This window comes from Podarcis vaucheri (genome assembly GCF_965113315.1).
Source record: "Podarcis vaucheri genome assembly, chromosome: 13".
NCBI lineage: Eukaryota > Metazoa > Chordata > Lepidosauria > Squamata > Lacertidae > Podarcis > Podarcis vaucheri.
The window spans coordinates 40,315,775-40,435,738 of record NC_138751.1 but is presented as its reverse complement, the minus strand read 5'-3'; the positions used below and the strand labels follow the sequence as shown (position 1 = coordinate 40,435,738).

Below are 119,964 nucleotides of genomic sequence, written 5' to 3'. Positions count from 1 at the left end.
GGAACTAAACAAAAAAAAAAAAACACACACACACACACACACACACAATAGGTGGGGGGGGGGAGAAGAAAAAAATCCAAATCAAGAGGGAAAAGAGAGAGAGAAATTGGGTGGCCTGAGCGCAGGCCAATGGCCTGCTGGTTTTATACCTGCTGCTGGGATTGACAAAGCTGCCTCTGATTGGTTGCAAAGGCTGCTGGGATTGACAAGGCTGCCTCTGGTTGGTTAACCAGGCATTCTTTGATTGACAAGGCATCTGTCCCTCCCCTTCACCTCATTGCTCACCAATTAACCCATTAACTAACGTCTAGCCGAACCAATCAACCCACTTGAAGGATTACTGTTCATCTTTTTTTCTTAGGGTGTCCCTTTGTTCATTGGAGAAATGTTGGGGGGTATGGAGTTCTCCGACTCCCGAGCCATCTGAAGGCAAGCCTGTACAGTGAAGGGTTTTGTTTAAAACGTCTAGTGTTTTATTATGTTTCTATACATGTTGGATGCCGCCCAGCGTGCCTGGGGCAACCCAGTCCGTTGCGTGGGGCATAAAGAATAAAATTATCATTATGGAATGGGGCGACCCGCTGTGTGTGTGTGTGTGTGTGTTTGTGATTAATGCACTTGGAGGGAAGAGCTGGCTGGAACTCTAAACAGAAGCAGCAGAACGCACTGCAACATTTGGTTGCAGGTCCCATTTGCCACATACCACAGATGAAGTCCCTACTTTGAAGCATTTACCATATAGAAATCCTCCTCCTCCTTTTGGACTGACAAGTGTAAAAGCATGAGACAAAAGGAGCTGGAAGGAAAGAGGAAACTTTGCACAATCTGGAAGAGAGTGAAAGAAGAAAAGAGTGGTAAAGGAACTAAACAAAAAACACACACACACACACACACACACACAATAGGTGGGGGGGGAGAAGAAAAAAATCCAAATCAAGAGGGAAAAGAGAGAGAGAAATTGGGTGGCCTGAGCGCAGGCCAATGGCCTGCTGGTTTTATACCTGCTGCTGGGATTGACAAAGCTGCCTCTGATTGGTTGCAAAGGCTGCTGGGATTGACAAGGCTGCCTCTGGTTGGTTAACCAGGCATTCTTTGATTGACAAGGCATCTGTCCCTCCCCTTCACCTCATTGCTCACCAATTAACCCATTAACTAACGTCTAGCCGAACCAATCAACCCACTTGAAGGATTACTGTTCATCTTTTTTTCTTAGGGTGTCCCTTTGTTCATTGGAGAAATGTTGGGGGGTATGGAGTTCTCCGACTCCCGAGCCATCTGAAGGCAAGCCTGTACAGTGAAGGGTTTTGTTTAAAACGTCTAGTGTTTTATTATGTTTCTATACATGTTGGATGCCGCCCAGCGTGCCTGGGGCAACCCAGTCCGTTGCGTGGGGCATAAAGAATAAAATTATCATTATGGAATGGGGCGACCCGCTGTGTGTGTGTGTGTGTGTGTTTGTGATTAATGCACTTGGAGGGAAGAGCTGGCTGGAACTCTAAACAGAAGCAGCAGAACGCACTGCAACATTTGGTTGCAGGTCCCATTTGCCACATACCACAGATGAAGTCCCTACTTTGAAGCATTTACCATATAGAAATCCTCCTCCTCCTTTTGGACTGACAAGTGTAAAAGCATGAGACAAAAGGAGCTGGAAGGAAAGAGGAAACTTTGCACAATCTGGAAGAGAGTGAAAGAAGAAAAGAGTGGTAAAGGAACTAAACAAAAAAAAAAAAACACACACACACACAATAGGTGGGGGGGGGGGAGAAGAAAAAAATCCAAATCAAGAGGGAAAAGAGAGAGAGAAATTGGGTGGCCTGAGCGCAGGCCAATGGCCTGCTGGTTTTATACCTGCTGCTGGGATTGACAAAGCTGCCTCTGATTGGTTGCAAAGGCTGCTGGGATTGACAAGGCTGCCTCTGGTTGGTTAACCAGGCATTCTTTGATTGACAAGGCATCTGTCCCTCCCCTTCACCTCATTGCTCACCAATTAACCCATTAACTAACGTCTAGCCGAACCAATCAACCCACTTGAAGGATTACTGTTCATCTTTTTTTCTTAGGGTGTCCCTTTGTTCATTGGAGAAATGTTGGGGGGTATGGAGTTCTCCGACTCCCGAGCCATCTGAAGGCAAGCCTGTACAGTGAAGGGTTTTGTTTAAAACGTCTAGTGTTTTATTATGTTTCTATACATGTTGGATGCCGCCCAGCGTGCCTGGGGCAACCCAGTCCGTTGCGTGGGGCATAAAGAATAAAATTATCATTATGGAATGGGGCGACCCGCTGTGTGTGTGTGTGTGTGTGTTTGTGATTAATGCACTTGGAGGGAAGAGCTGGCTGGAACTCTAAACAGAAGCAGCAGAACGCACTGCAACATTTGGTTGCAGGTCCCATTTGCCACATACCACAGATGAAGTCCCTACTTTGAAGCATTTACCATATAGAAATCCTCCTCCTCCTTTTGGACTGACAAGTGTAAAAGCATGAGACAAAAGGAGCTGGAAGGAAAGAGGAAACTTTGCACAATCTGGAAGAGAGTGAAAGAAGAAAAGAGTGGTAAAGGAACTAAACAAAAAACACACACACACACACACACACACACAATAGGTGGGGGGGGGGAGAAGAAAAAAATCCAAATCAAGAGGGAAAAGAGAGAGAGAAATTGGGTGGCCTGAGCGCAGGCCAATGGCCTGCTGGTTTTATACCTGCTGCTGGGATTGACAAAGCTGCCTCTGATTGGTTGCAAAGGCTGCTGGGATTGACAAGGCTGCCTCTGGTTGGTTAACCAGGCATTCTTTGATTGACAAGGCATCTGTCCCTCCCCTTCACCTCATTGCTCACCAATTAACCCATTAACTAACGTCTAGCCGAACCAATCAACCCACTTGAAGGATTACTGTTCATCTTTTTTTCTTAGGGTGTCCCTTTGTTCATTGGAGAAATGTTGGGGGGTATGGAGTTCTCCGACTCCCGAGCCATCTGAAGGCAAGCCTGTACAGTGAAGGGTTTTGTTTAAAACGTCTAGTGTTTTATTATGTTTCTATACATGTTGGATGCCGCCCAGCGTGCCTGGGGCAACCCAGTCCGTTGCGTGGGGCATAAAGAATAAAATTATCATTATGGAATGGGGCGACCCGCTGTGTGTGTGTGTGTGTGTGTTTGTGATTAATGCACTTGGAGGGAAGAGCTGGCTGGAACTCTAAACAGAAGCAGCAGAACGCACTGCAACATTTGGTTGCAGGTCCCATTTGCCACATACCACAGATGAAGTCCCTACTTTGAAGCATTTACCATATAGAAATCCTCCTCCTCCTTTTGGACTGACAAGTGTAAAAGCATGAGACAAAAGGAGCTGGAAGGAAAGAGGAAACTTTGCACAATCTGGAAGAGAGTGAAAGAAGAAAAGAGTGGTAAAGGAACTAAACAAAAAACACACACACACACACACACACACACAATAGGTGGGGGGGGGAGAAGAAAAAAATCCAAATCAAGAGGGAAAAGAGAGAGAGAAATTGGGTGGCCTGAGCGCAGGCCAATGGCCTGAGCGCAGGCCAATGGCCTGAGCGCAGGCCAATGGCTGGTTTTATACCTGCTGCTGGGATTGACAAAGCTGCCTCTGATTGGTTGCAAAGGCTGCTGGGATTGACAAGGCTGCCTCTGGTTGGTTAACCAGGCATTCTTTGATTGACAAGGCATCTGTCCCTCCCCTTCACCTCATTGCTCACCAATTAACCCATTAACTAACGTCTAGCCGAACCAATCAACCCACTTGAAGGATTACTGTTCATCTTTTTTTCTTAGGGTGTCCCTTTGTTCATTGGAGAAATGTTGGGGGGTATGGAGTTCTCCGACTCCCGAGCCATCTGAAGGCAAGCCTGTACAGTGAAGGGTTTTGTTTAAAACGTCTAGTGTTTTATTATGTTTCTATACATGTTGGATGCCGCCCAGCGTGCCTGGGGCAACCCAGTCCGTTGCGTGGGGCATAAAGAATAAAATTATCATTATGGAATGGGGCGACCCGCTGTGTGTGTGTGTGTTTGTGATTAATGCACTTGGAGGGAAGAGCTGGCTGGAACTCTAAACAGAAGCAGCAGAACGCACTGCAACATTTGGTTGCAGGTCCCATTTGCCACATACCACAGATGAAGTCCCTACTTTGAAGCATTTACCATATAGAAATCCTCCTCCTCCTTTTGGACTGACAAGTGTAAAAGCATGAGACAAAAGGAGCTGGAAGGAAAGAGGAAACTTTGCACAATCTGGAAGAGAGTGAAAGAAGAAAAGAGTGGTAAAGGAACTAAACAAAAAAAAAACACACACACACAAACACACACACAATAGGTGGGGGGGGGAGAAGAAAAAAATCCAAATCAAGAGGGAAAAGAGAGAGAGAAATTGGGTGGCCTGAGCGCAGGCCAATGGCCTGCTGGTTTTATACCTGCTGCTGGGATTGACAAAGCTGCCTCTGATTGGTTGCAAAGGCTGCTGGGATTGACAAGGCTGCCTCTGGTTGGTTAACCAGGCATTCTTTGATTGACAAGGCATCTGTCCCTCCCCTTCACCTCATTGCTCACCAATTAACCCATTAACTAACGTCTAGCCGAACCAATCAACCCACTTGAAGGATTACTGTTCATCTTTTTTTCTTAGGGTGTCCCTTTGTTCATTGGAGAAATGTTGGGGGGTATGGAGTTCTCCGACTCCCGAGCCATCTGAAGGCAAGCCTGTACAGTGAAGGGTTTTGTTTAAAACGTCTAGTGTTTTATTATGTTTCTATACATGTTGGATGCCGCCCAGCGTGCCTGGGGCAACCCAGTCCGTTGCGTGGGGCATAAAGAATAAAATTATCATTATGGAATGGGGCGACCCGCTGTGTGTGTGTGTGTGTTTGTGATTAATGCACTTGGAGGGAAGAGCTGGCTGGAACTCTAAACAGAAGCAGCAGAACGCACTGCAACATTTGGTTGCAGGTCCCATTTGCCACATACCACAGATGAAGTCCCTACTTTGAAGCATTTACCATATAGAAATCCTCCTCCTCCTTTTGGACTGACAAGTGTAAAAGCATGAGACAAAAGGAGCTGGAAGGAAAGAGGAAACTTTGCACAATCTGGAAGAGAGTGAAAGAAGAAAAGAGTGGTAAAGGAACTAAACAAAAAACACACACACACACACACACACACACACACACACAATAGGTGGGGGGGGGAGAAGAAAAAAATCCAAATCAAGAGGGAAAAGAGAGAGAGAAATTGGGTGGCCTGAGCGCAGGCCAATGGCCTGCTGGTTTTATACCTGCTGCTGGGATTGACAAAGCTGCCTCTGATTGGTTGCAAAGGCTGCTGGGATTGACAAGGCTGCCTCTGGTTGGTTAACCAGGCATTCTTTGATTGACAAGGCATCTGTCCCTCCCCTTCACCTCATTGCTCACCAATTAACCCATTAACTAACGTCTAGCCGAACCAATCAACCCACTTGAAGGATTACTGTTCATCTTTTTTTCTTAGGGTGTCCCTTTGTTCATTGGAGAAATGTTGGGGGGTATGGAGTTCTCCGACTCCCGAGCCATCTGAAGGCAAGCCTGTACAGTGAAGGGTTTTGTTTAAAACGTCTAGTGTTTTATTATGTTTCTATACATGTTGGATGCCGCCCAGCGTGCCTGGGGCAACCCAGTCCGTTGCGTGGGGCATAAAGAATAAAATTATCATTATGGAATGGGGCGACCCGCTGTGTGTGTGTGTGTGTGTGTTTGTGATTAATGCACTTGGAGGGAAGAGCTGGCTGGAACTCTAAACAGAAGCAGCAGAACGCACTGCAACATTTGGTTGCAGGTCCCATTTGCCACATACCACAGATGAAGTCCCTACTTTGAAGCATTTACCATATAGAAATCCTCCTCCTCCTTTTGGACTGACAAGTGTAAAAGCATGAGACAAAAGGAGCTGGAAGGAAAGAGGAAACTTTGCACAATCTGGAAGAGAGTGAAAGAAGAAAAGAGTGGTAAAGGAACTAAACAAAAAAAAAAAAACACACACACACACACAATAGGTGGGGGGGAGAAGAAAAAAATCCAAATCAAGAGGGAAAAGAGAGAGAGAAATTGGGTGGCCTGAGCGCAGGCCAATGGACATAAATTAAAATCTTTGAAGATTTCCAGAAAATACCAGGCAATACGAAACATAAAATACGTGACATGATGTGGAAAAAGAGAATATATTGTCCATATTCTGGTAAAACGAAAAACAGAGCTGATAGGATAATTTACTACTTCCTTTTTATTAATTGCTCCTTGCTGTTCAGATCAGGTCTTAACACAATGATGTAGCATTTTGGGGAAAAGATGGAACCCAGTAAGCCAGCACTGGAGGCCAAGATAGAGAAGATCTCCACAGCTACCATGTATTTCCCCTTGGTGCTCAGGTAGACCGGAACAAAGGAAATCCAAACACTACAAAACAAGAACATGCTGAAGGTGATGAATTTGGCCTCATTAAAGCTCTCAGGCAATTTCCTGGCAAAAAAGGCCACAACAAAGCTGACAATGGCCAAAAAGCCCATGTAGCCCAGGACACAGTAAAACAGGGCAACTGACCCTTCGTTGCAGCCTAGAATGATTTCTCTCATCACAGAGTGCATGTCAGAATCAGGAAATGGGGGAGAGGTTCCTAACCACACAGTGCAAATGCCCACTTGGATAATGGTACATGACAACACAATGGCGCTTCCAAGCCTTTTCCCCACCCATTTTCTCATTCTGGATCCTGGTTTGGTGGCCACAAAGGCCAGAACCACCGTGATAGTCTTGGCCAGCACACAAGAAACAGTCACTGTGAAAACAAGGCCAAAAGCCATTTGTCGGAGCAGGCAGCTGACTCTTTCTGGAGGGCTAAGGAAGATCAACGGGCAGAGAAAGCAGAGCAGGAGTGAAATGAGGAGAGTGTAGGTGAGGTCCCGATTGTTTGCTCTGACAATGGGTGTGTCCTGATGTTTAATGAAGATGGCTTGGACCACCACTGTGAGGAAAGAGAGAGAAAGAGCAAACAATGCTAAGCTCATCCCCAGAGGCTCTTTAAAAGACAAGAAGCTGATGGTCTTTGGAATGCATTGCGATTGTTCCATGTTTGGATAGTGATCTTCGGGGCACCCAACACAATCATCCATATCTGGAGAGGAAATAATCATTTCAGAGTTCAGATGTGTTGACGAGCTTCCAGTGCTGCTAGTATGGAACTGTTAGGGTTAAAGATTTTTCCAGACAAGCCAGATTGAAAGTGATGCATGAGAACTCCACCTCAGCATTGTGTGCTATGTTATTTGGGGTGTCCCCATAAGATACATTGTGCAGTTTAGATGGGAAAGATTGGTGACCACAAATACGATTCTTCCTTGTAGTACCGTATTTTTCGCTCTATAGGACACACTTTTCCCCCTCCAAAAATGAAGGGGAAATGTGTGTGTGTCCTGTGGAGCGAATGCAGGCTCCTTGGCTTCAGCGATAGCAATGCGAGGTCTCTGAAGGGCAGAGGGAGCGCTCCCTCCACGCTCCGGAGGCTACGTGTTGCTTTCTCTGAAGCCTGGAGAGTGAGAGGGGTCGGTGCGCACCGACCCCTCTCGCTCTCCAGGCTTCAGGGATAGTCTCCTGAAACCTTTGGAGTGCAGCAGGAACTCACGCTGCGCTCCAAAGGCTTCAGGTTCCTGTCGCTGAAGCCAGGAGAGCATGACTCTCCTGCCTTCAGCAGAGAGGGAGAGCTGCGCAGCGCCCCTTCAGCGAAGCGGGAGGAGAAATAGAAGGGGCTCCGTTTCTCCTGCCTCTTCGCTGAAGGGGCGCTGAGCAGAGAGGGGGAGAATTTTTTTTCTTTTTCTCCCCCTCTAAAACAAGGTGCTGCCTGCCTTATTTTAACCTCAAACAAAGATTAGATCATTGGTGATAAACCTTTTCTTTTTAGAATAAGGTACATATTCATTTATTGGGGCTGTCTGCTAATAGAGATGGAGGAGAAATTTTGTTTTATTGAAATTTGACTGGGTAAGTCATCTAAATTGCACTGTTTTGACCAACACATTAACCAAAACACAGTGACCCTGCAAAATGTATGCTTGTCTAAAAACTTTTGATGCAGACCTCCAATTAAACAATATGTACAAAATGGACTATATTACCAATGTAGAAGTTTTACTTTAGACAGTCAATACTTTTTTGTATATCCCATAGTAATTGCATTTATTTTCTATATAGAACATATGTATCAAATAATGATTTTGATTCGTATATTCCTGCATTTGTGTAACTCTTTTATGCTGCTCCCCTATACCAGATAAACTGCCGAATCACTGCATTCCTTGCTTATCTGCCCCTGAAGGATTGTATGTTTAGCCAGAGGGCACAAGTGGCTAGGATGTTGTAAGTTACAAGCCCTGTGGTTTCCTTGTGATTCCATAAGCTGTGAGAAGATACAGGAATGGATTATGGCACTTTCTGAATGTCTAGTTGTCAAGGAAGATGTACAATAAGTGAGTAAAAGCTTATATCTGGAGCTCCAGAGTTTGACTAATCAAGATAAATGAGGGGAAACATAAAACAGGGACTTTTTCACCCCTTAACATGTAACCTTTCTTGTGGTACGCATTCTATAATGATGTTATATGATGTATGTTTATGTGTGAAAAACCCAATAAAATCTTTGTTAAAATGTGCTTTCAGGCAGTTTGTCTAACTGGCGGTTAGCTGAACAACTGATTTAGCGAGGCTGCCTCATTGCAATAGCTTCTCTCATAAACCAGGTCCCTACTGGACACTTTGCTTGCATATTCTCTTTGTTGGAGTTTATTTAAAGGTTTGTTCCCTCACCTCATCAAGAACGAATGGTTTAGAAGTAAATTCTTACCATATCATACCCTCCAACATGTCTCTGATGAAAATAGGGATGTCCCATTCCATAATGATAATTTTACTATTTTTACCCCACACATCTTACTGGGTTTCCCCAGCCATTCTGGGCAGCTTCCAACATATATAAAAATAATAATAAAACATTAAACATTTAAAAACCTTCCCTATATAGGATTGCCTTCAGACAGTTCGGGTCAGATAACTTCATACCCTTCAACATTTCTCCAATGAAAATAGAGACATCCAAAGGAAAAGTGGGACATTCTGGGAACAAATCAGAAACCAGGATGGCTTCTCTAACTCAGGGATGTCCCTGGAAAATAGGGACACTTGGAGGGTCTGCCATATTAGCAATTATTTACCTATTTACTTAATTTTTCCAACAACTTCTAACATGACATATGTTTGAAAAGTACATATCTTGTGTCTCTTACCCTTCTGGGACGAAATCTTGCCTTGAGGACATGGAGCGCAATCATAGCAGCAGAATTGCTCCCCCTCCTTCTTTTTCTTGCTGGAACCAGGAGGGCAGTTTGGGTTACACTCAGAAAGGGGTGGAACCTGCCCATTTTTTAAAAAAAAAAACATAAACATTTTAGCACACAGAAATTATCAGTGCTTTGGGCTTCATCCCCACCCCCAAGCCAGCAGTAGGAAGACACTAAACTACTGAGAACCAAACTATTTGTTTTGCTATTAGCAGTTTTAAAAAAGAATGCTGAAACTGACCGTCTGTGAAAATAATGCCTAAACTGGGAAGGGAACTGGGAGTTCATTTTCACCAGCCCTCCCCCCCATACATAAAATGAATACTTGTTCATCACTAGCCTTCCCATACTGAGCAGAAAGTATTAAAAAGGCTTAACATGGTTAGAAGCCTCCCTATAATTTGGAACTTTTGTGACGATATACTGCTCTGTCTCCTTTCTTTTAGCAAATGTTTTGTGCCCCTGGGAAAGTGATAATTCTGTATTGATTTGTTTTGGATGTTTGTATGTGATGCCAATAAAAGGCTTGATGATGATGAATTTGGAACTTTGTGTTGTTATCTTGGTCCCCAAATATGAAACTGTAAAGGAGTTCAACCAAATGCTCTTAGAAGCTTCCTTCACACTTCCTGCCATGCTTTTTGTCTTAATTGATGCATCTTCAAACGTATTTTGTACTTCAGTGTGTATTTTTCAAATTATTTTGGTCCATTTTTGAGCTGAGAACTAGACCACAAAATTAATTAATTTCAGAAGGTAGTGGTTCAAATCCCCGTGATGGGGTGAGCTCCCGTTGTTTGGTCCCTGCTTCTGCCAACCTAGCAGTTCGAAAGCACATCAAAGTGCAAGTAGATAAATAGGTACTGCTCTGGCAGGAAGGTAAACGGCATTTCCGTGCGCTGCTCTGGTTCTCCAGAAGCTGTATGCCAGCTCCCTTGGCCAATAAAGCGAGATAAGCGCTGCAACCCCAGAGTCGGTCACGACTGGACTTAACGGTCAGGGGTCCCTTTACCTTTACCAATAGTAACTTAGGTGGGATTTTTTTTTCCGGTGTGGAAGGAACTAAAACTGGTCCTCCTGGCACAAATTGGGTTGGGCCACATATCTTTCGGGATGACTTCCAGCTCTATGATTCTACTATTCTCAAGGAAAATGTTGGACAAGATTGGCCAATGGCATTATTCTGCACTAGCTGGGCATTGATCTGAGCCAGCAAGATCATCTTATGTTGAGATTCCTGTATCCCGGACCTCATGAGCTTCAGGATGTCTTCCAACTCTATGATTCTATTATTCTTAAGCAGTGCAGAGGAAAATGTTTAGAATCTGGCTGGAAAGGCAGGTATGTGCTGGACTGATGATCTGTAAGTGCAATAACATTCTATTTCCCTCTCTCTCATAGATGTAGGAATTATGCCTCACCTGGTGAAAGCTTCTGTGCCACACCATTCTGCTGTCATCAAGGGTGAATGGCTGGTCAGGTGTAGCCTCCACACCCACCCTTCCAACCTTGACCCTCAAGAAGGAGTTATTTGGAAAAGTGACCAGGTTGGTGATATCAAAGCCAGCTTCTACTTCCCCGTTTGCACTAAAAGATACCGTTTCCCCAGCAGAGTTGTTAAAGGAGACACTCCTAAGAAAGGGATGGAGCTGCATTGAAAGGAAAATAGAAATCATAAAGTCATGTTAATGTCTCTCCTTATTGCCACTCAGGATGTCTCCAGACTGTCAGTATATGCAGGCAGTGCTATGCAAACATAATCCATTCCTGAGAGTGTTCACATAGCAAGCTGACGATTTCCATTGTTTTCTATGGGAAAATCCCAATGTATTCCCAAAAAAAAAGAGGAAATGAGGGGGGAAATCCATGCTTTTTAGGTCCGACTGCTTGTATACAGTCATACCTCGTTTTGCAACTGGGATCTGTTCTGGAGCCCCGGCCACTAGCCAAAAAGGACACAGGGCAAAGCGCCGCATCTGCGCATGTGCTCGGAGTGGTTTGTGCTTCTGCGCATGCACAAAGCTCGAATTAGTGCTTCTGCACATGTGCAAGCAGCAAACCCAGAAGTAACCCGTTATGATACTTTCAAGTTTGCTGTGGACGTTCACTGGAATGGACGCTAGACAAGGTGGACATTCGCAGAGGTATTACTGTATCCCGTCCCAAAGGAATTCTAGGGTAACCAGCCTCATGTAACCAGTATGCTTGCGTCTGATTAATGCACAAAGTGGTTAATGCCATAGAGTAAGCTGTCCTACCAAACTTAGCCTAAGTCACTTTCCTTCACCTCGGGAGGAAATGGGTAACAAAGCCTTTTGTTCTACTCAGTCTACATGTGAATTCTGTGTGTGAACTACTCCCTCTAGCCACATATTTTAACCAACCTCCTTTGATTCTGGCAAGAATGGAGTCTGAATCTAATGTTTCTATACCAATAGTTTAGGAAATTTTACCATTTTGTGACTGCTATATAGAAAAGCACATGAATCTGATCTTTGATTGTTGTGACTTACTAAATGTGTGGTCCATCTTTGTGATAGGGAAGTGTAGACATGTTATTTCTATGTCCCAGTGTAGTAAAACACGGGTTATTTTCCTCCTGCATTCTGGGAATTATTTCTATCTTCTCTTTGCTTCTAAAACAGACTATAAGACCTGTTTATAATCAATCACGCTTCTCTCCCTCTCTTTCACGCACAAGGCTAAAGGTCTGTGCCTGGCACAGATCCTTTTGCATAGCATTCCTTACATACCACACTTTTTTCTCTTTAGTTCACCTTTAGTTCACAATGATGTGTAAATCACAATGATGTGTTAATCCTCAATGTATAATTAATTGTGTGAGTTTATATAACAATCTAAACATTAGTAAACACCTTAGTCATAACATTATCAATCTTAGTCATAGGTGGATTAAGAGCTTATATGCCTGTCTAAATACAGCTCTAACATTCTGTCTTTCATGTGCCAAAGATCTATGGAGCTATGTAAGCCCGCCTTACATACAAATGAGCCAATAGGATTTCAGTTTCTTTGTCTTGTATTGAGCCAATCAGCCACTGGCACATTCGTGGCCATGCTTGTTGTAACTTTGAATAAAAGGAGATGCTGTGAGGCTGGAGGAAGAATCTCTCTCTCTCTCCCACTTTCATCTGGCACACACGCAAGCTCTCAGAAAGAAAACATCTCGTTGTCTGCTTTATTCATCTCTGCAAACCCCCAAAATCCACATCTGGTGACCCCTTGACGTGATCCTGAAGAAGGGTAAGTAATCAGATCCCAAAAGAGATCCCTTTAGAGCCAAAAGCATTCCTCATACTAATCCGACTGGGAAAAAGTCTAAAGCGCTTAATTCGTTAGTATGGGAGGGGATTTAAGTAAGGTGCAAAAGGCTCACGCGAAAGAGCTTCTTTCGTTAGTAAGACAGACAATAGATAAAGTCCAAATTTCTCTAAAAGAGATTGAACAGCTGCTGCAGGAAATAAATCATCAATGTCCTTTTTATAAAGCAGAAGGCACATTGCAAATTAGCACATGGGAGAAAATCGGCAAAATTTTATTCTCTGAGCCACGTGCCCAAATCAGCTGCCTACTCACATGGCAAAAGTGTGCTACCGCCATTGCGAAATTAGAACAAGCCTCTCTTTCAATTTCTCCATTGCTGGCAACTGCAGAAACACCTCCCCCACCATACCCTCTGATTCTGCCTCCTTTGTCTCCTTCATTACCTAGCCAAAATCCCCCTCCCTTTTCTCCTTCCCTTGCTCCTGCGTCGTCTCAGCTTTCTGAGACCCCTCCCCCTCTCCCTGCTGTAAAAGTTGTGGCTCAGCCTGCTGTTTTTTCTGCTGCTGCTCCTTCTCAGTTTACAAATTCCCCCCCAATCCCCCCTCACCCCCCTTTTCTGCCTGAACAAGCAAATCAGCATGCCTTTGTCCCTTCCTCTTTGTCTTTAGACCATGCTGCTTTGCCAAAACAATATGGAGCCGTCCGTGCTGGGCTTTTACAGGCTAAGCAGGATGGGCTTTTTTCATTGGAAGAAACAGCTGCATGGGCTGGTGAAATGCCATTAATTTTTCCTCTCACATATCAAAATGCTCCTGGAGGCCAGCAATTACAAGTTTATCATGAAAAATTGCCTTATGCTGTCATGAAAGATCTCAGGAAAGCCATTAGTGATTCAGGTCTTAAATCTTCTTATGTAATGGGAATTATAGAGGGAATTTCTACCTCTTTTACAATGATTCCGATGGACTGGAAAGATCTGATGAGGATGATGTTATCTCCAGCGCAATTTTTAGTTTTTGAAAATGAATTTAAACATGCCGCTATAGCTCTCGCTGATCAAACGCATACAGCAAGCCAGCTTTTCGGCGCTCCTCCATTTGAGACCCTGGCTGCCCAAGCCGTGTTGTCACCTTCACACCTTCAGCGCACTGCAACTTGCGTGCAGCGTGCATTTCGTAAAATTCCTGTCTCAGGACAGCCACTGAGTTCTTTTGTAAATGTTAAACAGCAGAATACAGAGCCATACCATCAATTTGTGGATAGATTGAAGGAATCTATCTGCAGACAGATTGATAATGAAACGGCTCAAAATGAGTTGCTAAAAAAATTGGCTTATGAGAACTCTAACACGGACTGTAAAAAAATGCTGCAATCAATCATAAGCCGTTCAACATATTCCCTTGCAGATTTGATAAAAGCGTGTTCGGAAGTAGGGAGTCAATCTCATACAATATCTTTGTTTGCCAATGCACTTCACGCTTCCGTGATACAAACAGGAAACTGTTATAATTGTCACCGTCCAGGTCATTTTGCAAAACAGTGCAAGGCCCAAGGTGGGACTGCACAGAAGAATAATAATGCAAATACCACGACCAGACCTTCCAAAAAATGTCCAAAGTGTGGAAAAGGCTATCATTGGGCAAATCAATGTAGATCTCAGGGAAACTTCACTGGGCCCAGTCTCTCGGGCCCCAAAGAATAGAGAGATGTCAGCCTTTAGTTTCTGCTGCTGCAAAAGTTACTAAAAATATGCCTTCTGAATTTGCCATTGATTTGATTAATCAAGAGACCAAAAACACTGCATTGCCTGGTGAAATCATAATCATGGCCAGCCAAATGGCAGGTCCACTTCCTCCTAATATCACAGGTTTAATTTTACCAAAATTTTCTGCTGCAAAACAAGGCATTCATGTCATCCCAGGTGCCTTGCCTCCTGACTATGTGGGCACAATTATGGTTCAATTTTGGAGCCATATGCCCATGCAGTTAACAAAGGGTGAATCCTTTGCTCATTTGGTGATGCTGCCTTCACCACCTGATGTTGTTTATGCAATTGACACTAATCTGCACAAGCCCTCTTTATCTTTTTCCCCTCAGCTTCTAGCTGTGACCCAACGTATTGGAAGAGAGAAACTCCTTCGTAAGTATAAAATCAATGGAAAAATATTAGAGGGTCTAATAGACACTGGTGCGGATGTTTCGGTCATTTCCATTAATTTTTGGGAACAAAATTGGCCGCTTGAAACTTCTCCTGAAGTGTGGGGCGTGGGAGGTAATCAGGCTTCTTGCAAAAGCGCACAGTGGCTGCCTGTCTCTTTACCTGATAGCTCTGAAGTTATTGCATATATTCAGCCCTGTGTGCTCAAAATTCATCTTAATTTGTGGGGAAGAGATTTGTTGCAACAATTACAAGCAACGATTCAAATAGATGAATAAGTTTGTGCTTCCACTTACTTGGAAGTCCACTGATCCTATATGGATTCCTCAATGGCCTCTTACTACAGAGAAATTGATTGCTTTGAGACAATTGGTCGATCAGCAATTATTAGCTGACCATATAGAACCTTCTGTCAGCCCTTTCAATAGCCCAGTCTTCGTAATTAAGAAGAAAAATGGAAAATATAGATTTTTGCACGATCTGAGGTCCATAAATAGTATTATTGAACCCATGGGGCCTTTGCAATGTGGTATGCCTAATCCAAATATGATTCCACATTCATATCAATTGGCTATAATAGATCTGCAGGATTGCTTCTTCTCTATTCCCCTGCATGAAAAGGATCGCAAATTTTTTGCTTTTACAATTCCAGAATTAAATAATAGTAGACCATCTAAAAGATACCACTGGAAGGTTCTGCCACAAGGCATGATAAATTCCCCCACTATGTGCCAATATTTTGTGGATAAGGCACTTCAATCCTTTCGTCTTAAGTACCCACATCTTAAGATTCAGCATTATACGGACGATATACTTTTTTATTCTCCAGTCCTTCCCCCTAATTGGAAACATGATTTAATAACCAGTTTGTCTTTGTATGGTTTAAAAATTGCTCCAGAGAAAGTCCAGGAATCTCCCCCCTTTCAGTATCTAGGACATAAAATGATAGCTAGTTACTCTATTCCAATAATCCCAGAACTTCATGTTTCAAAAACAATGAAATATGTACAACTGCAACAATTGCTGGGAAACATTAATTGGATAAGGCCTTATTTTAAAATCCCTCTTGAAGTGCTAAGGCCACTGTTTTCAGCCTTAAAAGGCCATCAATCTCCAGGTGAGCAAATCACCTTGAACTCTGATCAACTGAACACTGTTGCACAGTTGAAAGCACTCATGCGTATTCATTGGGTGGATCGAGCGATTCCTAATGTTATGCCTGATTTGGTCATAATGACGGATTCTGTAAAACCTTTTGCTGCAATTATTCAGAAAGGTCCATCAAAAGTTCATATACTAGAATGGCTTTATTTACATCATGCACCAAGAAACACAGTAAACCCTTTAGTGGATCTCCTTGCTCAGCTCATTAGCAAGGGACGACGACGTTGTAAGCATCTTTTTGGTGTTGATTGTAATCAAATTATTGTCCCTATGCCTTTAGAACAATGGGAAACAGCTCTCTCCACGAGCATGGATTTACAGTGTGCGTTCGCTGATTTTGTGGGTCAGGTGGATTGTCATATTCCACCCGATACGCGCCTGCAAATGAGCAAGCAATTCCCTATGTCTTTCTCTTCTATCATTTCCCCTGTTCCTTTGAATGCCCTGACTGTTTTCACTGACGGGGCTCCTTCTAGAGGAGTTGTTGCTTGGCAACAGAATGAGGAGTGGCATAGCCTGTACACTCTCCCACAAAAGTCTGCTCAACGTTCTGAACTTGCAGCTGCTGTAAAAGCTCTGCATTATTTTTCTTTACAACCAATTAACTTGATTGTTGACAGCTTATATGTTTCAAACGTCATATGTAGAATGCAAGGCAGTTATGTAAGTCCTTTATTAGATGATAACTTGTTGAGTCTTTTCCTGTCTTTGCAACTGCTTCTTTCTAATCGTTCTCACCCACTCTTTGTAGTGCACATTCGCTCTCACCAACCTTTTCCAGGTTTCATTTCAGATGGAAATGCAAAAGCAGATTCTTTGCTAAAGATTTTGCCTGTCTCTCCTATAGAAAGTCATGCCTTTCATCATCAAAATGCAAAAGCCCTTAGCCGCCAATTTCAAATTTCATTGGAAGCGGCAAGAGCTATTATTCAGCAGTGTCCTCAATGCTCCAATCAGATTGGCCATCCCAGCCCTGGGGTTAATCCCCGTGGACTGGAAGCAAATCAGTTGTGGCAAATGGATGTAACTCATTTTGCCCCTTTTTCACCCTGGAAATTTCTGCATGTCTCTGTCGACACATACTCTGGCTACCTTTGGGTTACGCCTCAAAGAGGAGAGCAAGTTAAACATGTTTGCAATCATCTTGTTCGTGCAATGTCAGTTATGGGCAAGCCTCATTCTATAAAAACTGACAATGCCCCAGCGTATTGTGCAAAAGGCTTTGCTAAGTTTTGTGAAACTTGGGATATTCATCATCTGTTTGGCATCCCTTATAATTCTCAAGGTCAAGCTATAGTTGAACGCTCTCATCGTACCCTGAAAACTGCACTGATCAGGCAGGAAAAGAAAGCAGGCATTCCAAACTCACTTTCAGAAAAGGAAAGTTGGTTGTCAAGTGTGCTTTTCACTCTTAATCATTTGAATATCTCCATACAGGATCACCAATCTTACACACGTCTTCAAAAGCATTTCCAGCAAAAGGAAATTCTTCCAGCTCCACTGGTGCGCTATAAAATTCTACCCTCCAATGAGTGGAGTGAACCAGTGAAATTGATTACATGGGGTAAGGGTTACGCTGCAGTTTCTACTCCACAGGGTGCTCGGTGGGTTCCTGCACGTTGTATCCGGCTGCACCATGGCGTGGCGACAGGTTCTTCCGGATCCATTGCCTCAATTCAACCACCAACTCCAAATCACCCGCGATGTGACGTCCAGCCCCCCCAGGACTCGTAAGCGGGGACATCGCAATCCCCCAGTGACGTGGGGCCAAATAAAATCGCTCTCTCTACAAGCTGAACAGTATAGGAGAGAACAGCAACTGGAAGCAAGCCCTACTAACCAGCTTCTATCCCTCATTGCTTGTCTTAATATGAATTCCATGATAATTCTCATTTTCAGTATTTTAATTTTGCCTCTCTCTACTTCAGCTCTTCCTACTGGTGATTCCACATCGTTAAATGTATGGGAATCATTTGCAAGGACGCTCAATGTCTCAGCATTTTGCCTTACTCAGCAAGTAGCCATTGGTGATATCCTTGGCTCTTGTCTCATTCCAGTTTGCCATGATCCTCATGACATACAGAATGATACTTGGTTTTACACATCCCTACCTCAAAATGATTCACTTCGTACCCTTGGGTATAAAGGTTATCACAATTGGGGAACGCAAATGCATGAACGCCCACCTTTAGCTATTGATTTGACAACACCATATGTGGCCTCTTATAATGCCATTTGTGCACGTATGGTCAACTGTAAGAAACAAAATTGCATAAAAATGGGCAAAAATAACTTCAATTGCTCTGATTATGTAAACATTTCTTATATATATAAGTACACAGAACTGCCAGCAGGCTGGTTTTGGTCCTGCCCAGGTTACACTTTCAATTACATTCCGGCAAACATTAGTCACGGCACACCTTGTTGCTTAAGCCGTCTGTCTATCATATTGCCTGAAAAACATCATTTCTCTTACTCTAGACATCAGCGTAGTGTTGAATTGTCTGATGACTGTGATGATCTTGTCTCTCTCCCTAGCAGGTCTGAATACATCTCTTTAGCTGTCTCTCTCTTAGGTGTTCCAGGTTTGGCTGTGCGTAATAGCGCAAATATTAATTCTTTAGCTTGCTCTGCAGCAAAATCCCTGAATATTACGTCTAAGGCGCTTCATCTTCTCAACACAGAGCAAGCTGAACTTCGCAACGGTTTATTAAGGTCGAAATCTACTTTGGACTACCTACTCATGGTACATCATTACGGTTGCGAACAATTCGAGGAAATGTGCTGTTTTAACATCACTGACAATTCTAAGGCCGTTCAAAGGCAAATTTCTCATTTGCAAAATCTCACTCACCACATCAAAGAGGATATCGGATTTTCCGGACTCTGGGATTCCTTTTCCTTGTGGTCGACGGCGTGGCTACCTAATCTCAAATGGCTACGCGATGGCTTTTATTATACCATTATTATTGTATGTATATTAATTTTGTTTTGTTGCTTTCTCCAATGCATTCCTAGCCTTACAAATCTTTTTTCTCGCCTTCTCTCTCCTCCACCACCACCTAGCGCGCTCCTTGCAGCCTATTATGCGAAATGGCAACGCCACCAGTAAGAAAAAACAAAAATAAAAGGGGAGATGTGGGTAGGATTATTTTGAGATTCGTTGGCAAACCACTAATCTTGAAGTACTTTTGCCCCATCAAACCTAGCAGTTTTATTTCCGGCATTTGATGGCAAACCACTGATCCGGAAGCATTGTTGCTTTATTCACCTAGTTGCCTTACCTCGCAAAGAAGAAAAAAAAGGAGGAGATGTAGACATGTTATTTCTATGTCCCAGTGTAGTAAAACACGGGTTATTTTCCTCCTGCATTCTGGGAATTATTTCTATCTTCTCTTTGCTTCTAAAACAGACTATAAGACCTGTTTATAATCAATCACGCTTCTCTCCCTCTCTTTCACGCACAAGGCTAAAGGTCTGTGCCTGGCACAGATCCTTTTGCATAGCATTCCTTACATACCACACTTTTTTCTCTTTAGTTCACCTTTAGTTCACAATGATGTGTAAATCACAATGATGTGTTAATCCTCAATGTATAATTAATTGTGTGAGTTTATATAACAATCTAAACATTAGTAAACACCTTAGTCATAACATTATCAATCTTAGTCATAGGTGGATTAAGAGCTTATATGCCTGTCTAAATACAGCTCTAACATTCTGTCTTTCATGTGCCAAAGATCTATGGAGCTATGTAAGCCCGCCTTACATACAAATGAGCCAATAGGATTTCAGTTTCTTTGTCTTGTATTGAGCCAATCAGCCACTGGCACATTCGTGGCCATGCTTGTTGTAACTTTGAATAAAAGGAGATGCTGTGAGGCTGGAGGAAGAATCTCTCTCTCTCTCCCACTTTCATCTGGCACACACGCAAGCTCTCAGAAAGAAAACATCTCGTTGTCTGCTTTATTCATCTCTGCAAACCCCCAAAATCCACAGGGAAGTGCAGAGTTTGGGGGTTTAGCGGAAAGGACACATTTACGGTTTTACAATCTAGATTTCCACACTTTTATTTTACCATGTTAAATCTCTGCTGGGGTTCTCTCACCAAAGAGTCCTTGCCAGAAAACTGGGTCTTGGCTTCCCAGGATTTCTAACAAAGATAACTTCAACTAACAATTTCAGTAAGTAAGCACGTACATACATAAATAAATGTTTAAAACCCTCCCCCCCCCTTTTATGCTGGTCATGGACAGCCATTTTAGGGGTCTTTCCCACCTCCATTCCTCAGCCACAGCTACATTTTTTAAGCATTGTCTGCCACTCTCAGCCAGCTCTCACCTCTCCTCTCAGTGTGGGATCAGATCTGCTTCTTAACTTGTGTGCAGAGAAGTTGCGTGGGAAGGAGGATTATATCCTCCTGCTTCCCTGCACACAAGTTACGGAGGGGATATGATCCTGCACTGAGTGCTCGAAAATGTTCAGGGTACTGTGCTGCATATCACTGCCCAGGTCTAATAAATTGTACCATGGGATAGGCGTTACCTGCCAAGGCTTTAGCTTCTGAAACTCTTGCATCCCTCCTTCCACCACTGCCTTGAATTTTGTCCTGGGCAAGAACATGGCATGTAGAGCATGTGCTACAGCATAGACAGCATTATAAACACTATAGCTGTGGCTTGTTATGCTCATCTCAAAGCCAGATGACGGGAGATCTTCCAGCTTCTCCTCGCCAGTACAGGTTCCACTGGCCTGCTCCTCTGTATTGGAGTTTGGAAATAAACAGAGAAAGACCTGTGCCCAGAACTGCTTGAGAAAACCATTTCCATTTGCCTCAAATGGATTTTGGACCTGAAGAAAGGCTTTGAATCCTTGTACAACATTTGAATGAATTCTAAAGAAGAGGGAACCCTGGAAGAGTTGCATATCCCAGTTCATTTGAAAGGTCAGTGCTTTGAAGTCCAGTTGTGCTGTCAGAATCCACACCTTGCCCTCAGATGTCTTGGTTCCATTGTCCACTGCACCAAGTGCTACCATTATTCGCAGGCTAAGCATGGACTCTGTTTCTCCATAGACAACAATAACCTTGGCTTTATTCTCCATAATAACTTGATAAATTTGGATCCATTGGGAATACATGGCGTAATACTCAGTCAAATATGCCGTTTTCACGGTTCTCTCTGAGAAGGCCAAACAAATGCCTTTCTGGGAAAGCAGAGTTTTCAGGGTGTGAATAAATCTCTCTCCACTGACATTACCTGCAGCAAGCAACCCAACCCACGTCCAACCAAAATGCAGAAGTAACTCAACAATCCCACTGTATTGATGGACTTCATTGGGCGCCATCCTATAGAAGGAAGTGGATTGGCTTTGACCAGCATCCTCTGGAGCAAAGGAGCCATAAGTGAGCTAAAGGAAAATAAAGGCACATAATCCATAAATGTAGAAGGACTGGGTAAGTGCTTCCAGGGCCAGCCTGCCCAGAAGTGAGATGAGGTGGTAGCCTCAAGGAGGGGGGCTCCAAAAAGCTGGGGGCAGTCACAGATCTAGCCTCCACAGAGTGCCCCCTGTGCTTGTAGGCCGCCCCCTCCTTCTCTTCTACTGCTGCATGCCAGTTTTCCTACAATCCTGCAATGCAGCTTCCCTTTCCTTTCCCCTCATCTTCCTTCCCCATTTCATCCCCCTTGCTTTACTAGAACAATTGGTTATAGATATAGGTATTTGGTTTCAAATAATCACCTTGACATGCACTGAGAAATTAATGATATAATGGATTAGGGGTTCCTATTTTACCTGAACAGTGGGACAACATTTTAGCTTCTGTAACAAATGTGTCTCTAGATTATAAACTATTTCTTATACACCAAAAGATAAAATTTAGAATATACTGGACATTTGTACAGAAGGGAATTCCGTATCTACAATGCCATCGTACTGGAGAATAAATAAGGATAATGCTTCTTTAAAACACATGTTTATGTGATGTCCAACACTTATGGATTTTTGGAGGAAAGTATTAGGATGAATACTAATACTTGAGGGGGAAATAAAATGGTCAGATGATCATGGGGAATGAGTGTGAAGTCCCCAAGGCAGCATCTTACCTGAGGAATCTTGTAGATGCCCAAGATACTTGCCATTTGGAGAGAGGAATCAAAGTCCAGTCCCCCAATAACTGCCACCAGGTGTTTCTGGATGTTGCACTTGTAGTTGGGCATAAGTGTGGAGGGAAGATTCAGAGCAGCCCGGTAGGTCATCCTTTCATTGAAGTAACTGTCATAGATGTGGAATCCTAAGGTGATATTACGTAAGATCTTGGGGTTCTCATTGACCTCCTTGACAGCAAATACCAAGGCCAGAATATGCTGGTAGTTCTTTGGCAAAATACTGCAATGAGAATTTTATGCTGTATACTTGGGATATATGCTATGCAATTGTCATTTATAGAAATTAGGACCTCATGACAATTCTTCAACATTTTCATGCAAATTATGCTCTGACATGCACATATCTGCAAAGCAATTTCCCCTTAAAGAATTCGTTGCATTCCACTTGTATGCTTATATACCACTTTCATTAATATATGCATATATATATATTTACATTTTACCCCAGTATATGCATTTTGTATACATTACTTGACTGGAACACTGCACAGCAACATTTGGTGAAATGTGAAAGCGCAAAACATACACATACATTCATCTACAGGTACTGATCAAATGAGCTGCATCGAAATGCAGAGAAGTAGATACTCTAACTTAATGGAGTAGTTCTCATCACTTTCAGAGCTGTGACACATTTATAAATAGGAGCATCATAAAAGTCTAGCCTGATTGGGATGAGAACACCTGGGACTCTTAGAACTTTTACCTCAGAGGAGAAGTGAGCTTTAAGACCCCTCACGCCAGGCTTTCTGAGGTGAAGTTCAGTATTCAAAAGAGAGAAGGACTTTCTATCTCAAACTAAGCAAGTTTAAACTGTGGGTCTGATTGTTAAACTCTACTTGGAAGAAATTTGGTGGGATATGGGGAGCAGAGAGCACACCAAGGGGCAGCCTCTTCTCACTGACACATTCAGATCTCCATTTCCCTCCTTCCAAGCCAACGCCTCAGCTATGCAAAAGTCCCCACCACCACCACCATTTATGCCTAGAAGGAAATCCCGCTGAAATCAGTGGAACTTGCTTTTGAGTAAGCCGGTTAGAGCTGGGGAATGTTTTTGTATCATCTGATTACTTAACACATGAAGTATTTACAAGATATCAAGAAGTTGATGGATAGGTAGCCTTTCTGTGAAGTCTTCTTCGCCAAAAGAAGTAAAGAGGTGAGAAGCAAGTCCGCCAATAATAAGATGACCAGGTTGGTAGTATTCATGTGGAATTCTGGACAGATCTTGGATGGCGCAACTAGTGGTATGTTTGCACACCATATGTGGCAAATGAAAGAGAAGAGGCACAATAAACAACAGCATACTGAGGCAAATACTATTTCTTATCAGAAACACTCATTTCCATCTAGAACATATTTTCAATATTCTGCCTTGTCACGAACAACACTTCTCTAACAATTCACAGATTAAAATCCTATTTTGCAACTCGACAAATAGAAAAGCAGAAATCCTTCCTCTGTCTCTGACCTCTCCCTTGCTTAGAATATCAGGAAGGGGTTTTTATACCCTTGTTTAGACTTTGGCTGGTATTCTCTAGAAATCCATTGAGACATTATCCAAGGGAGATTTGTTTATGACAAGACTGGTAATTACCGATGAGGTAATAACTAGGTCTCGTTACATCAGAAATATTGAACAACTGGCAAAAAACATGTTGTTATGGACCTGAACAGAATAAAAAAAAATTGGTGCAAGTAAAATATTATAATATACACATTAAGGTGGGTTGTAATAAATAAAGGATATAAAATATCAGGAATATTTAAAATATTTTAAGCTACAATATACAGTGTGATATGTTGAAATGCAGAAGTTATGAATGAGTTGGTGGGCTGGGAAATAACAAGAATAAAAATTATCAGCCAATTTCTCTGCTTAGATCTGATTCTAACACTCAGTCAGAAGTGGTAATGATAATGGAATTCAATATCCCACAAAAAAGGGATGGTACAATTTTGGTGGAGCACTGGATTATCTGAACATTTGACCCAACATAGGTGAGTCATTGAGGGTGTAGAGAAATGGAATAATGTTGGCATCTATTCATTAGTTTATATATACAGTGGTGCCCCGCAAGACGAATGCCTCGCAAGACGGAAAACTCGCTAGACGAAAGGGTTTTCCATTTTTGAGCTGCTTCGCAAGACGAATTTCCCTATGGGCTTGCTTCGCAAGACGAAAACGTCTTGCAAGTTTGTTTCCTTTTTCTTAACACCGTTAATACAGTTGCAACTTGACTTTGAGGAGCAACTCATAGAACGCAGTGTACATAGTAGCCTTTTTTGAGGTTTTTAAAGACTTTGGTGATTTTTGAAGCTTTTCCAAAACTTCTTTTGCAGCTATTTGGTAAGTTAAGCTTTTAAAACTTTTTTTGGGGGGGTGGATTTTGGGTTGGGGTGTTTGGAATTCAAGGACTTGGTGTTGGGAAGGGGTTTGCAAGAATCTGGAAGCTTGTTTTTCCCCCCTGCATTTTTATGATTTTCTGTGACCATTGGGCCACTCTGCTGTTTTTTTTAAAAAAAATCTGGATTTGAATTTCTGTGTGCTGGGTGTCTGGGGAAACAGTTGGGGAGGGGTTTGCAAGAATCTGGAAGCTTGTGGTTTTTTCTGCATTTTTATGATTTTCTGTGACAATTGGGCCACTCTGCTGTTTTTTTAAAAAAATTCTGGGTATGAATTTTGAAATGGTCTTTACAGTATGTGTGACTTTAAAGAGCACTTAATAAACTCTTGTTGTACCAAATTTGGCTTTGTTTGGACTTTTTTTGACCATAGGAACGCATTAATTGATTTTTCAATGCATTCCTATGGGAAACCGTGCTTCGCAAGACGAAAAATTCACTAGACGAAAAAATTCGCGGAACAAATTAATTTCGTCTTGCGAGGCACCACTGTGTGTGTGTGTGTGTGTGTGTGTGTGTGTGTGTATAAATTTTTATTGGGTTTTTTCACAATTAATTTCCACAACTAACTACCAAAAAAACCCCACAAATTCCTCCCCTTGTCCCCATTCACGAAAACATTTCAAAACCTTATCTTTGTTTTCTTTAGACCTCATGACTTCCCTCCATTACCTCTTCTGGTTCCTTATATTAACAAAATTCTTCTGCATTTCCTCACACATACTTCATCAATTCTTCTTCTTCTAATATTTTCTAAATTTTGCTGATTGCAACTGTGTAGTCTGAGCCTGCCAATGTATCAATTTATTTACATTATTTTGCACATATACAACAAGTGTTTCCCATTCTTTTTCCTAGCTTTGGCATATTTAAATTTCACAGGAAGGTGACTATCAGTTAAGTCGGATTTAAAATCCTGCTCACCTTTCTCACAGTCTCCTCGTAGACTCAGAGACTGTAATTTTTGCCTTATCTCAGCCACCAAGGCATTCCCAAATATTTCCTGCCTACCCCCCATGCCATCCATATCTGCCCTGAGTGTCTCCTGGTATTTCTTCATATCAATCACAGTTTCCATTTTTCTAAAAAGTTCCTCCAGCCCTTGCATCAAGACCTCCACCGCTTCTGTTTTCTTTGTCACTGGTTCTCTCTTAATAATCAGCTCTGTCACCATTTCAGTATTTTTGTCCATTTGGGCTATAAGTTTATCTGCTGTCTTATCCGAATTTTCCTTTATCTCCTTCATCAACTCATTTCTCAATTCATAAAAGAATTCCACCCATTCACCCTAAGGCTTATCCCCTTCTGCCTGAACTTGGGGTTGGTTGCTTTTTAGTTGCTATGTCCAATAAGTTACTATTAAAACAATCAAAAAAGGTCCAAACAGAGTTAAAAGATACAATACTCCTTCTACTCGATTCACTCTGCCCTTGCCAAGATTCTCTTTCCCTTGTTCTCAAAACAACCAATTTTCTAGCCGTACCCTATCAGTTTTGTCAAGGCCACCAAGTAACACTTTCCCAAGGTACACGGTCTTTTGTACTTTTCCACTCTCTCCAGCCCGATTGCCCATTACATGTATACAATTTGAAATAAAATCCAGAATCCGGGTTTGAAAGGTTGCCAGGTAACTGGATGTGAGGTGATAGGAAGGGAGTCATGAGCAAGGGTTGCTGGGAAGAATATTGTGCTTACACACACACACACACACACACACACACAGTGAGACAATGCTGTGTGAGGCCTGCGGGTTCCATGTCAAAGTACTCTTGCAGCCAACTTGGTATAAAAAGTTGGACCACCCTGGGCTAAACAAAAATCTGCCTTCTTGCATCCAGGCCCTTTCTGCCTTTACTATGGTCTTTGATCTAGGTCAAATGGTCCCCATTCAGAACAACCATGTATGCTTGGATAAAGCTTGCTGGTGGGGCCTGTGCCTCTAATTGTTGGGATTAGGGTGAGACAAGCCAGCTCCTGTTATTTTCGGTCTGTACTCAGGTACCAAAGGTGTCTTTGTACCTTTTTTTAACTGTAATTTTAAGGTAAAATTGTTCTGTTTTGTACTGTGATCTCCTAATAAAGTATTTGCTTCTATTTGCTTTTGTGGCTTCTTATTGTAAGCTTTTGCTCTGAATCTGGTGCCTGACAGCTTGCTTATAGCTACTGAGTAACTTGTCGGCTTGTGGCTGAGATGACAAAGAGTGGACCTTTGCTTTTCGTCTTGGGGAAAGTCATTGGATGTCCAGGAAAAAGCTTGAGTACCCTGACTCAGAATTTTGGGTGATTTCGCAGGGGTGCTGGCAGGGTTGGTTTTCCCTGAGTTTCATTTGGTTAGAGGACATTGTCAGAAATGAATGTCTAAGTCAATTAAAGACCCACTTGGCTACAATACCACCTCCTGCTGCTTTTACCAGGTAGTGAGGATAAAGGAACAACATGCTAACTCCCAGGGAAGTTCACACATTCACATGTACCTAAGCACGGGTCTCTATGCCTACGGCTTCCTTAGTGAAAAGAAAACAGAACAAATGTCTCTTCTAGTTTGCTCCATGACCAGCAATGGAATAGGACTTCCTTCCCAAGACCTACACCAATGATTTAAAGCAAAAAATATCCTAAGACCTAATAGTCATATAAGTTGACAAATAAAATCAATCAACATTTTAAAAGCATTTAGAATACAGAACATAGCACACACACAAATAAAAAGGACTCTTAGCTAGCCTTGCCAAATACCTCCTCCCCTGTCCCCATCTCCAAGGCAAAAGGGTGTTCACAAACCTTCATTGTAAAAGCAGGCCAAAGGAAAACAAGAGGGATAGCAGAAAGACAGGGGTGAGGGGAATCCTATGAAACAGCCCTCAATATTTTGTGGTATCCACTACAGCTTCTTTGTTTTCCAAATGCACCATGAAATCCAAAAAGATTATGGAAAACTGTCTCACAGTGACCACAGATAATTCTCAAATAAATTGCAAATAGCAATTGCAACTAAACAAAAATATATATAATCATACAATAAGGATAATGAGAGATTACATTGCCCACATTCTACTAAAACAAAAAACAAAGATGATAGGATAATTTATTATTTCCTCTTTATTAACTTCTCCTTGCTGTTCAGATCAGGTCTCAACACAATGATGTAGCACTTTGGGAAAAAGATGGAGCCCAGTAAGCCAGCACTGGAGGCCAAGATGGAGAAGATCTCCACAGCCACCATGTATTTCCCCTTGGTGCTCAGGTACACTGGAACAAAGGAGACCCAAACACTACAAAACAAGAACATGCTGAAGGTGATGAATCTGGCCTCATTGAAGCTCTCAGGCAGTTTCCGGGCAAAAAAGGCCACAACAAAGCTGATAATGGCCAAAAAGCCCATGTAGCCCAGGACACAGTAAAACAGGGCAACTGACCCTTCATTGCAGCCTAGAATGATTTCCCTCATCACAGAGTGCATGTCAGAATCAGGAAATGGGGGAAACATTCCTAACCACACAATGCAAATGCCCACTTGGATAAGGGAACAAGAAATCACAATAGCGCTTGCCAGTCTTTTCCCCACCCACTTCTTCATTCTGGATCCTGGTTTGGTGGCCACAAAGGCCAGAACCACTGTGATTGTTTTGGCCAGAACACAAGAAACGGTCACTGTGAAAACAAGGCCAAATGCCACTTGTCGGAGCAGGCAGCTCATTCTTTCTGGAGGGCTGAGGAAGATCAATGGGCAGAGGAAGCAGAGCAGGAGGAAAGTGAGGAGAGTGTAGGTGAGGTCCCGATTGTTTGCTCTGACAATGGGTGTGTCCTGATGTTTAATGAAGATGGCTTGGACCACCACTGTGAGGAGAGAGAGAGAAAGAGAAAAAAGTGCTAAGCTCATCCCCAGAGGCTCTTTAAAAGACAGGAAGCTGATTGTCTTTGGAATGCATTGTGATTGGTCCCTGTTTGGATAATGATCTTCACGGCATGCAACATATTCATCCATGTCTGGAGAGAGAGAAAATACACTCAGATTTCAGATATGTTGCCAATATGGAACCACATTCTGCAATTTAGTTGGATGATGGTGGTAACTATAAATAGAAATCATCCTTGTATCAATTGTTCAGAACAGGAACTAAGGAATGTATTTTATACCAAGTCAGATCACTGGTCCATTTAGCTCAGTATTGCCTGATGTATTTTAACCTTACAAAGATGAGATCATGGGTTATAAACCTTTTCTTGCGAGGAAAGGTCCATATTCCTTTATTTCTGCCAATAGGGATGGAGGAGAACTTTGGTTTTGTTCCCCTTTGAATGGAAAGATTACCCAAATTGCACTCCTTTTACCAACACATGAACCAAAATACAGTTGCCCTGAAAAATGAGTCCTTCTCTAAAAATTTGTGACCAATTATTTGCTTGATCTTTTCAACAACTTCTAACATGACATACGCTTTGAAAAGTATATCTCACATACAGTTTGAAAAGTATATCTCTTGTGTCTCTTACCCTTTTGGGATGAAATCTTGCCTTGAGGACATGGAGCACAATCATAGCAGCAGAATGGCTCCCCCTCCTTCTTCTCCTTGCTGGAACCAGGAGGACAACTTGGGTTGCACACAGAAAGGGGTGGAACCTGCCCATTTAACCAAATGCTTTAAAATTTTAACACAGAGAAATTCATAGCATGTTTGCCTTCCGTTTCCCAACCCACAGCTAGAAGTAAGAAGACACTAAGCTACTTATTCCAAAGGCAGGACCAAACTGACCATCTTTGAGCCCCCTTCAGGCATTCAAAAAGCAAGCAGGAGGGCTCAAACTGGGAAGGGGATTGGGGCTAATTTTCACCAGCCCTGCCCATTTTGTCTCCATAAATAAAGAGAATACCTCTTCCACCAACAATTTTACCATACTGAATGGGAAGGTCTGAACATGCTTAGAAGTCTCCTTGTGATTTGTAACGTTGTGTTATTATCATGTTTCCCAAATATGAGGAGGCTTCTAAAGGAGTTCAGCCAAATGCAGTTAGAAGTCCCCTTCACACTTGCTGCCATGCACAGGAAGGCATTGTGGGTGGAGTTTATGCACAACCATTCTTAGTTTGAAGCCTCACAAGTTCTTTTGGGAATACTTGAGAAGGGCTTTTATTTTTAAGATAAAGCACGCTCCTGATCTGTCCTGGGGGCCCAGGCTGCATTGCTGCTTAAAGTTGGCTGCTATTTGCTCCTAAAGGTGCTGTTTTCTATAAACAAAACCTTAAAAGGCAAATAGTATATGGGGTAGAGGATTGGAAGGAAATTGTGGTACTTCTTTTATTTAGAGGTGCAGGGTGTGGCATTCTGGAAAGGACAAATCTGTATATTTCCTGTCTATATAAATTTCATAAGGGACGCGGGTGGCGCTGTGGGTTAAAGCCTCAGCGCCTAGGGCTTGCCGATCGAAAGGTCGGCGGTTCGAATCCCCGCGGCGGGGTGCGCTCCCGCTGCTCGGTCCCAGCGCCTGCCAACCTAGCAGTTCGAAAGCACCCCCGGGTGCAAGTAGATAAATAGGTACCGCTTACCAGCGGGAAGGTAAACGGCGTTCCGTGTGCTGCGCTGGCTCGCCAGATGCAGCTTTGTCACGCTGGCCACGTGACCCGGAAGTGTCTCTGGACAGCGCTGGCCCCCGGCCTCTTGAGTGAGATGGGCGCACAAACCCCAGAGTCTGTCAAGACTGGCCCGTTCGGGCAGGGGTACCTTTACCTTTACCTATATAAATTTCATATGTTTAATCAGTCCTTTTTTCCGGGGGGGGGTGCAGGAGTACGCATACCTGTACCTCTAAACATTTTGTGAATCTTTCTACCTTTGTCCATTTACTGTATTTATTTTTCCCGATTTGAACTATAAAATGGTGGTTTTGAGTCAAAATGAGAGTACCCCTAAACATTTTTTTAGAAAAAAAGGCACTGTGTTTAATCATAAATTCACTACATCCCATTTCCACATTAATCCACAACTAAATTCACATTTAAACGTCTATCTTATCCTAATATTTGCATTTCTAAGTTTCTTTTATCTTGCAATATGTATTTTTCAAACCATATTGGTCCTTTCTTGAGCTGAGAAATGTGTCACAAAATTCAGAGAAATGTGAAACTTAAAGGATAATTAATGGTGTTCTGATCTGAGTACTAATATGAGAGGCATGAATTCTGTTAGTTTCCATAAAACTGTAAACCATATCAAATTATCCTCCATCCCTAGCCTACAGTTTCTTTTTCCTTAGGATATAGGTGGGTAGTGACTTTGGTGTCTCAGTTAAATTCTAAGGCTTCTGAAGCCAAAACTATGATAACTTAGGTACGATTCCCCCCACCCCAAGTAGAAGAACTAAAATTGAACATTAGAGAACATTTTTTTAAAAAATACACTTGAAAAATTGGGGGCGGGTTTTTTTTGCGGGGGGGATGTATTGCCTGCAAGATTTGAAAGGGTATTAAACTGCTAAAAGCTCCGTTGTAATTTGCGGCAATGTGTCTAGTCCATTTACAGCTCTTCATGCAGTATAGTTAAACTATGGAACTCATTCCCACAGGAGGCCGTAATAGTCACCAACTGGGATGGTTTTAAAAGAGGATTTGAAAAATTCATGGAGGATAGGTCTATTAGTGGCTATTAGCCATGAGGGAGGTTATGCTCTGTCTTCACTGTCAGCGGCACTATTAGGATATTGATGTTCCGTTCCACCTTAACAGATGTGTGGAGCTGTTGTATGTTATATGTCTGTTTACATTCCAGCACAGCTTGCTGGGAACTTCCGTTGTGTGTATAGCTTTTGCTTTATTGCTTCTAGCTCTTGGACATGAAGGAGAGCAGACATGTTTTCTTCGTCCTATTCTTTGCTGAATAAATTGCTTGTAAATATGCTTTACATATGCCTTTGTCTGCCCTTCCATCGCGAAGAGTTTGTTATCTCTGTTGGCTTGAGTGCTCAACTTCTGAAAGGCTTCTGAAGCTCTGAGTCGCAGATTGATGCAAAACCAAGGACTGGAGTTCGACCGGCAACTGGCCGGTGGGCTGGAGCCATCTGGGGGCCTGCCAATTGCCCCCGTTCCCTTGGACGCATCACAACAGTTGCACACTATCTTATGGAAACCACAAAAGTAGGGAGCGCTCTTGGGCCCAGTTCCTGCTTGTGGATTTTCCACAAACATCTGGTTTGCCAATCTGAGAAAAAAAGGGTGTAGAAGGTGGGCCATTGGCCTGATCCAGCAAGCACATCTAATGTAATGCAGAAGAAAATGTTTTGAATGAGGCTAGAAAACCAGGTATGTGCTGGGCTGATGATCGATAAGTGTGTAATATTTTGTTTTCCTATATCTCATGGATGTTAGAATTACGCCCCACCTGGTGAAAACTTCTGTGCCACACCATTCGGTTGTCATCAAGAGAGAATTCCTGACCTGGGGCGGCCTCCAAATCCATCCCTCCAACCTTGACTCTCAAGAAGGAGTTATTTGGAAAAGTGACCATGTTAGTAATATCAAAGCCAGCTTCTACTTCCCTGTTCTCACCAAAAGATACTGTTTCTCCAGCAGAGTTGTTAAAGGAGACACTCCTAAGGAAGGGGTGGAGCTGCATTGAAAGAAAACAGAAATGATGAAGTAATCGCTCCAAACTGCCCGTATTTTCTGGGAGGGTTTCATGCACATACCAGAATGTTAGGTTTGCACAAATAAAAGGGGTTGTTAAAGCGCTCTGTCACACTATTGCAACAAATCCATTTTTCTCAATTCCTTCTCAAACTTTCCCTCCCTCAATCCATAATTTCTCATGCCCTCCCGTTTTTGGAGTATCCATAGAATGAGAAAGTTCAGACTGAGGAAGAGAGAAGAGTGGGAAGAGAGTGATCTGGAGGTGAACGTCATATGGGCAGTGTGGTGAGTTCTGTGTTGTAGGGAGTGCTTACTTTTGATTTGATTTAATATATGTATTCCACCTCCAATAAATAAAAAAGTGTGGAGCTCAAGGTAGCGTAAAATAATGTTTTCCGATCCAGTGTCCTTTTTACTGCCATGCAGCATGAATGCACAAATTAAATGGCAATTCTGGGATGTTTTATGATTTATGAATTTATTAAATTAGAGTAATGAAGGAGTGAGAGGATGAGAAAGGAGTTCAGAAGATTGCTTAGAGGACTGCTGGGAGGTAATCTACACTAATTTCCAGGGCACGGTTCATGTCAAATAAATTGTATTTCATGATGGGGCCACACAACCACCTTAGATGTCCTATTCCCAGGGCAAGTGTACCTGGCTGCCCAGAGCTCTGCACAGGCCTGTCTTTCAGTGGAGGATCAAATCCTCCTTCATGAGCACCTTCTCTGCACACAAGGGTCCTATACTAAGTGCTCAGAAATTTTCGGGGTACTGTTCTACATATCACTGCCCAGGTCAATAAAATGTATCTCATAAAAGGCATTACCTGCCAAGACTGCAGCATTTGAAGCTCCTGCACCCCTCCTTCCACCACCGTCCTATATCTGGTCCTGGGCAAGAGCATTCCATGTAGAGCATGTACTATGGCATAGACGGCATTATAGAGACTGTAGCTGTGGCCAGACATGTTCATCTCAAAAGCAGATGAAATTAGATCTTCCAGCTTCTCCTCTCCAGTGCAGGTTCCACTGGCCTGCTCCTCTGTATTGGAGTTTGGAAATAAACAGAGAAATACCTCTGCCCAGAACTGCTTGACAAAGCCATTTCCATTTGCCTCAAAAGGATTTTGGACCTGAAGAAAAGCTTTGAATCCTTGTACCACATTTGAATGAACTGAAAAGGAGAGGGAACCCTGGAAGACTTGCATATCCATGCTCATTTGAAAGGCCAATGCTGTGAAATCCAGCTGTGCTGTCAGAATCCATACCTTGCCCACAGATGTCTTGGTCACATTTTCCAATTCGCCTAGCGCTACCATTGTTCGCAAGCCAAGCATGGACTTTGTTTCTCCATAGAAAACAACAACTTTGGCTTTACTTTCCATAACAACATGATAGATTTGGATCCACTGGGAATACATGGCATAATACTCAGTCAAATATGTGGTTTTCAGGGTTTTCTCTGAGAAGGCCAAGCAAATACCTTTCTGGGACAGCAGAGGTGTCAGGGTCTGAACAAATCTCTCTCCACTGTGATTATCTCCACTGAGCAACCCAACCCACATCCAGCCAAAGTGCAGAAGTAACTCAACAATCCCAGTGTACTGATGGGCTTCATTGGGGACCATCCGGTAAAAGGGAATGGACTGGCTTTCATTGGTATACTCTAGGGCAAAGGAACCATAAGTGAGCTAGAAGGAAATAAAGGGACATCAATATAGTAGAAGGAATTGGTATGTGCATCTCTAGCGGCTGTTGTGGCAAAGACAGTTGTAATGACAGTAGGCATTTACCTCACTTTCCCACAAAAGCATCTTCCCTAGACTCTCTGGCCCAAGAGGCAGTGACATAGCTGCATGCCAGGGAGGGGAAAGGATTCATCCATGGTGAATGAATGTGAAATCTCCAAGGCATCTTACCTGAGGAATCTTGTAGATGCCCAGTATGTCTGCCATTTGAAGGGAGGAATCCATGTCAAGTCCCCCAATAATTGCCATCAGATGTTTCTGAGTGTCACACTTGTAGCTGGGTATAAGTGTTGATGGAAGGTTCAGAGCAGCCCGGTAGGTCATCCTTTGATTGAAGTAACTGTCATAGATATGGAATCCCATTGTGATATTAGGCAAGATCTTGGGGTTCTCATTGATCTCCTTGACAGCAAATACCAAGGCCAGGATATGCTGGTAGTTCTTTGGCACAACACTGCAATGAGAATTTTATGCTGACTTCTTGGGAGATATTCTATGCAATTATTATTATTTAAATGATATGCTGTGCAATTTTTCAAGCACCTCATGATTATTCTTCAGCATTTTTGTGCACAGTGCACTATTATACAGATATCTGGAAACCAATTTCTTCTAAAAAAAATGCATTGTAGTCCACTTGACAACTTCTATACCACATTCACTAATATATGCATTTTTAAAAAATAAATACTTTACCCCAGTGTATGAATTCTTGTATACATTGCTCGGCTGGAGAAGTGCACTGCAAAATTTAGAGAAGTGTGAATTTCAAATAATGGCTCCATTTTGCTTTTCATATTTCTTTTGAGCAAGCCAATTTTGGGAGGTTCACATTTAAATGTGAACTGATTTCAATCCCGCCCCAATCCCTAATGAGGCAATACTTATATTTATTTTGGAGTCCTGCATGTTCTTGATAACACTTAAAGATTTAAGAGATACCGATGCTGACACCAAACTCTACAAGGCTTTTACCCCAGACCAAATTCCCTAAACAGCCACCTCCCCAGTTCACTCACAAATTGATTCAACTGCTAGGTACCATCTGCTTTTGGCCTGCAAAGCTCCACAGATCCTATTTCTGGCTGCTTGGACAGTTGAGCTCATTTAAGAAATCTGCTTTTATGGCATTTTTCTGCTAAGAACTGGGCAGCTTCTTAGCCTAAAATACACACCAGCTCACTTGTTCTAATCTTCGCCAAAAAAACATTGTTAACAAACTGGGTTTAGGGAGCTTAAGCCTTATTTGTCTGCTTTCACCTCAGCTTTCTCTTGTCTTTGCCTCACACCTCACTCATTACTTCTCCCAACTGACAGCTAACTGCCGTTTCGTCACGGTTCAGAACCTTCAGCCAATCACTGACTGTTGTTCCCAAAGCCAAACAAAATGAATGTACCTGATCCAGGCTCTGTCTATAAATATTAAACACAATTGAATCTCTTTCCCCTTCCTGTCTTCCTCTCACTAAGTAGCTGAACAGGTCTGCACCACATTAGGAGCGCAAGTCATCAAACTTTGATACTCACACACTGACATCAACAGAGGCCATAAAACATTTTGAAAGCACAAAGTACAAACATGTACAAAACATTTATCTGCAGGTATTGATTTGATCTAACAAAAAGTTGTGTCAAAATGCTGAGAAGTAGGTAGCCTAGCTTAGGGAAGTGGTTCTCATCATTTTCTGACCTGTGACACATTTTTAACTAGGAGTATCCTATAAATCTTGTCTGAGTTTGATGAGAACATCTAGGGCTCTTAGATCTCCACCTCAAAGGAGAGGTGAGCTTTCAAGATCCTTCCCCCCAAACTTTCTAAGGTAAAGCTCAATATTCAGAATAGAGAAGGGCTTTCCATTTTAAACTACGGTAGGTAAATTTAAGCATGTTCAGGGTTGGGGGATGTTTCTGTACCAGCTGATTCTTTGACATGTCCTTACAAGATATTAAGAAGCTGATGGGTAGTTAGCCTTTCTCTGAAGTCTTCTTTGTCAAAAGCAGTAAAGAGATGGGAAGCAACTCCGCCAATCATAAGATCACCAGGTTGGTAGTATTCATGTGGAATTCTGGACAGATCATGGACGGTGCAATTCATGGTATGTTTGCACACCAAATGTGGCAGATGAAAGAGAACGGACACAATAAACAACAGCATACTGAGGCAAATATTCTTCGTCATCAGACACCCTTATTTCTGTCTAGAACATGAACCTTAGTTCCAGAACCACCCTCAGTAGAATATTTTGCCTTGACAGGAACAGCATTTTCTCAGCAATTCACAGATTAAGATCCTATCCTGTTGTTGTTTAGTCATTTAGTCGTGTCCAACTCTTCGTGACCCCATGGACCAGAGCACGCCAGGCACTCCTGTCTTCCACTGTCTCCCGCAGCTTGGTCAGACTCGTTGGTAGCTTCAAGAACACTGTCCAACCATCTCCTCCTCTGTTGTCCCCTTCTCCTTGTGTCCTCAATCTTTCCCAACATCAGGGTCTTTTCCAGGGAATCTTCTCTTCTCATGAGGTGGCCAAAGTATTGGAGCCTCAGCTTCAGGATCTGTCCTTCCAGTGAGCAATCAGGGCTGATTTCCATGGACAAACTCCATGGACAAAGACAACGAGATCCTATTCTACAACTTGACAAAGACAACAGCAGAAATCCTTCCTCTTCCTCTGCCCTCTCCCTTGTTTTAGAATCACAAGAAGGGTTTTTTATATTCTCATGTTTAGACTTCGGCTGGTATTCTGTGGAAATCTATTGAGACATTATCCAAGGGAGACTTAGTCATGACCAGAGTGATAATTACAGGTGAGGCAATAACTAGGTCTCTTTACATCAGGAGCATCAAACAACTGACGAAAAAAACATGTTTGTGATGTTTCATTCAAAGCGGTTTCTGTCCCTTTACAGGACAAAAAAAGTGCCCCTTCTTCTCTGGCATTGGGGGAGGCATTTTGTAGTTCACTTTGGGTGCCAAAATGTCTTGAACCAGTCCATCTGAACGTCTATTTTTGTAGGGAGAAGGGGAAATTGCTTTGCTTATTCTCAACCAATGTATATTGAGATTGGGAGGGTGAATCACACACCTGGATGTATATTTTAAAGATTCCCATTAATATGCTTCCTGAAAGTATCATATAAAGAAAAGAAGTAAATAAATAGGTTATTTGACTACAAAGAATTCGGGGCAGGGGGCATTCAATTCAGTTTGCATTTAAAACCAAGACGATCTGATTTGTACTTTCTGAAACAATATGAGAATTGAAACACAACCCTCCTTAGAAATCTGCACTTATCTAAAAATTATGATGTTGTTCTTCAACCAATGTTTACAAAAATGCATATTTTATGGGTAGAGGCACCGACATCACGTGTGCCGTGAGGAGGCCACAAGGCCTGGGAAGGGGCCCTCTGCCCAGCAGGACCTTTCCATAGCTGTCAACATTTCCCTTTTCTTGCGAGGAATCCTATTTGGAATAAGGGAATTTCCCTTTAAAAAAGGAAAAAGTTGACTGCTATGCCTTTGACACAGCAGGGAAGACTGGTGGGAACCTACACCATGGTGAAGAGGCCTGCCAGGGAGGCCTGTCAGGGCTCAGTCCCTCAAGATTGGGGGGCTCAGCCCTGTCCCCACATACTGGGGGGGGTGAGTTGTCCTCAGCCCCATAGAGTTAGCCGGTATCATTGGGGAAAACGTCAAAAAATGCATAGTGAACACTTGCAAAAGTGTCGTGACTTTATTGAAAAATGTGTTTACTGGGAGAAATTGACACTAAAATACTTAAGAGTTTTCATGAGGGTTTTTTAAATAAAAAGAATCACAGATTGATGCAAAAACTGTGCAGAACTGAATTTAAGATGGAAAGAATGAGATACTGGTAAAGTCAAAATTGACAGCTTCTTCCAACCCTCTTTATTGCAAATGGAGACACTTTTTAATATACCACTTCAATCACACACGCAAACACACATAGAAGTGTGTGTGTGTGTGCACGCACACCACCAAAAGATGTGATTTCCACGATTTTCGGCCAAGAGCCAGAGGGGAGGGACAGATTACACACTCTTTACAGGATTGAAAATACAGGTCCTTTATTATGCAGTTATAGACCCGAACAGAATAAAAACAAAAATGGTAAAATTAAAATATCATCATATACTGTAATATGAAGGTGGGTTGTATTCATAAATGATATAAAATATCAAGGAATAAATAAATAAATAAATAAATTTTTTATTAATTTTTAAAATGATTACAAATGGAACCAAATTATTGAAATTTAATACAATTTCTTAAAATCAGGTTTCCTGTTCCTGTTGGAACCATATTCCCCTTTAGCTGCTTCCTTTCTTATTTAGTCTCCAGTTGACATCCTTCACTTGTCATTAAGCTGCTCTTCCAGCTGTCTAATTTTCACCTTACAAACAGCAACCTCAGCTACATCTTATATATTTATAATCCATTTCACATGTGTACTCTTTCATCTTCATTTTTGTTCCAGACCTGCTGTGCTGAAAGAGTTCAGTTGTTTTTCTTGTTGCTCCTTTTTTGCAGTATTTGTCTGAGTGGTACAAATACTGCAAAACACATGCTGTCTCCCCGGGGCTAAGATCCAAGATGTAACTGAACGACTGCAAGGAATCATAAAACCCACTGACAAATACCCCTTCCTCTTGGTTCATGTGGGAACCAATGACACTGCAAGCAATAGCCTCCAGAAGATCAAAAGTGACTACGAGGCTCTCGGCAGGAAATTGAAGCAACTAAATGCACAAATTGTCATCTCATCTGTCCTCCCAGTTGAACGACGTGGCCCAGGGAAAGAGGGGAAAATAGTGGAAGTGAACAGCTGGCTTCGCAAATGGTGTAAACAGGAACGGTTTGGATTCTTAGATCACGGACTGCAGTTTCTTGAAGATGGACTTCTGGCAAGTGATGGGCTGCACCTCACAACGGTTGGGAGAAATGTTTTTGCCAAAAATCTCAGAAACCTCATCAGGAGGGCTTTAAACTGACTAATGTGGGGGAGGGAGACAGTGCTCCTGAAGGTAGGAGTCTATCAATTAATGAAGATGATCATCCAAATGTCATAGACCAAATGGAGCAAACAGCACGCGGACCTAGTGGTGGGAGGAAAAAATCCTTAAATAGGAGACACGGGGGAATGATTAATGGACTTCAATGTCTGTACACTAATGCGCAAAGCATGGGAAATAAACAAGATGAGCTTGAGCTCTTAGTACAGCAAACTAAATATGACATAATAGGCATCACTGAAACCTGGTGGGATAAGTCCCACGATTGGAATGTAATAATGGGGGGATACAATCTATTCCAGAGAAACAGACCAGACAAGAAAGGAGGAGGAGTGGCGTTATATGTCAAGGATGTGTATACCTGTGAAGAGATCCAAGATTTAGATCCTCAAAGCCAAAGTGAGAGCATTTGGGTCAAAATTAAGGGAGAGAAGAATAACAGAGACCTCATTGTGGGAGTTTACTATAGATCCCCAAGCCAAACGGAGGACATAGATGATGCCTTCCTGGAACAGATGGCCAAGCATGCAAAAGGAAGGGAGATAATAGTAATGGGGGACTTCAATTACCCGGATATTTGTTGGACGTCAAACTCAGCCAAGAGCATAAGGTCAAACAGATTCCTCACTGGCCTTGCAGACAACTTCATTGTCCAGAAAGTGGGAGAAGCAACAAGAGGAACAGCCATTTTAGATCTGGTCCTAACCAATGTTGATGACCTGGTTAGTGGGGTAGAAGTGGAAGGATCATTAGGCGCCAGTGATCATGCTCTTCTGAAGTTTACTATACAGCGGAAAGGAGCAGCCAAGCATACTAGGACTCAATTTCTTGACTTTAAGAAAGCCGACTTCATAAAACTTAGGGAAGTGCTGGGTGAGATCCCATGGACAACAATACTAAAAGGAAAGGGAGTTCATGATGGCTGGGAGTTTGTTAAGAGGGAGATAGTAAAAGCACAACGTCAGGCAATACCAATGAGACGGAAACATGGAAGGTGCCTAAAGAAGCCAGGGTGGCTATCTAAAGAACTTTTAACTGAATTAAGATTTAAAAAGGATGTGTACAAAAAATGGAAAAGGGGGGAAACCACCAAAGAGGAATTCAAACAAATAGCCAGCACGTGTAGACACAAAGTCAGAAAAGCTAAAGCACAGAATGAACTCAGGCTTGCTAGAGAGGTTAAAAGCAACAAAAAGGGCTTTTATGGGTATGTTCATAGCAAAAGGAAGAACAAAGAAACAGTGGGGTCACTCAGAGGAGAAGATGGTGAAATGCAAACAGGGGACACAGAAAGGGCTGAACTCCTCAATGCCTTCTTTGCCTCAGTCTTCTCCGATAAAGAAAAAAATGCCCGACCTGAAGAATTTGGAGCAAATGATTCAGCAAAGGAAACACAGCCCAGAATAACTAAGGAGATAGTACAAGAATACTTGGCTAGTTTAGTTGTATTCAAGTCTCCAGGGCCAGATGAACTGCATCCAAGAGTATTAAAAGAACTGGCAGATGTGATCTCAGAACCACTGGCAGTCATCTTTGAGAATTCCTGGAGAACAGGCGAAGTCCCGGCAGACTGGAGGAGGGCAAATGTTGTCCCTATTTTCAAAAAGGGGAAACGAGAGGACCCAAATAATTACCGCCCAGTCAGTCTGACATCAATACCAGGGAAGATTCTGGAGCAGATCATTAAGCAAACAGTCTGTGAGCACCTAGAAAGGAATACTGTGATCACCAATAGTCAGCATGGATTTCTGAAAAATAAGTCATGTCAGACTAACCTGATCTCGTTTTTTGACAGAATTACAAGCCTGGTAGATGAAGGGAACGCAGTGGATGTAGCCTACCTTGATTTCAGCAAGGCATTTGACAAGGTGCCCCATGATATTCTTGTAAAGAAGCTGGTAAAATGCGGTCTTGACTATGCTACCACTCAGTGGATTTGTAACTGGCTGACTGACCGAACCCAAAGGGTGCTCATCAATGGTTCCTCTTCATCCTGGAGAAGAGTGACTAGTGGGGTGCCACAGGGTTCTGTCTTGGGCCCGGTCTTATTCAACATCTTTATCAACGACTTGGATGATGGACTCAAGGGCATCCTGATCAAATTTGCAGATGACACCAAACTGGGAGGGGTGGCTAACACCCCAGAGGACAGGATCACATTTCAAAACGACCTTGACAGATTAGAGAACTGGGCAAAAACAAACAAGATGAATTTTAACAGGGAGAAATGTAAAGTATTGCACTTGGGCAAAAAAAATGAGAGGCACAAATACAAGATGGGTGACACCTGGCTTGAGAGCAGTACATGTGAAAAGGATCTAGGAGTCTTGGTTGACCACAAACTTGACATGAGCCAACAGTGTGACGCGGCAGCTAAAAAAGCCAATGCAATTCTGGGCTGCATCAATAGGAGTATAGCATCTAGATCAAGGGAAGTAATAGTGCCACTGTATTCTGCTCTGGTCAGACCACACCTGGAGTACTGTGTCCAGTTCTGGGCACCACAATTCAAGAAGGACACTGACAAACTGGAACGTGTCCAGAGGAGGGCAACCAAAATGGTCAAAGGCCTGGAAACGATGCCTTATGAGGAACGGCTAAGGGAGCTGGGCATGTTTAGCCTGGAGAAGAGGAGGTTAAGGGGTGATATGATAGCCATGTTCAAATATATAAAAGGATGTCACATAGAGGAGGGAGAAAGGTTGTTTTCTGCTGCTCCGGAGAAGCGGACACGGAGCAATGGATCCAAACTACAAGAAAGAAGATTCCACCTAAACATTAGGAAGAACTTCCTGACAGTAAGAGCTGTTCGACAGTGGAATTTGCTGCCAAGGAGTGTGGTGGAGTCTCCTACTTTGGAGGTCTTTAAGCAGAGGCTTGACAACCATATGTCAGGAGTGCTCTGATGGTGTTTCCTGCTTGGCAGGGGGTTGGACTCGATGGCCCTTGTGGTCTCTTCCAACTCTATGATTCTATGATTCTATGATTCCATTCCATTCCGCTTTTATCAAACTAACATGTGAACCGCAGCCATAAATAACTCGCAGAGTGAACTTTCCAGACTTCCGCCATTAAATTCCTCTCTGCAATTCATTCTTGGCACACAACACACCGCAAAATCTTTCCTCATATTCAGCCTCTCTTCAACAACTGTCCAGCTTTGGGTCATTTTTTCTTTTCCCCACTGCATTCGCCCTGCAACACCCCCATTTAGAAGTGGTTGTAAATAAAATCCATTCACCCTCAGCTGAGGGGGGCAGCATAGCAAAACCTTACTAAATTCCTTGTAGAGAATAAATTGGGAGCCCCCACCCCTCTTTTCAAAGTAGCAACTACACACACCTCTTCATTGTGTAGAGGAGGACAGCAGAACAAAAAGAAAACCATAAGAAAGTGCAAAGCACCTTTTCCTCCCCCTTTCCTTTCACGGCTGTTGTAGGGATTCTCAAACTTCCGAAAACCGTTCAAAATACCTTCCTGATTCTTTGGGCAGCTGATTAATTGCAGCCCATTTGCATATGTTGTTTCAGGAGCACCTCTTGATTAATGCTAATTATCCAAATTAAGGAGGAACCTTCCACAAAGCATGCCGGTAACAGAGGCTTGTCCATGGCAAGGACACACTTCTAGATCACTCCTGTTCTGCCTTCTAAATTGGCAGACACAGAACTGCACGACACTGCAGGATGCAGTGAACTCCCCAGACCCCACTGAAGAGCATCGAGAGGATTCATGCCTCGTTTCCTACCTCTCCCATGCCTGAACTTCTTCACAACCCCTGGAGGCCTGCGAACAACCACCATTGATCGTGGGCTTGCCCGGAAACCTACCATCTTATAAATATAAGGCTATTAAAAACCCTAACTTTTTTATCTGCTAAACTTAAGTAAAAATGAACCCCACAAAGGGTCTAGCAAATATTATCTGCAACTACTGAAATAAATGAGACTTGTTTATCACGATACTAGCAGCTCAACTGAACCCTTTCGTACTTTAAAAAGGATTTGGAAGGAACAAAGAGATGAATCTTTTTTACATAAAAAAAATGCCTCCCAATATATTGTTTTCTCGTTTGGTTTCTAATCAATCATTCTCTCATATTCTACTCAGGCCTCAATATTTTGTGGTATCCATTACAGCTTGTTTTCCAAATGCACCATGGAGTCCAAAAATATTAGGGAACCTGTCTCACAGAGACCACAGAGAATTGTTAAAGAAATTGCACATAGCAATCGCAGCTAAAAACACTCACAATATAGTTATATAATAAGGATAATGAGAAATTATATTGCCCATTTTCTACTAGAATAAAAACAGAGATGATAGGATAATTTATTATTTCCTCTTTATTAACTTCTCCTTCCTGTTCAGGTCAGGTCTCAACACAATGATGTAGCATTTTGGGAAAAAGATGGAGCCCAGTAAGCCAGCACTGGAGGCCAAGATGGAGAAGATCTCCACAGCCACCATGTATTTCCCCTTGGTGCTCAGGTAGACCAGAACAAATGAGATCCAAACACTACAAAACAACAACATGCTGAAGGTGATGAATTTGGCCTCATTGAAGCTCTCAGGAAGTTTCCTGGCAAAAAAGGCCACAACAAAGCTGAAAATGGCCAAAAAGCCCATGTAGCCCAAGACATAGTAAAACAGGGCAACTGACCCTTCGTTACAGCCTAGAATGATAACCCTCATCACAGAGTGCATGTCAGAATCAGGAAATGGGGGAGAGGTTCCTAACCACACAGTGCAAATGCCCACTTGGATAATGGTACATGACAACACAATGGTGCTTCCAAGCCTTTTCCCCACCCACTTCTTCATTCTGGATCCTGGTTTGGTGGCCACAAAGGCCAGAACCACTGTGATCGTTTTGGCCAAAACACAAGAAACGGTCACTGTGAAAACAAGGCCAAATGCCATTTGTCGGAGCAGGCAGCTGACTCTTTCTGGAGGGCTGAGGAAGATCAATGGGCAGAGAAAGCAGAGCAGGAGAGAAGTGAGGAGAGTGTAGGTGAGGTCCCGATTGTTTGCTCTGACAATGGGTGTGTCCTGATGTTTAATGAAGATGACAAGGACCACCAGTGTGAGGAGAGAGAGAGAAAGAGAAAAACATGCTAAGCTTATCCCCAGAGGCTCTTTAAAAGACAGGAAGTTGATTGTCTTTAGAATGCATTGTGATTGGTCCCTATTTGGATAGTGATCTTCACGGCATGCAACACATTCATCCATGTCTGGAGAGAGAGGAAAAACACTCAGATTTCAGATATGTTGCAGAGCAGCTACTAATGTTGGCAGTATCTCTTCAGGTTAGATTAGGAGTATCACGGAAGTTTCCAAACAGGCTAGACTCAAAGTGATGCACGAGAACCCCACCTCAGCACTGTGTGATGGGTTATGTGGGGTGTTCTGTACTGGCTTGCTAACTCCCCAGAAGCTGTGGGATAACCAGTCAGGCTTAAGTCTAATTAATGAATGAAGGGGTTAAGACCATAGAGTAAGCTATCCTGCCAGGCTTAGCTCATCTTGGGAGGTACTAGGTAAACAAGCCTCCGGGTCCTAAATCTACTTTAGAAGCTCAGAGTTTGATGATGTCTGACCTGCTTGCTCCAAGATCAGACTGCATGGCTGTTACAAGCCATTCTTGTGCTCCTTATACCAATAATTTAGGTACTTTTATTATTGTAGCTAATCCAAGTTTTACTGCCTGGGTTTTCTTACTGATGTGTGGAAAAGCACACGAACTTGATATTTTAATAGTAGTAACCCAATTTTTAACTTACCAATGTGTGGTCTTTTGGAAAGAACTTAGAAGGGCATATTTTAAAGCTCTAACAGCTTATATTGCCATGCTTTACTTTTCTTATTATTTTTGATTTTAAATCTCTGCTGGGATTCTCTAACCAAAGAGTACTTGCCCCATACCTGGATCTTGGCATTCTCCTTTATATACCTGTTTTTTCCTTGTCACCAATATAAACTACATTGTGCAGTTTACTTGGTCAATGGGGGGGCTAACAATAAATTCTATGAATTGTTCAGCACGGGAGCTAAGGAAAGTGTCTTATACTCAGTTCATTGCTCCATGTACCTCAGTATTGATTGCTGGATTTTAATCTCTGACAAAGATGAGATCTTTTATAAAACTTTTCTTGTTAGGAAAGTGTAATAATAATAGGGGTTGCTCGTGCATAAGTTGCCGCCACTCCTGGCTGTGTTGCCTGGTTAAACCTTTCTGTCTGGACAGCCCTTCACTTCGTGGCTGCTTCAGTCACTAGCAGAATCCGTCAGTGGGCGTTTCTTAAACCTTTTCCAGCATAAAAGCTGTTTGACGCCAAGTCTCCTCCTACTCTCCCTGCGTGGAAGTCTTCTGCGCAGGGAGGGTGTGGGTAGCGGAGGACCCGTGCTCTCCCCGCTGGTGTCCGGCGAGGAGTCCTGGAGCCCCCTCGCCGATTCCCCCATCTGCCCCCCTTTATCCCTGGTGTTGCGCTGATTTCCTTCCCCAGCTGATGAGCTGCCTCTCTCCCTGCTGGGTCCCTCTCCAGCATCACTTGGGAGCCTTCCCTCCGCCTCTGGCTCCGATGTCAGTTCCCTGACAGAAAGGTCCATATTCCTTTATGGGGGCTGTCTTCCAATAGGGATGGAGGAGAAATTTCATTTCGTTGCCCTTTGAATGGGAAGGTTATCTAAATTGCACTCCTTTCACCAACACATAACCCAAATACTGTTGCCTTGAAGTATGTGCAGTTCTCTAAAAACGTGTGCTGCCATTCTCCAATCAAATAATATGTACCAGTTATTTGCTTAATCTTTTCAACAACTTCTAACATGACTTATCTTTGAAAAGCATATATCTTGTGTCGCCTACCTTTCTGGGGCGCAATCTTGCCTTGAGGACATGGAGCACAATCATAGCAGCAGAATGGCTCCCCCTCCTTCTTCTCCTTCCTGGAACCAGGAGGACAACTTGGGTTGCACACAGAAAGGGGTGGAACCTGCCCATTTAACCAAATGCTTTAAAATTTTAACACAGAGAAATTCATAGCATGTTTGTCACAAGGGAGTGCGCCAAGGATGTATATTGGCTCCCTGCCTATTCAATCTATTCATCAGTGACATGCGAGCACCCCTAGTCAACGCATCACCAAGTACACACGCGCCTAGACTAGCGGATTACTGCTGTCCACTCCTTTTATATGCGGACGACGCGGTAATTCTATCTTATACACGTGTTGGACTAACCAGAGCTCTGAAGATCTTTGCCACGTATTGTCAACTCAACCAATTAACCATCAACCATGCTAAATCTAAGATTCTGATTTTCGCCAGAAGTCGGAGATTATACGAATGGAAGCTTGGTGGAGCAAAAATAGAGCAAGTCCTAAAATTTCAATACCTAGGAGTTATTTTTCAATACAATTTGGGGTGGAAAGCACAAATTCAACACCTCCTTAACAAGGCCAAAACTCTGTCATATGCGCTCCTCCGATTTTTCTTTTCGGATGGAGCTTTGCATGTCCCCTCGGCCCTAAAGGTGTTCAAGGCAAAAGTGGTTCCCGTGCTTACTTATGCTGCCCCGCTCTGGGCCGTGATGACAGACCTTGCTCCTCTTGAGACTCTGCAAAACCAATTCCTACGTCGGCTCCTAATGCTCCCCCTGTGCGTAAGCAACGCAGCCATGCGACTAGAATTGAAGATCGCATCCTTAGAAACTTGCCTGTGGAAGCAAGTCTTCAATTATTGGTTATCATTGTGGCATAGATTACCAGACCATTACCTTGTCCAATGCTTATGGCGAGATGAATTCTCCAGCCTTTGGACTAGTAGAATTCACGCCAAACTCCTGAGTTATGGAATCTCTCCCTTAGATTCCCTAAAACTAGATCAAATCACTGCTCAAAGACTGATCCGCCAAAGACTGGACGACATCGATTTACAGCGAAATTATATGCTGGGGGGAGGTGTTTGTTCGCCCCAGAACATTGGTATCACTTTAACTTACTGCGTTCCATCATACCTCTCCTCCCTTTCGACTGTTGCCCATAGGCTGGCCTTCACCAAAGCGAGGTTTAACGTTTTTCCCTCCAATGTCCTGAGACATAGATTCTCAAAGGGCCAAGCCTCCGCCATGTGCGAATGTGATAAGGAGACGCCGGAGTCGCTTCAGCACATTATGTTCACTTGCCCCTTATTCAAGGTGCCACGGGCAAATTTGTTGGGATCAATCATACAGAAACTAGAGGGTACCCCACCAAAATTCCACCTTGCCCAAATCTTGCAGGATAAGGATACCCACACGACCCTGAAAGTGGCTAGGTTCCTGGTCGCTGTCCTTACCCAAAAGCGTTGCCAAGGAGCACCACAAGCTAATTAAGGCGTAGTATGCCATTCCATCTTATAGTATTTTATTGTTATAGTAGTGTTTTAGCAGCTGTTTTTTCCCACGTGCACAAGCTATTATTTATGTCTTGTTTTTATCTGTATGGGCCTACGGCCGTAATAAATTATTATTATTAGCATGTTTGCCTTCCGTTTCCCAACCCACAGCTAGAAGTAAGAAGACACTAAGCTACTTATTCCAAAGGCAGGACCAAACTGACCATCTTTGAGCCCCCTTCAGGCATTCAAAAAGCAAGCAGGAGGGCTCAAACTGGGAAGGGGATTGGGGGCTAATTTTCACCAGCCCTGCCCATTTTGTCTCCATACATAAAGAGAATACCTCTTCCACCAACAATTTTACCATACTGAATGGGAAGGTCTGAAATAATGAAAAGGCTTAGAAGTCTCCTTGTGATTTGTAACTTTGAGTGATTATCATGGTTCCCAAATATGAGGAGGAGGCTTCTAAACGACTTAGCCAAATGCAGTTAGAAGTCCCCTTCACACTTGCTGCCATGCACAGGAAGGCATTGTGGGTGGAGTTTATGCACTGAGCATGCCCAGCCTTTCTTAGTTTGAACCCTCACAAGTTCTTTTGGGAATACTGGAGAAGGGCTTTTATTTTTAAGATAAAGCATACTGCTGATCTGTCCTGGGGGCCCAGGCTGCATTGCTGCTCAAAGTTGGCTGCTAAAAGGTAAAGGGACCCCTGACCATAAGGTCCAATCATGGTGGACTCTGGGGTTGCTGCACTCATCTTGCTTTATTGGCGGAGCGAGCTGATGTACAGCTTCCGGGTCATGTGGCCAGCATGACTAAGCCACTTCTGGTGAACCAGAGAAGCACATGGAAACACGCTGTTTACCTTCCCACCGGAGCGGTACCTATTTATCTACTTGCACTTTGACGTGCTTTCGAACTGCTAGGATGGCAGGAGCAGGGACCGAGCAACTGGAGCTCACCCCGTCGCGGGGATTCGAACCGCCGACCTTCTGGTCGGCAAGTCCTAGGCTCTGTGTTTGTCCCTAATTGTGCTGCTGTTTCTCCCTAATTGTGCTGTTTTCTATAAACAAAACCTTAAAAGGCAAATAGTATATGGGGTAGAGGATTGGAAGGAAATTGCGGTACTTCTTTTATTTAGAGGTGCAGGGTGCGGCATTTTGGAAAGGACAAATCAGTATATTTCCTGTCCAAATGAATTTCATATGTTTAATCAGTCCTTTTTTCCTGGGGGGGGTGCAGGAGTACGCATACCTGTACCTCTAAACATTTTGTGAATCTTTGTACCTTTGTCCATTTACTGTATTTATCTTTCCCGATTTGAACTATAAAATGGTGGTTTTGAGTCAAAATGAGAGTACCCCTAAACATTTTTTTAGAAAAAAAGGCACTGTGTTTAATCGTAAATTCACTACATCCCATTTCCACATTAATCCACAACTAAATTCACATTTAAATGTCTATCTTATCCTTATATTTGCATTTCTAAGTTTCTTTTATCTTGCAATATGTATTTTTCAAACCATGTTGGTCCCGCCCAATTAAATGAATGCTTAAAAATTTTAGCACAGAGAAATTAAGAGCATGTTTGCCTTCTGTTTTCCAACCCACAGCTAGAAGTAAGAAGACACTAAACTACTTACTCCAAAGGCAGGACCAAACTGACCATTTTTTAGCCCCCTTCAGGCACCCATGATGCCACAACAGGAAAACCACAAGAGGGAAGAGCGCTTTTGTACTCAGTTCCTGCTTGTGAGTTTACCACAGACAGCCATTGGCCTGATCCAGCAAGCTCATGGAATGTAATGCAGAAAATGTTTTGAACCATGCTGGAAAACCAGGTATGTGCTGGGCTGATGATCGATAAGTGTGTAATATTTTGTTTTCCTATATCTCATGGATGTTGGAATTACGCCCCACCTGGTGAAAACTTCTGTGCCACACCATTCGGTTGTCATCAAGGGTGAATTCCTGATCTGGGGCAGCCTCCAAATCCATCCTTCCAACCTTGACTCTCACAAAGGAATTATTTGGAAAAGTGACCATGTTAGTAATATCAAAGCCAGCTTCTACTTCCCTGTTCGCACCAAAAGATACCGTTTCTCCAGCAGAGTTGTTAAAGGAGACACTCCTAAGAAAGGGGTGGAACTGCATTGAAAGGAAAACAGAAACGGCAGATGAAAGTGATAGACTATATGGGACTGGCCGAAATGACTGTCAGAATCCGTGACCAGGGGAAAGAGACGGCGGAAGAAGATTGGAAGAAATTTAAAGTTTATCTTAAGAAATATTGTAAAATTAATGAGTGCTAAAATGTCGAGATTTGAGGGGGGAAAGGGGTTTACAGCTGAAAAAGATTAAGTAAAAGAAAAGAATATGGGAAAAATTCGATAAAATTAAGTGTTAGGATTTGCTGAAATAACTTTGGAAATTGGGATGTAGAAAGGGGAGGTATGGGGAAGTCGACGAAGTAAGGTTTAAGAAAAAAAGGATATGAAATTATACATGTTTGTAAGTGTCTTTGTTTGTGTTTATAAAAACTTTGTAAAACCAATAAAAAATTTATTAAAAAAAAGAAAGGAAAACAGAAACTATGAAGTAATGCCTCCAAATGGTCAGTATTTTCTGGGGTGAATTTCTCCACATGAGGACCTTATGCATTATATCTTGCACTGTCCGTTATATAACGATGCAAGAAAAAGATTTTTGGTACCTATAATGACAGGGTCCCCTGGCCAGAACCCCCTTGATATGATGTTATATCTCCTTGCAGACACAGATAAGTATGTGACCTGGCGGGTAGCACTTTTTGCAACTGCTGCTAGGAAAATTAGAGCAAATTATATAGCCAAGGTAGCCATTAACTGTAAAGGAGATGAATTTATTTGATCCCATCTATCTACCTCAGGCTATGCTCTATCTTTGTCACCAAACTCTGAGTATAAATTGCACACTGTATTAATTGATATTGTTTTTAACATTAGTGACCATGTGATGATTTTAACGTATGAATTTTATTGTTTAATGTTTTTATTTGTCCATTGGGGTACTTTTATAGCTTTGTTTAGAGTATGTAATGTTTTAATAATATAAATGTTTTAAGTCTTTTTTTTACCAATTCAGTATATTTTCTTTTAATTGTCAAATAATTCTGTGTACATTGCGGCAGCCTTTGGCTATGTGCAATAAAACTGACTGAGACTGAGAATTTCTCCACATACTATGCACATGCCAGAATATTAGGTTTGCAGAAATAAAAGTGCCTTGTCACATGTTTTGTGGTTTTGAAAATGGTTGGGGACATGACCACTAAGTAAGCTTTGTGCAAGCAAATTTCAGGAAAAGTGAGAATCTAGAGGTACCCAAAGCTACTCTCCTCAAAATCACTACCTTCTTCAATTTTCCCTCCCTCAACCCAGAATTTCCCATGCCGGTTTCTTTTTGAAGAATTCGTAGAATAAGAAAGTCCAGACTGATAGAAGGAAGTGTAGGAAGACAGTGATTTGAAGAATGTCATACGGGTAACGGAGAATTAATGGAGGTGTGGGAAGGTTACTATCTACATTAAATGGCAGTAAGGATGAGTCCTGTGTTGCAAGGGGCAATTACTTTTCATTTAATAATTGTTTTGTCATTTTCCAAAAGCAAGTGTTGAGCTCAAGATAACTTAAAATAATGTTTTCCTATCCAGCATCTTTTTTTTAACCAACATTCAGCATGGATGGAGAAATTAAATGTCAATTCTGGGGTATTTACGGTTTTTAATTATTTATTTTATCCAATCAGAGTGCTGGGTGGTAATCTACACTAATTTCCAGGTCACTGTCCATGCCAAGTAAATTGTATCTCATTGAAGGCATTACCTGCCAAGGCTGTAGCATTTGAAGATCCTGCACCCCTCCTTCCACCGCTGCCCTGTATTTGGGCAACAACATGGCATGTAGAGCATGTGCTGTTGCATAGACAGCATTATAGACACTGTAGCTGTGGCCAGTCATGCTCATCTCAAAACCAGATGAAGGGAGATCTTCCAGCTTCTCCTCTCCGGTGCAGGTTCCACTGGCCTGCTCCTCTGTGTTGGGGTTTGGAAATAAACAGAGAAAGACTTCTGCCCAGAACTGCTTGACAAAGCCATTTCCATTTGCCTCAAAAGGATTTTGGACCTGAAGAAAGGCTTTGAATCCTTGTACCACATTTGAATGAACTGAAAAGGAGAGGGAACCCTGGAAGACTTGCATATCCAGGCTCATTTGAAAGGCCAATGCTGTGAAATCCAGCTGTGCTGTCAGAATCCATACCTTGCCCACAGATGTCTTGGTCACATTTTCCAATTCGCCTAGTGCTACCATTGTTCGCAAGCCAAGCATGGACTTTGTTTCTCCATAGAAAACAACAACTTTGGCTTTACTTTCCATAGCAACATGATAGATTTGGATCCACTGGGAATACATGGCATAATACTCAGTCAAATATGTGGTTTTCAGGGTTTTCTCTGAGAAGGCCAAGCAAATACCTTTCTGGGACAGCAGAGGTGTCAGGGTCTGAACAAATCTCTCTCCACTGTGATTATCTCCAGTGAGCAACCCAACCCACGTCCAACCAAAGTGCAAAAGTAACTGAATAATCCCAGTGTACTGATGGGCTTCATTGGGGACCATCCGGTAAAAGGGAATGGACTGGCTTTCATTGGTATACTCTAGGGCAAAGGAACCATAAGTGAGCTAGAAGGAAATAAAGGGACGTCAATATAGTAGAAGGAATTGGTATGTGCATCTCTAGCGGCTGTTGTGGCAAAGACAGTTGTAATAACAGTAGGCATTTACCTCACTTTCCCATGGACAAGGGTTTCAAACAAAAGCATCTTCCCTAGACTCTCTGGCCCATGAGGCAGTGATATAGCAGCATACCAGGGACGGGAAAGGATGAGACGCCAACAGCCACTGGTATGAGGGCATTTCCAGATTATCTTATTATTGAATATTCATTATGATTTGTTTTCACAAAGTTTGTGGGGCGGTTAGATGATGTCAGCTATTTATTTAGCATTCATTCTAATTTATTTGCAAGGCAAGTCCACTTACCTACATTGCAAGCTGGCCATGGCCCCATGTCAGCAATCCGGAGGCCGCCTGTGGAGAACTGCAGACCTGGGTCCAGGGATTTCCCAGGGGGCAGGCCTAACCAGCCAATGAGTATTGCAGAAACCCAGTTCTGAGCTGCACACTTTAGAGAGATGGGGCAGGTGGCACAGGGGAACTGAGGTAGATCTGAGGGTGCTGCCAGAGAACCGCATAGCTGAGGGAAAGTGGGCTGGGTCTACCTCAATTAATGATAGGTTGCAGAAATGTTCCGCCAATCTATGCAGTACTCCCTGAGTTGTATTAAATTGCTCGAGACTGGTTTTCAGTTTGGTTAGGGGACTCCTAACTTGGTACAGAGACAGCTGGCACACTTTTGACATATGGTCCAAATTCCAGATTCAGTTCAGAGTCCTGATATTGACTTTTAAAGCCCTGAATGGTTTGGAATCCAGACACTGAACAAACTGCCCTCCTTTGTAAGTCATAACTAATTCTCTATTGCACAAAACCTATTGTGCAGAACCTCTGGTTAGAAAAGATCATGGTGAATGAATATAAAATCCCCAAGGCCGTATCTTACCTGTGGGATCTTGTAGACGCCCAAGATGTCTGCCAAGTAGATGGAGGTATCAAAGTCAAGTCCCCCAATAACTGCCATCAGATGTTTCTGGGTGTTACACTTGTAGTTGGGTACAATTGTGGAGGGAAGTTTCAGAGCGGCCGAGTAGGTCATCCTTTGATTGAAGTAACTGTCATAGATGTGGAATCCTAAGGTGATATTTGGCAAGATCTTGGGGTTCTCATTGATCTCCTTGACAGCAAAGGCCAAGGCCAGAATATGCTGGTAGTTCTTTGGCACCACACTGCAAGGAGAATGTTATGCTGTATCCTTAGGAGATATGCTACGGATTTTTTTTTCAGGCCTCATGAAAATTCTTCAGCATTTTAGTGCAATTTTCTCCTAATACACACATTTTATGCAAATTTGCCTAATATACACATATTTACACAAAAATAATGTGGTTTTGTGTGCTACTTTCACTAATATATGCATTTTGTGGACACTTTACCCCAGCATATGCATTTTTATATACATTACTTGGCTTGAGAACCGCGTTGCAAAATTTAGATAAGTGTGAATTTTGAAGGGTGGCTGTATTTTGGTTCTTGCATTGTTTTGGAGCACGCAAATTTTGGCAGGTTCATGTTTAAATGTGAGCTGAATATAATTTCTCTCCCACCCCTTATAAGGCAATACTGATATTTTCATTGGGGTCTTAAATGTGCTTGATGACACTGTCTAAAAACTCATCATTTTCAGACTTGTGACATATTTTTAACCAGGACTTTGTTCTAAGCCTGACTTAAATACCTGGGGTATTTAAAAAAGAACTCCACCTCAGAAGAGAAGTGGGCTTTTAAGAATCTTCATTTCAAACACTTTTGAGGTGCAATTCAATATTCAGAGCAAAGAAGGGCTTCGTATCTCATTGCTAATGCATTCTTTTCTTTACACACTTTTGAATCAGGATGGAAAAATGGTAGCAGGGCTTAAAGAAGAACACAGAGACAGGAGGATTTCTGTTTCCTTCTCCACCCCTACCTATCACCCCAGCACACTGTGGAGCAGGTCAGGGCTTCCAGAGAACATGAAAGCAAGAAGAATCCTGCTGTACCATTACAAAGGCCTATTTAGTCCAGCATTCTGTCCTCTAAGTGGCCAACCAGATAATTATGGGAAGCCCAAAAGGTGGACCTGAGTGCAGCAGCGCTCTACCCACATATTTCTAACAACTTGTAGAGAGATGCACATAGTCTCCAACAATGGATCTAGTATGCAGTAATCATAACTAGCAGCCACTGATAGTCCTATTCTGCATGGCTTTGCCTAATCCTCTTTTAGGGCCATGCCAGTTGGACACTACCACCACAACTGGTATCAACACATCCCATAATTTAACTGTGCATTATGTGAAGAAGCACTTTCTTTTGTATGTCCTGAATATTTCACCATTCAGCTTCACGGAATGACCAAAACAAAAAAAAAATCTAGTCAGAAGAAGTGGAGTTTGGATTTGATATCCCGCTTTATCACTACCCGAAGGAGTCTCAAAGCGGCTAACATTCTCCTTTCCCTTCCTCCCCCACAACAAACACTCTGTGAGGTGAGTGGGGCTGAGACTTCGAAGAAGTGTGACTAGCCCAAGGTCACCCAGCAGCTGCATGTGGAGGAGCGGAGACACGAACCCGGTTCCCCAGATTACGAGACTGCCGCTCTTAACCACTGCACCACACTGGCTCTCTATCCCTCTATCCACTTTCTACACAGTGGGTATCATTTTATACGCTTCTATCACATCTCCTTTTACTTGCCATTTGTCTACACTAAAAAGTCATAAATGTTGCGACCTTTCCTTATAGTAGAGTGCCTTCAACCCCTTCACTATTTTGGCTGTTCTTTCCAGACATGGAGCTTTAGAAAATTCAGGGCAAAATTAAGTGTGAATGAGCCCTTCTCACTCTTCTCTTGATGCCTCTCCCCCCTCTTCACTCACAGATCTCTGTCACTTTCCTCCTCATCTCCTCTCAGCCAACCCCAACATAAAGCTGCATGCAGCTTTGCACAGAAGGGGGATGTAATTTATTTTCCTTATTCTCCTTTTTTTGCTCTCCCTCCGCATATTTTTTTTTTACCTTATCATCACTACCACCATTATTATCATTTTCTCTGGCGCTTGCGGGCAATGGGCATTGATCTTCAATCAGGGAGGTGTCGGGGTTGAGGGACACTTCAGTTTTTCCTACATCAGCAAAACATCCAGTGCCAGCTCCTCCCTCAACTACTGCAAATGTTTTCCCACATACACACCACTGCCTGGAAGTAAATCCCACTTAAATCAGTGGAACTTGCTTCTGAGTAAATATACTTAGAGTTGGGGAATGATTCTGTACCGTCTGGTGATTTGATATTTGAAGTTCTTACAGGAGATTAAGCAGTTGAGGTGTGGCTAGCATTTCACTGAAGTCTTCTTTATCCAAAGCAACAAAGAGGTGAGAGGTAAGTCCACCAATGATGAGGTCACCAGGCCAGTAGTATTCATGTGGAATCCTAAGCATATAACTGATGGTGCAACTAGTCGTATGTTTGCACACTGTATGTGGCAAAAGGAAGAGAATGGGCAGAATAAACACCAGCATACTGAGGCAAATGTTTTCTCTTTTCTGACACCCTTATTTCCATCTGGAAAATGGCCATTTGCTTCAGAAGCAGCCTCACTACAATATTCTGCCTTGGCGTAAACAGCACTTATCTACCAATAAGCAGATTAAAATCCTGTCTTACAACTCTTCCAGAGAAAAGCAGAAATCTAGTTTTTTACTCTTCCCTCACCCTTTGTTTGGAATGGCAGGAAGGGTTTTTCTACCCAGTTAAAGACTTTTGCTTGTGTTCTCTGAAAATCTATGGGGACCTTATCCAAAGGAGATTTGGTCATGACAAGTGTGATAATTACATATGAGGTAATAACTAGGTCCCTTTGTGTGAGGAACAGCAACAGAATGGAGTAAAGCATGTTTGTGACATTTCATCAAAAGCAGCCTGTACTGGATAGATCAGATGGGGCTCCACTGGATACTAAGCCTGCTCATCCCAGCAGACTTTGCTAAGGAATTTTTCATTAAGTCTCTTTCATAAGATACAGTATTCTATTTCTTTATAGTAAGCAACAGACAATATTGTCATGGTTTACCACAGTACATAATTTTCTCGTTCTTGATTATTGTGGTCACTGGTTTAGCAATTAAAAAAGAAAAATATATACCTTAAATTTTATTCTATTATCCCTTCTGATTTAGGGGTGAGGTGTCTTGTTTGCTGAAGTTCATTGATCAGTATATTCCAAATTTTTCTCATAATTCTCATTACTTTTATTGTGCATTATTATTGTGAGAAAGCTTTTACACTTCTTCTCAAGCTTTATGATCTCATTCATTAGATTTCCTTTTGTTCCCTGCTGTCAGAGAGCCCTCGGAGTACTCTGAGCTCCCTTCCATGAGCCCCACCAGCGATGCTGAGCTGGAGGAAAGGCTGGAGGCTGAGCGTGAAGAAGGCTCTGTAGAGGAAGGAGGAAAGGAAGACAACAGGAGAGGTTTGTATTCCCAGCCCACGGAGGGGGAGGGGGACCTTGTCTGGGAAAGAATGCAGGAGGAGGGAGCAGAACAGGCAGAGTCAGAACAACTGGAAGGCTTCAGGCTCGGAGGCGGAGAGAGCCCAGAAGTCTCCGCACGCAAGTCGTTTCGGGAGATTAATGGAAGGTCATAAGAAGGTCGTAAAAGCACCTCAATTCCTGTGTTTTTGCAGGAAGCAGCAATTAGCAGCGCCAACTGAGAGTTCCAGGGAGGACTGATTTACGAAGGCTCTCGGAAGGTTTGTGTAAATCGTAATAAACTAAACATTATAAAACTGTTGGAGTGTCGAGACTTCTGTGTGCAGAGAGATCCAGTCACACTTCCCTCACAGCTGCTTCTTTTTACATGAGAGAAATCAATAGGCCTCATACTTGTGCTGACATACCATTCTTGCTGATATGTCAGCAGCATTCTTTTTATAGCACTTCCTGCTCTGTAAGTATAGGAGGTCTAAGATTGGACATAAATGTTTCTAAACCGTTAATGAACTAATAAACCTAGAAAATTACTTAGAAAGAGATGATCGGAAGGCAGCTTTATTTATTTTTTAAAAAATATTGCTTTCTTTCATTCACTTTATTATTAATTGCTCTCTGATATTCTGGTCAGGTCTCTAATGTAGCATTTGGGAGCTTGTTTTGTAGTGTTTGGATCTCCTTTGTTCCAGTGTACCTGCGCACCAAGGGGAAATACGTGGTGGCTGTGGAGATCTTCTCCATCTTGGCCTCCAGTGCTGGCTTACTGGGCTCCACCTTTCCCCCAAAATGCTACATCATTGTGTTGAGACCTGACCTGAACAGCAAGGAGTCCATGAAGTCCAAAATGATTAGGGAAACCTATCTGACAGTGACCATAGATAATTTTCAAATAAATTGCACATAGCAATTGCAGCTAAACAAAAAAATATAATCATACAATAAGGATAATGAGAGATTATATTGCCCACATTCTACTAGGCGGGGGGGGAGATGATAGGATAATTTATTTCCTCTTTATTAAGCACTCCTTGCTGTTCAGATCAGGTCTCAAGACAATGATGTAGCACTTTGGGGAAAAGATGGAGCCCAGTAAGCCAGCACTGGAGGCCAAGATGGAGAAGATCTCCACAGCCACCATGTATTTCCCCTTGGTGCTCAGGTACACTGGAACAAACGAGATCCAAACACTACAAAACAACAACATGCTGAAGGTGATGAATTTGGCCTCATTGAAGCTCTCAGGCAATTTCCTGGCAAAAAATGCCACAACAAAGCTGAGAATGGCCAAAAAGCCCATGTAGCCCAAAACACAGTAAAACAGGGCAACTGACCCTTCATTGCAGCCTAGAATGATTTCTCTCATCATTGAGTGCATGTCAGAATCAGGGAATGGGGGAGACATTCCTAACCACAAAGTGCAAATGCCTGCTTGGATAAGGGAGCAAGAAAAAACAATGAAACTAGCCAGTCTTTTCCCCGCCCATTTCCTCATTCTGGATCCTGATTTGGTGGCCACAACCACCGTGATCGTTTTGGCCAGCACACAAGAAACAGTCACTGTGAAAACAAGGCCAAAAGCCATTTGTGGGAGCAGGCAGCTGACTCTTTCTGGAGGGCTGAGGAAGATCAATGGGCAGAGAAAGCAGAGCTGGAGGAAAGTGAGGAGACTGCCTCCCCCCCCCAAAAAAAAACCAAAACAGTTTAAAAGGGCCCTTTACCAAAATACACATTCCCAAAGAAGATTGAGTTTGAACACAACAAAAGATTTGGATCATTATAGTTTAATCTTAAGACCACATCAAAATTTTGTTCTGGGAATATATGGGAGATTTAAGGAATCTATATAAAGTTAATGTACTAGCAGAGTTTTATTTATAGTATAATCCCTAGCCTTTGACAGCCTCACACCTCAAGAGAGGACACCAACAACAATAACAACAACAACAACACAAAGGACACAAAACAATTACAACCAAATAATACAAAATAACTATATGATAACAGACAGCAGAGAAATAAATACTATAGTAACTATAGTGTGGTATGAAAGAAAAGACAGGCACACTAGAATATATTACAGTTTCCTCTTTATTAACTGCTTTTTGTTGTTCAAATTGGGCCTCAACAAAATAATGTAGCATTTGGGGGCGAAGATGGAACCCAGTAAACCAGCTCCGGAGGCCAAGATGGAGAAGATCTCCACAGCCACCATGTATTTCCCCTTAGTGCTCAGGTACACTGGAACAAAGGAGATCCAAACACTACAAAACAGGAACATGCTGAAGGTGATGAATTTGGCCTCATTGAAATTCTCAGGCAGTTTCCTGGCAAAAAAGGCCACAACAAAGCTGACAATGGCCAGAAAGCTCATGTAGCCCAGGGCACAGTAAAACATGACAACTGATCCTTCGTTACATTCTAGTATTGTTTCTCCCATCACAGAGTGCATGTCAGTATCTGGAAATGGTGGGGAAGCTCCTAACCACACACTGCAAATACCAACCTGAATAAGGGAACAAGAAATCACCATGGAGCTTGCCAGTCTTTTCCCCACCCATTTCTTCATTCTGGATCCTGGTTTGGTGGCCACAAAGGCAAGGACTACAGTGATGGTCTTGGCCAGCACACAAGAAATGACCACTGTAAAAACAAGGCCAAAAGCCATTTGTCGGAGCAGGCAGCTCACTCTTTCTGGAGGGCTGAGGAAGATCAATGGGCAGAGAAAGCAAAGCAGGAGAAAAGTGAGGAGACTGTAGGTGAGGTCTCGATTGTTTGCTCTGACAATGGGTGTGTCCTGGTGCTTAATAAAAATAGCTATGACCAATATTGTTAGCAGAGACAAGAAAAGAACAAAAACTGCCAAGCTCAACCCCAGAGGCTCTTTAAGAGACAAGAAGCTTATTGTCTTTGGAATGCATTGTGATTGGTCCTTGTTTGGATAACAATCATCTGGGCACTTGACACAGTCATTCATGTCTGCAGAGAAAATAAAACATTCAGATTTGTTATTCATCGGAGAGCAACTTCTAATGCTGCCATTATGGAACGCTTAGGATTAAATTGGAAGTATCCCAGGTAGACCAGATACAATGTGATGTATGTGAACCCCACCTCAGCAACGTATGTTGGGGTATTAGAAAAAGATTATGCTGGCTTGCTTACTTCCCATAAATCACGTTGTGTGGTGTAGGTGGGCAAGACCCATACCTTGTAGGCTTACATCACATGGACAGGGGTGGCAGCAACAAATACATCTTCAATCTTCCTAGTATTGATTGTCCAGATCAGGAACAAAGGACTTTGTCTTAGACTAAGTCAAACCATTGATGCATTATTTTTTTTTACTTCAAGGACCATGTACCTTTATCGGTATGCATCTGGGGGCTGTGTTTCTGTAGAGCAGGGGGAGAGGGGATTTGGTTTTGTTTGACCTAATTTGTGCTTGTTATATGAACACTTGAACCAAAACAGTTACCCTTCAGAATTCACACTTTTTGTGATGAAGTTCTTCAACAAAACAATGTATACAAAGGTGCATATATTATTGGAAATATGTGCAATACACAGGCAAATGTTAGTTAAAATGATATACAAAATGCATTATAGAAGGGAACGCTGCTTGCAAAAATGTGTAGAGTGGTATCTCGGGTTACATACACTTCAGGTTACAGACTCCACTAACCCAGAAATAGTACCTCAAGTTAAGAACTTTGCTTCAGGATAAGAACAGAAATTATGCGGCGGTGGCACGGCGGCAGCAGGAGGTCCCATTAGCTAAAGTGGTGCTTCAGGTTAAGAACAGTTTCAGGTTAACAACAGACCTCCGGAACGAATTAAGTACTTAACCCGAGGTACCACTGTATATTAGTCAAATGTTTGCAGCGTTTGAGACTTTTTAGAGAAAAGGCTAGAAAAAGGTTACATGGTAAAAGTTTGGGAAACCATCCATGGCATGGAGAAATTTGTGGACATCCAAAAGCTATTGTTGGAAGAAGCAAATGTTGAAAGATTCAAGGATAAAATAAAGTACTTACTCATGGAGTGCTTAGTGGAACTTGTTGCTACAGGAAGCAATGATGGCCAGCAACTTGAACAGCTTTAAAAGTATATTAGACAAACTCATGGACAAGGCTACTAGCCACTAATTCCACTGTCAGAGGCATGCCTCTAAATACCATTTGCTGGAAATCACAGGTTGGCAGAGCAATGTTGTGCTCATGGTCAACTTGTGGGGTTGCCACAGGCATCTAGTTGGCCACTTTGTGGACAGCATGTTATCATCATCATCACCATCACCACCACCATCATCAAATTTCTATACCACTTTATATTTTAAGGGGGGGGGATCTAAGTGGCTTGCAATCTCCTTGAAAACATCAGGTAAAACAATCCAGAAGAAAACATTACAGAAGTTCAATATAAAGTATATATTCAAAGCAATATAATTAACAGGAAATGAAAATATCATCTTAAGATGTCTAAATAAAATATTACAAAGGAGGTCAACTACAGAATGCACATTTAACACAGCAAAGTTAACAAAAATACTGTCTTAAAGGAAACATTACTAAAAGAAGTCAAACATAAAATGCAATTTTAAAACAGCGTAATTAGCAAGGGAATAAAATATTATCAGAAGCATGCTGGACTAAATGGGCCATTGGCCTTACTCAACAGACTCATCTTAAGTTCTTAAAACTGAATACAAAAATTGGTTTGGTGGGAGGGGGCGTTATACTGACAAATGCTGACAAATATTCATGAGAATATTTTTTAAAATATATTCACAAGTTGTTATAGAAATGTGGAAAATTGAATTCAACACTGGAAAAAATTATAGCCTTTATTTAAATAATAAATATATTTAATGATAAATAAATAAATAACAAGTACTTTTGACTTCTTCCACTCCATCTAATATGACAAATATTTGAAAAGTATATATCTTGTGTCACTTACCCTTCTGGGGTGATATCTTGTCTTGGGGACATGGCGCACAGTCATAGCAGCAGAATTTTCCCCCTTCCTTCTTTTTCTTGTGGGATCCTGGAGGACAACTGGGGTTACATACAGATAAAGGTGGAACCTGTCCATTGGAGGAAACACAGAAACAATTTCGCACAGCCATTCACGTCAGTTTCTTTTCAGGCAGAATTCGGAAGACACGAAACTACAGTGGTACCTCGGGTTAAGAACTTAACCCGTTCTTAACCTGAAACTGTTCTTAACCTGAGGTACCACTTTAGCTAATGGGGCCTCCCGCTACCGCGCGATTTCTGTTCTCATCCTGAAGCAAAGTTCTTAACCTGAGGTACTATTTCTGGGTTAGTGGAGTCTGTAACCTGAAGTGTCTGTAACCTGAGGTACCACTGTACTCATTCAAAACTCAGGATCAAATGACTCATTCCTAGTCACCTTTTTTTTTTTTTAGCATGCTTACAATGTCCATCTTTTTGTGCAAAGCAGTGACACAGCCCAAATAAAATACCATGCATTGCTAGATAATCAAAGTGTTAAGACACGTGGAGTCTTCCTGTAAATGCATGGAAAGGACACTCAGTAGGGTCATATTCCTGGCTTTCCCTGGTGGGAAAAGTTATAATAGGAAAATAATCCTTACTAATTCCTGCTCAGAGCTCAGTCTCTTTCTATGCCACGTAGCCGATGAGAAAGGTTGCTAGTTCTGTGCTCTCCAGATTCTGGCTGTCTTGTTTTTCATTGCTGGTTACTGCTCCATCAAGTCTGAAGCTTTATGTAGGCAAACAATAATTTTATTCTTCAATTTCAGACTTCTGTGGTTATTTTGTTCCAAGGGATAACAAAGGGAAGATCCAGTCTGCTGGAGCATCCTGGATAATTGCTAGCAAGGTTAAGCAACCTTTGTCCCAGAAGTTATCACATTTTATGCTTCAAAGGTATAGTAAATTTCAAACTCTGCTAACTGGAAATTAAACTCACACAGGTGAGTAAGAGGAAGGATAATTAATAAATAATATCCTATCCTACCCTCCAAAACCACCCAACACTTCTGAGATCTTTCAGAGAGTCAGGGCTTGTCCACACTTCCTCTTCTCCTGCTGTCCCCTGGATTGATTGATTGATTGATTGATTGATACCCCACCCATCTGGCTGGGCTTCCCCAGGCACTCTGGGTGGCTCCCAATAGAATATTAAAAACATGATAAAAGATCAAACATTAAAAACTTCTCTAAACAGGGCTGCTTTCAGATGTCTTCTAAAAGTCAGACAGTTGTTTATTTCCTTGACATCTGATGGGAGGGCGTTCCACAGAGCGGGCGCCACTACCGAGAAGGCCCTCTGCCTGGTTCCCTGTAACCTCAGTTCTCGCAGTGAGGGAACCGCTAGAAGGCCCTTGTAGCTGGACCTCTGTGCCCGGGCAGAATGATGGGGGTGGAGATGCTCTTTCAGGTATACTGGGCTGAGGCCGTTTAGGGCTTTCAAGGTCAGCACCAAAACCTGCTCTATTGCTGAATTGGAGCAAACATAAATTGAGTTTTCCACCGATTGATGCTTGCTCCAATTCAGTGTGTTTTGCTGGGGAAAACAGCAGAGCAAATGGAAAACCTCTCGGACCCATTTCTAGGAAGCATGGCAGATGCAGAAAACGTCTTGGGCCCGTGCTTCTTAGACACGGGAAAAGTGAAATGTGAATGAGCTATAAGCATGAGGGCTGAAATTGGAGAGCGGGGGTCAAGGGTTTGTATTCACTAGCCTTGCCCCCAATGTCCTCATACATGCTGAGTGTGCCTGTTCCAGCTCTGCGATTTCTGGGTGAGAGGCCCCCGAGTCCTAATAAAACAAAAACGTGAACTATAGGTTCCAAGTTCTACACCAGGGGTCAGCAAACTTTTTCAGCAGGGGGCCAGTGCACTGTCCCTCAGACCTTGTGGGGGGCCGGACTATATGGGGGGGGGTGAACGAATTCCTATGCCCCACAAATAACCCAGAGATGCATTTTAAATACAGTGGTACCTCGGGTTAAGAACTTAATTCGTTCTGGAGGTCCGTTCTTAACCTGAAACTGTTCTTAACCTGAGGTACCACTTTAGCTAATGGGGCCTCCCGCTGCTGCAGCACGATTTCTGTTCTCATCCTGAAGCAAAGTTCTTATCCCGAGGTACTAATTCTGGGTTAGCGGAGTCTGTAACCTGAAGCCTCTGTAACCTGAAGCGTATGTAACCCGAGGTACCACTGTAAAAGCACACATTCTACTCATGTAAAAACACCAGGTGGGCCCCACAAGTAACCCAGAGATGCATTTAAATAAAAGGACACATTCTAGTCATGTAAAAACACGTTGATTCCCAGACGGTCCGATAGCCGGATTTAGAAGGCAATTGGGCCGGATCCGACCCCCGGGCCTTAGTTTGCCTACCCATGTTCTACACATGCTTCAAAGATGTACCACACTTTGTGTGGGACACACTGGGTTGATGTTCTAGATTATACTATAATATAGTGCTTTCCGGTATATTGTGGGTGTGGAAATTATGCTGTACCTGGGGAAAGTTTCTGTGCCACACTATTTTGTCGCCATCAATGGAAAATTCCTGACCTGGGGCAGCCTCCAGATCCACCCTTCCAACCTTGACTCTCACGAAGGAGTTATTTGGAAAAGTAATCATGCTGGTAATATCAAATCCAGCTTCCACTTCCCTGTTCTCACCAAAAGAAACTGTTTCTCCAGCACTGTTGTTAAACGAGACCCTTTTTAGGAAGGGGTGAAGCTGCACTGAAAGAAAAACAGAAAGAATTCTGTCAAATTACTATTAGAATTATAGTTGGAAGGAACCGCAAGGGTCATCTAGCCCAACCCCCTGGAATGCAGGGATCTCAACCAAAGCATCCATGGCAGGTGGCCATCCAGCAACTGCTTAATACATCTTTTAAATAAACAGCCATATGAGAAATATGTAAAATAACTAAGCAAGTATTGGAAATCACCCCAGAATTGGCCTTACTAAACATCTTCCAAGACATTTACACCACAAAGAACTCAAATTATATAGCCAAGATAACCACCAACTGTAAAGGAGATGAATTTATTTGACCCTATCTGCATCAAGCTATATTCTATCTTTATCACCAAACTCCAAATATAATTGCACATTGTATTAATTAACATTATTTTTTTAATATATTAGTGGTCATGTGATGATTTTAGCCTATAAATTTTATTGTTTAATGTCTTACCCTATATATTAAGGTACTTTTATAGCTCTGTTTAGAGTAGGTAATGTCTTGATAATATAAATGTTTTAAGTTTTTTGTATTAATCCAGTGTATTTTCTTTTAATTGTTGAATGATTCTGTGTACATTGTGGCAGCCTTTGGCTATGTGCAATAAAACTGACTGACTGACACAAAGAACTCATAACCCACCTACTTTCAACAGCCAGAAACATCATAACCAGACATTGGAGAGACCTGTCAGGAGTAAGCATGGACCAGTGGTACCAAATAGTATGGGAAACAGCCTTACTAGAAAAGTTAACCAATAAACTGAAACTGACATGGGGACAAATAGAAGAAGATGCCTTCACCCCGGTATGGCTCCCCTTTATCACATACACAGCCCAACAAGACAATGACAAAAATCCACCAACGGCATACAAATCAATATGGCTAACCTGATCCAAAACACCCACCCACCCCACTCACACATGAAAACAATGATCACCACAGCCAACCACAAACAAACAACTGCACCCTAAGCCAACCCCAACCTCTCTCACCACCAAAGAAACACAAGTGAATAGCAGAGAGCCTGCACAAACGACGCTGACACAAACCCCCACATATATTAAGTAAAATAGAAACATCGCCACCCGACCCCACCCCCACTCACCTTTCCCCCCTTCACCTCTTTCCCCCTTTTCTTCCTAATGTCTCAGCAAATGAAACTGATAAAAAACAAATGAAACTGTAAAAAAATGTTGCTTGAAAAGACAGAGAGAGACATTGCACATACTTTTGTAAACCAAGAAAATCTTTAATAAATAAGATTAAATAAATGGTCCCGTAGAATAGGAAACTATTACAAGGCCAAGAGTCAGAAGGTTGAAGCTTTTAGTTAAAGACACAATAGCTCCCAAAGTCCAAATAAAAGCTTACATTCCTGAACAAATACTCTAGCACTACTTTGGTTTTATAATTTGCTGCAAGCCTCCCAGTCAGATGGGCGGCACATTTTATGTTGTTGTGGTGGTGGTGGTGGTTGTGGTTGTTGTCTTAATAAATTGCACTACAAAAAAAATGAGACACCACACACAAACAGGAAGGCAGCAGACATGAACACAAAGATTGTGTAGGGAAACAATGAGTGAACAAAGGATAGCAATTGCAGAATAAATGGTTAGTTTGGAAGCTGATTTGGAATCTATGAAGAAAATGCACCAGAGCTAAAATGAGCATTTGTTGCACTGAATAATGAAGGGAATCAGAAAGGAATTGACCGACAAAAGTGCTGGATCATAATCAACAGTGATTTCCAGAGCATGTTTTACACACTGCCGGGTGTAATTTTCCTGCTCGTGTCAAACAAATTGTATTTCATCAAAGGCATTACCTGCCAAGACTGCAGCTTCTGAAGCTCCTGCACCCCTCCTTCCGTCACTCCCCTGTATTTGGTCCTGGACAAGAACATGGCATGTAGAGCATGTGCTATGGCATAGACAGCATTATACAGACTGTAGCTGTGGCCAGTCATGCTCATCTCAAACCCAGACGAAGGGAGATCTTCCAGCTTCTCCTCTCCAGTGCAAGCTTCACTGGCCTTCTCCTCTGTATTAAAACCTGGAAATAAACAGAAAAATACCTCTTCCCAGAACTCCCTGAGAAAGCCATTTCCATTTGCCTCTAAAGGATTCTGGAGCTGAAGAAAGCTTTTGAATCCTTGTACCTCATTTGAATGAACAGCAAAGGAGAGGGAACCGTGGAAGACTTCCATGTCCCACATTAGTTGGAAGTTCAATGCTGTGAAATCCAGCTGTGCTGTCAGAATCCACACTTTACCTTCCGGTGTCTTTTTCACATCTTCCATTTCACCTAGTGCTACCATGGTTCGAAAGTCAAGCATGGACTTTGTTTCTCCATAGACAATGACAACCTTGGCTTTACTTTCCATAATCACTTGATAGAGTCGGATCCAGTGGTGGTGCATGTTAAAATAATCGTCAAAATGTCTAGTTTTCTGAGTTCTCTCTGAGAAGGCCAAGCAAATACCTTTCTGGGAAAACAGATGTTGCAGGGTCTGCACAAATCTTTCTCCACTCTCATTATCTCCAGCAAGCAACCCAACCCACGTCCAACCAAAGTGGAGAAGTAACTCAATAATCCCAGTGCACTGGTGGGCTTCATTGGGCACCATCCAGTAGAAGGAAGTGGATTGGCTTTGACCAGGATCCTCTGGAGCAAAGGAGCCATAAGTGAGCTAAAAGGAAAAGAAGGGGCACATTCCTTAACTAGTAAAAGAAACTGGTATGTACATCTGGAGTTGCAGTGGCAGCAATAAGGTGTCGACATGCCGAGGGCCGTAAGGCCAGCTGGCTAGCCCCAGCTGGGCTGTCTCCTTCCAGCCGTCCCACTGCAAAGACCCATCGGCCTCTGCTCCGACGTAAATCTGCGACCCAGGCTTCAAAGCCAGGGCACACTATCAGCAGATCGAACTGCGCACACAGAATAGGCGTGAGGCTTGTGAAAGCATACTATAACTACAGATTTATTAATCATAAATCAGGACAAAGAAACATGTCTTCTCAGAGAGACAGAGCAAAGCAAAAGCAATACACACAATGGAAGTTCCCAGCAAGCTGTGCTGGAATGTAAACAGACATGTGACATGCAACAGTGCCACACATCTGCTCCTTAAAGTGGAATGGAAATTCTCAACATAAGGTTGGGGATTATTATTTTTTATTCAGTTCATATGAAAAGGCAAATCTAACTAGGTTACATTTCCCAAACAATGTGTAAACTGATACACAGCTATCCTTTGAAATTCACACTTTTCCCAAATTTGCAATGCATTGTGGACCCACCCACAGCACACACACCCCAGGTCAAAACCAAGGCAACCTCAGGAATAAACAAACCAGATAGGACCACGTTCTGGGATTATCCTTTCACACCAGTCACATATTTCTCCCAGCTGTACAAAACCTTTTGAGGAGGAAAAGATAATAATGGTGAAACAGTTGTGATATCCCCAAGTCAGTATTTTACCTGGGGAATCTTGTAGATGTCCAAGATGGTTGCCATGTCGAGGGAGGTATCAAAGTCAAGCCCTCCAATCACTGCCATCAGATTTTTCTGGATGTCACACTTGTAGTTGGGTATGTGTGTGGAAGGAAGGCCCAGAGTGGCCTGGTAAGTCATCCTTCGATTGAAGTAACTGTCATAGATGTGGAATCCCAATGTGATATTAGGCAAGATGTTGGGATTCTCATTTATCTCCTTGACAGCAAACACCAAGGCCAGAAGGTGCTGGTAGTTCTTTGACACAACACTGCAATGAGAATGTTCTGGTGTATCCCTCATCAGGGATACACTATGCTTCTGAGAGTATTTTCGCACTATTCTGCTGCTCTTCCAAGAATATCTGCTGAATAGGATGGCACCCTTTCCCCATAAAATTATATTGATAACCTAGGAAACTGTAGGGAACTATTCCCTTCGCTGCCACCGCCATAGGGAAACAGCTCCTTCAGTCCCACTGTACATAAGCACAAGTTTGGATGTTTGTGCTTCTTTAATCTTCATATTTCAAAGTCTATGGAACTCTGAGCCACAAGAAGTCTTAAATGTGACCCTTTTCCACTGCCTCCCATTTCCCTAAGAATTCTTTCAAGCCTCCCAGAGGTTTGGCATGACAAACCTGGGCATGGCATTGATACCAGCAATGGAGAGAGAACCAATTTTAACTAATATTATTTATTAAAATGTTATTTTGTACTTCAGGTATACCAATGGGCACATCTCTCAGTTTTGGCTGCTCTCAATTTCTCCATTTTTCCAATCTAAAGTTGAGTTCTCCACATTTCCACATCAGTTGGCATTATTTTTAAAAAGTCACGAAAATTCACCAGCATTTTCATATGAACGTCTCCTAATATGTTTGTATGCAATTTACCTAATGCACCCATTTTTGTAAAGTGATTTCCCATAATATAATGCAATTTGGTATTTTACTTCACTAATTATGCATTTCTTTTGGAGACTTTCTAAAGACTCAACTTTGTTTCTTTTGCATTTCTTTTGGAGCCTTTTTGAAGACACTCTCTAAAGACTCAAGTGATGCTCTTATTGACGTTAGCCTCTGAAAGGCTTCTATCTCAGACCAAATTCTCTAAACCTCCATCCCTGCCAAATTCACCCACAAACTGCTCCAGTTAATCCTTCTCCTGGTAAGAACTAGACAGCATCTTAGCTGACCATAGCCTCCGGCTCACTCGTTCTGATCTTCAACACAAAATATTGTCAACACGCTGGGGTTAAGCAGCTTAATATTCAGGCCTTGGCTGTCCACATTCACCTCAGCTTTCTCTGGTCTTTGCCTTACACCTCCCTCATCATTTCTCCTAACTGATAGTTAAGTCCCAAAATAGAAAACACAAACTGACATATGCAAAACCTTTCTCAACAGAGGCAGCTTTTTTCATTGGTTCAAAGCAATATTGAAACGAAGAGAAATAGGTAGGCTACCTTAAGTGAGTCGTCCTCAACCTTCTCAAGCCGGCAGCATTATCAGGCTGGCTGTGCCAGTTTCTCCTAGCCTCAGGCTGTTACTTTACCACCTCAATGGAGAGGTGAGCTTTTAAGACTCCTCACCCTGAACAATTCTGAGGCGCAGTTCAATATTCAAAACAGAGAAGGACCCCACACCTCATCAACAATGTTTTATCCCATTCACTCACTCTTAAATCAAGAAAGGTCAGTGAGTTGTCCTCAGGGTGTAGGGCTGAGGAAGGGGGAAGATTCTTCAGGTGAGAGCTGGGGAATTTTGTGTTTTATTGTGATTATTAATGGTGTTATTCTTAATGTTCCTTATCTCTCTGCTTCCTCTCTTCTTCTTCTTTTTACTCTTTCGCTATCTTTTCTTTTTCTTTTCTTTTCTCTTGCCTTTTTGTCTTTTGATTTCTGTTTGTTCAAGATAACATTTTACTATATTTTATATGCTGTATTAGTTTACTGTTGTTGGCCGCTCTGAGCCCAGCTTCGGCTGGGGAGGGCGGGATATAAATAAAAGTTTATTAATATTTTATTATTGTGAAAACTTTAATAAAATATTTAGGGGTGGGGGGAAATAAATTAAGGGGACACCATTGCAGAGGTGCTGAAAGAAGAGCACAGAGTGGTTGATTTTCTCTTCTCTTTCCAATCCCCCCTGAAACCCTGTGAAGATAGTTAGGGCTTCCAGACAACACGGAGTTGAGAAGAGTCCTGCTGAATCAGGTCAAAGGCCCATTGACTTCAGCATCCTGTCCTGTCAATGGCAAACAAAATGCCTCTAAGAAGCCTGCTTGCAAGACCTGAGGGGTAACAGTGTTCTCCCCAATTGCAGTTTTCAGCAACTGGTATTCAGAGGCATAGGCATACTGCCTTGAAAAGCAGAGGCAAAACAGCCATAATGGATAGTAGCCATTAATAGTTTTTTTTTCTGAATGGCAGTTGCTGGAAACCACAGGAGGGGGGGAAACACTCGTGTGCTCCCTGGTTTCGAACAGGCATCCGGTTGGTTCCCACTGGGAAAACAGGATGCTGGATTTACATGAGCCATAGGCCTGATCCAGCACGATATTCTTACATTGCTAGCTATATCCTCCACAAATATGTCCACGGTAAAAGATAAAGGACCCCTGGACGGTTAAGTCCAGTCAAAGGTGACTATGGGGTTGTGGCGCTCATCTCGCTTTTCAGGCCAAGGGAGCTGCCATTTGTCCACAGACAGCTTTCTGGGTCATGTGGCCAGCATGACTAAACCGCTTCTGGCACAATGGGACACTGTGACGGAAGGCAGAGCACACGGAAATGGCGTTTACCTTCCCGCCGCAGTGGTACCTATTTATCTACTTGCACTGGCGTGCTTTTGAACTGCTAGGTTGGCAGGAGCTGGGACAGAGCAACGGGAGCTCACCCCATCGTGGGGACTTGAACCGCCGACCTTCTGATCGGCAAGTTCAAGAGGCTCAGTGGTTTAGACCACAGTGCCACCCGTGTCCCTCTAATATGTCTAATCCTCATTTAAAGCCATCCAATTTTTTTGCCCATCACTACATCTTATGGGAACAAATTCCATCGTTTTACTATATGTTGTGTGAACAGCATTCTTTTGTCCTTCCTGAATCTACCATTATTCTACATAGGAGGACCCAAGTTCTAATATTATCAGAGACAGATTAACTTTCTCCACACGAGGAATACTTTTAAACAGTTTTCTCCTGGCCCCCTTATTTGCCTTTTGTCTGAACACTTTTGCCTGTTTGTTCTCCATCTCCCTCGCTCCACGCTTATGCCTTAGTTTTGCAGATGTCTTTCCCACCTCTGCCTGAAAGTAATCCCGCTGAAATCCCTGGGACTTGCTTCTGAGTGACCATGGATGGGATTGGGAAATGAGTCAGAATCCTATAGCTACTTGATGTACGGAGTCCTTACAAGAGATTAGGGAGCTGATGGGTAGTTAAGATTCCACGGAAGTCTTCTTTGTTCAGAGCAACAAAGATGTGAGACGCAAGAGCACCAACGATGAGGTCCCCAGGCTGGTAGTATTCATGTGGGATCCTGAGCAGATAGTTGAGAGTACAACTAGTGGTGTGTTTGCACACCATATGAGGCAAAAGGAAGAGAATGGACACAATAAACACCAGCATACTGAGGCAAAAAAAAAAAATCTAGTCAGACTCCCTTAATCTCACTTATGTCAGATCATCTACAACATGACCATTAGCTTCAGAACTCTTCAACAGAGTTCAACTCTCCCAGAGAAAGGTGGAAATCCAGCCTCTACCTCTGCCCTCTCTCTTGCTTGAAATGGCAGGAAGGGTTTTTTTTATACCCATTTTTAGACTTTGGCTGGTATTCTCTAGAGATCTATAGGGATCTTATCCACAGTCATGACAGTGTAATAATTATAGATGAGATAATAACTGGGTGACTTTATTGCCAACAAGAAAGGAGGAAAACTTGTTTGTGGTGTTTCATCAAAAGCCATTTTGGTCACTTCACGGGGCCACAAAAGTACGCACAGAGTAAACTACAAGGAGTAAGGAAAGATCAGTGAGTCAGTCTGCTTTCAAAGCAGAAATGCTTGTTCAAAGTTACAATATAAATAAGATAAATAAATAAAAAATCTGAAAGACTACCAAAGATGGAAGGATCTTTCAATTTCAGTTCACTTGGTTTCTCATATTTTGCATCTTAAATTCAGTTCTCCACATTTTTGTAGAGATCTACCATTTTTATTTTTAAAAAAATCATGATCCCCCCCCATCATTTTAGTGTGAACTTCTGATAAATGTGGGATGTTAGCACCCAAGATGCATATTTACAGCTGCAAAAGCTGTAGAACTCTGTGATGTCATAAACTCTGTAGCAGTTATTTTCAGTTGGAACACTTATGGAAGTTAGTGAACAGCCTTAACAGTTAGAACAGCAGGTATGGACCGTTGTGCTGCTTTCTGTCTCAGAATATTAATCAATCTGTAAATGTTAGTCAGTCTTGGATACAAATCTAAGATGTTTTAGCAATTTAAGTATCACCAAACCTGCATTGTATATTTAATCTGCAACTGCAAGCACACTAAGTAAAAGTTTTTTGTTCTTTAAACTTTAATATAGGGTGGCTTGGGAAAAGAGAACTACTGTATTTTTCCATGTATAAGACACACCCATGTATAAGACACCCCCTAATTTTGGGGACCCCAAATTAAGAAAATGGGGGGAGATGGCCCAGAGTTGTTGAGCTGTTTTTTGGAGGGGAATGCCCCGAAAATCACTCACCCCATGCTGCCAATCACGGACAATGCAGAATACAACAAGTGTCTGCCCGCTCGCAACCAGTGGCAGCCGAACACACACACAATTGCCACAGCGGCAGCCAATCCTCCACAGCCCTTCACACAACCGCCAATCATCTACCCAATCACCGGACCATCAGCCAATCCTAAGCAGCCCTTGCACCAGCCACCAATCACCCACCCAATCACCACTGACAAACTCCTGCTCACAGCTGCAACCAATCACCCGTCCGTGTATAAGATGTCCCCTGATTTTTAACCTTATTTTTGAGTTAAAAAACCCTCATCTTATACACGGAAAAGTACGGTAATTAAAGGGTCAAATGACTCAGGCACGTCTTACAAAAGCTCTGCAAATGGAAACTAGAGTCTAATTCCCACAATAAGCACATTATTGTATGCAGTTTCGACTAATATACACAGTTTTTCAAGCAATTTCTCATAATAGGTAAAGGTAAAGGGACCCCTGACCATTAGGTCCAGTCGTGACCAACTCTGGGGTTGTGGCGCTCATCTTGCTTTATTGGCCGAGGGAGCCGGCGTACAGCTTCCAGTTCATGTGGCCAGCATGACTAAGCGGCTTCTGGCGAACCAGAGCAGCGCACGGAAACGCCGTTTACCTTCCCGTCGGAGCGGTATCTATTTATCTACTTGCACTTTGACATGCTTTCAAACTGCTAGGTTGGCAGGAGCTGGGACTGAGCAACGGGAGCTCACCCCATGGCGGGGATTCAAACTGCTGACCTTCTGATCGGCAAGTCCTAGGCTCTATGGTTTAACCCACAGCACCACCCGCCTCCCTATTTCTCATAATATTATGGCTTTAATATGTTATTTTCACTTGCAGTCATTTTTATGCACGTTTCCCCCTAATCTACACATTTTTGTAAACATGGCGTGGTTGGGGAATGGAATTGCAAATTTAGATAAGTGTGATTTTTGAAGGATCGCTCTGTTTCAGTCCCCACATTGTTTGGGCAATGCCAATACGATAGATTGTGAATAGAATTTCTCCCCAGCCCTATTGACTGCTAATATATAGATTGTTAACATTCATCTACATAGAAGTTTAGATGTGTCTCCCAAAAAGGTGTGATTGCTAAGATGTTGGTCCTGGAATCACACTGCACCACAGAAGGAGGAATAGTCACCATTTACAAGGCTCAGAACAGGATAGAGCACTGACAGTAACAGAAAAAAGACTCCATAATATGTGTGTGTGTGTGTGTGTGTGTGAGAGAGAGAGAGAGAGAGAGAGAGAGAGAGAGAGAGAGAGAGTATTCAACTGCTGTCCGTTCATGTTCACACGTTTTAATTTTTTTATATAACTTTTATTTTAAAATTAAAATTATAAGAAAACAGGGGGAATTTACAGAAGTAAAATCAGAAAGGAGAGAGAGAGAGAGAGAGAGAGAGAGAGAGAGAGAACATTATGCAGCATCAGAGATCAAGGAAATCAACAGAAATACTTAACGAACTGACCAATCATGTCGGTTCTGCCCTCCTAACAAAAGTCCTGCCCCCCCAAAAAAAATCCTGGCTATGCCCATGCATCCGTGCAGACTTGGAACATGAATGCAGCATATATTGTTGTGATTTAACAAATACCTCTGTGTATTTTGAAAAGGAAATTCCATGGTGATTAAAAATATTCTGAACACACGGTGGATCAAACCATGTTGATCTCAAGTCCTTTGATTTCTTATCACGCGTACACCATATGACTAGATATGACTAGATATATTATAAGACTAAAATTTGGTAAAATAGGTTAAATAAAACAAAAGGGGTATGTATGTGTTGTATCATATTGATAGCATTTTCACATAGCTCATACAATGTCTTTATGCTGTCATAGTGACCTGGCCACATGGCTGAGGAAAAGGATTTGGAAATAGAACAAACATTTGTGAATGTCACTTCAAAAGAAATTTCCTCTTGCTAAATGTTGGGTAATGCAAATATGTCATGAGTAAATATTGTGTGTACAATGTATACTAGAATATTTTATTAAAACTGCGATCCCATATACATGTAGTGAACTGCAGTAATTTCCATGGATATTATTGCCAATTAATTGTAAAACTGTAGCCTGAGATGGTCTGTGAAAGGACAACAATGTTCCAGTACCATTTGTGAAGTATCAACCACGACACAACATACCTGGGGAACCATCAAGAAAGGGAAGAAAATGGGTTGGTTTGTCAGTTGGTTTGTTGCTAGGTGGGTTGCTTGGTTGGTTGGTTTTAAATTCCCTGCCTCTAAAAAAATTTTAAAAAAATCTCTAATTCAGATTCTCATTAATTGCTCTCTGATGTTTAGGTCAGGCCTCAGCATAATAATGTAGCATTTGGGGGCAAAGATGGAGCCCAGTAAGCCAGCACTGGAGGCCAAGATGGAGAAGATCTCCACAGCCACCATGTGTTTTCCCTTGGAGCTCAGGTAGACCGGAACAAAGGAGATCCAAACACTACAAAACAGCAACATGCTGAAGGTGATGAATTTGGCCTCATTAAAGCTGTCAGGCAGTTTCCTGGCTAAAAATGCTACAACAAAGCTGAGAATGGCCAAAAAGCCCATGTAGCCCAGGACACAGTAAAAGAGGGCAGCTGACCCTTCGTTGCAGCCTAGAATGATTTCTCCCGTCACATAATGCTTGTCAAAATGGGGAAATGGGGGAGAGGTTCCCAGCCACACACTGCAAATACCAGCTTGGATAATAGTACAAGTCAACACAAAGGCACTTGCCACTCTTTTCCCTACACATTTCCTCATTCTGGAACCTGGTTTGGTGGCCACAAAGGCCAAAACAACGGTAATGGTTTTGGCCAACACACAAGAAACTGTCACAGTGAAAACGACACCAAAAGTCATTTGTCGGACAAGGCAGGTCACTCGTTCTGGTTGGCTGAGGAATATGAAGGGGCAGAGAAAGCAAAGGAGGAGAGACGTGAGGAGAGTGTAGGTCAGATCTCGATTGTTGGCCCTGACAAGTGGTGTGTCTTGATGCTTAGCAAAGATTACTAGGACCAAAAGTGTGAGCAGAAAGAAAAGGAGAGAGAGAAATGCGATGGACATCCCGAGTGGTTCTCCAAAAGTCAGGAAGCTTATTGTCTTTGGAATGCATTGTGTCTGGTCCTTGTTTGGGTAGTGATCTTCTGAGCATCCAATACAGTTATTCATGTCTGAGGTAAAAAATAAAAGATTAGATGCAGACTCATCATGTCTTAAAGAGCAACTACAAATTCCACCAATATGGATCTCTTCGAATGAAATTGGAAATATCTTAGCTATTTCCCAAAAAACCAGATACAATGCAATGTGTTTGAACCCCAAGCCAACTAGCATGTGTAGCTACTGGGGCCTCTTACCAGCTTCATCTGGTATGTCAACTGTGGACATATTTGGATCGGGGTGGCCTGGCCACTGTAGTGTGTGAGGGGGGAGAAGGGGGGAGAGTTGTGTCTCTTACCCTTCTGGGAAGCAATCCTTCCTTGGGGACATGGAGCACAATCATAGCAGCAGAATTTCTCCCCCTCCTTCTTTTCCTTCCTGGACCCAGGAGGGCAACTTGGGCTACACACAGAATGGGGTGGAACCTGTCCAGTGGAATAAGCATGGGAACAATTTAGCAGGCTCTTTGGCTCCCATTATCTCAGCTACAATTAGGAACGCATGACATTCCAAGCATTCTCAGTATTGTATGCGCAGTGGGATTTTAGTATTGACTAAGAGGTGCGAATGACCTCCTTAGAACCAACTCAGGGTGAAAAATACCACTATCCACAACTGGGGGGTGGAAAGGTGCTTAAAATGGCTTTCTTTTGAGCCTCCTTCAGGCACTACAGAAAATGCACAGGGGCTCAAATTGAGGAGTGGGTGAATATTCACCAGCCCTGCACCCAATGTCCAGAGACCTCCTTGGTGTACTTGTTCCCCCTCGGATCTTCCTGTGCTGAGTAGGGGGGTGTAAGGAGCAGTCTAACACACATATCTGAACATGCTTAGAAGCCTCTCTGGGATTTGGAACATTGTGTTATTATCATATTTCCCAACTGAAAAGAGGCTTCAGCTGACTCCTTTTAGAAATTCCCTCATATCTTCCTGCCAAAGACAAGGAGGAATCAGGGGTGTAGTATGAAGACCTATAAAACGTACTGGGTAACAGGTCCTAAAATAAATAAAAAATAAAAAAGCAAAATAAGGATTCCATGTTCCACATGTGCTTCAAGATATGTACCACACTTTGATAGGAACACTCTAGACTCATGATCTGCAATGCAATAATATTTTGTTTACACACATCTCATGGACATTGCTGTCATTCCTCACCTGGAGAAAACTCTTATGCCACACCATTTTGTCCTCATGAATGGAAAATTGCTTTCCTGGGGGAGCCTCCAGATCTATCCTCCCAACCTTGATTCTCACATAGGAGTTATTTGGGAAAGTGACCAAGTTCGTAATATCAAATCCAGTTTCTAATTCCCTGTTTTCACCAAAAGATACTTTTTCTCCAGCACTGTTGTTAAATGAGACACTCCTAAGAAAGGGGTAAAGCTGCATTGAAAGGAAAACAAAGGAGCACTGAATTAAAGCCCAAATGTCACTGAACTCAGTTTGGGGCAGTCTGCCTGTGAATGACAGGGATTTTAAAGCTCAGACTAGAGCTTTAAATCTTTTGAAGGGTGGTTTCTAGACCTTTTAAATAAGCTAAAGTACATAGTTCTCTGCTGAACAAGAAACAATTACAAGGGCTGAAGCCACAGGGTGGAAGCTTTTGATTACAGATGCAGTAGCCCCAAAAAGTCTCAATAACATCTTGCCATTCCACTCTGGACCGTCTTGCACAACAAATTCATCATCAAAGGCACTGAATTCATTGTTGCCCACTTCACTACAAGAAACACTGGTGGCTACAACTCTCCCCTTCCTCCCCTCTCCCTGGTCAGAAGAACCACAGAGCAATTGGAGAAGCCACCGGAATTGCTGGCTTGGTAGGACTTTTCCGTTAACCAATAAGTGCCTTAATGGCCCCCGATAGCAGCGTAAGGGGATGAGAGCTTGTAAAAGGGAAAGAGCCATGGAGGACCTCACTCCCCCAGCCCCTAAACTGTGAGATGAAAGCATCCAAAATGCTAAGGAAAGGCTTAATGCTCACAAGGGCTAGAGAACTCTGTGATGTCCTTTGCGGGAGGCACTTATTTCAGTTGGTACAATTATGGCAGTTATGAACAGTCTTAACAGAGCAGCAGTTATGTTCTGTTATGCTGCTTCCGGTCTCAGAGTTAGTCAGTCTGTAGCAGTTTTTGTCTTAGGTTCAAATCTATGTCAGATGTATTGGTAACATAAGGAACACCTGCCTGTTTGGTATATTTAATCTAAGTCGTGCAAGTACACTGAATAAAACTTATTCTCTGTTTAAAATGTAAAAGAGAGTCCATTGCATAGTTTTTATAGGAGGGGAAAGGGAACCACTTAAAGGGTCAAACAACCCAAGCTCTCTTCCACATAACTCTGTAAATAGGAACTAGTATTTAATTCCCATATAAACGATCAAAGATTGGCAAAGCATGTTCTCCTTCATGGAGAGCACGTGTTGCCGTGGGGTCTGACAGGCCAGTCCTCTGTTGCTGGGCGAGATCGTTTAGATGGCCATTGGGGGTGAATGGGCTGTTTGGGTTACTGGGGAAATTTTGATGTTGCCAAGTTGTGGGATGGATCAAAGGTTTTATATACAGGGCACGCAGCATTGAGCGTTCTCTTTCGCTGCATGCACCGGATCACCCGCCCACCCTCCCTTACTTAGGGCTCTTGCGTTTGACCTTGCTATTCCTGTCATGGGGTTGTCTGCTTTGGGGGCAGGGGCCTGGTAGGAATTTTTTCCATTTGGCTGATTGGCTGGTGCCATTTGGTTTTTGCCTACAGCATAGCAAATCGTCACAACTTGTAAGTTGTGGTTAGGCATTGGTTAAAAATTGGTTGGTGGAGGGGTAAGGGTTGGCTGTGCCTGCCCCTCCAATGCTGCTGCTGCTGCAAGGGAATTCCTTTAAAGGAATGCAGGGTCTTACCATGCTTTCGTCCGAATCCCTTTCATGGGGCTTGGGTTACGCAAGGCCCTGGGAGCATGCGGGGAAAGGTGAGGGTATGGTGCCCAGCTCCATTTTCTCCCCAATATTGATGATGATGATGATGATAATAATAATAATAATAATAATAATAATAATAATAATAATTTATTATTTATACCGCGCCCATCTGGGCGGCTTCCAAAAGAGTATTAAAATACTGTGATACATCAAACATTAAAAGCCTCCCTAAACAGGGCTGCCTTCAGATGTCTTCTAAAAGTCTGGTAGTTCTTGTTCTCTTTGTTTACCCTTACTGGCTTTCACTGGAAACTGGAAGTCAGTTCTGCCCCTGGGCGGGAACAGATAGTCGTAACCAATGCCTAAGCAACCACCCACATTTATGTATTTTAATAAAGTTGTGGCCAAAATTATGCCAAACACCTTAAACAAAAATTCTGTGTGAATTGTGATCCCTAACCACTGGTCCTGCTAGCTAGGGATCATGGGAGTTGTAGGCCAAAAACGTCTGGAGGGCCGAGGTTGAGGAAGCCTGACTTACAATCAGTTCCAATATATTGCCTCTTGGAAAAACCATCAAATTTATTTCTCAAATTCTCTATAGGGAAAATGAACAGGAGCCACACTTGAGTGGTAATTGCACAGAAGGAAGGAAATAATAATAACAGAAGAGATTGAAGTTGAATGAGAGAAATGCTGTATGGTTATCTATACTAATTTTCAGGGCACTGTTGCACATACCCCTGGACATCATGATCCTGCCCATGTCAAATGGTAACCAGTACCTGCCAAGCTTGCAGTTTTGGTAGTTCCTGCATCTCTCCTTCCATTGCTGCCCTCTGTTTGGACCTGTGCAAGAATGTGTTATGTAAAGCATGTGCCATGGCATAGACAGCATTATAGACACTGTAGCTGTGGCCAGTCATGCTCATCTCAAAATCAGATGAAGGGAGCTCCTCCAGCTTCTCCTCTCCGGTGCAGCTTCCACTGGGCTTCTCCTCTGTGTTGGAGTTTGGAAATAAACAGCGAAAAACCAGGGTCCAGAACTGCTTGAGAAAGTCATCTCCATTTTCCTCAAAGGGGTTTAGGAGCTGAAGAAAGTCTCTGAATCTTTGCACCTCGTTTGAATGAACTGTAAAGGAGATGGAACCTTGGAAGACTTGCATATCCCATCTTTTTGGATAAGTGGTTCCTATGAAATCAAGCTGAGCAGTCAGAATCCACACTTTCCTCATAGGTGTCCCAGCCACATTTTCCCTTTCACATTGTGCTAACATTGGTTGTAACGCAAGTATGGATGCAGAATTCCCGCAGAAAATAACAGCACTGGCTTTGCTCTTCACAATCACTTGATTCACTTGGTGATACAGTAAATGAATGTTATTATATTCATAACTAGTTTGGGGAGTTCTCTCTAAGAAGGCCGAGCAAATATGCTTCCTGGAAAGCAGAGGTTGCAGAGTCTGCATACACTTCTCTCCACTGTCATTATTGCCTGCAAGTAATCCGACCCATGTCCATGAAAAGTGGACAAGTAACTCAACAATCCCAGTGTACTGATGGTCATCGCTGGGCACCATCCGGTAGAAGGGAGTGGATCGGCTTTGATCCGTGTTCTGTGGAGCAAAGGAGCCATAACTGAGCTGAAAGGAAAGGAAATGAAGAAATATAAATTGGTTCATGGATGTAGTAGAAGGAACTCATATGCGGTGTCTGTTCTGTCAAAAAGAGTGGGAGAGAAAACTGCATTTCCCAAGATAGGAGCCATGAGAGGCTGTGTTGCATACATAGCTCCAACATCCAAGAAAAAGTCATAGACACTGGATTGTAGAAGGATGAGTAACCTCATACCCAGGGCCTTATGCTGCCCTTGGGATACTCCATGAGCTTACCTCCAGGACACATGTCTCACTCATCCTGTGCCACACACCCCTCCAGTTCAGATACTTGGCTATTATGTGTCTCTCAACAGTAATACTGCCTCTTGCTTGCCTGGATAGAGAGAGGTTGATTTGGAAAGATCTGGCGTTTGCATGGCTGAACTGCAGCCTACAGAAGTAGAGGGATGTCTCTTGCCCCAACTACCATTGACATGTGCCCTCTAAAAGCTCACACATGTGGGAACCCAGCCCCTAGCACTGATTTAAGAAGAACGGTGTGCTGGTCTCGCAGGTTAACCATGAGGTGAGGTCCGAGTCCAGTCCAAAGTCGAGGGCATGCAGTATGGAGGCAGTCCGTCAAAGCTGAAGCTGGGTCCAAGGCAGGGAGTCGGGTGAGGTCAGGAGCTCTGGCAGACAAGCAGGACAGGGTGCAGGCAGGAACTGGCTACCAACAATGTTGCTCCCGCAACTTGGGACTGGCTGGCTTTTCTCTGCCCCGAGGCATAGGGCGGCCCCAGTCCACAGGTGACTCACCTCTCCTGGCCCGGAGGTGAGCACTCCTCCTGCGGGAACTTAGGAGAGGCTGGAGGGTTACCGGACCCAGAGGCAACCTCAGCTTCCCCTGACGGGGCTGAGAGTGGAGCACTGTGGGCAATGGGTCCTCCAACACCTCAGGAGCCAGAGCAGACTCAGCTGGTGCCTGCACCTGAGGATCCAGCACAGGTGAGGACCCTTCAGGCTGAAGCCCCAGCCCCGGCTCAGCTGGTTCTGGAGGCGGGGGCTCCTGTGCAGGCTGGGATTCCTCAGGTTCAGCCTCCGAGTCCGAATCCCAGGCCATCACAAACGGCCTGATATGGTTGTTTACTTGATACTATGGTAACCTCCTAAAGTTACTTACCATTAAATTACATTTTTAAAACCCAGTGCTATTTTTCTAGAAAAAGAGGTGCTGGAGCCCACCATGAACTTCTCTCTTGTTCTCATAGAATGGCATTGGTGCCCAACTGAGAGGTGCCTGCACTGAGCTATGGCAAACACTGGGTGAACACTGGTTAAAGGTCAAGGGTAAAGGGACCCCTGACCATTAGGTCCAGTCGTGACCTACTCTGGGGTTGTGGCGCTCATCTCGCTTTATTGGCCGAGGGAGCCAGCATACAGCTTCTGGGTCATGTCGCCAGCAGGACTAAGCCGCTTCTGGCGAACCAGAGCAGCGCACGGAAATGCCGAACACTGGTTAGGAAACATAATAATAAGTGAGCTGTGAAGTGCCCAAATCAGTATTTTACCTGGGGAATCTTGTAGACACCCAATATGGTTGCTATGTAGAGGGATGTTCCAAAGTCAAGACCCCCAATGACAGTCATCAGATTTTTTTCAATTCCACACCTGTAGTTGGGATGCATGGAAATAAGGTCCAGAATGGCCCGGTAGGTCATCCTTTTACTGGTGTAACTGTCATAGATGTGGAATCCCAAGGTGATATTAGGCAAGATCGTGGGGTTCTCATTGATCTCCTTGACCGCAAACACCAAAGCCAGAATATGCTGATAGTTCTTAGGCATAATACTGTAATGGATAGAGGAAGGATAGTAACCAACATTTCTAGATCCGTGAAACATTTTCAGCTTGACATATTTTCAACTTGGGATGCCATGTGTGTTTGTCATAGCCTGGCTTGGAGGAGAACAAATGGGGCTCTTAAAGCCTACTTCAAAGGTAAGATCAGCTTTTAAGATTCCTCACCAAAAACTCTTCTCCGGCTTGGTTTAATATTCCAAGGGATAGACCAGGGAAGGGCTCACACCTCTTCTCCAACATGCTATCCTTTGGGAGCCTTTGCCTATACTATAGTGTGGCTGCTCTTACAAGAGTATCTACTGAATTGGCCGCCACTCTTTACCTCATCAGAGCTATGCATAATTTGTTTACATTTGTTAGATTCCTCACCCAAAACTCTTGTCAGGATTGCTTTAATGTTAAGACCAGAGAAGGGCACCTCACTTTACCTCCAACATGCTCCCTTACCTCTGAAATCAGGATGGTGCTGTGGAGAGCATAGAAACAGGTGGAATTTCTATTTCTCTCCCCATCCCTCACCATAACACACTCTGGGGTCAAAGCAAGCCTCTCTCAAGAACTCAAAGTGAAACCAGAGAGCTATTTTACCACTTGCACTTTGGGGAGTATCCTGTCACCTCCCCCATCCCCTATATCTCCCCTCCTGCCTGGTGATGGGTACTGGAAGCTTTCAACTGTTGGATGTTGATTACTTCTCCGAGGGTGCTTCCAATGTTTTGGTTCCAGTTACAGATAGGTAGCCGTGTTGGTCTGCCATAGTCAAAATAAAAAAATTCCTTCCAGTAGCACCTTAAAGACCAACTAAGTTAGTTCTTGGTATGAGCTTTCGTGTGCATGCACACTTCTTCAGATACATTGAAACAGAAGTTGCCAGATCCTTCTATATAGTGAGAAGGTGGGGAGGGGTATTACTCAGAAGGGTGGTGCGAATAGGAGATTGGCAGATAGCTGAGATGAGCCTGTTGACGACTCTTAACGACTGTAATAGGTCTTACAGGAAAAGGCAAGGGGTGAAAAGGTGAGAAATGGCTTAGTTATGTATAATGGGATAAGAATCCAATGTCTTTGTTCAAACCAGGTCTTTCCATGGTTTTAAGTTTGGTAATGAGTTGTAATTCAGCAGCTTCTCTTTCCAGTCTATTTCTGAAATTCCTTTGTAGTAAAACAGCTACTTTGAGATCTTGTATAGAATGTCCTGGGAGATTGAAATGTTCTCCTACTGGTTTCTCTGTTTTGTGATTCTTGATGTCAGATTTATGTCCATTTATTCTTTGGCGTAAGGTTTGGCCTGTTTGTCCAATATAGAGAGCTGAAGGACACTGTTGGCATTTGATGGCATACACAATGTTAGACGATGAGCAATTGAATTGTCCCAAGATGGTATGTGTGATGTTGTTGGGGCCAGTAATGGTGTTGTCCGGGTGTATGTGGCAGCAAAGTTGGCATCTGGGTTTATTGCAGGCTCTGGTGCCAGTGTCCGTGTTAAGTCTGGTTGTAGTATTATTGTGGGTTAGGAGTTGTTTAAGATTGGGCGGCTGTCTGTAGGCAATGAAAGGTCTTCCTCCCAGAGCTTGAGAAAGAGAACTGTCATTGTCCAGGAGAGGTTGTAGATCTCTGATGATGCGTTGTACTGTTTTAACTTGGGAGCTGTATGTGATGACTAGAGGTGTTCTGTTATTTTCTTTTTTGGGTCTGTCTTGCAGCAAGTTCTCTCTGGGTATAAGTCTGGCTCTGTTGATCTGTTGTCTAACTTCATCTGCTGGGTATTTTAGTTCTGAAAAGGTTTGCTGTAGATCTCTTAGGTGAGAGTCTCTGTCTGTAGAATTGGAACAGATGCGGCTGTAACGTAGTGCCTGGCTATATACAATGGACTGTTTGGTATGTTTGGGATGGTAGCTAGAGGCATGTAGATATGTTTGTCGGTCAGTTGGTTTACGGTATAAGGTGGTGTCTATGCGCCCATCCTGTATTTTTATAGTAGTGTCCAAAAAATGTATTTCTTGCATAGATTGATTCATTGTAAGGTTGATTGTAGGGTGAAAATCATTAAATTTCTGGTGAAAGGTGTCCAGGGTCTGTTGGCCATGTGTCCAGATGATAAAAATATCGTCAATGTATCGCAGGTACAGGAGAGGTTTGAGTGGGTAGGAGTTTAAGAAACGTTGTTCTAAATCTGCCATGAAGATGTTGGCATACTGTGGGGCCATGCGGGTGCCCATTGCTGTGCCGCTGATCTGAAGGAACAGGTCATCACCGAATTTGAAGTTGTTGTGGGTAAGGACAAATTGGCAGAGTTTGGTGGCAAGGTCCGCTGTGGTTTTATCTGAAATGGTGTTCCTTATAGCTTGTAAACCAATGTTTTTGGACACTACTATAAAAATACAGGATGGGCGCATAGACACCACCTTATACCGTAAGCCAACTGACCGACAAACATATCTACATGCCTCTAGCTACCATCCCAAACATACCAAACAGTCCATTGTATATAGCCAGGCACTACGTTACAGCCGCATCTGTTCCAATTCTACAGACAGAGACTCTCACCTAAGAGATCTACAGCAAACCTTGTCCAATGTTTTGGGTTGTGATTCTAACACCTATGAGGAAATTCAGTGTGAAGTGTGGGACAATGCAAGCTTCACACATTATTTAAGCTCCACACAAACTAATCAGAATGAGTGCTCGTTAAAAAGCCAACACTGTCTAATATGGATGAATGCTAAATAAACAAGTCATCTGAAAGTGACTCTGGTGTTTGCACCTGTTTGGGGACTCTGCTTCTCTTACTTCTTTGGCTCTTCAGTGCATTCAGAAGCCCCTCATTTCAAGAAGGGCTTCCACAGCAGAAGCTCAGATTTCCTTTTTTTAAAAAAAAAATATTTTATTGTTTTTTTCCAGATAGAAAATTATCCATCAATTTATACAGAAAAATATCAGTTACAGAAAGAAGAAAAAGAAGAAAAGAAAAATTGATTATTTCATGCTTGTTCCAGTCTATTTAACGGACTTCCCCACATCTCCCTCACAGTGCATTCTTAACAATAAAAATTTCAGCAAATTATAACCTTGTTTCATGCGTTTCTTTTATACCTCCAAAGTTTACGTTTTAGTTTAAATTACTTATTGCCAATTTACTTTAAGCAGCTAATATAATAGCACTTCCAACCTTTAAACATTAATCCTTTCATTAATTTGATTATTTAATTTCAATATCTTCTGCCCTCTTTGCTGGAGCTAATCTTTCCAATTCGTGCGAATTCTTATAGTTCGGAAGCTCAGATTTCCAAGTAAGACTAAACCTTTGCTCTTCTAATAAAGCACTGCCTGGAAGAAAATTGTGAAGAGGAGGGAGGAAATGGGGGATCAGAACTGATCAGCAAGTCCAAGCTATCTCATCTTACTAGCAGTTTCAGATCACCATTTCCCTTCTCTAAGCTAACTCCTCAGTTTAGCACCTCTACTATTCATACCTCTGACGGGGGGGGGGGAATCCTACCGAAATTTATGGTTAGCATTGGGGAATCAGAATCAAATGATTTGTTGATGTGTACGTGCTTACTACTTACAAGAAAGTACGGACTTGATGGGTGATAAGGATTTCTCTGAAGTCTTCTTTAGCAAAAGAGCCAAAGATATGAGAAGCAAGTCCACCAATTATAAAGTCACCAGGCTGATAGAATTCATGTGGAATGCTGAGCGAATGATTGGTGGTGCAACGTTTGTTATGTTTGCACATCACATGTGGCAGAAAGGAGAGGATGTACACAATAATCAGCAGCATACTGAGGCAAATGTTCCTTCTAGTCACACATCTTTACTTCCATCGAGAACATGCCTGTTAGCTTCAGAACCAACCTCACTAGAATCTTTTGCCCTCACACAAATGCCATGTCATTCCACCAATCCACAGATTAAAAGACTGTCTTACAACTCTCCAAGTGAAAAGTGGAAATACTGCCTCTTCCTCTGCCCTCCCCATTGTTTGAAAGGGCAGGAAGGGATTCTTTAATACTAGTCTTTGTATAGTATTCTTTCAAAATCTATGAGAACCTTATCCAAAGGAGATTCAGTGATGACAAGTGTGATAATTACCAATGAGATAATAACTAGGTGCTGTTATTGCTGGGAAGATTGGGAGAATGGAGAAAAACATGTTTTGTGATGTTTCATGAAAAGCCATCTCTGTCAATTCCTGAGACGACACACAAAGGGCACACAAAGTAAACTGCAAAGAATAAGAAAAGAACAGTGAGCCTGTCTTTTTTCAGAGAAGGAATGCTTCACTTGACCATAGAATATGCATTATCTGTCCTCTAAACCTTCCTGCATGAACCTCCCTTTTTTAGCTTACTGACTATTACACTAAAACAAACTAGGGGAAGGCAGGTTCGGTTTAAAAATAGGAAGGTTTATACAGGGGCGGATCTACTATGAAATGAATGGGTACTATGTGGCACCTGTAGCAGTGCCAATCTGTAGTTTCAGCACATGGATAATTCCTAGGCTTTAATGGTCTAATATATCAAAGAGGACACTGCTGACAACAAAAATGGTACAAAGCAATTAATACAAAATAACTGTATGATGGAGAGCATATGAATATTAACTATAGAGTAGTCTGAAAGAAAAGACTGGCAGTGGGATATACTACTGTTTCCTCCTTATTAACTGCTGTTTGTCATTTAGATCAGGCCGCAACACAATGATGTAACATTTGGGGGAAAAGATGAAACCTAATAAGCCAGCACTGGAGGCCAAGATAGAGAAGATCTCCACAGCCACCATGTATTTCCCCTTAGTGCTCAGGTACACTGGAACAAAAGAGACCCAAACACTACAAAACAATAACATGCTAAAGGTGATAAATTTGGCCTCATTAAAGCTGTCAGGCAGTTTCCGGGCTAAAAATGCTACAACAAAACTGACAAAGGCAAGGAAGCCCATGTAACCCAGGACACAGTAAAACATGACAACCGACCCTTCATGACAGTCTAGTATTATTTTGTCCATCACAGAGTGCGAGTCAGAATTGGGGAAAGGTGGAGATGTTCCCAACCACACAGCACAAACACCAATTTGGATAAGGGAACAAGAAAGCACAGTGGTGCTTGCCAGTCTTTTCCCCATCCATTTCCTCACTCTGGATCCTGGTTTGGTGGCCCCAAAGGCCAGAACCACAGTGATGGTTTTGGCCAACACACAAGAAACAGTCACTGTGAAAAGGAGATAGGCTAAATAAGTAAATAAATGTCCTGTCCGTTTCATCATGTAGCTGGGCAAAGCGGAGTAAGTTAAGCTGTCAAATAGGATGTTATAACTCCCACAATACTTTAGAGGTTGGTTCTCTTTTGCCAAGTTAGGCCTCCTCAGGCCACAATAGTGCTGCTGCTGAATTGGGCTTGCATCTGGAGTAGTTTACACTTGCATATTGTAATGAATATAGGGGTTGCTCGTGCGTAAGTTGCCGCCACTCCTGGCTGTGTTGCCTTGTTAAACCTTTCTGTCTGGACAGCCCTTCACTTTGTGGCTGCCTCAGTCGCTAGCAGAATCCGTCAGTGGGCGTTTCTTAAACCTTTCCAACATAAAAGCTGTTTGACGCCAAGTCTCCTCCTACTCTCCCTGTACGGAAGTCTTCTGCGCAGGGAGGACGTGGGTAGCGGAGGACCCGTGCTCTCCCCGCTGGTGTCTGGCGAGGAGTCCTGGAGCCCTCTCGCCGATTCCCCCATCTGCTCCCCTTTGTCCCTGGTGTTGCACTGATTACCTTCCCCAGCTGATGATGAGCTGCCTCTCTCCCTGCTGGGTCCCTCTCCAGCATCACTTGGGAGCCTTCCCTCCGCCTCTGGCTCCGATGTCAGTTCCCTGACATATATCTTATGCTGGACTTGCTTTACACCATCTTCTTTTGTATGTGATTGCTTCCTTTGCGTACTAGAATATTTTATTGAAACTGTAATCCTATATACACATAGTGAATTTCATTAATTTCAATGGAGATGATTCCCAAGTAATTGTAAGACTACAACCTGAGGTGTTCTGTGATAGGAAATGAATGTTCTGGTACCATTTGTGAAGTATCATCCATTAAGCAACTGTCCTGGAACACCACCAAAAAGGAAACACAAACAGGTTGATTGGCTGGTTTTAAATGCCACACCTGTGAAATTATTATTTTTCGCTCTCATTCAGTTTCTGATTAATTGCCCTCTGGTGTTCTGGTCAGGCCTCAGCATAATAATGTAGCATTTGGGAGCAAAGATGGAACCCATTAAGCCAGCACTGGAGGCCAAAATGGAGAAGATCTCCACAGCCACCATGTGTTTTCCCTTGGAGCTCAGGTAGACCGGAACAAAGGAGATCCAAACACTACAAAACAACAACATGCTGAAGGTGATGAATTTGGCCTCATTAAAGCTGTCAGGCAGTTTCCTGGCTAAAAATGCTACAACAAAACTGACAGTGGCCAGGAGGCCCATGTAGCCCAGGACACAGTAAAACATGGCAGCTGACCCTTCATTACATTCCAGAATAATTTCTCCCATCACAGAGTGCTTGTCAAAATGGGGGAATGGGGGAGAGGTTCCCAGCCACACAGTGCAAATACCAGCTTGGATAATAGTACAAGTCAAGACAATGGCGCTTGCCAGTCTTTTCCCCACCCATTTCCTCATTCTGGATCCTGGTTTGGTGGCCATGAATGCCAGAACAACGGTAATGGTTTTGGCCAACACACAAGAAACAGTCACTGTGAAAACCACACCAAAAGCCATTTGTTGGACAAGGCAGGTCACTCTGTCTGGTCGGCTGAGGAAGATGAAGGGGCAGAGAAAGCAAAGGAGAAGAGACGTGAGGAGAGTGTAGGTCAGATCTCGATTGTTGGCCCTGACGAGGGGTGTGTCTTGATGCTTAGCAAAGATTACTAGGACCAAAAGTGTGAGCAGAAAGAAAAGGAGAGAGAGAAATGCTATGGACATCCCAAGTGGTTCTCCAGAAGTCAGGAAGCTGATTGTCTTTGGAATGCATTGTGTCTGGTCCTTCTTTGGGTAGTGATCTTCTGAGCATCCAATACAGTCATTCATGTCTGAGGTAAAAAAGAAAAGATTAGATGCAGACTCATCATGTCTTAAAGAGCAACTACAAATTCCTCCAATATGGACCTCTTAGGATGAAATTGGAAATATCTTAGATATTTCCCAACAAACCAGATACAGTGTAATGTGTTTGAACCCCAAGCCAACTAGCATGTGTAGCTACTGGTGCCTCTTACCATCTTCATCTGGTATGTCAACTGTGGACATATTTGGATCGGGATGGCCTGGCCACTGTATGTGAGGGGGGGAGGGGGGAGAGTTGTGTCTCTTACCCTTCTGGGAAGCAATCCTTCCTTGGGGACATGGAGCACAATCATAGCAGCAGAATTTCTCCCCCTCCTTCTTTTTCTTTCTGGACCCAGGTGGGCAACTTGGGCTACACACAGAATGGGGTGGAACCTTTCCATTGGAATAAGCATGGGAACAGTTTAGCACATATAGCAGTATAGGATCTTTGCCTCCCATTATCTCAGCTACAATTAGGAACGCATGTCATTCCAAGCATTCTCAGTTTGTATGCACAGTGGGAATTTAGTATTGACTAAGAGGTGCAAATTATCTCCTTAGAACCAAGTCAGGGAGAAAAATACCACTATCCACAATTGGGGGGTGGGGAGGTGCTTAAAATGGCTTTCTTTTGAGCCTCCTCAAATTGAGGGGTGGGTGAATATTCACCAGCCCTGCACCCAATGTCCAGAGACCTCCTTGGTGTACTTGTTCCCCCTCGGATCTTCCTGTGCTGAGTAGGGGGGTGTAAGGAGCAGTCTAACACACATATCTGAACATGCTTAGAAGCCTCTCTGGGATTTGGAACAATGTGTTATTATCACATTTCCAAACTGAAAAGAGGTGCCAGCTGAATCCTTTTAAAAGCTTTCTTCATATCTTCCTGCCAAAGACAAGGAGCAATCAGGGGTGTAGTATGAAGACCTAGAAAACATGCAAATTTCTCATTATGATTTGATCAAAACAATGCTGAACCCAAACGTGTAACAGGTCCTAACTTTCTATTAAAATAAAAAAATAAAAAAGCAAAATAAGGATTCCATGTTCCACATGTGCTTCAAGATATGTACCACACTTTGATAGGAACACTCTAGACTCATGATCTGCAATGCAATAATATTTTGTTTACACACATCTCATGGACATTGCTGTCATTCCTCACCTGGAGAAAACTCTTATGCCACACCATTTTGTCCTCATGAATGGAAAATTGCTTTCCTGGGGGAGCCTCCAGATCTATCCTCCCAACCTTGATTCTCACATAGGAGTTATTTGGGAAAGTGACCAAGTTCGTAATATCAAATCCCGTTTCTAATTCCCTGTTTTCACCAAAAGATACTTTTTCTCCAGCACTGTTGTTAAATGAGACACTCCTAAGAAAGGGGTGAAGCTGCATTGAAAGGGAAACAAAGGAGCACTGAATTAAAGCCCGAATGTCACTCCTTACTGAACTCAGTTTGGGGCAGATCGTCTGCCTGTAAATGACAGGGATTTTAAAGTTCAGACTAGAGCTTTAAATATTTTGAAGGGTGGTTTATACACCTTTTAAATAAGCTAAAGCACATAGTTCCCTGCTGAACAAGAAACAATTACAAGGGCTGAAGCCACAGGGTGGAAGCTTTTGATTACAGATGCAGTAGCCCCAAAAAGTCTCAGTAACATCTTGCCATTCCACTCTGGACCGTCTTGCACAACAAATTCATCATCAAAGGCACTGAATTCATTGTTGCCCACTTCACTACAAGAAACACTGGTGGCTACAACTCTCCCCTTCCTCCCCTCTCCCTGGTCGGGAGAACCACAAAGCAATTGGAGAAGCCACCAGAATTGCTGGCTTGGTAGGACTTTTCCGTTAACCAATAAGTGCCTTAAAGGCCCCCAATAGCAGCGTAAGGGGATGGGAGCTTGTAAAAGGGAAAGAGCAATGGAGTACCTCACTCCCCCAGCCCCTAAACTGTGAGATGAAAGCATCCAAAATGCTAAGGAAAGGCTTAATGCTCACAAGGGCTAGAGGACTCTGCGATGTTCTTTGCGGGAGGCACTTATTTCAGTTGGTACAATTATGGCAGTTATGAACAGTCTTAACAGAGCAGCAGTTATGTTCTGTTATGCTGCTTCCGGTCTCAGAGTTAGTCAGTCTGTAGCAGTTTTTGTCTTCAATTCAAATCTATGTCATATGTATTGGTAACATAAGGAACACCTGCCTGTCTGGTATATTTAATCTAACCCGTGCAAGTACACTGAGTAAAAGTTATTCTCTGTTTAAAATATAAAAGATAGTCCATTGCATAGTTTTTATAGCAGGCGAAAGGGAACTACTTAAAGGGTCAAACAACCCAAGCTCTCTTCCACATAACTCTGTGAATAGGAACTAGTATTTAATTCCCATGTAAACGATTAAAGATTGGCAAAGCATGTTCTCCTTCATGGAGAGCACCTGTTGCCGTGGGGTCCGACAGGCCACCCCTCTGTTGCTGGTCAGGATTGTTTAGATGGCCATTGGCAGTGACTGGGCTGTTTGGGTTACTGGGGAAATTTTGATGTTACCAATTTGTGGGATGGACCAAAGGTTTTATACACATCTGGAGGGCCGAGGTTGAAGCAGCCTGACTGGACATCATGATCCCACCCATGTCAAATGGTAACCAGTACCTGCCAAGATTGCAGCTTCGGAAGCTCCTGCATCTCTCCTTCCATCGCTGCCCTCTGCTTGTACCTGTGCAACAATGTGTTATGTAAAGCATGTGCCATGGCATAGACAGCATTATAGACACTGTAGCTGTGGGCAGTCATGCTCATCTCAAAATCAGATGAAGGGAGCTCCTCCAGCTTCTCCTCTCCAGTGCAGCTTCCACTGGGCTTCTCCTCCATGTTGGAGTTTGGAAATAAACAGCGAAAAACCAGGGTCCAGAACTGCTTGAGAAAACCATCTCCATTTTCCTCAAAGGGGTTTAGGAGCTGAAGAAAGTCTCTGAATCTTTGCACCTCGTTTGAATGAACTGTAAAGGAGATGGAACCTTGGAAGACTTGCATATCCCATCTTTTTGGATAAGTGGTTCCTATGAAATCGAGCTGAGCAGTCAGAATCCACACTTTCCTCATAGGTGTCCCAGCCACATTTCCCCCTTCCCATTGTGCTAACATTGGTAGTAAGGCAAGTATGGATGCAGAATTCCCGCAGAAAATAACAACACTGGCTTTGCTCTTCACAATCACTTGATTCACTTGGAGATACAGTAAAGGAAGGTTATTATACGCATAACTAGCTTGGGGAGTTCTCTCTAAGAAGGCCAAGCAAATATGTTTACTGGAAAGCAGAGGTTGCAGCGTCTGCATACACTTCTCTCCACTGTCATTATTGCCTGCAAGTAATCCTACCCATGTCCATGAAAAGTGGAGAAGTAACTCAACAATCCCAGTGTACTGATGGTCATCGTTGGGCACCATCCGGTAGAAGGAAGTGGGTCGGCTTTGATCCGTGTTCTCTGGAGCAAAGGAGCCATAACTGAGCTGAAAGGAAAGGAAATGAAGAAATATAAATTGGTTCATGAATGTAGTAGAATCATAGAATCATAGAGTTGGAAGAGACCACAAGGGCCATCGAGTCCAACCCCCTGCCAAGCAGGAAACACCATCAGAGCACTCCTGACATATGGTTGTCAAGCCTCTGCTTAAAGACCTCCAAAGTAGGAGACTCCACCACACTCCTTGGCAGCAAATTCCACTGTCAAACAGCTCTTACTGTCAGGAAGTTCTTCCTAATGTTTAGGTGGAATCTTCTTTCTTGTAGTTTGGATCCATTGCTCCGTGTCCGCTTCTCTGGAGCAGCAGAAAACAACCTTTCTCCCTCCTCTATGTGACATCCTTTTATATATTTGAACATGGCTATCATATCACCCCTTAACCTCCTCTTCTCCAGGCTAAACATGCCCAGCTCCCTTAGCCGTTCCTCATAAGGCATCGTTTCCAGGCCTTTGACCATTTTGGTTGCCCTCCTCTGGACATGTTCCAGTTTGTCAGTGTCCTTCTTGAATTGTGGTGCCCAGAACTGGACACAGTACTCCAGGTGAGGTCTGACCAGAGCAGAATACAGTGGCACTATTACTTCCCTTGATCTAGATGCTATACTCCTATTGATGCAGCCCAGAACTGCATTGGCTTTTTTAGCTGCCGCGTCACACTGTTGGCTCATGTCAAGTTTGTGGTCAACCAAGACTCCTAGATCCTTTTCACATGTACTGCTCTCAAGCCAGGTGTCCCCCATCTTGTATTTGTGCCTCTCATTTTTTTTGCCCAAGTGCAATACTTTACATTTCTCCCTGTTAAAATTCATCTTGTTTGTTTTGGCCCAGTTCTCTAATCTGTCAAGGTCGTTTTGAAGTGTGATCCTGTCCTCTGGGGTGTTAGCCACCCCTCCCAGTTTGGTGTCATCTGCAAATTTGATCAGGATGCCCTTGAGTCCATCATCCAAGTCGTTGATAAAGATGTTGAATAAGACCGGGCCCAAGACAGAACCCTGTGGCACCCCACTAGTCACTCTTCTCCAGGATGAAGAGGAGTAGAAGGAACTCATATGTGGTTTCTGTTCTGTCAAAAAGACTGGGAGAGAAAACTGCATTTCCCGAGATAGGAACCAGGAGAGGCTGTGTTGCAACCTCCAAGAAAGAGTCATAGACACTGGATTGTAGAAGGATGAGTAACCTCACACCCAGGGCCTTATGCTGTCCTCAGAATACTCTACAAAGGATGTCCCCAGGACACATGTCTCACTCATCCTGTGTCACACAGTTCATATACTTGGCTAGTATGTGTCTCTGAACAGTAATACTGCCTCTTATTTGCCTGGATAGAGAGAGATTGATTTGGAAACAGCTGACGTTTCCATGGCTGAACTGCAGCCTACAGAACTAGAGTCATGTGTCTTGTCTCAACCACCACTGATATGTGACCCCTATCAGAACGGCCTGATATGGTGGTTCACTTGGTACAATGGTAGGGACGGCCCTGGCGGAGGCTATTCTCTCTTTCCTCCTCATGGAAGGTGTAAAAGGTGACATCAGAGACAACCTTATGGTCACAGCAACCCATTTATTGCTCGCCAGGCACCAATCATGTTTTCTTTCAGATACAAGGCGAACTTAGGAAAAAAATTATTTTAGCTATTTATATTTTTTTATATCTAAATCCTTTAAATATAGAAATCCTCCTACTATTGTTAAACTTTCTGGGATTGCAGGGACTTTAATGGCGGACAAATTTCTTTCTTTCCTTCCTGAACTGTAACAATACTCCCTCTAGCGGAGTTTGGGATTTACAAGTGCCTGGGAACAAACTTTATTTTGACTCTCTGCTGTCTTTTTATCTACACTGGGGGACTGCCTTTCCCATGGGAAAACAGACAATTTGACCTTGATCCATAGACAGGTGTGGAATGAGTGGCCCACCGAAAACAAGATCTGCAAAAACGAAAGCAGGGAAAGCTCAACTTGTGCAAACAACTTTGACTACTCAGTCACGCAGATCATCTGTCCCAGCTGTATTAGAGGAAGCTGAACAGCCAACAACAGAGGATATGGCTACAGGAGGAACTGGTGCTCTTTTAAAAGAAATGCTAGATCAATTTGCAATCCTAAATAAGAAGGTGGATGATCAAATGGCAAAAATTGACCTAGCCACATCCTCTATTACAAAATTGTCTGAACAAGTGGCACAACACTCACAAGCAATTGGAAATCTTAAAGAAGCAGTTTCTGAGAGTCGGAAATTGGCTGAAGCTGCCAATTTAAAGGCAGATCACGCAAATCAGAAAGTTGAGGAAATAAAAGAGGAGGTAGGGCCACTACATAAACACATCAGTGACCAGCAGGCCTACCTGTCTATGGTGGAACTGAGAAATCGGGAAAATAATTTGAGATTATGATTTATCCCAGAGCTTGAGAAAGAAGATTTGATTGACTATTTGACAGTAGAATTCTCTAAGTTCTGGGGTATAAAAGTAGACATAGATTTTAAAATAACAACTGCATTTAGACTGGGGAGAGTAACAAGGAAGGACAGACCCAGGGATTGTTTGATCATTTTGAGATCCAAACAGGAGAGAGACAAAATATTGGACCTTCATTTTAAGAAATCACTTGAGATCCAAGATAAAAGAGCGGAAATTTACAAGGATATACCAAAACAACTTTTGGACCTCAGAACTGTATACACTGACCTAGCAAGATTATTGAGAAGCAACGGGATACCCTACAGGTGGGAGTTCCCTCAAGGCTTATCTTTCAACTATAAAGGAAAGAAAATTAAAATTAAAACAAAAGAGGATAACCAGAAGTTCCTGCAAGACCACGGAGAGGACCTTCAAAAGGGAATAGCGGCTCCTTGGCCTCTACCACAGCCTGGAATAGAACCAACACCTTCTCCCTCGGGTCCGGAAGAAAAGGAGGACACCCCATAAAAGAGCAACAACAGATTGATTCAGGATGTCTCTGCAGCTGTACAGCTGGAACATTAATGGCGCAAATTCCCCGGGAAAAAGGAAAAGGATTTTTCATATCTTGAAAAAAGAACATTTGGATATAATCTGTTTGCAGGAAACACATGTGACGAGACTCCATAGGAAAGTGTTAATTAACAAAAGACTGGGCCAAGAATTTATCTCATCAGACAGAGTTAAGAAGAGAGGCGTGGTGATCTACGTAAAGGAGAACCTGTCACCGAAATTTTTGTTTAAAGATGAACAAGGACGAATCCTGGCAATTGAAATACAAACTCAAGGAGAAAAAGTCTTGATATTAGGAATTTATGCACCAAATGAGGGGAAATCGGAATTCTACAAGAAGCTGCATGAGATATTGCTGGACTATCTGGACTACTCTAACATAATAATGATGGGAGATATGAATGGGGTGGTCTCTACCCTTATGGACAAGTCTCAAAACCAGAAATTAACTAAAGATGGCAGATTACCTAAAACCTTTTTTGAACTGACAGACAATATGGATTTGATTGATACTTGGAGGACAAGAAACCCTCTAGGTAAAGAGGGAACTTTCTTCTCTGAGGCCCATCTGTCATGGACAAGAATCGACCAAATCTGGACAACTAGAGGGCTGGCACCTAAGATTACAAGAGTGGAAATCTGCCCAAAGACCTGCTCCGACCATAACGCCCTGAAAATGGAATTAAGATTTACCCCAGCCGGCTCCTTCAGATGGAAAATGAATGACAACCTGCTAAGAGATCAAGAGATCGTAAAGAAGGCCCAAAAAGCTTTAAAGGACTATTTTGAAATTAATTTGAACACCTCGGTGGAAAAGAGAATAATCTGGGACGCAAGTAAAGCTGTAATGAGAGGGTTTCTGATACAACAGAATACGATCAAGAAAAAACTCTGGAATGAAAAAAAGGATAAGATATTGGAGAAGATAAGAGATGGAGAGAAAAAATTGAGATCAAAACCAAAATCAAAAGAGATTTTGAGAGAAATTAAATTCCATCAATCACAATATACGAAATTGATAAATCAAGAAGTGGAATGGAAAATTAAACAAATGAAACAAAGATCTTTTGAATCAGTGAATAAATGTGGAAAACTGCTAGCATGGCAGTTGAAGAAAAGACAAAAATTGAACTATGTTACCAATCTAGAGGTTGAAGGGAAAAATATTCAGAAACCAGGTGAAATTAGAAAGTGTTTCCAGAAATATTTTAAAAAACTATATACGCAAGGGCCCGAGGAAGTGTTTGAGATGGATCAATTTTTAAAAGTCAATGGTCTACCAGAACTATCTCAGGAAAAGAGATCAATCTTGAACCACAAAACAACACAACAGGAAATTGAGGAAGCCATTCAGAATATGCAGTTGGGCAAATCTCCAGGCCCAGATGGACTTACCTCCAAGTATTATAAGATATTAAAAGACTATCTGATACAACCATTAATGGAGGTCTGTAACCACATTATGGAAGGAGGGAGGGCACCGGAAACGTGGAAAGAAGCTTTCATTACATTGATACCTAAAGTGGAAACTGAAAAGACTCAGCTTAAGAACTACCGTCCCATCTCACTCCTAAATGTGGATTACAAAATATTTGCAGACATTTTGGCAAGTAGACTTAAAAAGGTATTGAATGAAGTAATTCACAAGGACCAGGCAGGCTTTCTCCCAGGCAGACATTTGTTTGACAACACTAGGAATATTATTGATATTCTGGAACTTTTGCAAACCAATATTAACACTAAAGCAGTGTTAATTTTCATCGATGCGGAGAAGGCCTTTGACAATATTTCCTGGAAGTTTATGAAGAAAAACTTGGAAGGGATGGGAGTGGGACGGGGGTTTGAAAATGGTTTAGAAGCAATTTACTCAGAACAAAAAGCTAAGTTGATTGTGAACAATGTGGTGACAGAAGAGTTTCAAATTGAAAAAGGAACACGGCAAGGGTGCCCTCTCTCCCCCCTATTATTCATTTCAGTCCTGGAGGTGCTCTTGAATATGATTAGGAAGGACCGGCAGGTACAAGGAGTACAGGTCGGAGCGAAACAATATAAACTGAAAGCTTTCGCAGATGACTTGGTTTTAACACTACAGGAGCCAGAATCTAGTACAAAAAGAGTTTTAGAATTGATTCAGGAGTTTGGTCGGGTGGCGGGATTTAAGTTGAATAAACAAAAAACCAAGGTGTTGGGAAAAAATTTGACAACTTCAGAAACAGATGGGTTTCAGAGGGAAACAGAGTTAAATGTGGTTAAAAAAGTGAGATACCTGGGGGTTAACTTGTCTTCCAAAAATTTGAATTTATTCAAAGATAATTATGAAAAATGCTGGTTAGAAGTTAAAAAAGATCTAGAAATTTGGTCAAGACTGAAACTTTCCTTGTTGGGCCGAATAGCAGCTATAAAAATGAACGTTTTGCCAAAGATGTTGTTTTTGTTTCAAACCTTACAGATCGTGGACAGAGTGGAATGTTTTGGAAAGTGGCAGAAGGATATCTCAAAGTTTGTTTGGCAGGGCAAAAAGCCCCGAATAAAGTTTAAAATACTAACTGATGCAAAAGAAAGAGGGGGGTTTGCCCTGCCAGACTTAAGGTTATATTATGAAGCTGCAGCCTTCTGCTGGATGAAAGATTGGTTGTTACTAGAGAACACTGATGTCCTAGATCTGGAAGGGTTTAATAATTCGTTAGGATGGCATGCGTATTTGTAGTACGACAAGGTAAAAACACATAAAATGTTCAAAAACCATATTGTCAGAAAAGCAATATTTATAGTCTGGACAAAATATAAAGATTTGTTAGAAAGTAAGACCCCGAGGTGGTTATCACCAGTGGAGGCCAAGGCTCGGAAAAAACCCAATATGGAGGCCGGCTGGCCGACATATGGGGAAATAATAGAAAAAATTGGAGACAATTGGAGGTTACAGAGTTATGAAAGACTAAAGAATAAGGTGCAAGATTGGTTTCATTATGCTCAAATTCAGGAGGTGTTTAAGATGGATAAAAAAACAGGTTTCCAGGTGGAAAAATCGAAACTAGAGACAGAATTGTTAGAACCAAAGACTAAGCTATTATCAAGAATGTATAACTTGCTGCTTAAATGGAATACTCAGGATGAGACAGTTAAATCAGCCATGATAAAATGGGCTCAAGACATTGGGTACAACATTATGTTTGAAGACTGGGAAAAGTTATGGACCACCGGTATGAAATTTACGGCATGTAATGCCTTGAAAGAAAATATTATGAAAATGATATACAGGTGGTACATGACCCCAGTCAAGCTTGCAAAAATATACCATTTGTCGGACAACAAATGTTGGAAATGTAAGGAGGCTGAAGGGACATTCTTTCACCTATGGTGGACCTGTCCAAGAGTGAAGGCATTCTGGGAAATGATATATAATAAGCTAAAAAAGGTGTTTAAGTACACCTTCCCTAAGAAACCAGAGGCCTTCCTACTGGGCATTGTCGGCCAGAAAGTGTTAAAGAAGGACAGAACGTTTTTTATGTATGCAACTACAGCAGCAAGAATTCTTATTGCAAAGTACTGGAAGACACAAGATTTACCCACACTGTAAGAGTGGCAGACGCAATTGATGGACTATATGGAATTGGCCGAGATGACTGCCAGGATCCGAGATTTGGGAGAAGAAGCAATAGAGGAGGACTGGAAAAAATTTAAGGACTATTTGCAAAAGCTTTACAAATTATATGAATTATAAGAACTCACATGATTTGGAAAGATTAGCTCCAGCAATGAGAGTGGATGACATATGAAACTAAATAAATAATTAATGAAAGGATTAATGTTTAAATGTTTAAAATGACACCATATTCGTTTCTTTAGAATAAATTGATAACAAGTAATTTAAACTAAAACGCAAGTTTTTGAAAGTATAAAAGAAACGCATGAAATAAGGATATAATTTGCTGATATTTTTATTGCCAAGAATGCATTGTGGGGGAGATGTGGGGAAGTCCGATAGAAGACTGAAATAAGCTTTGAAGTGTTCTATTTTTTCTTCTTTTCTTTCTTTGTTGTTGATGTTTCTTTGTATAATTGACTGTATATCTTTATCTGGGAAAAAATGCAATAAAAAATATTTTTTTAAAAAAAAAATATAGAAATCCTCCTAAAGTGACTTTTACGTGTTTAAAACCCAGTGCTATTTTTCTAGAGAAAGAGGTGCTGGAGCCCACCATGAACTTCTCTCTTGTTCTCATAGAATGGCATTGGTGCCCAACTGAGAGGTGCCTGCACTGAGCTATGGCAAACACTGGGTGAACACTGGTTAAAGGTCAAGGGTAAAGGGACCCCTGACCATTAGGTCCAGTCATGACCAACTCTGGGGTTGCGGTGCTCATCTCGCTTTATTGGCCGAGGGAGCCAGCATACAGCTTCTGGGTCATGTCGCCAGCAGGACTAAGCTGCTTCTGGCGAACCAGAGCAGCGCATGGAAATGCCAAACACTGGTTACAAAACATAATAATAAGTGAGCTGCGAAGTGCCCAAATCAGTATTTTACCTGGGGAATCTTGTAGACACCCAATATGGTTGCCATGTAGAGGGATGTTCCAAAGTCAAGTCCCCCAATGACAGTCATCAGATTTTTTTCAATGCCACACCTGTAGTTGGGTACATATCTGGGATGCATGGAAATAAGGTCCAGAATGGCCCGATAAGTCATCCTATTATTGGTGTAACTGTCATAGATGTGGAATCCCAAGGTGATATTAGGCAAGATCGTGGGGTTCTCATTGATCTCCTTGACCGCAAACACCAAAGCCAGAATATGCTGATAGTTCTTAGGCATAATACTGCAATAGATAATTTTATGATGTATAACTGAGAGATATGCAAGCCATTGGAAAATTGCTCCTAGGCTAGAATGTTGCTGCTCCTCCAATACTATCTGCTGCTTAGGATGCCCCCCCCCCTTTACTCCTTAAGAGCTTTGTATCTTAGCAGAGAACTCATTTGTTGGTTCAGATCCATTTGAAAATGACGAGAGAGAGGTAGGATAGTAATCAACATTTCTAGATCCGTGAAACATTTTCAACTTGACATATTTTCAACTTGGGGTGTCATGTGTGTTTGTCATAGCCCAGCTTAGAGGAGAACAAATGGTGCTCTAAAAACCCTACTTCAAAGGCAAGATGAGCTTTTAAGATCCCTCACCAGAAACTCTTCTCAGGCTTGGTTTAATATTTAGACCAGGGAAGGGTTCACACCTTTTCTCTAACATCCTACCCCTTGGTAACCTATTCCTATTGTGAAGTGTGGCTGCTCTTACAAGACTATCTACTGAATTGGCCGCCACTCTTTACCTCATCAGAGCTATGCATAATTTGTTTACATTTGTTAGATTCCTCACCCAAAACTCTTGTCAGGATTGCTTTCATGTTAAGACCAGAGAAGGGCACCTCACTTTACCTCCAACATGCACCCTTACCTCTGAAATCAGGATGTAGCTGTGGAGAGCATGGAAACAGGTGGAATTTCTATTTCTCTCCCCATCCCTCACCATAACACACTCTGGGGTCAAAGCAAGCCTCTCTCAAGAACTCAAAGTGAAGCCAGAGAGCTATCTTACCACTTGCACTTTGCGGAGTATCCTGTCACCTCCCCCATCCCCTATATCTCCCTTCCTGCCTGGTGATGGGTACTGGAAGCTTTCAACAGTTGGATGTTGGTTACTTCTCCAAGGGTGCTTCCAGGTTGCCGATGTTTTGGGTTGTGATTCTAACACCTATGAGGAAATTCAGTGCGAAGTGTGGGACAATGCAAGCTTCACACATCATTGAAGCTCCACACAAACAAATCAGAATGAGTGCTCATTAAAAACCAGCAGTGTCTAATATGGATGAATGCTAAATAAACAAGTCATCTGAAAGTGACTCTGGTGTTTGCACCTGTTTGGGGACTCTGTTTCTCTTACTTCTTTGGCTCGTCAGTGAATTCAGAAGCCCCTCATTTCAAGAAGGGCTTCCACATCGGAAGCTCAGATTTCCAAGTAAGACTAAACCTTTGCTCCTCTAATGAAGCACTGCCTGGAAGAGAATTGTGAAGGGGAGGGACGAAATGGGGGATCACAACTGATCAGCAAGTCCAAGCTATCTCATCTTCCTAGCAGTTTCAGATCACCATTTCCCTTCTCTAAGCTAACTCCTCAGTTTAGCACCTAACTCTTATTCCTACCTCTGTGGGGGCAGGGGGTAATCCCACTGAAATCATGGGGGCTTATTTCTGAGTAAGCAATATTAGGAATGGGGAATCAGAATCAAATGATTCCTTGATGTACTTGATTACTACTTACAAGAAAGTACGGACTTGATGGGTGATAAGGATTTCTCTGAAGTCTTCTTTAGCAAAAGAGCCAAAGATATGAGAAGCAAGTCCACCAATTATAAAGTCACCAGGCTGATAGAATTCATGTGGAATGCTGAGCGAATGATTGGTGGTGCAACGTTGGTTATGTTTGCACATCACATGTGGCAGAAAGGAGAGGATGTACACAATAATCAGCAGCATACTGAGGCAAATGTTCCTTCTAGTCACACATCTTTACTTCCATCGAGAACATGCCTGTTAGCTTCAGAACCAACCTCACTAGAATCTTTTGCCCTCACACAAATGCCATGTCATTCCACCAATCCACAGATTAAAAGACTGTCTTACAACTCTCCAAGTGAAAAGTGGAAATACTGCCTCTTCCTCTGCCCTCCCCATTGTTTGAAATGGCAGGAAGGGATTCTTTAATACTAGTCTTTGTATAGTATTCTTTCAAAATCTATGAGAACCTTATCCAAAGGAGATTCAGTGATGACAAGTGTGATAATTACCAATGAGATAATAACTAGGTGCTGTTATTGCTGGGAAGATTGGGAGAATGGAGAAAAACATGTTTTGTGATGTTTCATGAAAAGCCATCTCTGTCAATTCCTGAGACGACACACAAAGGGCACACAAAGTAAACTGCAAAGAATAAGAAAAGAACAGTGAGCCTGTCTTTTTTCAGAGAAGGAATGCTTCACTTGACCATAGAATATGCATTATCTGTCCTCTAAACCTTCCTGCATGAACCTCCCTTTTTTAGCTTACTGACTATTACACTAAAACAAACTAGGGGAAGGCAGGTTCGATTTGAAAATAGGAAGGTTTATACAGGGGCGGATCTACTAGGAAATGAATGGGTACTATGTGGCACCTGTAGCAGTGCCAATCTGTAGTTTCAGCACATGGATAATTCCTAGGCTTTAATGGTCTAATATATCAAAGAGGACACTGCTGACAACAAAAATGGTACAAAGCAATTAATACAAAATAACTGTATGATGGAGAGCATATGAATATTAACTATAGAGTAGTCTGAAAGAAAAGACTGGCAGTGGGATATACTACTGTTTCCTCCTTATTAACTGCTGTTTGTCATTTAGATCAGGCCGCAACACAATGATGTAACATTTGGGGAGAAAGATGAAACCTAATAAGCCAGCACTGGAGGCCAAGATAGAGAAGATCTCCACAGCCACCATGTATTTCCCCTTAGTGCTCAGGTAGACCGGAACAAAGGAGACCCAAACACTACAAAACAACAACATGCTAAAGGTGATAAATTTGGCCTCATTAAAGCTGTCAGGCAGTTTCCGGGCTAAAAATGCTACAACAAAACTGACAAAGGCAAGGAAGCCCATGTAACCCAGGACACAGTAAAACATGACAACCGACCCTTCATGACAGTCTAGTATTTTTTTGTCCATCACAGAGTGCGAGTCAGAATTGGGGAAAGGTGGAGATGTTCCCAACCACACAGCACAAACACCAATTTGGATAAGGGAGCAAGAAAGCACAGTGGTGCTTGCCAGTCTTTTCCCCACCCATTTCCTCATTCTGGATCCTGGTTTGGTGGCCCCAAAGGCCAGAACCACAGTGATGGTTTTGGCCAACACACAAGAAACAGTCACTGTGAAAATGATACCGAAAGTCACTTGTCGAAGAAGGCAAGTCACTGTGCTCGGGCGGCTGATGAAGATGAAGGGGCAAAGAAAGCAGAGGCAGAAGAGAGGTAAGGAGCATGTAAGTCAGATTCCGGTTGTTGGCCCTGACGAGTGGTGTGTTCTGATGTGTAATGAAAATGACTAGGACCAATATTGTGAGCAGTGAGAAAAAGGCAGAGAGGAAAGCTAAGCTCATCCCCAAAGGTTCTTCAAACATCAAGAAGCTTATTGTCTTTGGAATACATTGTGTTTGGTCTTTGTTTGAATAGTGACCTTCTGAGCATCCGACACAGTCATTCGTGTCTGGGGGGAAACAAAGAAATGAATGTTAGTCAAGTGTATTTGAGGGCAGCTACTTGTACAGTGGGACGTGGGCTGTGGGTTAAACCACAGAGCCTAGGACTTGCCAATCAGAAGGTCAGCGGTTCGAATCCCTGCGACGGGGTGAGCTCCCATTGCTCAGTCCCTGCTCCTGCCAACCTAGCAGTTCAAAAGCACGTCAAAGTGCAAGTAAATAAACAGGTACCACTCCGGTGGGAAGCTAAACGGCGTTTCCGTGCACTGCTCTGGTTCACCAGAAGCGTCTTAGTCATGCTGACCACATGACCCGGAAACTGTACGCCGGCTCCTTCGGCCAGTAAAGTGAGATGTGTGCCACAACCCCAGAGTTGGCCACGACTGGACCTAATGGTCAGGGGTCCCTTTACCTTTACCTTTATTTGTGCAGTACCTCAACTTGGATATATGAGAGGAGTCCCTAGCCAGACACAGGAGTGGTTGGTGTGGGAGGTTGGAGCTCTACAGCCCCCTCCTGACAGCAGAGTATTGCTATTTCTTACTTTCATGAGCACTGAGAACATGTCCTGGAGGAGTGGTTGGATCAGGATGAAAGGTGGAAGAGGCTTGAGGAGCTGCTAGCTGAAAATGCCAGGGAGGGATCCAGTGAGCTGGGTCAGGGCCTCCTGAGACATGTCTGTCTGAGGGGGATATTGCAGGTGAGGGGTCTGTATATGAGAGCTACTCATACTACAGGCAGTAAGGGACTCATCTATTAAGGATAAGGGTTTAATTTCCTGAAATGGGAATGTTTGCTTATGTTGAATTGTTATTTGTGTGTTTTCCTTTAGCAGTAGCTCTCTCGTTTGATTGGCTGACTGTGAATCACATGAGAGAGGCATTCCATTCGGTTGTGACTGCTATTCGAGTAACTGTCGTTTTTTACCTGTGTGTGTATGTGTGTGTGTGTGTGTGTGAGAGAGAGAGAGAGAGAGAGAGAGAGAGAGAGAGAATGACCGCTGAAAAGAGGATCCGAAGATGTTAATAAGGAGAAACTTTTACTCACTATAAGGAACCAAGTGAAATAAGTATGAGATTGTAGATCTGTTCTTCTCAGTTATATGATTATGAAAGTCAAACTGTTTTGAACATAAAGAGTCTGGACAGTGCATATCATCACAATTTATTCTATTTTTGTAATATATACACAACCTGGCTGTACTAGAGTTGTTCCTCAGGAGTGAGCTGCATGGGAAGGCAGTGCCCTAGAGCTCCCTTCCTGACTGCAAGATCTCTGCTGCTTAGCTGATGGCGCGGGGGCAGGGCAGGGCAGTGGGAGACCTGTGCTCTACAGGTACATTGGCAGAACAAATCTCCACTCCCCCGCCCCCATCGCTCTCCAGGCAATCTAGTGCTAGGCAACCTCTTACCCATCATGCTTTTTAGGACAAATCACACCTAGGATGTTAGGAGTAGGGCAGGTAAAATTGCACTTTGCAAGCCCTGGTGATTAGTTGATGGTTGGGTCTGTTTCCAAGTGCTGTGTCCCTTTGCAAACCTGATCACTGGATGATTGTGGTGAGGAACTGCACAGCTGAGAGCAAAAAAACACGACATGTATATAGTGCCTCATACCATTCTGAAATGAAATCTTGCCTTCGGGACACTGGGCACAGTCATAGCAGCAGAATTTCTCCCCCTCCTTCTTCTTTCTGCTGGAACCAGGAGGGCATTTTTTGTTGCAAAGGGAGGGGGGTGGCACCTGCCAATTTGAATTAAGTATGAAAGCAGTTAAGTGCACAGAAAATGATTGGCTTTTGGAAAAGCTGAATTCCATTTTCTGGGCTACGAGCAATTACCGTATTTTTCGCCCTATATGACGCACTTTTTCCCCTCCAAAAATGAAGGGGAAATCTGGGTGCGTCCTATGGGGCGAATGCAGGCTTTCGCTGAAGCCTGGAGAGTGAGAGGGGTCCGTGCGCACCGACCCCTCTCGCTCTCCAGGCTTCAGGAACACATCCGCAGCCTAGTCAGCCCTGCGGGAGGTTCCGCAGGGCTCCCCACGCTGCGGATAGCAGCCTGCCGCCCGGCGCGAGGGGCGCCCTGAAGCAGAGCGCCCCCCCCCCGTGCCGGGCAGACATCGGCCAGCCCCACAAGCTCGGGGGGCAGCAGGGAGGCGCAGCGCCGCCATCCCGCTGTTCCTCGACCTGGTTCGGTTTCCCCGACCTGCTTTTGGGGGGGAAATAAAGGGGGGATTCCTTTATTTCCCCCCCAAAAAAACTAGGTGTGTCCTATGGGACGGAGCGTCCTATGGGACGAAAAATGCGGTAAGTGAATTGGAGAAATGGCACACTGAATAGTAAGAATATTTCGAATGCAAATGCATTTTACTGCAGACTAAGAGCCATAATGGCATCTGTTACTAATGTGACTAAATATGTCCTTATATCCCAGTTGGAGTTATGGCAATTTCAACAAGAATATTTTTTGAAAGGGAGAGATTAGATATGAATAGTAACCTTAATGACCAAATTGCTTGGAAAAATATACTTTTGGAAACTTACCAGAGTTTTAACCTGCAGTTAAAAGGAACAGTTTTAGATGACTAAGTGTAATTTAAGGAAGAAGCTGTACAATTTCTGATCCATTCATGTTTTAACATTATTATGCCTAACCAGCCAAGTGTTTTCTCCTGAAGTCTCCCCTTGCCTGCTTTCTAAAGAGGTTTTCTGCAGGTTAGACTTAGATACCACTCAGCTCATTTCCAAAACTTTAAATAATTCTCTTTAGCACTGGAACAAAGGATTATGTCCCTATCTAGTTGACAGCTTCACTACATTTGTGCAAGCCTGCAAAAGTATACAGGATCCAAACCCCAACTATGCCACAATGACATTAATTTAGGACACTTCTAGGTTGTGATTTGCTGAAATATTCCCCACCTGTTGAAAACTCCTGTGCCACACCATTTTGTCTTCATTGATGGAAAACTCTTTTCCTGGGGGAGCATCCAAATTCATCCATCCAACCTTCATTCTGATGAAGGAGTTATTTGGGAAAGTGACCAAGTTGGTAATATCAAATCCAGTTTCTAATTCCTGATTCTCATTGAAAGACACTTCTTCTCCCGCACTGTTGTTAAATGAGATGCTCCTAAGAAAAGGGTGGAGCTGCATTGAAATGGAACCAAAAGGACAATTGTTTAAAACTCAAATTAATTTCATGCAATTGTAGATTACAATTGCCTCTAAACTGTGGTGTGTAGAATTTCATAAAATATAATAGCAATAATGGCCATGTCTGCACCTGTATTGCACCTAGTGGTCACCCAGCCATGGAAAGCACCAAGAAACCAAAGGGTCCTTGGATGTCAGTGAATGGAAGGGCAGACAAGCTATTGGATGTAAGAAGGATCCTTTTATTATTGGGAACTGAATCTAATAATTAATATGATGTATAAAGCTAATGTGGGACGTGGGTGGCGCTGCAAGTCCTAGGCTCTGTGGTTTAGAGCCTAGGACTTGCCGATCAGAAGGTCGGTGGTTCAAATCCCCACAACAGGGTGAGCTCCCGTTGCTCGGTCCCTGCTCCTGCTAACCTAGCAGTTCGAAAGCACGTCAAAGTGCAAGTAGATAAATAGGTACCGCTCTGGCAGGAAGGTAAATGGCGTTTCTGTGCACTGCTCTGGTTTCGCCAGATGTGACTTAGTCATGCTGGCCACATGACCTGGAAAAACTGTCTGCGGACAAACGTCAGCTCGCTCGGCCAGTAAAGTGAGATGAGCGCCGCAACCCCAGAGTCGTTCGCGACTGGACTTAACAGTCAGGGGTCCTTTACCTTTTTATAAAACTAATAATATAGAACATAACAGCTAAATAACATATATAAATTGTAGAATAACATCCAAGATAAGTAAAGTAGCTATGATTTACAGAACAAAGCTCAGCAATTCGCCTCTTCGGCTTCTGAAAAAGAGCTGTCCCACACAGCTTCCTGATGAGGCCTGACATGTCCCACTGCTGCTGGGATCTCTGACAGCTGGCAACCTGACAGGACGGTTTCCTGATCAAGTCCAAAACACTGGTATCTTCCTGGGATGGTTCAAAGGTGAGATTCTCCCATCTTATCCAACACAGCCCTTTCTAATCTTCTAGGGCTGTGGCAATGCAAAGACCAGCAGATGTTCCCATCCTTCCTTATCTCTGTGGCTGGCTCAGAGCAAGCTTACTGTGGTACCTCTGTGTCAGGGGATGATTAGCTGCTTGTGCTTAAAATAGTGCCCCTTCAGAGTTTGTGCGACCCCACAAACCTCTGTGTGTGACAGAGCTCCTCAGACATGTCTGCTCTAGTCACTTGTAGAGTCCGACAGTGGCTGTCTGCGGAAGCGCCTCCAGCAAAGAAGTTCCTTAACGGAAACGCGTCTCCTGGACTCACGACGTGACAGCTTCCGGCGAAGCATAGGTCTCCCTGCAGTTGCTTCTGACACCTCCCCGCTATTTTCGCTCGAAGTGTCTCTCACCCCTTTCTCTCCCCTTCTGCTTCCTGCCTGGGCTGCTGCGTTTCTCTCAGCATTACTGAGATCCTCCTCCAGAGACCCCGCGCTCCCCCTACTGGTCCCTGCTTTAGCTGTTGACTCTCTCCCAGTCTCTGGGAGCCCTACCACTTCCCTTTCCTCCGATGTCAGTTCCCTGACATCCACCTCCCCTCCAGGGCCCCCCTCTCCCCCGCCCCTTCTCTCTCCTCTGGGCGGTGAGGAGCTGAAACCCCTAAAAGAATCCTCCTCATCTTCCGACGTCTCGAACATTTCCCTCCATCGGTCTTCGTTCCGACTCGCTGAATCCTCCTCCACCTCGGAATCCGCGAACCCCTCCAACTCTTCTTCTTCGTCGGTGGTGGCGAAGTATTCCCTCCGGAACCTCGCCACTGGCTGGGGTTTCCGAGGGAATCTCTGATGAAAAGTTTCAATCAAAACCTCGTCATCTACATCCTCTGCCCTGACCCAGGTGTTTTCCGACTCCGGCTCCCCTTCCCACATTACCAAATACTCTACTTGCTCTCCCCTCCACCTGGAATCGAGAATCTCCGCTACATGGTAGCTGTGTTCTTTTTCCTCCATAGCTGGTCCCCTATTGATCCTCCCCTCTCTGTCCCCTATATACGGTGACAGCAATGATCTGTGGAACACTGGGTGCAACTTCATGTGGTTAGGTAACCGGAGTCTGAAAGCCACTGGGTTGACCTGTTGCGTGACTTCAAATGGGCCCAGTCTTTTGGGTCTTAACTTCTTACAACCTCCTTTAAATGGTAACCCTTGGGTGGACAACCACACCTGATCCCCCACCCTAATGCTTTCTCCTTCCCTTCTGGTTTTGTCTGCCTGCCTCTTATATTCCTCCTTCGCCCTGTTTAAATTAAGTTGGAGCTGGCGATGGATCGCTTCCATTTCTTCAACGAACTGTTCTGCGGCTGGAACGCTCCAGTTCTCCCCCTCCCCCCCTGGGAAGGCTCGGGGATGACACCCGTGATTGGCCAAAAAAGGGCTCATTCCCGTGGACACGTTCTCCGCATTGTTATAGGCAAATTCTGCCAACGCCAGCTTCTCCACCCAATCATTCTCTCTGTCATTCACATAACACCTCAAATATTGCTGGAGGACACCATTAGCTCTTTCCGCCTGCCCGTTGGTTTCTGGATGACGGGCAGTTGAGAAATTCACCTCTACATGCAATAAGCTCATGAGCTTCCTCCAGAACCTGGAAGTAAATTGTTTCCCTCGGTCCGAAACCACCCTCAAGGGGGCACCATGCAATCTAAACACATTTTCCACAAACAATTTAGCGGTTTCTTCTGCTGTGACCGCATGTGAGCAGGCTATAAAGTGGGCCATCTTGGTTAACAGGTCTACCACAACCATAATGGCTGTCTTCCCTTTGGACCTGGGCAGATCAGTCATAAAATCTATTGCCACTGCCTCCCATGGTCTTTCCGGCGTGGGGAGTGGTTCTAATAAACCTGCCGGTGCCCGCCTCTCCCCCTTGGCTCGTTGACATCGGTCACACCCTCTCACATACTCCCGCACATCTTCCCTGACCTTGGGCCACCAGAATTCCCTGGTAACCAGCCACATGGTTTTGTGTTGCCCAAAATGCCCTGCTGTGGGGCTATCGTGCAGTTGCTTGAGTACCTTTTCCCTCAATTCTCCTTCAGGTACGTATAACGCTCCCTTGTAGTACAACGCCCCGTTTCTCTCCTCAAAACCCCCGGGTTTGTCTCCCTCCCTCCTGAGACCCCTGAGTTTGTCCTGGGCATATTCATCCTGCACCGTTCCCTCTATCAGTTCCCTTAGCCCCACCAGTGCCGCCCCACACACCCAGCGATCCTCGGGAATGACATGGGTCTCTTCGGGTGCACCCTCTCCCTCCAAATATTCAGGTTTGCGTGATAGAGCGTCCGCCCTAACGTTCTCCTGGCCTGGTACGTAACAAATCTCAAAGTTAAATTTGGAGAACTCCTGGGCCCATCTCAACTGCCGTTGGTTGAGCACTCGCGCAGTTCTCCAATACTCTAGATTCTTATGGTCCGTGCGTACTTGCACCTTCTGTTGTGCACCAATTAGTAGGTGCCTCCATCTCCGGAAGGCCTCATAAATCGCAAGAAGTTCCCGGTCATACACCGTGTAGTTTCTCTCCGATTTGTTCAGCTTTCGCGAAAAGAAGGCACACGGTCGCCACTCGGACCCCTCCTTCCCTGGCTGCAGAAGAAGCACCGCCCCTATGGCTCTGTCAGAAGCGTCTGTTTCGACCCTCAGTTTTTTTTGTAAATCCACATGTAGAAGTTGTTCGTCAGAGGCGAAGGCCTTTTTCAGTTCCTCAAACGCTCGCTCCGCCTCCCCCGTCCAAACAAACTTCTTTTTGCTGCTGAGACAGTCCGTGATGGGCGCCGTCAGGTGAGCGAAGTTTCGGATGAACTTACGATAAAAGTTTCCAAACCCTAGGAACCTCTGCACATCCTTCTTAGTCTTGGGGGTTTTCCATTCCAGCACCGCTTGAACCTTGCCGGGGTCCATGGCCAACCCCTTGTCTGACAAGCGGTACCCCAGGAATTCCACCTCCTTGGTATGAAACTGACACTTCTCCAGTTTCACCCACAGTCTGTTGGCATGCAGCCTGCTCAACACTTCTCTGACGTCTCTCCCATGTTGCTCCTCATTCTCCGAATACACCAACACGTCATCTAAGAAGGCCACGCAATTCTTGTAGAGCAAAGGCCCCAGTACATGATTCATAAAGGCTTGAAAACACGCGGAGCCTGCTTGTAATCCAAAAGGCATAACGAGATATTCAAATGCCCCCAAAGGGGTGAACATGGTGGTCTTCCATTCATCCCCTTTCCTTATACGTATCAGGTTGTACGCCCCCCTTAGGTCCAGCTTTGTAAAAATCTTTCCTTTTCGCACCCTGGTCAAAATATCATCAATCCTGGGCATAGGAAAAGCCACCGGCTCTGTCACTGCATTTAGGGCCCGAAAGTCACATACCAGTCTCGGCTTGTCCGTGTTCTTTTTATCCACAAAAAACACTGGGCTACCCCCCGCTGCCTTGGACTCTCTGATGAAGCCTCTCTTCAGGTTCTTGTCAATGAACGCTCGCAACTCCTGCATCTCCCTGTCTGACATGGCATACAACCTGCCTACAGGAAGCTGTGCTCCAGGGAGTAAATTGATCTGGCAATCAAAGGGCCTATGCGGGGGTAGTTGGTCAGCTTCCTTCTCGCTGAACACGTCGCTGAGATCAGCATACTGTGATGGCACCTTCCCCTTCTCCATCACTTCCGTCCCTGCTAGGGTGGCTTGGGCCCCTGCTGACCCCTTTTCCCCCCTGCAGTGTTCTAAGCAATGTGCGGAACCGAAGGAAACCACTCTTTGATGCCAGCCCACCAGCGGATCATGTAGGGCTAGCCAGCTCATTCCCAAAATAATGGGAGCGCCTCCCAAGGTGGCCACATTAAACGCTATCAGTTCTGTGTGCCTTGCCACCCTCATTATCATTGGGATGGTCTGCAAGCTGACGCCTCCTCCCAACAGTTCTCTGCCATCGATCGTGGTCACCTGCAGGGGGTTGCTTAAGGGGATAGTCTGTATCTGGTGTTCAGCCGCAAACTCCTTGCTCATGAAATTGCAGGAGCTGCCTGAGTCTAACAGCGCCTTTATTTTTAGGGGGTGTCCATTTTGCAACTCTAGCGACACTTCAATCACTAGAGCAGGTCGAGGAGCTTCTGGCACTGGCACTTGGGAAAGGGGCACTTTCACTGCTCTTTGGCCTGGCTGCAGTGCCCTGCTGGCAACCAGGCGTTGGCTTTTACCTGCTCCGTTTCTCCCTGCTCTTCCCCCTCAACAGTTCCCACCATCCCTTGCCATTCCTTCCTCTGGGGGCAGACTCTGGCAAAGTGGCCTGGCTGTTGGCAGAGATAGCATTTCCGGGGTCCCTTTCCCTCCTTCTTCGCCCCCTCACTGGGCTTTGAAACTGCGCGCGCGCGGGCTGTTCCGATTTCCATCGGCTCTGCCGGCGGGAAAGCTGGCTCAGGAATGTCTGGAATGCGTAACTCCTTCCAACGTTCCCCTCTCCCTTCCCGCCTCTCCAAGGCTCTTGCCTCCTGGCGCGCTCCAATGGTCAGCGCAGATTTGGTCAGCTGATCCATAGACACCGCCCTGGGGCTCCTGGCCAGCTCGTCTTTCACAGCTGAAGAAAGACCTTCTTCAAATAGCATCTGAATGGGTGCTGCCGATAAATCCCACCCCAATCTGTGAATCAGCATGGTAAATTCAGTCCAGTACTCACGGACAGATCTGCTTCCCTGCTTGCAAGCCATTAGCTGTCTGCGCACTCCCCCCTCCTCAATATCGCTGGAGAACATGATATCCATTGCACGAAAGAATTTCATAGCGTCCTTCAGGACATCGTTGTGCGTTGCCATCAGGGGTCGAACCCAGTCCCGCGCCCCCTTCTCAAGATGCCCAATTACGAAAGCAACTCGGGATTCCTCATCAGGGAACTCATCAACCTGCACATTCAGGGCATATTGCATTTCAGTCCTAAAGGCATGGTAATCCTTGGGGTCCCCCCCAAACTTCTGCACTAATCCTGGTACCTTTCTGGGGAACTGAGTGGTTCTCCCCTTCTTGTCTGCATCTTGAGCCCTCCTCTCCTCGAGCCTCGCCGTCTGCAGCGCAAGTTGGACTTCCAATGCTCGGTATCTGTCTTCCAAGCTTGGACCAGCTCCACCCCCTGCGGCTCCGGCTCCTGCTGGGTCGCTCATGATGCCTTCTCCTGCACAGGCAGCGTACAGAGACTGTCGGACTGCTGTCAGGGGATGATTAGCTGCTTGTGCTTAAAATAGTGCCCCTTCAGTGTTTGTGCGACCCCACAAACCTCTGTGTGTGACAGAGCTCCTCAGACATGTCTGCTCTAGTCACTTGTAGAGTCCGACAGTGGCTGTCTGCGGAAGCGCCTCCAGCAAAGAAGTTCCTTAACGGAAACGCGTCTCCTGGACTCACGACGTGACAGCTTCCGGCGAAGCATAGGTCTCCCTGCAGTTGCTTCTGACACCTCCCCACTATTTTCGCTCGAAGTGTCTCTCACCCCTTTCTCTCCCCTTCTGCTTCCTGCCTGGGCTGCTGCGTTTCTCTCAGCATTACTGAGATCCTCCTCCAGAGACCCCGCGCTCCCCCTACTGGTCCCTGCTTTAGCTGTTGACTCTCTCCCAGTCTCTGGGAGCCCTACCACTTCCCTTTCCTCCGATGTCAGTTCCCTGACACTCTGGTTACGAACTTCATTCATTCTGGAGGTCCGTTCTTAAGCTGAATCCATTCTTATCCCGTTCTTATCCTTTCACTAATGGGGCCTCCAGAGGTGCACAATTTCCATTCGCATCCTGGGGCAAAGTTCACAAGCAGGAGCAGCTACTTCTGGATTAGCGGAGTTCGTAACCTAAAGCGTTCATAACCAAAAGCATTCGTAACAGAGGTACCACTGTGCAACCACCTCCCACCTCTCACCATTCCTGTCTTTTACCCTGAATCTGTACATTGTGAGATAAGATGGCGCCCGGCACACTTCCCCTGTGCCGATGGACCCTTGTGCCGATAGGAAAAACTTGAGCTCTTAGCTCTTAGCAGAGTTCTTAGCAGCGGTAGAAAATGTTGCCTTGTGTGTGGATAATAAATCAGACTGAACACAGGCTTCTTGCTAATCTCTAACAGCCTTTAATGTGAAGAAAAACATCATAAATCAGTCCCAGCGAGAGAGCAGACATTCCTCTCGCCTCTCAGCCAAAAACGAAAGGAAACTCACACAAAAAGAAAGATTCCCGTATGTGAACCAAACCACGCCTCAGAATGTGAGACGTCACACAGAACTGTTTAACCCTGTAAGTTCTGATTCTCCTCACATACATGGCATCGTGTAGAGCAGGCAACACAATATAAATAGCATATGCTGTGCAGCAGAACCAACATTTTCAAAACACCCTGGCAAATCTGGAACTATGCTTAGTGATCTGATAAAATTGGACTTAATTTGGACTCTAAAGTATTTAACTCATTTGCAACTATACATTCTTGTTAAAAATGTTTTTATTAAGCAATTTCAACATAAATTATCAAACCATATAATCACATACATTATTTTTCCCCCTTTTTCCCACCCCCTTCCATCTCTCCCCCCGCCCCAACCAGGGACTTCCCTCAGCTCCTCTCTCTGATTTCTCTACACTTATTATTCTCTGCATGTTATAAAATTATACATATCTTTGCCTTATAGATCTATCATGTTATCAACCAATAAATTTGTGTATCTTTATTCAAAACCTGCCAAGGGGTCCAGTTCATTCTGTTGTCTTTTTAGATAATTTGTAAAAAGTTCCCATTCTTCCTTAAAGTCACATTTAGCCAACTCTGCATAGCTCATCAATTTTTCTTGCCTTTTCTTTCATTGGGATGTCCTCATTCTGCCATCCTTGTGCTATCAAGACTCTTGCCACTATTGTAGCATACATAAATAAATTCTTTGTTTTTCTTGGCAGGTCTTCTCCTACAATCCCTAACAAAAATGCTTCTGGGTGGTTTTTTTTTACAAATGTCATTTTAAACATTTTTTTTCAATTCATTGTATATCATTTCACATTTTTTAAAAACTTCTCTACATTCCCACCACATATGATAAAAAGTCCCTTCTTTTTCTTTACATTTCCAACATGTTTGACCCGGTTTTATACATTTTTGCTATCTGTACTGGTGTAATATACCATCTATACACTATTTTCATATAATTTTCTTTCAAAAGAGAACATTCTGTAAATTTCAAATTTACTTTCCACAATTTCCCCCAGTCCTCAAATTGTATATTATGTCCTCTATCTTGTGCCCATTTGATCATGACTGATTTGACCTCCTCATCTTTTGTTTCCTATTCTAGCAAAATACTATATGCTTTCTTCAGCAGCTTCAACGTGCAACTACACATCCTACCCGCCTATTTTACAGTTTGGTTATTCCTCTTTCAATTTTTGTCTGTTGTTAAAAATGTTGTTGTTAGAGGTATAGGTTGGTTGCTCAAGAGCAATCAGGCAATATGCTGCAATAGTCTGTTTTAAAGCTTTCTTATCGGTGATAAAAACCTTGGGAAAGTGGAGCGCCTCTATTCCGTGTCTTGCTCATTCACTGGCAGAATCTGAGAGTGGGCGGTCCTTAAACCTTCCCCAGCAGAGTAGTTTCTTGACGCCCAGTCTGCGCCTCCCTTCTCAGCGATGAACGCCTACTGCGCAAGGAAGGCGTGGGTAACGGGGGGCCTCTCTCCTCCCCGCTTTGCTCAGGCAAGGTGTCCTGGCACCGCCTCGCCTCCTCTGAGCCCTGCATCTCCTCTCCACTAGAGGCGTGGCTACCTTACTCCACTGAGGAAGTGCTGCTTCCCACAATCTTTGGGGGCTCTCTGTAATCCATTTGGCTTTTCCACGCTTGGCCCTGAGCCGATGGCAGTTCCCAGACAGTTTGTCTTTTTTTATCAATAATATAAAATGATATAATAATTAAAATATATACAACAACAACAAAAGAACCATTACCTGCCAAGGCTGCAATTTCTGAAGCTGCGGTCTCCATCTTCTCACAATTCCTCTGTCTTTTGCCCTGGATCCGTACATGGCATCATGTAGAGCATGTGCCACAACATAGACAGCATTGTAGATGCTGTAGCTGTGGCCAGTCATGCTCATCTCAAAGCCAGACGAGGGGAGGCTGTCCAGCTTCTCCTGTCCAGTTCACTGAACTCAGTATTGGATTTTGAAAAGAAACAATAGAATGTCTGGAGCCAGAACTGCTGAAGAAAACCATCTTCACCTGCCATGAAAGGATTGAGGGAGCGAAGAAGGGTCTTGAATCCTTGCACCACATTTGAGTGCACTGTGAAGCATATGGAGCCATGAAATGGTTGCATACCCTGGCTCATTTGAAAGCCCACTGCTGAGAAATCCAGATGAGCACTCATAATCCATACCTTCCCCATAGATGTCACGTTTTCTGCACCCCCTGCCGCTAGCCATAGTTGCAAAAAACAGAAGGACTTGGCTTCTCCATAGACAACGACAGCACTGGCTTTGCTTTCTGCAATATCATGATAGACTTGGAGCCACTGGGGAATCATGTCATAATACTCTTCAAAATATGAGCCTTTTGGAGTTCTCTCTGAAAAGGCCAAGCAAATGCCTCTATGGAAAAACAGAGTTTGCAGGATTTCCATAAAATTCTCTCCACTCTCACTATCCAATGTGAACAACCCAACCCACGTCCATCCAAAGTGGAGAAGTAACTCAACAATCCCAGTGTACTGATGGGCTTCATTGGGCACCATCCGGTAGAAGGAAGTGGATTGGCTTTGACCAGCATCCTCTAAGGCAAAGGAGCCATAAGTGAGCTAGAAGGAAACAGACAGTTATTTCCCAGTAATGCAGTAGAAACATTGATTATGTGTGGATAGCAATGATGAAACTATTGTGCCAAGGTAGCAATGAACAAAGACAAGAGTCAGATTTCTTAGAAACAGTACAGCAGCCAAGTGACATTCTCTCTGAGCAGAGTTTGTCAGAGCCTCCTCCTTCCAGAAGGACCAGACATGCTCTGCAGAACCCAAAAGAGAATTGTTCTTAGCAGCCACCATAGGCAGCAGGAGGGGTATGATTTCTAGGAAGCAATGGCTGGTTTGGTGGCAGCTCAAGAGTTTACTTTAATGTCTTCCTGTGAACTAAAGTAAAAGAATATAAAAGCTCTCTCTGTGTCTCTGATTTCACTAGGTAGATAACCAGTGAGCTGTTGACGGCAGCAGTGACAGCCCCAAACTCTCCAGGTCAAATCAATTAAGGTAATGTACAAGAAGCCTCTGTAATTCATCCTGGTTGGAGTCTACCTGAGGCCAGCAGACCAAGCTGTTCGCATACATAGACTAGGTGTGTACAACGGGATCTGCAAAATGTTCCATTCATACCTTCTGAAGAACATGCAAAGGCTGGGAAATGGATGAAGGCGAATGAAAGCTTTTATTGAATACAATCTAAAATTGTCAAGGGGGCTATTATGGAATGCAAAACTTTTCTCAACAGGACAGAGGAAAGAAGAATGAGGGGAAGTCACCATGTTTGACTCTTACCTGGGGAATCTTGTAGACACCTAAGACAGCTGCCATGTGGAGAGAAATCTCAAAGTCAAGTCCCCCAATGACGGCCATCAGATTTTTCTGTTTGTCACACTGGTAGCTGGGTACGAATCTGTAGTGTGTAGAGAGCAGCTCCAAAGTGGCCCAGTAGGTCATCCTTTCACTGAAGTAACTATCAAAGATGTGGAATCCCAATGTGACATTAGGTAATATATTGGAATTCTTGTTGATTTCCTTGAGGCCAGGCATGGGGCAGGTAAACCCATGGGGCCAAGATGAATTCTAGCCACTGGTAGAATTTGACTGGAAAGGAACAATTGTGAGCAGACTGAGTGACTTCAAGGCATGGCTGTGATGATGGACATACGGTCCGTTGGGCCCTGTCTGCAGGCCATTTTAGGGCACCTATATATATTCACCTATATAAACAGAGAATTGCAGAATTGAAAGTAGCCCCCAAAGGTCATCAAGCTTGACCCCCTGGAATACAGGGATCACAACTAAAGCATCCGTGACGGGCTGGGTGGGTGACATGAGGAGGACGCAGCAGGAAGGGCACATGCCCATTACATCCTCCTGACGCCATGCCAGCCCCACGCTGCTTTGAGGGGCTGAGATGTGGGATCACACTTGCAATGCAGAACCGGGCTGGCATGGGTGGTGTGCATAGGCGCCGACTCCATGGGACCTGAGGGGGCCCGAGCCCCTTCAAAAATTCGTTTGGGGGGCTCCTTGCCAAAAACCGCGCAGGGGACTCCGGCGCGCGCCTCCCAAAGTGACTGGGAGCTCCTGAGAAGGGGCGGGCAGGTCGGTCAGTCAGAGGAAGACCCCCAGCGGCGGGACTTTAGAACGGAATGAAGTCGCGGGGCCGAGGAACGGCGTATTCGCCGCCGGCGAGGGACCAGGGTGAGGGGAGAATGGAGGGGACGGGAGTTCCCGCCGCCGGAGCGGGGCTTTTTTTCTGGGTTCAGCTAAGGTGACGTTGGTAGGAGGGGGTGGCCGCCTCCCGGCGCGAAGCCTGGGGAGGGCAGGCCGGTTCTTGCATGCAAAAGCACCACTGCCATCCTGCCGCCAGGGAGCGCGCGGCGGAAGGGCAGCGCGGGGGGCGACCCAGGGTGGGATAGGTTTTCCTTTTTTGCTGGCGGAGGGCCAGAAAGTGCCATTGAGTGAGGGGCGCCTCCTCCGGGAGGGGGCGGGAAGGTGTGCGGAGGGAACTGCCCGTGTGCTGCTGAAGCAAAGCTGCCTGTTTCTGTCGTTGCAGACCGTTGCAATCCCGATGCCCTTTGCGGATGAAAGATGTATCATGGAATGAACCCAAGCAGCGGGGATCCATTCCTAGAGAAGAGGCGGTGGCAGGAGCAGCAGCCACCGCCGCCGCCCCCACCACCTCCACCACCCCCGCTGCTTCAGCACTCGCAGTCCAGACTCTCCCTGGTGGTCCTGTGGTTCCAGCTGGCTCTGTGCTTTGGCCCCGCGCAGATCACAGGCGGTGAGTGAGCGGCGAACTCATGTGACAGGCAGAACCGGGACCCCGGTATGGGCCCCCCCAATATTTTTTATAAGTCGGCACCCCTGGTGGTGTGAGGAGCAAAACATGCCCAGGAAAAACTGTGCCTAGGGCAATGGCTACCCTTGTGATTTCACCTAAACCCTCTTTTCTCACATGCTGCTTTGTGAAGAGGAAAGTGCATTCAAGAGCAGAGTTTGAGACACAAAGGGTATTGTGAGCTCGGCCATGACTCTCGGATTCCAAGAACGCAGCACTAGACTTCAGATCACAGGCCTGTAAGGGAGGCAAAATTTAAAACAAAACTTGACGTAGGGAATTTCTTTCCTGGCTCTTCTGCAAATACTTCTTCATTCACACAGAGAGCTGCATGTACAATTCTGAGTTCAGAATAGGTATATGTGGCATCTCTCACTCTCTCTGGGAAGAGGGGTATTTCCCTCCTTTTCATTTTCTCCTCATAGCATAGGGATATTATCTACTGATGCCACAGATGTACCAAAGGGTTCTGTCCTGGGCCTGTTGTTGTCATACCAGGCCAATCTCATTTATTTTCTTTTTTATGGCATTACAAATATGGTGGATCAGGAGAATGCTGTGGTCATAGTCTATTTTGAGTTCATGCAGGCTTTTGGCAAAGTACCCCATTATATTTTCATGAGGTAAAATGTGTGCTGAACATGTGCAGAGGAGGGCAGCCAGGAAGATGATGGGT

The 119,964-nt window shown here is 43.5% G+C and overlaps 5 protein-coding genes and 1 pseudogene across 8 annotated transcripts; all 6 read right to left on the bottom strand.

Annotated features, from left to right (window-relative positions):
• Window positions 1-6,229: 6,229 nt before the first annotated feature.
• On the bottom strand, window positions 6,230-69,176 carry LOC309517597 (vomeronasal type-2 receptor 26-like). Of its 2 annotated transcripts, XM_082196825.1 has the most exons (11): window positions 69,063-69,176; window positions 34,104-34,386; window positions 33,012-33,875; window positions 31,935-32,162; window positions 29,056-29,182; window positions 23,247-23,382; window positions 22,093-22,375; window positions 20,534-21,397; window positions 10,803-11,030; window positions 9,328-9,454; window positions 6,230-7,166 (listed from the first exon to the last, which is right to left on the bottom strand). In XM_082196825.1, the coding sequence occupies exons 2-11, from the start codon at window positions 34,293-34,295 to the stop codon at window positions 6,268-6,270; spliced, it is 3,948 nt and encodes a 1,315-aa protein (XP_082052951.1). In that variant the 5' UTR covers window positions 34,296-34,386; window positions 69,063-69,176; the 3' UTR covers window positions 6,230-6,267. The 2 variants fall into 2 exon arrangements, with proteins under 2 accessions (XP_082052951.1, XP_082052952.1); XM_082196826.1 differs by lacking the exons at window positions 20,534-21,397; window positions 69,063-69,176 and adding an exon at window positions 35,873-36,748.
• LOC309517603 (vomeronasal type-2 receptor 26-like) lies at window positions 43,282-55,624 on the bottom strand (the record flags this gene model as incomplete). Its single annotated transcript, XM_082196835.1, has 5 exons — window positions 43,282-44,200; window positions 45,835-45,961; window positions 49,266-49,493; window positions 53,007-53,289; window positions 55,410-55,624. 5 exons carry the CDS (start codon window positions 55,622-55,624, stop codon window positions 43,302-43,304), a joined length of 1,752 nt encoding a protein of 583 aa, XP_082052961.1. The 3' UTR covers window positions 43,282-43,301.
• Window positions 58,663-72,743, bottom strand: LOC309517601 (vomeronasal type-2 receptor 26-like; the record flags this gene model as incomplete). The annotated part of the gene is made up of 7 exons (XM_082196833.1): window positions 58,663-59,568; window positions 61,552-61,678; window positions 64,113-64,340; window positions 66,182-67,045; window positions 67,837-68,119; window positions 71,266-71,415; window positions 72,610-72,743. The coding sequence occupies 7 exons, from the start codon at window positions 72,741-72,743 to the stop codon at window positions 58,667-58,669; spliced, it is 2,688 nt and encodes an 895-aa protein (XP_082052959.1). The 3' UTR covers window positions 58,663-58,666.
• LOC309517599 (vomeronasal type-2 receptor 26-like) lies at window positions 72,498-86,135 on the bottom strand. Its single transcript, XM_082196829.1, has 6 exons — window positions 85,743-86,135; window positions 81,882-82,161; window positions 79,501-80,358; window positions 76,959-77,186; window positions 76,099-76,225; window positions 72,498-75,811 (listed from the first exon to the last, which is right to left on the bottom strand). The coding sequence occupies exons 1-6, from the start codon at window positions 85,955-85,957 to the stop codon at window positions 74,916-74,918; spliced, it is 2,604 nt and encodes an 867-aa protein (XP_082052955.1). The 5' UTR covers window positions 85,958-86,135; the 3' UTR covers window positions 72,498-74,915.
• Window positions 86,136-88,131: 1,996 nt separating this feature from the next.
• Window positions 88,132-102,646, bottom strand: LOC309517598 (vomeronasal type-2 receptor 26-like). Of its 2 annotated transcripts, XM_082196828.1 has the most exons (7): window positions 102,612-102,646; window positions 102,086-102,211; window positions 100,295-100,586; window positions 91,923-92,780; window positions 90,433-90,660; window positions 89,537-89,663; window positions 88,132-89,254 (listed from the first exon to the last, which is right to left on the bottom strand). In XM_082196828.1, exons 3-7 carry the CDS (start codon window positions 100,580-100,582, stop codon window positions 88,359-88,361), a joined length of 2,397 nt encoding a protein of 798 aa, XP_082052954.1. In that variant the 5' UTR covers window positions 100,583-100,586; window positions 102,086-102,211; window positions 102,612-102,646; the 3' UTR covers window positions 88,132-88,358. The 2 variants fall into 2 exon arrangements, with proteins under 2 accessions (XP_082052954.1, XP_082052953.1); XM_082196827.1 differs by having other exon boundaries at window positions 102,086-102,633.
• Window positions 102,647-102,967: 321 nt separating this feature from the next.
• Window positions 102,968-117,991, bottom strand: LOC309516625 (vomeronasal type-2 receptor 26-like; annotated as a pseudogene). Its single transcript has 6 exons — window positions 117,737-117,991; window positions 116,880-117,007; window positions 116,160-116,349; window positions 106,985-107,212; window positions 105,678-105,804; window positions 102,968-104,069 (listed from the first exon to the last, which is right to left on the bottom strand). The product of its transcript is annotated as a vomeronasal type-2 receptor 26-like (transcript).
• Window positions 117,992-119,964: the final 1,973 nt, after the last annotated feature.

Excerpts from the sequence above, each read along its gene's own strand:
- LOC309517598 (XM_082196827.1), bottom strand. The coding sequence starts at position 102,300 with ATGCTGCTGATTATTGTGTACATCCTCTCCTTTCTGCCACATGTGATG. Across the intron at positions 90,661-91,922 it reads CGAAGCTGCAATCTTGGCAG|CTTCACCCCTTTCTTAGGAG; the intron begins GTACTGGTTACC and ends CTTTCAATGCAG. Across the intron at positions 89,664-90,432 it reads GGCATAAGAGTTTTCTCCAG|GTTCCACCCCATTCTGTGTG; the intron begins GTGAGGAATGAC and ends TCCAATGGAAAG.
- LOC309517599 (XM_082196829.1), bottom strand. The coding sequence starts at position 85,957 with ATGCTGCTGATTATTGTGTACATCCTCTCCTTTCTGCCACATGTGATG. Across the intron at positions 76,226-76,958 it reads GGCATAAGAGTTTTCTCCAG|GTTCCACCCCATTCTGTGTG; the intron begins GTGAGGAATGAC and ends TCCACTGGACAG. Across the intron at positions 75,812-76,098 it reads AAGGATTGCTTCCCAGAAGG|ACATGAATAACTGTATTGGA; the intron begins GTAAGAGACACA and ends TTTTTACCTCAG.
- LOC309517597 (XM_082196825.1), bottom strand. The coding sequence starts at position 34,295 with ATGGGATTCCATATCTATGACAGTTACTTCAATCAAAGGATGACCTAC. Across the intron at positions 32,163-33,011 it reads AAATGCTGCAGTCTTGGCAG|CTCCACCCCTTCCTTAGGAG; the intron begins GTAATGCCTTTT and ends CTTTCAATGCAG. Across the intron at positions 9,455-10,802 it reads GGCACAGAAGCTTTCACCAG|GTTCCACCCCTTTCTGAGTG; the intron begins GTGAGGCATAAT and ends AAAAATGGGCAG.